The sequence below is a fragment of the Aegilops tauschii genome, chromosome 4 (genome assembly GCF_002575655.3).
Source record: "Aegilops tauschii subsp. strangulata cultivar AL8/78 chromosome 4, Aet v6.0, whole genome shotgun sequence".
NCBI lineage: Eukaryota > Viridiplantae > Streptophyta > Magnoliopsida > Poales > Poaceae > Aegilops > Aegilops tauschii.
In genome coordinates, this window is record NC_053038.3 from 519,062,944 (window position 1) to 519,200,285 (window position 137,342).

Below are 137,342 nucleotides of genomic sequence, written 5' to 3' on the forward strand. Positions count from 1 at the left end.
CCAGATACCCTTAGTAGCATCCTGGCAGAGGATTGTAATAACGTTCCCTCTGTAATTTAAGTGGTTTTTGGGTGTTCCTAAAAAAAACAAAAAAAAAACAAAAAGGATATCCCCATCCGGTTGGTTATGTATATCCCCAACCAACCCACCCTCGCCCTCAAACCAAACGCCACCTAAGGCGCCTCGCTAAATGGGCTGGCACCTGGCGCACATTATTTATTTCCTTTATTTATATTTCTCAAATAGAAACATATTTTATGTAATTCTGAAAAAGTATTAATCACTCTTTTTAAAAACGTTTGTTCAGTGTAAAACAACTATTCACAGAACTTTCAAAAAATGTTAATAGCATTTGAAAATATGTTCGTGACACTCAAAAAAATTCACACACTTCAAGAAAATGTTCGTGACATCTAAAGAAAATTTTATGCAACGTAAAAATGTTTACGTCAGTCAGAAAATTTGTAGCAATAAAGCAATGCACACGACATTTAAAAAAATGTTATATGTTTAAAAAATGTGTGCATGGTATTTTTAATGTTCCCGTAGTAAAAAATTCATAGCATTAAAAAAGTATTTGACATTTTAAAGATATACTCACACATTTCATAAAAATGTTCATTGCATTTAAAAAAAGTTTATACAATGTAATAAAATGTTAGCCTAGTTTTACACAACATTTGAATGTGTATTTGAAAATGTTTAACATGTATTAAACAAAATCCAAATATACATTTGAAAACAATATATATCATGTATTTTAATTATTGTTTAAATGTTCAATGTGTATTAGAATGTTTTTTAATGTGTATTGAAAAAATATTCAAGATATAAATATATCTCTTATATCTGAAAAATGTTCAACTCGTACAAAAAAAATGTTCCACATGCACACTAAAAGTGTACAACGTGTTGGAAAATGGGAAAAAAGAAGACAGCTGTTGAAGAAATGCGGAAGAACTGAAGAAAAGTGGTGAAGATATTAAGAAAATCATTTACAAACAACACAGAGAAACAAAAGAAAGGAAAAAAGAACCATGTCAGACTATTAACACTGTTGGTCCCAACTCATTAACCCAAGTTGCATCTTGATAAAGCCCTGGGAGTGCTCCATGTTGGCGCCTTATGCGCCAACTTTGGCTCGCAACGCTCACGTGCAAGCTCTCTTGGGCCAGCCGCAATAGCACAAAAATCGGTCGCTTCTTTCGATCTCTTTTCTTGATAAAAAAAGCTTCCTCGCTCGTTCGATGGCAGCAGTTGACCATTGAACCTTTGACCGCTCGTAGTTGACCGCGTGGATTGTTGACTTTTCAAATTTTGGGAAAAAGTTCATGGACATGAAAATAGGTTGCAGATTTAAAAAAACAAAAAAATTGAAAAAAATTGATCGATTTTGAAAGAAGTTTACGAATTTGTCAAAAACTACACGGAATTTGTAAACAGTTCATCGATTTTGAAAAACAATATCATAATTTTGAAAAATGTTCGTCGATTTTTTAAAAAAATTCATCAATTTGATAAAGTTCACAAAATTGAAAACAGAATTCATCAATTTTTAACTAAAATCATCGAATTTTCAAAAAATTCATCATGATAGAAGAAATCATAAACCTGAAAAAATTTCAGCAACTTTGAAAAAAACTTCACAACATTTTTTAAAAAGTCGATGGATTTTGGGAAAAGTTAATCTATTTTGAACAGAAAGTCCATGAAATTGAAAAATGAAAGAAAAAGGGGCATAGAAAAAGAAAAGAAAAGAAGAAAGAGGAACAGACAAAAACAGATGTATGTAATCACACCTCGTGATGTGTCCGGGTGGTTATCACCGCTTACAATGAACTCGGGGGAGAGACTGGTATAGGATCTCACAGGTGAGATGAATGAGATCAATTTTTTGACACACATCAATGTTTGATACACAGGTGATGTGTCCGGGTGTTTGATATACAAAGCTGAAAAAAGTTTCAGCTCCTAATTCGACCAATACTGATAGAAACAAAAAAAGACCAAATTGGATGTGATTAGTGTCAAGATACTATTCACCCAAAGCCACCACTATTCACATTCGAATTTTTCTTTTCCGAATCTCTAACTGTACATCGAGTTTTGTGCTGCTTTTTCCCGGAGTTATGGACACATCCCGCAGGTATGTTGTCAGATCATTTCAGAATTTTTTGAAGTCTAGATATAAAATTTTGTGGTTCATCCCATTGATCTCATCTAATGTGAGATGTGAGATCCTGTATTAGCCCCCCCCCCCCCCCCACCCCCCAAACTCGGCGTCGCGGGTTTGAAATAGAGGGAGTAGTATATAATTATTTGGCCTTGTAGGATCAACATCTCGTCAATTTACTAATAAACTTCTTTCTCACTAAACATGGAAATGCCTATGTCTCCCTTCACTTAGAAAAAAAAACATACAATCGCTAGCTGCTTGATAGAGATAAGTCATGCTGCTGGCAACTTCTATAATTGACCTCCATCCATTCGATTTACGCACGCCCGTGCCCACCTACTAGTAGCCAGTAAAAAGAAACGTGCATGATTCATAACTTGTGGTGCCACTAGCAAGGTGTTTGGTCTATGGTGTTCCAATGAGTGATTACGGCACATCAATTCCGGCACATCAATCCATCATCCCATCGATGGACATGGACCGGTTGCCATTATCAATTTGCTGGCCCGACAGGGTCCGACCAGCACCAATTTGATTTGATGATCGTCATTCGTCGGCTTTGCGTAGCGCCAAAAGGCTGCCAAAAATATCCATACGCCAAGGCAGGCATGCATGCAAGTTACCCACCCACACTACACACACATGCATATTATCAGCCGTAAAGCTCAAATGACCGAATGGGAGGTAGGCGACCAATTACTGAAAGTTTTTGTGGACGGAGCTCTTCTTTTCTTTGAGAGGCCCGAGTACAACGTATACTTGGACGCACATGGACTCGCTCACATGTTCAAGAATGGAGCCGTGGATTCAGAATTGACAAAGTCACCACATCTGCCTTGCCATCAACAAGAACATCGCCTAACGTTGAAGGTATCATCCGCATTAACAAGAACTTGTGTTCGTTCCCAGGTGAGCTGGGGGTACCATCACCCCACTAGGCATCGAACCAGTTGTTGCACAGAACTTGTGTTCATACGTAGTATATTCTGTTTCTAAATATAAGTCTTTGTAAATATTTCACTATGAACCACATACAGATGTATATAGATGCATTTTAGAGTGTAGATTCACTCACTTTGCTTCGTATGTACTCCCTCTGTATCGAAATACTTGTAGTTGGAGGAACTTGAACTAGTTTCACCCAGCTACAAGTATTTTGGTACAGAGGAAGTAGTCCATAGTGAAATCTTTACAAAGACTTATGTTTAGAAACGGAGGGAGTACTATTTTTCAATGAGGCCACTCAACGAACATATCAGACCACTGTAAATTCCCACGTGTTAGGCGCATTCCTACACCTCAGATTTATAATGGTCTCTTTGTGTCGTGTATACAACTTCTTTTACTATGGTACCCACTATCAAGCCCATATATAGTGGTGCTGAGATTAAGTGAATTATATATCTACATTATATTTTAAATTATGTGGGAATTGTTAAGATGGAAATGGAATAAGAATGTTGCATGTATCAAACATGCTAATTTTTTTTCCTTTTACATTTTTTTGAGACATTTTTTCCTTTTACATGGAACATGCCGATGTTTTATATCACGCATATGGCATTTCGTCGGCCCACTAATATGAGTAACCACACTATGGTCTAGTAGGTTTCTGGAAGCCTCGTCCCATGAGCTGTCAGACTATTCACACCGAATCAAAGGCGGCCTTGCATGGACAAAAAGGCAGCTTGAGCCTGGCAGGGAATGCAAATGATATATATTGCCTGTAGCATCGCACATGATAATCACTCACTAGCAAAGAACTTGGGGTCGGCCCAATAGCGCTAGTACACGTGCAGGCAACGAGTCACTGGGAACCGGTTTTCGGCAAACTTCTGAAACCCTCTGCCTGGTTTTTGAAACGTTTTATAAGTTTTCTTTTCTGTTTTTCTTAAACGGTTTTAGCTTCTGTTTCTCTTTTTTATTTTATTTTTCCTTTTCTCTTTATCTTTTTTGGTATTTTTTCTTTCTTTTTTTCAAAATTTGTGAACTTTTTTCAAATTCATGAACAATTCTTGAATTGGTGAACAATTTTTCAAATTCATGAACTTATTGAAAATTTAAGATTTATTTTCTGAATTCCCATTTTTTTTTGAATTTATGAAAAAATTTAAATACTTGAAGTTTTTCAAAATTCGTGAACTTTTAAAAATTTGCAAAGAAAATCGAATTCGTGATTTTTCATAGATATAGGAAAAAAATAACTTGATGATCATATTGAAAATTTATGAACATTTTTAAGTTCACAAATATTTTTTGAATTCATGATCTTTTTTTGAATGACCAAATATTTTTTGAATTCGCAAACTTTCTTCAGATTTATAAACAACTTTAATTTTGTGTACATTTTTATTTTTTTGGCCTTTTGATGCAGTACGAAAAGGGAAATGAAAGAAAATAAAATAAAGAAATGTACTCTAGGCTATAAAAGCGAGCGGTCGAAGATAATGGGCCGGCCACCATACGCCAGCGACTGGGATGTCCGGGCTGTGGGCCAGTTCAGCCGACCCAAGCATAGCGCTCGGAGCAAGCGGTAGCGACAGGTTACATATTTTAGAGGCCTGTGCTGGTTACATTTTATCGCTATAAACCTTGTTATTACAAGTAATAAAGTGTGGCGTGTTTTCCCTAAAACAATACCCATACAAATGCATGGCTAATTATCAACTGTAAAGTTCAAATGGCTGAATGAGAGGTAGACGAGCAATTACTAAAGGTTTTATGTGAATGAAGATTTTCTTTTCCTTGAAAAGCCCAAGTACAATGTAAACTTGGACACACATGGACTCGCTCACACACTGAAGACTGAATATAGGGTTTTCTATTAAGCCTGAATAGTTTCGATTCATACATGTTTTTTTCAACGAGGCCACTCGATCAAACATATTAGCCCACCATAACTTCCCACGCGTCAGGCACGTTCCTACACCTCAGATTTATATTTTTCATGTCTTGTATTCAACTTCTCTTACTACGGTACTCCACTCTCAAGCCCATAGTAGGGCTGGGATTAAGCGTACTATATATCTACATTGTACTTCAAATTATGCAAGGAAATACTAGGATGGAAATGGAACTAAGATGCTGGATGGACCAAACAGTCTAGCTTTTTAAAAATGAACTTGCCAGTGTCCTCATCACGCATATGGCGTTTCGTCAGCCCATTGCTAGGAGTAAGCACGCTATGGACCAATAGGTTTCTAGAAGCCTCGTTCCATGGGCCGTCACACTATCCACACAAAAAAGAAACATGACTTTGTCTCCAAAAAAAAAGACCTTGTGTTTGAGCCTGGCAGAAAACGCAAATGATATGCATCGCCCGTAGCGATTGCTAGGGTGAATCACTAATTAGCGATCGACTTGGGGCTGGCCCATTAGCACTAGTATATGCGCCGCGAATCACTACGAACCAGTTTTGGGGAAACTTTTGCAACCTTCCGCATTATTTTGGCAAGATTTCAGATTTTACCCCCTTTTCTGTTTTTCTTGCCCAATTTTTTTGTTTTTATTATTTTCATCTTTTTATTTTTATTTTTCATTTCGTTTTTACTTTTGAAATTCTAAATATATATTTGAATATAATTTAAAATTTGTGTTATAGGATTTTCGCACGGCAGTTAGAAAGAAAAAGAAAAGGAAAAAAACAATCGCATATACGCTAGCCTACCTCTTTTTTAGTATCCCGCTAGCCTACCTAACCCGGTGGCTGAAGGGTAATGGGCCGGTCCACCCCATGCTAGCCACAAGAAAGAGGGACGTCCGAACATGGACGCGTGTGAGGGCAATCCCCATTTGACACGCGCGTGCGTCAAACTGCTGCGCTTTCGCTGAAGCGCGCTAACGACCACCGTGAACAGGCCGTCCCACGTCGAGCGTTGAAGCAGTGTAGGGAAACCGGTTTTGGTAACCTTTTAGTTCCCTCAACCAGTTTTCTTTCTGTTTTTTCTTACGGTTTCCCCTTTTTTCTGTCTCTATTTCTATTTTTTCTCTTTTTTTCTTTTCATTCATTTTATCCTTTATCCTTCTTTATTTTTATACTTTGTTTTCAGGAAAATGTTTTGAAATCCAAAATTTTGTTCATGATTTCAAAAATTGTTCATGGTTTTTAAATTTTGTTAACAATCTAAAAATTGTTCAGCGATATCACAAAATGTTCAATGTGTATTTAGATATTTATTCAGCATGTATCAAAAAATTGTTGAATATGTAGTTAAAAATTGTTCAGCGTATACTTAATATTTGTTCACCAAATATAACCCAAATGTCCAATGTGTTTTAAATATTGTTCAACATATATCACCAAAATGACACTGTGCAGTTAAGAATTGTTCAACATATATGATGAAATGTTCAATGTATCACGTTTTAAAAGTTTGTTAGAATTTCAAAAAAAAATCAAGAAAACATTATTCATTTTTAAGGAATATTAAAAAATGGATCTGTCGCTACAAAAAGTAATTTAATTTAGCATTGTAATTTAAGACAAACGCAGTCGCTAGCTGCAGCGGCTGGCAATGAGTCTATCCAGCGTTAGGTCGCGGGTTTAAATCCATCCATGCTGCAATTTTTCATGAAATTTTCTAATACGTTCGCTTGTCGCCTGGTAATGGGGCGGCCCGTTTGCGCGAATCCTTCGGCGAAAGGTCTTCATTTTGACGCTCACGAGCGCTGAGCAGGAGCTCTCCGTGCGAGCAACCCGACCGGCGATATATAGCAGCGCTCTGGTATGAATGAATGGTTACATTTTGCATGAACCTAAAGCTACTCTACTTCTATGGCAACCTAAAATTACTATTCGCTAAAAAAGACCCTAGAATTACTCTGTTATCTTTTTCTTAGAGCGATACTAAAATTACCCCGTTCGGTGGACTGATTTCTGGCCCCATCGAAAGTTGCTGTGAGCTAGTTCAAGCAAATGCTTGGCTGATGACATGTACTCCCTCCGGACCAGTTTACAGTATGAGAATTTGCTTATCTCACTTTTTTTTCTTATTTCTTCTTTTGCAGGTATCGGTTTCTTTTCATCCTTTCCCCGGCAAAAAAAAATGATTTATTTTCTTCTTCTGTGGAAGGAAAGAGACGGCAATCTTTTCGAGGCGCACGCAGCGGAACGTCCAGAAACTAAGTAGAAGCAGAGGTGGCGACCGTGCTTGCAGACGGCAACACACGACGGACGCGTGCAGGCCGGACCGAAAGCAAAGTTTGGACGACAGCGACCCACCATTGCTGAACGCAGAAATTCCGTCTGCAGCACGGATGCCGCTGCCGGCCCAAACCCACCAACGTACAATAATGCCTCCCACCCATGTACTCATCCCTTTACAAGATCGTGCTCGTGCGTACGTGAAACTGCACACAGAATTGTGTTCATATTTGTCCTTATAAAAACACAAAGCTTGCACTTTTCGCAACAAAAATTGTGGTTCGCAAATTGCACACAGAAGTATATGTTGGAGTATAATGTTCGGTCAACTCTCATAGTTCGAACTTTTGAAGCAACTGGCTAGATCATGAATTGAATATGGTACCAAAATTAAAAGGTCTTGAGTTCAAGACACTGTCAATACAGTATTAAAATAAAAAGATTCTACGGCCTATGTTGATCCCATGTCTAAGGAATAAATAGGCCTCGACGTGGGGGGGGGGGGGGGGGGGGGGGGTGTTAAAATATATTGCTCGCCTCTCTTTATCAATTCAGACTTTTGGAGCAACCGGTTGGCGCATGAGTTTAATACGGTATCCGAGCCAAGAAGTCTTGAGTTCAAAACCCTGCCAACACAATATTAAAAAAAGATTTTTACGGCCTACATCGATTAGTTAAGGAGAATAGACGTGAGGGGGAGGTCTGGCCCTCTCCCATCACTTGGACTTTTGGAGCAACTGGCCATGAATTCAATACTATAAAGCATGTCTAAACATAATAAAATTACACCATGGTTCTTAGACCAGCGACGACGACCCCTCCGCTGCAACAAGCCCACGGCCAATACTAATCGTTGGGAAACAAATATAATAGTAATTCAGAAAAGAAGCCAAAAAAATCTGAATTCTTTTGGAACAAATTTGACTTACATTTTGTACTTGTATAGAAATTTCGTCAACAAAAAACTCCTGTCGCCTTCTGGAAAAAAATTAAAGGACAAAAAGTCTGAATAGTGACCTGTATATAGTGGTGATTTTTTTTTCACCCACAATACCAGGAAATCCATTCCTTGACGAAACTTTTTACATGACTACAACACTTGATTACTATATTCCCTCCATTTAGTTATACAAGGCCACCAACACAAATCGAGGAAATAATTAATGATATTTCCTCATACTAGCAACCTGTTTAATAGTTGCATGCATGCAGTCATAATAACACTAGCTACTTCCTCCACTCAGTTTCCTTGCATGCATGTTGCGTATTAATGATCCCAGTAAATAAAAAAACTGGCTTGTAAAGTATGCATTAAATTTTACCTCGGTACTTATAATTTGAGTTTGTGACCTTGTATATAAAAATGGAGGGAGCATTAAATTTTTAAAATTTTGGTGCATAATGCACTCACCGGAGAGCTAGTAAATTCTTTCTGTGCAGGATACAGTCACTGTGTCATCGGTCTCGTTTGTCCGGGAGGCGGCCGGCGCACGCACCAGAATCGTTGGATGCGGCGGCCGAGGCCGAAGCCGAAGCCGAAGCCGGCCGGAAAAGTCAGTTTGGGCGACACTGACCCGCCATTGCTCAACGGAGAAAGTCTGCCCGCCCGTCACTGCTGCTTCCACGGCTGCCGGCCTCACTACGCAACCGCGACACGGATTCCACGCGCTCATGTGCGTGTGTGTGGAGCATGCGAACGCGACGTCGTTGGTGCAACTTTTTTGATCCTGAAAAGGATATCGATCCATCGTGTCTGTCTCGTCGTCGTCGTGCATGTTGCTTTCGTCTCATCTCTTTACTTTATCCATGCTAGTTGCTACACCATAAATATATGCCTTCCTCATAGTGCTAGCCTAGCCAGGTCCGTGAAACACCGAGAAAAACTAGTCACAGAGAAGCAACTTTCTTCTCCAAAATCAAACCATGCTCAACTCATCAATCATCTGTCCATGAACCAAGACTAGAACGAAGGAAAAATCCTCATCTGTCCTGTCCTGTTTGCTTCAGAAACAAGAAAGTAGTACGACGACATGCTTGACTTGTGTTTTCTCATTTCTTTTCTCCTTTCTTGTATAAATATATTCAATCAGAATGAATTGCTTCTTCAATTCAAAGCAATCCAAACAACCCCACACCCAAAGAAAAACATGGGAAACTCGATCGACCCACCTGATAAAACCCTGGCCGATCAGTCTCACAAGTTAATTACGACGTGTCATGCACTCATGTCTACAGCAGCGTATGTGTATCTACCTAGCAGAGCTTAATCAAGCTAGCAGAGGACTGCGACGGCGACGAGCAATAGGAGCGGGGTGGCCGTCGCCGTGGACGTCGTCTTCCCGGGCGACCTGGTGGTGGTGGCCGCCGCGGGGGAGGCGGAGGAGGTGTCGGGCTCGGAGAGGGAGCTGAGGCTGAACCGCGGGTTGGAGCCGTAGAGCGCCTGCACGCCGCGGACGTCGTCCAGGGTCAGCTCCGTCTTGCGCGTCCGCGGCTTCAGGCTCGGGTACATGACGGCGTCCGGCACCGACGAGTGCGCGAGGCCCAGCACATGGCCGATCTCGTGCGTGGCCACCGACTCCAGGTCCACGGCGCCGGCGTCCGCGGAGCCGCCGTCGTTGCCACCGAGGACGGCCCAGCGCTCGGCGGCGTCGAGGTGGAGCTGGCCGCTGGGCGGGGAGAAGGCGTGGCCGAGCACGCCGAGGGGCCCGTCGAAGGGCTCGCCGTCGCCGTGGTCGCCGGCGAGGAAGCCCACGCGCACGTCCGCCATGTTGTAGTCCCGCGTCTCGCGGAACCGCACCGGGATGACGCGCGCCCAGCGCGCGAAGGCGCGGCGGAAGGCCCTGCGCACGGCCCTGCGGGGCAGGGGGAGCGGCTGGTAGGGCGGCGAGGAGGAGACGACGGCGTAGGTGAGCAGGAAGTGGCCCGGCGCGCGCGCCCAGCGCGGCTGGCCCTCGAAGAAGGCGAAGCGGGCGGTGGTGTTCGGTTGGAGGTGCAGGTCCGGGACGCCGCAGCGCGGGGTGGCGAGGAGGTCGAGGGTGCGGGCGTCGAGGCGGCCGGTGACGGGGAGGCCGAGGGTGGACTGGTAGAGGCTCACGATGAGGTTGCCGTCGGGGTCGTCGTCAGGCGCGGAGGAGGAGGCGTAGCCGAAGCGCGCCAGGTAGCGCCTGAGGCCGTCGGTGACGTTGCTGCCGCCGTGGAGCATGTCGGCGAGCGAGGTGGAATAGTTGGCGCCGGCATGGAGGAGGAGGTGGCGGGAGCAGCCGGTGCAGCATGGCGGAAACAGGAGGAGGAGGTGCAAGAAGAAGAAGAAGAAGGGGAAGGGGAGGGGGAGAGCAGAGGAGGAGGACATGGGCGCGCGCGCATGCTATGCTTGTATGGGTGGACTGGCCGGACTCCCACTTTGACTGCTGCAGATTTGCATATAAAGAAGAGAAGAGGAGGAGGAGGAGGAATGTGGAGGGTGTACTACCTGTGTTGGGCCAAGCCGCACAAACTACTACTAGTAGACAAACAATACTGCTTGGAAAAAGGAGCAAGAGAAGAGAAGAGAAAATGGAATGGGGGTGTCCGTTGTTTGGAGCTTGATGCGTGCGTGCCCTCTCCTCTCCTCCTCAGAGGGAGCTTTCAGCTTGAGCTTGGTCGCCACCTGCTGCGCCCTCAATCATGCATCCGATTAAGAGGGATCCGATTAAAAGATGCTGCAGCCTGCAGACAACATCGATCAGCATCAGTATCAGTAGGGAGGGTGTTGTGTGCCTGCTCCTCCTCCTGAGGATGGCCGGCCATCTGCAGACCGAAGCGGCATTTGTGTCTGTCGCCTGCCCAGCCGGCCCTATGAACCTCATTGCTGTGTCCTACTCCTACCCTGCTGCATGCTCATCTCCTTGGCATTTCATTCTTGGCTCTAAATCTTGTTTTAGTTCCTCCTAATATAAGCTTGCAGCCTTATCTCAGATCCCAGACAGCAAGGAGTACCAGCAGAGAAGCTTCTTTCTGCAGCTTTGACCCCTCCCTCCTACTTTTCTTTCCTTCAAGCCAAACCAAGGGTCTTCATTCCGCTAAAAACTTGCTTTCTCAGCAGACACAAAGCAATCTACTCCCCGTCCAAGCCCAACCTTGGCGCCGTCGCCGTCCCCGTCCCGGAGCATGTCGGTGATGGGGGAGTTGCCGCCGCGGCGGAGAAGAAGAGGAAGAAAAGAAAAAATGGGCTTGGAACTTATGCGTGTCCTCTCCTCTCCTCTGCTCTGCTCCCATAGTGTTACCTGACCTTTGCACTATAGTATTTTCTGCCTCCCATCTTTCTTTCTTCCTTTCTATGCCACCTGCGCTGTTTGAGTCCGCATCCGGTTGAGAGATGATGCTGCAGACGACACCACCACTGCTAGTATCTTGCACTATCTTCCACAAGCCGATGGACGGAGATGGTCGGTCTTGTTTGGACGGACACGGCTCAACCCTGCCTGCTGATATGATTCTGTGGTTTCAAATTTGATCTAAAACAATGACAATCATCATTATGGAACGGAGGGACTACTTTAGTTTCGTACAATTAATCCATCTACATATGCATGCTACCTCCACCACCTTTATCTATCTAAGATACCAGACCAGACCAGACAGGCACAGGTTTAGCAAAACAAACTTAGCTTAGCTTGTTCCCTCATACTTTTGTTTCATATACTCGTTACTAGCCAACTTTCTCACCAAACAGAAAGGGAACTAATTCTTGCATTGGAGGGCTCGAGGCAATCAATATGGCCCCCGTCCCACCCACCCCAACCTTGACTCTTGTTTCTTTCTCTCACAAATTCATCATATATAGACACACAGGCTACACATAGAATTTCTCAACATCTAGGAGTACGTACCTACCGATAGAATGATGCCAGCTAGTGAAGCCCGAAACCTCGGAGACACTAGATGAGATGCATCCTACTACTCTACTTACCTAGCAATGCGAATTATCAGCCCAGCACCTGCTTTCTTATGTTTGGATATGCATGGTATCATCCACCACAATGTTTCATCTCTATCCATGCAGGAAAAGCTGAAAACAGCAAACAATTCGGAAGCAACGACTTTGGTTTGCTAGTATAATTACCTGCTGCGACAGGCGCCATTCAGTTCAGCTAGTAGTACTTGGGAGCTTCATCCGCTCCAAGAAGCTCTTCCCCTCCAGCTTCGTCGCGAAGAAGAGCTCCCTCAGCCTCTCATGCTCCACCGTCGCATAGGCCACGTCCTCCCCGTCGGCACGCGCCACAAGCTCCTTCAGAGGGCCGATCGTGGCGCGCGTGTTTGGAGAGTGGAACGCCGCCACCGACAGCCGCTCCTCCTTGGGGTCGACCACCACGCGGTGCTCGATGCTCCGGTACCTCCCGTTCGTCAGGATCTGCCATCCCCATACGAAAAAACAGGCAACGGAAATCAAGCTGGCACGGTGTCTAATTCTACTACAAAACATAGCATACACGGCACAGGGCACCCTACAGTACGTGTTCGTCGGCAGAGATCAGCCTACTGTGGTTGGTGCACGCTAATTACGTACCTCGAAGATATCACCAACGTTGACGACGAAAGCGCCCTCGACAGGCTTGACTGCAAACCAGCTGCCGTTCCTCTTGATCTGCAGGCCTTGGACATGGTTCACTTGGAGGACGAGGGTCAGGAGATCGGCGTCCGAGTGCGGGGAGAGGCCGACGACTTTGTCTGCCTGAGCGCACGGCGGATAGAGGTTCATTCTGATAGACTGCAGCCCTCCGATGCACCTGTCCGCAATCACCTCTCGCTTCAGTCCCAAGTTCTCCGACATCGTCGCCAAGAGGGAATCCGCTACCTCCTTCACAGCGCAGGAATATCTATCCAGCGCCGCTCTGAATAAAATTCAAAGTGCAGCACTTGAGATTAGAAGTCGACAGCAGGGCAAGGGCTTGAAGCCACAAGTTTAATTTGCAGTTAGCACTTAATGATGCGTTGGAAACTGTTTCCTAGTACCTGTTTTTCCCTCCGAAGTAGGGCAAAATAATAAAAGAGGCGACCAAAAAATATCATTACATTGTAACTAGCCTGAAGAACAGCGTGACAGGTACAGGCAAAAACGAATACCATCACAATCTTACATACCTGAAGGTAGCGGGCTGGTCAGGCCAGAGCTTGGTCTTCCTGATCTCGGGTGGCTGTGCGTAGAGGAAGAGCATGTCGGCCCAGTCGAGCTTCTGATCCTCCGAGACGACGAACAGCTGACCGTAGCCTTCCAGCCGCCCTTGCTGCTGCGCGAATCGTCTCTTGGTCTCTGCGGGCAGCTGGAAGAATTCTTGGAGGCTGGCCTTCATTCCCTCCACCACGTCGTCCGGGACATTGTGGTTAATCAACTGCAAACAGGAGAGCAATTCTAGTATCAGCATGATGATGCAAGTACCAGAGGCATAGCAACAGAGGTCGCAGTCAGCGGAAACAGGTACGCTGCGAACTAACCTGGAAGAAGCCCCAGTCCTGGCAGGCTCTGTGGAGGCGTGAGGACTCCTCGCCGCGGCGGTCCAGCTCCAGCAGCAGCCTCCGGTGGTCGATGATGGGGATCTGAGCCTCCCCGTCGTCGTCGCCGGCACCAGCGACCGCTTCCACTACCGCCTCTGGCCGGAGATACCTCGGCGGCACATCGACTCCGCCGGTCGCCGCCACCATGGCCTGCACACTCGGGACGGAGAGAGATTCCATCCCCTCTGCCCGCTCTTGAGAATGGAGATGCTACTGGTTCCCCTGTTCTGGCTAACTCATGTCTTTTGGCATATATAGACAGAAGATGGTGAGGGCGCATCATTCAGTAATAATTTATAATATTCAGAAAATCAGTCCAGCTACAATCATAGAATGCTGCCAACTTGCTTGGTTTCTTCTTCTGGGGATCAACCTCCATTATTCCTTTATTTTTCACACTGGATATATAGGAACTGAAACGATAACAGACACCACAGATGCACCCGGCATTCGTAACCGACAACAACAGACTTCAACCGTCACTCAGCTGCTAGTTCAGCTTCATCCGGTCTAAGAAGCTCTTCCCCTCGAGCTTCGTCGCGAAGAAGATCTTCATGAAGCTCTCGAGGTCCAACGTCTTGTAGGCATCGTCTTCTTGTGCGGTCAGCTCCTTCAGAGGACCTATCATGGCGTCCATGTCTGGGAAGTGGAACGCCGCGACCGACAGCCGCTCTTCCTTGGGGTCGACGACTGCCCGGTGCTCGATGCTCCTGTACCTCCCGTTCGTGAAGACCTGTCCTCGTTGTCAAAGCAAGACAAACAACGGAAATTGGTTCATTTGGTCGATGATATGTCAGATCTGCAAAATCTAGCATACGGCGTCATTGGCAGACAGCAGCATTGAATCGGTGTTCGACTGCGCACACTCACCTCAAGCATATCTCCGATGTTGACGATGAAAGCGCCCGGGACAGGCTTGACGGGAAGCCAGCTGCCGTTCCTCTTGATCTGCAGGCCCTGGACATGGTTCACTTGGAGGACAAGGGTCAGCAGATTAGCATCAGAGTGCGGGGACAAGCCAACGACTCTCTCTGCTTGGGCGCATGGGGGGTAGTAGTTCATTCTGAAAGACTGCATTCCACGGATGCATTTGTCAGCGATCGTTTCTCGTTTCAGTCCCAAGTTCTTCGCCATCGTAGCCAAAAGGGAGTCTGATACATCCTTCACCGCACCAGAATATCTATCCAGCGTCGATCTGAATGAGCCGACCAAAAAGCATCATTCCATTGTGATAACTAAGCTCAAGAACGGCGTGACATGTACAGGCAACGAAGATTATCGTCACAATCTTACATACCTGAAGGTAGCAGGCTGGTCAGGCCAGAACTTGGTCTTCCTCCTCTCGGGTGGCTGTGCGTAGAGGAAGAGCATGTCAGCCCAGTCGAGCTTCTGATCCTCGGAGACGACGAATAGTTGACCGTAGCCTTCGAGCTGCCCTCGCTCCTGAGCGAATCGCTTCTTCGTCTCTGCGGGTAGCTGGAAGAATTGCTGGATGTTGACCTTCATGCTCTCGACCACATCGTCAGGGACACTGTGGTTAACTAACTGCAAACAAACATGAGAGCAATTCTAGCTAGTATCAGGATGATGAGCCATATATAGTACCAGAGGAGGAAGTCAACTGTCTTTGCTAGGTTTGTTGCGTTGAGGGGATTACAGGCATTGCAACAGAGGCCGGTGTGCAACGGAAATTGTGAGCCAACGAGCGAACTGACCTGGAAGAAGCCCCAGTCCTGGCAGGCTCTGTGGAGGCGTGCAGACTCCTCGCCGCCATGGTCCAGCTCCAGCAGCAGCCTTCGGTGGTCGATGATGGGGATCTGAGCCTCGCCGTCGCCGTCACCGGTGACCGCTTCCTCTGCCGCATCTGGCCGGAGATACCTCGGCGGCACATCGTCTCCGCCGGTGGCCTCCACCAAGGCCTGCACACTCGGGACGGGGAGAGATCCCATCTCTTGCCGCTCTTGATAATTGAGATGCTACTGGTTCGTCGGATGCTAGAGTCTTCTGATCTGGCTACCTCATGTCTTTTGGCACATATAGACAGGTACAGATATGGTAGCGAACACGCATCACCCAGTGATATAATATTCAGAAAATTAGTCCAGCTACAACCATGGAAATAGAAAAGTGTAAACTTGCTTGTTTTCTCATTCTTCTATTTTCTGGGGATCAACTTCCATTCTTATTTTATTTTCTGAGAATCATCTGTTTTCACACTAGACAGAAACTGAAATGACACAGCAGCTCATAGCCCACTTTGTACACGACATCAAGCACATATGAACAAATCTATCAAATGTTTGCAGAACACATGCATGGTTCGCGAGCAACTACTGAAGAAACCACAGTATTATTATGTTTGCCAAGTTCAGCTCTCTTGCGCTCTAACAAGACGGCCATCAGGAACTAAATTCCAGAGACATCATGAACTACCTGAATATCTGCCAATGATGCGAGGACCAACAACATAGTTTACCTGCTATGCTGGGTACGTAGCAATCAGCTGCTAGCTACTTCAGCTTCATCCGATCCAAGAAGCTCTTCCCCTCCAGCTTCGTCGCGAAGAAAAGCCTCATGAAGTTCTCGTGGTCCACCGTCTTGTAGGCCTCGTCTTCGTCCGCCGTAAGCTCCTTCAGCGGGCCTATCGTGGCGTCGATGTTCGGGGAGTGGAACGCCGCGGACGACAGCCGTTCCTCCTTGGGGTCGACGACCGCACGGTGCTCGATGCTCCTGTACCTCCCATTTGTGAAGATCTGCAGTCCTCAGCAGAGCAAAACAGGCAAAGAAAATCTGGTTTATTCGGTTGATTAGTCCTACAAATTCTTAGCAATGGCACCAGGAACTTTATCATAATATCTGTTCATCAGCAGATAGCAGCATTCAGTTCACGGTTTACCTCAAAGATATCCCCAATGTTGACGATGAGAGCGCCCTCGACGGGCCTGACGGGGAACCAGCTGCCGTTCCTCTTGATCTGCAGGCCTTGGACATGGTTCACTTGGAGGACGAGGGTCAGGAGATCGGCGTCAGAGTGCGGGGAGAAGCCAATGACTTTGTCTGCTTGGGCGCACGGCGGGTAGTAGTTCATCCTGACAGACTGCACTCCGCCCACGCATCTGTCAGCAATCACCTCTTGTTTCAGTCCCAAGTTCTCTGCCATCGTCGCCAAAAGGGAATCCGCTATCTCCTTCACAGCACCAGAGTATCTATCCAGCGTCGATCTGAATGACATTCAAAGTGCAACACTAAAATTATGAAGGTTAAGAGCGCAATGTTCCATCTAGTAAGGCAAGAGCTTGAAACAACAGGTTTTCAGTTAGCACTTAATGATATTTTTTAAATCAACTTTCTACCTAATTTTTGCCCTCCAAGTAGAGCAAGGAGACAGCAAAAGAGCATCATTTCACTGTAATTAGGTTGAACAGTAACAAGACAAGTACAGGCACATAGCAATCATACCTGAAATTAACAGGCTGGTCAGGCCAGAACTTGGTGTTCCTGCTCTCAGGTGGCTGTGTGTACAGGTAAAGCATATCGGCCCAGTCAAGCTTCTGATCCTCCGAGACGACGAACAGCTGACCGTAGCCTTCCAGCTGCCCTCGCTCCTGCGCGAATAGTTTCTTCGTCTCTGCGGGTAGCTGAAAGAATTGCTGAATGTTGGCCTTCATTCCCTCCACCACATCGTCCGGGACACTGTGGTTAATCAGCTGCAAAGCACCAACCACTTTCTGGTATCAGGAACAGGCAAAATTACAAGAGGAAGTCAACTGAGAATTGTGAGCCAACGGCACTGACCTGGAAGAAGCCCCATTCCTGGCACGCCTGGTGGAGGCGCGCAGACTCCTCACCGCGGCGATCCAGCTCCAGCAGCAGCCTCCGGTAGTCGATGATGGGGATCTGGGCCTCACCCTCGCCGTTGACGATGCCGGTGACCGCCTCCGCAGGCCGGAGATACCTCGGTGGCACATCGGCTTCGCCGGTGGCCGCCACCATGGCCTGCACGCTCGGGACGGGGAGAGATTCCATGTCCTGTTGTTGCTCCTGAGATGCTACTAGTTCCTCTGATAGCTCAGTCTTCCCTTCTGTCTACCTCATGCCTTCTGGCATCATCCAGTCCAGTAATATAGTATTCAGAAGTTCAGTCCAGCTACAACAACCATAAAAATACTGCCAACTTGTTTGTCTTCTTCTTTTATTTTCTGGGGATCAACTATCTTCTATCTCATGGGAATCAACTTGACACTGGATGGAAACTGAAACCATAAAGCTGCCTCATGGCCACACAGCACATAACCCACTTTGTAGAAGGCATCAAGCAGCATATAGGAATTAACAGTGGATATATAGGCTAGTAGAAACAACAATCTATCGAATGCGATTAGGTGACATAAATAAAGGTTTGCACAGAACACACCGAAACCACAAAATATGTGCCTCTAACAAGACGCCTAGCTATCGGAAACTAAATTCCGGAGAATGATCGGTTGCAAACCGATACATGTGTCATACTGTCTGAGCATCTGATACAAGAATGATGCGTGGACGCGAATCAACAGTGCCTGCACCAACATGGCTTATTACCTGATATATATGGCTAGCATTCAGCTGCTAGCCAGCTAGTTTAGTTTCAGCTGCTCCAAGAAGCTCTTCCCCTCAAGCTTCGTCCCGTAGAAAAGCTTCATGAAGCTCTCTTGGTCCAACGTCTTGTAGGCATCATCTTCATGTGCCACCATCTCCTTCAGAGGACCTATCGTGGCGTGGATGTTTGGTAAGTGGAACGCCGCGACTGACAGCCGTTCTTCCTTCGGGTCGACGATCGCTCGGTGCTCGATGCTCCTGTACCTCCCGTTCGTGAAGACCTGTCCTCATGAAAGCAAAACAAACAACGAAAATGGATTTATTTAGTTGATGATATGTTAGTTCTGTCCCCTAAAAAAAAGATATGTTAGTTCTGCAAGCTACTGTGTCATACTCATACAGCATCTAGTCATCAGCAGACAGCAGCATCGAATCGGTGTTCGGCTGCGCGCGCTCACCTCAAACATATCTCCGATGTTGACGATGAAAGCACCCGAGACGGGCTTGACAGGAAGCCAGCTGCCATTCCTCTTGATCTGTAGGCCCTGGACATGATTCACTTGGAGGACAAGGGTTAGGAGACCAGCATCAGAATGCGGGGATAAGCCGACAACTTTCTCTGCTTGGGCACATGGGGGGTAGTAGTTCATTCTGACAGACTGTAATCCACGGTTGCATTTGTCAGCGATCACTTCTCTTTCCAGTCCCAAGTTCTTCGCCATCATGGCCAAAAGGGAGTCTGATACATCCTTCACAGCACCAGAATATCTATCCAGCGTCGATCTGAATGAGACTCAAAGTGCAACAACAAATCACGGGTAAGAACTGCACTAGAATGTTCCATCTAGTAGAGTAAGACTTGGAACCACAGTTTGCACTAGATACCTAATTTGCACTTCCAATTAGGAAATATTATACTCCCTCCCCGTCCGGAATTACTTGTCACTCAAACGGATGTATCTACCACTAAAATACGTCTAAGATACATCCATTTGAGCGACAAGTAATTTCGGACGGAGGAAGTAGGAAACAACAGAAAGGCGTCCGAGAGACTGAGACAAGTTCAGAAAACTTAAAAAAAAAACTAAATACTTATTTTCCACCCAATTTGACCTCCCAGGTAGGGCAAAACAAATAAGGAAACAAAAAAAAGAGTATCATGTCATCATTGTAATCAGGCTGAACGGTAGTGTGGCAGCGAAGAATCACAATCGCAATCATACCTGAAGTTGGCAGGCTGGTCTGGCCAGAGCTTGGTGTTCCTGCTCTCATGTGGCTGCGTGTGGAGGTAAAGTATGTCAGCCCAATCGAGCTTCTGAACCTCCGAGAAGACGAATAGTTGACCGTAGCCTTCCAGCTGCCCTCGCTCCTGAGCAAACTGTTTCTTCGTCTCCATGGGTAACTGAAAGAACTGCTGGATGCTGGCCTTCATTCCCTCTACCACATCGTCTGGGACGCTGTGGTTAATCAGCTGCAAGAACCAGTTACTTTCTAGTATCAGGATAAGGCAATTATAAGAGCAACTCAAGTCCTGGCAGGCCCTGTGAAGGCGTGCAGAGATGAAGCAATGGAAATTTTGAGCCAAGGAACTGACCTGGAAGAAGCCCCAGTCCAGGCAGGCCCTGTGAAGGCGTGCAGACTCCTCGCCACAGCGGTCCAGCTCCAGCTCCAGCAGCAGCCTCTGGTAGTCGATGACGGGGATCTGGGCCTCGCCGTCGCCAGCGACCGCCTCTGCGGGCCGGAGATACCTTGGCGACACGTCGGCTCCGCCGGTGGCCGCCACCATGGCCTGCACACTCGGGACAGGGAGAGATGCCATCTCCTGTTCCTTCAGGATAGTTCAAGTCTTCTGTCTACCTCACATCTTTTGACACATCTAGATGCTGGTACCGAGGCATCCAGTACTTTCACATTCAGAAATCCAGTCCACATATAATCACAGAATACTACTCCCTCCGTAAACTAATATAAGAGTGTTTAGATCACTGCTTTAGTGATCTAAACACTCTTATATTAGTTTACAGAGGGAGTACAAACCAGCTTGTCTTTTCTTTCCTGGGAAGTAACATAACACTGGATACAAAATTGAATCAATTGCACGATGATGCTCATAACCCACTTTGTGCAGGACATCAAAAACAGAGGAATTAACAATGGATAGGCAAGAACCAACCTATAAAATGTGATTAGAGAATAAGGGTTTATAAATTAAGTACATGGTCACGAGCAAGTACTGAAACCACAATTATATGTTTCACAAGTTCAGCTCCCTTGTGCTCTAACAAGACGGCTAGCTGTCGGAAACTAAATTCCAGAGCATGATCCTAAAGGGCACGGGTCCACGGTAGCCTCCGCAGGAAGGAGATGCGAATTCATTCACTCCCTCCACCGGTTGCCGCAGGAGGGGTTGCAGCACACGAAGAACAGAGTCATCCCCTCCTCCCCTCTTGCTGTAGCCTGCACATTATCATAAAGACAGCAACAAGTTAATAATTGCTGTATTCAGACATCTTCAGTCAAATTCTTTCTAAGAAGGACATTTTTCTACAGTCAAATTCTTTCTACAAAGGACATTTTGTAACTATTAAGAACATTCAAGCTTCACAGGTGGATGTTGATCTACCATAAAAACAGGGGGGAAATAATAACCGACCGCCAACTTCATTATGCAAGAGATATTAAGTTGCAGTCATTCTAAAGAGTAGAGGATGAAAGTTATCCTTGCTGTTGCATAAACATATCAGTTTAAGGCACAAACCAGAGGGATAATGTAGTTTGGACTGACAAGCCTCGACATAAGGTCAAAATGGGCAACATTTGGTACACAACAGCAACAAAAACAAGGCATGGGTTTTGAAAGAAAAAAATTGTGCAGTGCCATGTGATGAATCATGCATGATATTTGAAGCCATATATATATAGATGTAGATAAGAGGCAAATCAGCAAACAGGTTGGTGGCATGGACCTGGAAGAAGACTGCCTCGCCGTGGCCGCAGGCGGCGCAGCGGACGTCCTTGGTGCGGGGAAGGGTGGGGTCGGAAGCGACGTCCTGCAGGACCTGCGTGCGCTCCCCGGCCTCGTGATGCACGATGTTGCGGTAGACGCAGTTGTCGCCTGCCACCTCCTGGACCAAGCAAGCAATCAAGCAGGCATGAATTGGTGAAACATTCTTCTTCTATTTACCAAGTTTTTCGCAGGTTGGTGAAACATAGTTGGTGAGAAATGCTTGCTCTGTTTCCCAGTCTTGGCAGATTAGAAACGGAGGACCTATATTTAGAGCATTATTGCAGTAGAGGTTATGAAGTTGAGAGGAGATGCACACATTACTCGACTGGCTACCAATTCTGACGGCAAAGGAAAACGTGGACAGAACAAGTGCTGCACGGGCAGGCTTATGAGTCGGTGGAAATTGGGGGACCGATCGGATCGCCCGGCCGGGGTGTGGTCGATCGATCGAGCCGCGATTTGGCTTGGTGAGATGGCCGCGATTTGGGGGCCGGACGGACGAAAACCCTAGCTAGGATTTGGGGGCCGAGAAGAGAGAAATCGTGGCATGGCATGGCATTGCGGAAGGGGGCGGCGGCCCGGCGAGAGAGGGGAGGGTACCTGGTGCTCGCAGTTGCGGCAGGCGAAGAGGAGGACCTTCCGCTCCTTCTCCTCCTTGGGGTACAGGATGTTGTTGCTGCGAGTCGCCGCCGCCACCAATTCCGTCAGTTTTTAACCAAAATCGATCGGTCGATCAACTCCGATCCGGCCGTCGTTAGGGAGAAGGGGAAGCGGGAGGAGGAAGAAGGGAGGGGAGGCGCGTAGGTAGGTGCGTACCACTCGCGGCAGAACTTCATGGCGCTCATGGCGGCGGCGGCGGGGTTGGATTTCCTCCTGCTGGCAAGTCGACGGGCAGATGACAGTCCTTTTCTTCTCTTGTGGGTTTCGTCGGGTCGGGGTTTATGTACGGACGGGACTCGAGTCGGTCTCACCGTCTCAGGTCGTTTCCGTTTGCTTATTACGGTTTTGCCCCTTTGCCCTATTGTTCATTAGGAGTAATCCCTTAGTCCCATAATATAAGATGGTTTTTTTTTTGAAATTATATAAGATGGTTTTTTGACACTAGTCCATAACACTATTTTGAGACGGAGGGAGTAGTATTTTTCTATGCCTCCTTTGTTTTCTCTTTTTTTTTTGAAATAACCACGTATATTTCACTAGACAAACGTATTACAATATGTCTTGCACAGGGGCGGAGCTAGGATTTCGACATGAGGGGGGCGAAACACTATTTGACTTAAAAGATTTTATATCACCGTATGTTAAGTCTCAATGTTAGCGTCGAAAATAAAGCATAAAATTATGGTTCGTAACTACAAAAAAATGATAATTCTCAACAAATTGTTGCAACTTGAAGTTCAAGCAATTGGTTCAAAAAAGTATTTACCCCATCAGTTGTTGCTGTCTTTCACTTCATCTTTAACTACTATAAAAAACGACACATAATTACCAAAATAATTTACTATCTTATATGAAGCATTAATTAAGTAGATTAAGTTCGTAATTTATAAAAAATCCTATTACTATCGTTCCAAAATAATTTGAGTTTTAGGTTTATCCTAGGTCAAACTTCTTCAAATTTGTGGAAAAATATACTAATGTCTGGAACACCAAATTAGTTTTGTTAGAACCTTTTAAAGAATATTCATGCTATGTACTTTTTTTATAGATCTTATCATTTTTTTCTTAAATTACTCGACAAATGTAAAACTATAATTATTTTGGAACGGTGGGATTTATTCCCTCCGTTCCTAGTATAAGACGTTGCGGGAGCAAAGGGAGTAGCATGTAGTGTACCTGCATCTATTCTGTTCACCGACATCTACCCGTATTTGATCCGCATCTAGCCCTCCCTGTTGCTCGATAGCAGGCCGTAGATCAATGGACGGAGCTGTTGTCGTGGCGAGTAGCGGCCAGCGGCAATGCCGCAATGGCGAACGCCCTAGCCCCTAGCAGGACACGCTGATGACAAGCGGCGGCGACCGTGGCGGCGGCGAACGCCCTAGCAGATATGCAGCACACACACCTACATCCGCACATATCAATCGATCGATCTGAGTGGATTAACACTGGCGCATGGCAAAATAATAGCCAGCCACAACCACCGTACATGGGTTATTGGGTTATATGGGCTACTCTACTTCGGTGATGTTTCAGTTAATTGCTAACATATGGGCTGGGCTAATTATGCAATTAGTTTCGGCCATTAGGCATGTATACAATACACACTACGTACACAAATTGTTGAGGGGGGCGAGCGATTGGCAGGGGTCTGACCCCTGCTCGCCCCTCCCTGTCTCCGCCCCTGGTCTTGCAATACCACATCAAAGACTTCGCACGAATATTCACTTCGGCAGAATCTTGTGCCAGGCCAAGACGTCGCCCGCCATCGTCCTCCTCCGCCGCTGAAGCGTCGCTAAAAGAAAGAGGGGAACTGCCTTCGTACCAAGATCTAGAGGAGCACCTCTGCGTACAAGGATGCTTTTCGAGCCGATGAACCGGACCGCCGCAAGTGACGAGGCCGAGACCTTGTGGCACGTCGGTCGTGGTTCTTCCCCGTGTCTGATGGATCCTAGCGCCGTCAGCTTTGTTTGACGAGATCGAAGAAGAGGAACGCTGGCCGCTGCATTCTGTCATCCATGCGCCCCCATTGCAAGACACCAAACACAACCGCAACCTCCGCCCAAGAGAGTGTTGAGCGCTGACCATCAGCCACAAACCTTACCGGATCTGAAGACCGGCAAGAAGGCCGAGCCACCTGCTTTGCCGCCCATTAGAGCGTCGCCGAGATGGAGGAAGAGCCGAAGCAAATTATTTCGACGCGGCGCCATTCGCATCATTTGATGCAGCACCTTTGAAAGCAAACTATGCCTATCCTATACCTGTACCGGACATAAACTACCAAGGTCCCCGCCCGCTCCCGCCGCTGGAGCGGCATACGGAAACGGACGAGAACCCAGCGTTGCCAGCGGTGTTGAGGAAAGCAAGAGAATCGCCTCCTGTATCACCTCTCTGGAGCGGTTCCAGGAGCGAACGGGACGGGCGGGCAAGTTTTCTCTATTGTTCTTAAGAACGAAAAGAGGATGAAATTTGTTTTCGTCGGAAAATTAGATCTTAACCCACATTTTACTTTTCCATTTGATAATTCACCTTTACATAGGCGTTGCTACTTCAAAAGTCGAATGCTTAGCTCTTTTTCGCCACGTTGTGTGACCGTTTTGCCCCTTTGTCTTCTTCTCCAGTTATTTACAGTATTAGAGCATCTCTAGAAGACTCCTTATATCGCCACGACCCGCAGAATAACCGTCAATTTACGGTTTTGGACAAAAAAAGTGACCCGAACAGAAACTTCATGGCGCTCATGGCGGCGGCGGCGGGGTTGGATTTCCTCCTCCTGCTGGCAAGTCGATGGGCAGATGACAGCCCTTTTCTTCTCTTGTGGGTTTCGTCGGGTCGGGGTTTATGTACGGACAGGACGGGACGGGACGGGAGTCGGCCTCACCGTCTCAGGTCGTTTCTGTTTGTTTATTATTCCGGTTTTGCCCCTTTGCCCTCTTGTTCATTAGTATTTTTTCTCTGCCTCCTTTGTTTTCTCTTTTTTATTTGAAATAACCACGTATATTTTGCTAGACAAACGTACTACAAAGAGTGCATATTATATATGTCATGCAATACCGCATCAAAGACTTCACACGAATATTCACTTCGGCAGAATCTTGTGCCAGGCCAAGACGTCCCCCCGCCATCGTCCTCCGCCGCCGCTGAGGCGACGCTGAAAGAAAGAGGGGAACTACCTTCATACCAAGATCTAGAGGAGCACCTTAATTTGCGTACAAAGATGCTTTTCGAGCCGATGAACCGGACCGCTGCAAGCGACGAGGCCGAGACCTTGTGGCACGTCGGACGTGGTTCATCCCCATGTTCGATAGATCCCGGCGCCGTCAGCTTTGTTCGACGAGATCGAAGAAGAGGAACGCTGGCCGCTGCATTCCATCATCCATGCGCCCCCATTGCAAGACACCAAACACAACCGCAACCTCCCGCCCAAGAGAGTGTTGAGCGCTGACCATCAGCCACAAAACCTTACCAGATATGAAGACCGGCAAGAAGACCGAGCCACCTGCTACCCGTCGCCGCCCATTAGAGCGTCGCCGAGATGGAGGAAGAGCCGAAGCAAATTATTTCGACGCGGCGCCATTCGCATCATTTGATGCAGCACCTTTGAAAGCAAACTATGCCTATCCTATACCTGTACCGGACATAAACTACCAAGGTCCCCGCCCGCTCCCGCCGCTGGAGCGGCATACGGAAACGGACGAGAACCCAGCGTTGCCAGCGGTGTTGAGGAAAGCAAGAGAATCGCCTCCTGTATCACCTCTCTGGAGCGGTTCCAGGAGCGAACGGGACGGGCGGGCAAGTTTTCTCTATTGTTCTTAAGAACGAAAAGAGGAGGAAATTTGTTTTCGTCGGAAAATTAGATCTTAACCCACATTTTACTTTTCCATTTGATAATTCACCTTTACATAGGCGTTGCTACTTCAAAAGTCGAATGCTTAGCTCTTTTTCGCCACGTTGTGTGACCGTTTTGCCCCTTTGTCTTCTTCTCCAGTTATTTACAGTATTAGAGCATCTCTAGAAGACTCCTTATATCGCCACGACCCGCAGAATAACCGTCAATTTACGGTTTTGGACAAAAAAAGTGACCCGAACAGAAACCTTAAAAGCGTCCAACCCATAAAAAAATTGATGGGCACGGTAAATTCCCCCCTCCGAACTGCGAAAAAACAGCCCCCCCCCCCCCCCCCCGCCGCCCCGTCGGTGGCCTGTATCCCGCGAAAGCAGTTGTCGGGAGGGACATTTCAGCGCGCGCACTCCCGACATACCCTCCCGTCGCCTGCGATTCCGGCCATTTCCGCCAGTGGAATCGCACCTCCCGCCCCGGATCCGCCAAGTCGAGCCGCTTCGAAGTCGCCACCGCCCGCCCCGGATTCGCCAAGCCGCCGCCGGTCTCCGCCGCCCCGGTGAGCCCCTTTTCTTCCCCTCTAGCTCGACCGTAGTTGACATACCGTCGATGCGAGCTCGGATGCGGCTTTTGTAGATGGATTTATTAATCCCTTGCGAGCAATTTTTGCTCGAGGATTCGTCCTCGTCCGATGACTCGGACGTGGAATTGATGCTCGAGCGCGATCAGCAGCAGATGGTGGTGGCGGTCCTAGCTGTGAAGGAGGTCGAGGATCGAAACCGCAAGAGACGGCGAGGTTCGACTGTCGGCCGTCTTTGCATCCCCCACAACCGCCATTTCAGGAACATGATGTTGATGCAAGACTACTTCGCGGACAATCCTACCTATCCGCCACACCTCTTCCGGAGAAGGTATCGAATGTGCTAATCACTCTTTGTAAAAATTGTGCAAGCTTGCGAGGCCAATTGTTGGTTTTTTACTCAAAGGAGAAACGTCGTGGGCTTGTTGGGTTTTAGCGCCTATCAAAAAACCTCCGCAGCTATGCGGGTGATTGCATATGGTATTCCGGCTGACTATGCCGACGAGTATCTTCGCATTGTCGAAGATACTACAATTGAGTCCGTGCGTAGGTTTGCCAAAGTGATCATCCGCATCTTTGGTCATGTCTATCTTCGTGCACCCAACGAGGAAGACACAAAAAAGTTAATGGCAGTAAATGAGAAGCAAGGTTGGCCCGGCATGCTAGGAAGCGTTGATTGCATGCATTGGACTTGGAAAAACTGCCCGAAGGCATGGCATGGGCAGTATTGTGGCAAGTCTCGTAATGCAACAATTGTGCTAGAGGCCGTAGCATCCGAGGATTTATGGATTTGGCATTGTTTTTTTTTTGGTATGGCGGGTACTCTCAATGATATCAATGTGTTGCAATTGTCTCATTTGTTTGCTAGATTTGCTAGTGGTGATGCTCCTGCTTGCACTTCATGGTGAATGGGCATGAGTACACAAAGGGGTACTATCTTGCAGATGGTATTTACCCCTCTTAGTGTACATTTGTGAAGAGCATCAAAAAGCCCGAAACAAGGAAGCATATTGAATTTGCAAAGGTACAAGAGGCTGCCCGAAAAGATATTGAAAGAGTCTTCGGAGTTTTGCAATCTAGATTTGTCATTGTTCGTGGTCTTGCTCGTTTTTGGGACAAGAAAACCCTGAGCAACATCATGACATGTTGTGATTCTTCACAACATGATATCGAAGATGAGAGGGACTTAAACTTGGAGTTCTTCTACAACAATGTCGGTAGCCGTGTAAAGCCAACTAGAGACCCTGACCGCATACAAGCATCCCTTCAGTCATACTGACAGATTGAAGATGCAAACACCCACCATCAGCTTCAGGAGGATCACATTCGGAACAAGTGTTGTATTGAGTTGATTAGCTTTATTCGGTGATTTGAATAATTATTGTAATTTGGATTCAAAATATTCACATTTTATGCTATTTGAATTCATATTACTTTCATATGTGAGATATGTGTTAAATTCAGAAATAACCATGCGTTTATAGCGGAACTGTAAAACAGAATTTTCACATAATATTACGTTTTACAGTTCTGCTATGCAGGGTCTGTTCGGCCGCAGCCCGCGCGAGTCCGCAAAACGTAAACGCGCGATAAGGGTCGGCGATGTAAGGGTCTGCTAGAGATGCTCTTATCTCTCTTTATTTCTTCAATCTTGCCCCACACAGACCCAGCACGAACGAGGCAGAAACTAACCCGGTGGATCCCAAATGAAGAATACACCGTGTTACTACTCCCTCCGCTTCTTTTTACTACCCATATTAGGTTTTCCTAAATCAAACATTATAGAAGAAAACACCAGCATTTGCAATTCCAAATCAGTATCATTAGTTCCATCATGGAATATATTTTCATGCTGCATTTATTCGGCATTGTAGATGTTAAAAAAATTCAATATAAATTTGGTCAAACTTTATAAAGTTTGATTTAAGACAAACCTAACATGCGAAGTAAAAAGAAACAGAGAGAGTACTATCAAACAACATGCAAAGCAGTTTCGCCTGTCGGCACAAGGGAGAAGAACAACAAATTGTCCATTAATATTAGACATCAAATATAACAGTCCCAGCACAGCACATCACAGCCGCTGGAAACAACATTTTTTGTGAGTCAGGCAGGCATGGAAATCCATCCTAGTACAAGATTAATTAGCTGAGACTACAAGTCTTCCATCATACATTTCATAAACACATGGTGGCTGTGCAGCTCCCCTCCCTACCAGCTGCCATCATCATCATCATCCTTGCATATCCATCTCACTGAAACCTCTCTCCCCAGCCACCATATGCATACATTGTTGGTTCATATATCGGAGGAGTCACTAGACTCCCCATAAATATAGACAGACGATCGCCGCCGCGCCACATATACAACAGAGGGCGAAACAGGCCTCTAGGGCAGAGACGTTTCGCCGGTAGAGCGCTGAGGACGCGGCCACTTCTCTTCCCCTCCACCTACAACAGCAAGATGAGGAGGGGTGTTTCAGAAGCAGCCGTCTCCTCCTACACTACCGTCTTCAGGACACGCACCCAGCTTGTTCTTCATGCGGTTCCACTTCTTCCGCAGGTCGTCCGGGCAGCGCGTGGGGTGGATCGACTCCCTGCAGTACTCGTGTATGCGCACCCACGAGATGGACCTCTTCTCCTTCGCGGCCTCCCCATTCGGGGCAAACTTCGCCACTGCCTCCTGAAACCGGTGGAAAAATGGTGTGTGAGTACGCGCACAGTTTACATGCACATTACCTACTAACTAGGGAACTGAATGAAAAATGCTGACCCAGCTCAATTACGAGATGGTTCAGAGTTAGCAATGAAATTTCATGGTAGCTTCCCTGAGCCATCCATCATATCGATCAGTGTGTATTGCAATGAAATCACGAGCGGGATGCTTACCCTCAGAGCCACCTCCTCTGCCTCGGTCCAGAAGATCATCTTGCGCCTCGCGGTTGTCGATGTGAAAGGCGTTTTACTTGGCGCCAGGGGACTCCTCATAGCTGGTGTGTGGGGACTGTAGCTGCAACACAGATTTTGAGATTATGAAAACAGAGCATGCATCATCACATTAGATGGAAACAAGGGTATTTTCACAACAAACGGGGCGTCTGCATTTAGAAATACTGCTATTGTAAAAGAAATTTTAATGTGTGCTTCCCTTTTCCATGTGTGGATTATTTTGGTACGTGCACTGTCAGATGTGAAACTGCACAGCAGAGGGTACACTGCCGTGCAGATTACTTTATGTGCCTACGCAAAACTGCTTAACAGTAACAACATGTCCATACCTATGCCACAGGCCACAGCGGCCAGCGTCATATGCAGATAGGTACAGAGTAGAGTACACTCTAATTTCACCGTCCTAAATATAAATCCATTTGAACTAACCATGAGTGTGAAAACTAGTGCAAATCCAAAATTATCCATCAATGAAGAGACTGATTTTCCCTCGTACCAGTATATTGCATAGTTACCCCTCACTCTAGAGATTTCTATTCTTCTCAGGTTTATACCATCTCGAAGCTAAATGCATCATGCTATCATGATACTGAACTAACAAGCTTAAATAATTCAGTTAATCAAGAGAAACTGTGACTTGGTAGGTTCCAGCCTATAAACATCCATGGCACAGCATTATTTAATTGCAAGTATAACTCAGGGGGTTCTCTGTAATCTGAATCTAAATTAACCACAGGTCACAGGCATCCTTAATAAGTAATAACAATTCAAAGAGTGCAACTGGAAAAAGAAGTACTTAGCACTTACTAATGCTCGGGTGGGTATGGATAATATCTTTTCCTTGCTGGTGAATGCACGAACTGATCCTGGTACCTCAATGTTTTCCAAGTACTATTTGGTGCCACTGTCCCCATTTCTTGAAAGCTTACTTTGCGGCGGCTTATGTTTCGCGAAGATATAGCTCCTAGTCTATCAGAAAAATTGCAATTGGGAGAATTCATAAGACAATTCTCTTTGCCAACCCCAATGTTGCGATTTGCAACAGAACTGAATCTATCCCGAGCTGAATATGGCACTTCACGAGACAAATTGCTATTGCTGTCTCCATGGGATTTTGCATTTTCAGAACTCGAAAAAGTGGTTGTCTTTGTGGTGACTACCTTCTCAGGACAAGCATCACTTGTACCATTTTCTTTCAGATGACTAGGCTCTCCATCCTTGCGACAGAGCTCAGCTGCTTCAGACTGACCTTGCTTTTTAGCTGTGTGAAAGCCATTCATCAGCTCACTGTGTTCCTTAGAAAATTGCTTCCAGCCGCTGCAGAAAACAGATAAATTTTTCCTAGCTTCAGAATATGTTTTCTTAGCCTTTTCCAGTGCTTTAGCAGCTTTTCGGCAATAGCAAACAGGGCAATCAAAATGGCCAGAGTCATCGAATGTCACTGATGAACCAAAACACCTAGCATGGGCGGCTAAGAAGCAACTGGAACATTTCAGCAGCTGCCCATCTTTACCGCATTTCACACATGAGTCCAGTTCCGTCAAGCTTTCTGAACTTTCCGAGGGAGTGCTGCCGCAACGAGACTCTAGCCCACCATAGATTGTATCCATTATCTTTCTGTCATCAGGTGGCTCTTGATCAACTTTGTCAGCACAACTGACTGATTGCTGAATATCTCCACCATTCTGAACATCCAAACCTTGAGCTGTGCAATTGCCTGCAAACTCATTTATTTAGTGATGATGGAACAAAAATATAAGTATGTGATTTATCACAAAATACAAAGTATTTAATTTACCTATCACAGACTTGATGGGTGTCTCAAAGCCAGTCACTGGTGACTTCTGGTTCTGCCATTTGCTAGTCTGTGCATCAACGAGCTCTGAATGCGCCTCCTTCAGCTCAACCTCCTCAAGATTCCTCATGCTGTTAGGAGATGGTTCTAACGGGCCTAAAAAAGGTATGTCACATTCTGTCAGCACGTTTCGTGAAGATATGTTTTCTTAAAGAAGCTTTCATTCTTTGTTGAAAATATATGTACTCCCTCCGTCCCAAAATAAGTGTCTCAACCTAGTACAACTTTGCACTAAAGTTAGTACAAAGTTGAGACACTTATTTTGGGACGGAGGGAGTATGTTACTAAGAAGATATTCAACTAAATCGGAAAATATGTTACAGTTTGTTTGTAGAAGTTAGTTTTGAAAGCATGTAGTCCAAGTTTCCCTAAGCTCAAGAAGTCAGTATATCTGCCATGAAAAATATAGTATAATATCTTTCTATACATTTTGTTCTAACTCATGTAAGGAGAGTATTAAAGAGAGAAATATTGTCAAAAAGTGATGAAAGAAAAGATGACAAAAACCCAGGAAAATCGGAAAGACAGAATATATGTATCACGATGAGTAGTTGCGAACTATCTGACACTCATTGAGATGGAATATTTGATCTCTGGTTTGGTTTTGAATTTGGTGGTGAAGTGGTGAACTGAACTTTTCTATAAAATTACTAACAACACTATATAATTAGTAATTTAACAGCGCATTTCCCTTTTCATCATAAATCATTAACCATTTCATGGATTCTTAGTTTCTGCACCAAAAACAGCACAAAAAGTTTAAAAGTAAGTCGAATTGACGCTCTTATAATTATTGCAGTTATCTAAACTGGAGTTGTCTTTTGGAAATATGATGGTACTAAAATCTTATATGAAACTTTTTTTTGCAGGAAAATGTGTGTGTGCCACTGTGCTAGTTTTACTTAGTGATGGAACAAAAAATATGAGCAGTTGATCTACCGCAAAACATAACATACTTACCATTCTGGGAACTAAAAGGCGTCTCAAAGCCCAGTGGTGACATTTGGTTCTGGTATCTGTCAACAGCAGCACGCCAAACCTCCTCCCATGCATGTTTCTGACCCTCCACTGTACGTTATCACAAACATTAAAAAGGGTAGAAAAGGTAAACACAGAGCACATCAGCGAATCTACATCGACATGTATTTGCACATACCAGGTTGTCCAAAGGCCAGAACCATGGCAGCCTTTGATGGTGGTTTTCCCTGTCTAAAAAGAAAAGAAAATTACATTGCAGAAACTCAAATAACTGTTGAGACTTAGAAGTAATAACTCACTTAAGATCTGCAGTTATTAATATATGTGCATACAACTGCGCATGCTGTTCATCGGTGAATGCTTCATGCGCCAAAGCTTCACAGGTGTTCTTAAGCGAACTTCCAGGTGTCCTCACACCCTAACAATTATGATAAATCATGTTAATATATTCCAACTAACCAAAAGGATTGACATGTATAAAAAATTAATTTCTGAAAGAAAAAACTCTTCAGAAGGGAAGCAACCGGACCATGTAGGAGGGAAGTGATGCATGAGCAAACACACCTGCATGGCATGCACAGAGAGATGGAAAGAGGGGGAAGGGGATTACCTCGGTATCTGGAACAGCTTGAGATCCGGCATAAGGTTTCCATTCAGGAGTCTGAATCTCGTCTGATGAATCTGTCAGTGCTCGTTCTGCAAACAAAAGGCTCTATATTATATCAGCTTGACTAATTTCGAGCAAGTTAGGCGGCCAAGATTCAATTTCACAATCTAGCCAATGCAAGGCAGGAATCCAACCTCAGGTAAATCATCAATAGCCCAAATTTTGGAAGGCTATAAAAAATCCTATTTTACACCCAAAGTATATATGAATTTGAAAGAAAAAAGAGGGGCGGCAAAGGTGACTTGGGCACGTGAGCAAGCACAGCAAAATCACAAACTTGCTGCACAAGCTATCGATTGAGGGGCTCAAACAGAAATGAAAAAGCAGAAGCCAGGCGGCTGGCGTCTCCATACCTAGAGGAGGGTTGCGCATGGGGCGTAGGGCGGACTTTGCTGGTGGTTTTCCCTGGCTACAAAGAAGATAAAATTAAATTGGAGAAACTCACATAACTTTTGAGATTTCCAAGTAGTAATAGCTCACCTAAGATCTGGATTGACCAGTATCTGTGCATCCAACTGTGCATGCAGTTCATAGGCGAATGCTTTATGCGTCAAAGCTTCACGGGTGCTCTTAACCCAACTTACAGGTGTCCTCACATGCTAACAATTATGATAAACATGTCAATATATTACAACTAACCACAACAATTATGACAGACCATGTCAGTATTAAAAATAAATTCTAAAAAATAAAAACAGTTCTTCGGTAGGGAGGGAGCCAGACCATGTGGGAGGGAAGTGAAACATGAGTAAACACAGCTGAATGCACACGATCTGTGCATGCATACAGAGATGGGAAGGGGGGCGGGGGGTTTACCACAGTTTCTGGAAGAGCTTGAGATCTGGCATAAGGTTTGCACTCAGGGGTCTGAACCTCCTCTGGTGAATTTGGCAGTGCTCCCTCTGCAAACAAAAAGTTCTCTGTATTACATCGACTTCACTGATTTCGAGCAAGGTAAGTGACCAAGATTCGATTTCGCTGCCTAGCCAATGCAAGGCAGGAATCCAATCTCAAGTAAGTACTAACATCAGTAGCCCAAATTTTGGCAGGCTATAAAAAACCCTATTTGCATCCAAAGAAAGTGGGGGGAAGGTTCGGACAGAAATTAAAAACCAGAGGACGAGTGACTGGCATCTCTGTACCTAGAGGAGGAGAGTCGCGTGCAGGGCGTATGGCGGCCTTTGCTGTTGGTTTTCCCTGGCTACAAAGAAGATAAAATTAAATTGGAAAAACTCACATAACTGTTGAGACTTGCAAGTAATAATAACTCACCAAAGATCTGCATTGACTAGTATCTGTGCATCCAACTGCTCATGCTGTTCATCAGTGAATGCTTCTTGCCCCAAAGCTTCATGGGTGCTCTTAACCGAACTTACAGGTGTCCTCACGCCCTAAAAAGTATAATAAACCATGTCAATATATTCCAACTATAACCAAAACAATTATGATAAACCTGCCAGTATGGAAAAATAAAAACAGCTCTTGGGTAGGGAGGGAAGACCCATGAGCAGAACAAAGACATACTTCCTCCGTCCCAAAATATAAGAACGTTTTTTACACTATACTAGTGTCAAAACGTTCTTATATTTTGGGACAGAGGGAGTACACAGTTGAACGCACATGATCTGTTCACGCATACAGAGAGAGAGAGAGAGAGATGAGAGAGGGGAGGGGTTTACCTCGGTTTCTGGACCAGCTTGAGATCCGGCAAGAGATTTCCACTCAGGCGCCTGAATTTCCCCCTCCGACGAGTTCGGCAGCGCCCCCTCTTCCTCTGCAGACAAAAGGCTCTCTGAATTATCTCCACCACTCGACTGATTTCATTTCAAGAAAGGCAGGTGGCCAAAATACAATTCCGCTCTCTAGCTAACGCAGGTAAGGAATCCGGCCTCAGGCAAGCAGCACAGACAGCAGGCCAAGATTTGGCAGGTAAAAAAACAAGAAAAGGCCAATCTTGCGCCCGGAACAGCACGGAGGGATTTGAAAAAGAAGAAAAGGGGGGAAGAGAGCGTCTTGCGCAGCGGGCGGCCGCGACTCGGCCGAGGAGCTCGAGCCCCAGAGGAAACGGAAGAAGGGCGGCGCCGGCCGTACCTCGAGGAGGGGGAGGGGGGTCGCGGAACGGCGTAAACCCTAGCTCGCGCGGGGTTACGGGGACGCGGCGCGCGGGATCCGGCCGAGCGGGGCCGGCGCGCGGCGTCGCGGCGGTGGCCGGCGTCGATTCTCCCGGGTCGACGGCGGCGGTGGCCATCGGATGAGGTGGGGAGTGGAGCGGGGGGAGAGAGTGGGGTTTGAAATTGGGTGACGGGACGAACACGAACGCGAGGGCTGACCTTTTTTTCGCTTGCGGAAATAGATTAGAGAAGACGGCAGTGGGAGAGGAAAGGGATAGAAGGGCCTGGGCTGGGCTGTACATGGTCCTGGGCCGCATCTGTTCGAGCAGCGCCGGCGGATATCATTCGGCCCGATAGCTGAAACCACCTTCCGCTCGAAACCACTACTCCTTCAGATCACTTCCGCTTTTGTCTAAAAAAAAATCACTTCCGCTTACCACTTGTGGTAATCTGTGAGTTTTTTCTTTGTTTCGTAATTTCGTTTATTTAAAAAGTTTTGTCTTTTAAACCATACGTCCAAATCTCGAACCGTTTTCACCGTTGGATTCCTCGCATCGAGATATTTAAAACTAAATCCCATGTGTTATAGGTTTTGACGAACTTTTTTTTCACGACAAAAGCTGTACAAAAAACCGAATGAAAAAACCAAACCGGGAGCAGGTTTTTTCCCGCCGGATGTTGCATTTTCGCAGTGAGGGAAGGTTGGCTTGACAGGCTTCGTTCTGGATGTTGTAATATCTTCTCATGGTCGATCTAGAGGATTGACACCCCAGACTGACCTAGTTGTCCACTTTCCGAAAGCAGTTTCCGAGAGGAACGGCCGTGCCTCTCACAAAAGCAAAATTGTGCCTCTCGTGAAAACAACACATTGCCTCTCGCGGAAAAGAAGAAGATAAAACACGTATATTTCGTTTTCCGAGAGGCACGCTCACGGAAGCAAAACCGTGCCTCTCGCGAAAACAAAACCGTGCCTCTCGCCGAAGGAAAAAAATAAAACGCATTTTTTTTTCATTTGCGAGAGACACGAAAAGCAAAACCATGCCTCTCACGGAAGGGAAAAAACAAGAGAAAACACATTTTTCTGTTTTCGACTCTCGCAGAAGCAAAATCATGCCTCTCACGGAAGGAAAAAAATAAGAGAAAATGCGTTTTTTTCATGTCCAAGAGGCATGGCCGTGCCTCTTGCGGAAACAAATTCATGTCTCTCACGGAAGAAAAAAACGCGTTTTCCCAAAAAATGTATAAATTTTTTGTCCAAAATCGAAGGATGACCGGTGAAAAATCAAAAAGCCAAAAAAGGAAAAAAAATAAAAAGTCAAAAAACGCATGGAAAATAAAAAACAAAATACGGAGGAAGCGTCCAGAGTGCGACACGTGGCAGCAAATGAGAGCGGGCCAGGTGACGCGCTCTTAGCCCCCCCCCCCCAAAGTGACCCTTGGGGAGCCTAGGAACGAGTGTTCCTTAGTTAGTTGCACCATGTACCCCCTAGATTAAACCCCCAACATTTGGCTAATTAAGGACAGTAAAACTGAGTCTAAACCGAGCCCTCTCAGCGATATTTGATTTTGGCCGTTAGATCCCGCATCTCGGTTGTCCCTGACCGTCTGATGAATCGCTTCCGCTCGTGTTGGCTGCTCCTGTGCCGCGCTGTCCTTGAGCTGCTAGGATAGTAAAACTGAGACTAAACCGAGCCCTCAGCGATTTGCGATTCTAGTCGTTAGATCATGCGTCTCGGTTGTCCCTGGATGTCTGATGAATTGCTTCCGCGCCTGTGGGCCACTCCTGGGCCACGCTGTCCTTGGGCTGCTATTCTAGAGGCAGAATCTGATGCCTCTCGTTCACTCTTCACGGCTAACGTCGGATCTTCAACGAGCGGCGGTGATTCTACTCTGTGTCCACCTCCTACCACCACTCCCATCCGCGCAGCCCGCCCACTCCTCTCTACCCCCGAACCCTTCCAATCTCGCCCTAGGTCAAAGAGAGACAACCAGAGGTGATTGATGGCGCCAACCACTCGCGATCCACGCATTTGGCGACCCTCGATTCTGCTCCTCTCCCGACCTATGTGTGTCGCCACCATTCCTCCTCTCAGGAGGCAAAGACCAGGAGGAGAAGTGGAGCGTTCCTCACGACGAGTAGCGGCACCTAAGACGACATGTTAGCTCGCATGGCGGTTGGAGGGTTTCCAGGCGGAACTGTGTCAAAGATGGTTGTCGCCCTACAACCACGCCGGTATGCCACCATGCCTTCCCCTACACTGGATTTTTCTATTCCGTTCAGATACACTCATGCAGGTGAGCATGTCAATGTCCTGTTATATCTGTTTCACCTTTTATTTAATCTGATCCGTACAGATACGATTAGATCTTGGGTGTTTTCGTGGGAGATGTTTTTGTTTTCCATGCAACGTTCCCCATCACTTCCTCGGTGGCTTGGGCAGTGGTCTTGGCTATGTATAGGTTTCGGTTGCCCATTCAACTTCAACCAACAATGCATGACGGTGAAGTTTTACTTCTCCAACTTCTTCTCCCTTTTACTCCCCCTACTGTCCGCCGGCCCAATCCTGCTAATGTTTGCTCGTGCCGGTCTGGGTGCAGCTCTGCTGCGTCTAAGTGTAGTTGTCGGACTGGGTGCGATCCGAGTCTTCCAGCCGCCCGTCCTCATAGCCACCTCCTCCTCCGGCTCCGTCGTGGATGATGTCGAACATCTTGCTGTCCACGTCATTGTACGTTGGTTCCCCCGCTTTAGGCACATCAGCGAACAGTGTGAGGGCACCCATATGCTCTCTGCCCGTCGTCCATGCCCGGACAAGCTACGGCGATGAACACTCCGAGAAGGGCAGCGGTGCCACGTTTATGTCGATGATGGCACTTGCCCGCCGGGGGTTGCCGTGGACTGCCTACTGAGCTGCTTGGCAGCGTAGAAGTACAGAGCCTTGCAATGCTTCGGCCATGGTGTCATTTGTACAGTGGACAACACTATCGGGGCACTGCGTCCCAGTCCGTGACCTCCACCACGTCCGCCACCAGCACGCTCTCCGCCTGCCTTGTACTTCTTGAGCGGTTCCTCCTTTGAGGCCTTCGTTTGACGCGATGATTTTGCCGCATCGTTGAGTTGATCTACTAGAAATTTGGAGATGTAAAATACTGGAAAGTGGGGATTTTGCCACGGAAATTGGGTGGACAGCTACAAAAGCACAGGCTCCGCTTTCCTTTTGGGTGGGCCAGAGGTGTCAGAGTTCGACGTGTCCCGTATCCGGACTCCCGCAAAGTCCATCCCCTCTTTAGTCCTGGATTACAGGAATATTGTGGTCTGGACAGCTTCACGGACGGATGGGGTCGGCATCGGATGGCTTCCTGGGTCCGAACAGCTGCGTCCGGATGTATGCGGGCGGTTTGAGGGTCGATGTTGGAGATGCCCTTAGCTCGGGCTCAAACATGTACGTATGCAACTTGGATGCTGGCCGGATTGCCCTAAGAGCATCTCCAATAGAAGATGCAAATTTGGGGATATAAAAATTTACATCTCCAAAAAGTGCTTTTTACATCTCAAAAAAGAGACAACCCAACAGATGATGCATATTGGAGATGTAAAACCGCAATACTGCAAAATGGAGATGTAAAAACTAGTGGGCGGCAGCCGAATTGGGGCGGCGGCGACACAGTGTGATTCGTAGCGGTACCGTCGGGGCGGCGGCGCGGTGTGATTCGGGGTGGCGCCGTCGGGCCAGCGGCGGCTGTGCGTGGGGGTGGAGGACAAGCGTCAGAGGGGCGGCGGGGGTGGGAAATCGTGACACCGGAGGCACAAATCGGGGCGGTGGAGCAACGACAGTGCAACGGTGACTCGAGGAGGAGAGAGGAGGAGGAGCGGCATGGGGGCGGCGGAGGAGCGGCAGAGGGGCGGCGGAGCATCGGTGATTTGAGGCTAAGAGAGGAGGAGGAGCAGCGTAGGGGTGTCGGAGGAGCGTCAGAGGGGTGACGGGGGTGGCGAATCGGGGCGGCGGCATGGCGGCAACGGCATGGATGCGGTGGACGGATTGGGGAAATTGGTCGCGGAGGCAGCGGCGAGGTGGGTCAGACCACCGGCGGCGGTGGAGGAGGCCGCGGTGTCACCGGCTTCGGCCATGGCGGGGGTGGGCGGTGGGCGGGCGGCGGTCGCATGGGAGCCAACTGAAGGCAGTTAGACGATTGACACGCGGCTGGCGTTTTTACATCTTGAGATGTAAATTTGCATCGCGAGGTGTTATATTTTACATCTTCGCCTTCAGGAGGCGAAGATGTAATTTTTATTTCGTCTACATCATCTGTTGGAGATGGATTTTTGGGCCTCGGAGATCCAAAAGTTTGTTATTTTTCATTTACATCTTCTATTAAAGATGCTCTAACTTATTTTGGTTTTTCCAATAACAAATTGACGTTTGATATGGGAGGTGTTATCCCAAACGGATCATTCGCACCCAACCGGTAATGTGAGCGAGCGAATACAGAGCGGTCGTTCGCAGCACCGCGTGGCCCGCACCAGCGGCCTGCTAGCTCGGCCTTCCTCGGAAACGGTAAATCTGCAAAAACAAAACAACAACACCTACAGTAAAAAATGCCAGGATAAACTAAAAAAAGGTAAAATACCTACAGGAAATAACCATGCCGCAGCGAAAAAAATATCTACATGGCAAAAAGTATGCCAAAAAGGTAAATCTGAAAAAACCAACATGATATTGCCACGTTGAACTACAGAAAGAAAATCATAAGCGGCAAATGTGCATTCTAAAAATCATACAAAAGGATTTGCGATGGTCCACTAAAAAAAATATGAAATCCTGCATGGCAAAAGTTGCATAGTAATCTAAGAAGAAAAAACCTACAAGAAAGAAGGCGATGGACATTAAGTTGCCACCATTTGCTGTAGCAAATAGTACTCCCTCTAAATCCGCACGTGCAGAAATATTTTCTAAAAATAACAGGCATAGTTATCCGGTTGCTTTCACTATTAATTGCTTGGACCATGATGTGAATAGTTAGTCGGGTTCCTGTAGTTTTCATCTGTTAATTGCTTGGAGGATAATGTGAACAGTTAGCGGCATCAGCGTGGATAAGATGACATGAGTGCCTGAGTGGATGATTGAAAGAATATATATATCTACAGTGCCCAGGATCCCACCCACCCTCCCCCAAAGATCCCATGAGTGGCAGATTGAAATAATCTATGTACAGTAACTAACCTCCCCCCTATTGATTCAAAAAACTAGCCTCCCCTCCCACACGAAAACTTATTTCAGAATCCGCTTTATTCACCGGCATGTTTGCCTTCGTCGGCCCACGGTCGTCGGTCGCGCCGCCGACATGGTATGGGCCAGAAACGCCGTCCTGCTAGGCAGGATAGATATTTGAACATCTAGCTTTCAACTGTGCACCATCCGACATGACATCTGATTTTGCAGATTATATTACTGGTTCTTCTGATTTGCGTCATTCTAGCGAAACCAATCATGAAACCACAATCTGTTTGGCGCATAAGCATTCTAGATTCCCCCCATGATAACGCGTCCACGTTTGGTGATATAGTCAAACAATTCAGTGCTTTACTGAATCCAACCTTCCGCATGGCGCGGCTTTTACGTGCATTTGAATCGACGATGGGTATTGCGTGGTTTTCCGGCTTATATTACGCCTAACTATAGTAATGTGTGTGAGATCAAATGTTCATGCCCCATGCTTTGGGACTCGTTTTTATAGGACGTGGCTAGACAGCGCCTGCGCGCTCGATGGGGCGTTCGGGCTCACCTTCCATAAAATCTAAGTACAGTCCAATTACACGCATCACATACTAAAACAGGAAAAGCACCTGATCCCCGTGTCTGCTCGCGCTCTCCTGCCCGGTGATCCCTCAGGAATATCCCGCATGCATGCATTAATTGGGGTTTCAATTTTTTTAAAGGCATAACTTTTTGATTCGAGCGTCGAAATTTCGAACCGTTTTCACCGTTGGGTTTCCCGCGACGGATTCTTCAAAACTAGATCCCATTTGAGTAGGTTTCGACGAAATTCTTTTGAGCAACTTTGGGTGCAATGGAGAAAACTTTAGTGGTATAGAAAAGCAACTCCTTGTTTTTGGCATAGTAGAAATGCCTATTAGGTTGGTTTGTGTAAAAACGAAAAAAATCAAGCGAAACATGAGGCGTCTTAGTGCTACATGCAAAGCAACTTCACTGCGCTATGTGTACATGTGAATTTTGCTAACATTATCCCAATTTGTCTATCGTGATTGCTCAGTTGCCTGTCATTGGTCGTTAGTGGCCTATGGTTGACTCTCAGTTACCTACAAATACTATGGAATTGACTACCATTTATGACCAATTGCTTGCTATTGGTAATTGGTTGTCCATCATTGCTGCTGAGTTGCCAATCGTTGATCATTAGTTGCCTATGGTTGAGTCTCGGTTGCCCCCAAATACTATGAAATTGCCTACCATTGATGCTCAGTTGCTTGCTATTGGTAATTAGTTGCCTATCATTGCTGCTCAGATGTCTATCGTTGATCGTCACTTGCCTACAGTTGAGTCACAGTTGCCTACAAGTACTATGAAATTTCTTACCATTGATGCTCAGTTGCTTGCTAGTGATAATTAGTTGCTTACCATTGATGCTTTGTTGCCTAACTTTGCAAATTAGTTGCCTACAAATAATGTGAAGCTGTTTATCATTGTTTTTCTAACTTGCCTACGAACATTATGAAGTTTAGTTGCCTACCAGTGACGCTTAGTTGCCTGGCACTACTATTTCAGTTGCCTATAATACATTGAAAAGTTGTCCATTAATGTTGCTAAGTTGCCTATCTATGAAACTATGTTTCTTACAATACCAAAAATTCTTGCATGAAGGATGATGTGAAGGAAGTGGCTAGTCATGACAGGCAATTTGGATAATGTTAGTCTACTTCAAAAACTAAGCTGCCTACAATATTATCAACTTGGAGGCAAACACAAGTTATGGAAGTATATTTGCTAGTTATGGTAGGAAACTTAGAGGTGAAGCTAGTTAACTTGGTAGTTATGGTTGTCAACTTCAAAGGGATTTTTGATGATAGGCAGTCATATTACACAAACTAACAAGAAGTTGCTTTCCTGTAGCACTAAACTTGCTTCTGTAGCACCCAAAGTTGCTCGCCAAAAAAAAATTGTCAACACATACTCATATGGGATCTAGTTTTGAAGAGCTCGTCGCGGAGAACCTAGCTGTGAAAACGGATCTTAATTTTGATGCTCCGTTCAGTTATAGCTTTTTAAAAAAAATAAAAAAATAAATGCATGCAGGTTTATATTTTTCTCACACATGAAGTCACTAGACGTTCTTTGCATGTCTCATTTGTGAAGAGAATTCACGGGATGATGCCCTCATGAAAAGAGTTTAAGTGTGTTAGGGTCTTAGGGACCATGTGGTAGATGACAGAGAGGGAGACAAGGGTGTGCGCTCGCTTTAACATAATAGCGTAGCTGCATTTTTAAGTATTTAGTTTTCTTTATTGCTTCGGTGGTCTCGATGGTAGAGATTACATGGGATATCTCGAGTGTATATAGTAGCTAACCTGGCCAACCAGTAGTCCTACTCGCTCATGGTTTAGGAAACTTACATGGACACATGCACATACACGTGCACGGAATGGACACGGACAAGCAGTCGTGTTTAATCCTAATAATATCCACCTCATCAGCGTCCCTGTTGTACCGTCTCCCCTCTCCCACCCCATTGACCCCAACCAACACCACTCGCCTCCGACACATATCGACCTAGATGTCGTCTGCTTCCCAAAAATATCTTACCCCCCAGCAACACCCAACCCTATGTTGCGCCGCCGCATACCCCCAACACCAATTGCAAAAACCCAACAGTCGAACACTCGTAGGGTGGAGAGGCAGGAGCACCGAATAGATCTGCAGAAATCTGCATGTACTTGTCTTACTGTATATTGTATGGGCTATGCTTTACAATGTGTTAGTACTTATGGAAGCATATATGTTTCGAGGTTACAGATTAGTTGTATACTACTCCCTACTATAAAGTTAGTACAAAGTTGAGTCATCTATTTTGAGACGGAGGGAGTAGTCATCAACCCGTGCACTTGCACGGGCTAGTTTATAACAATGCATTAGCTAAACCATTTAGAAGAATATTGCAATGAATATAGAGACTTGGTGATATGCTCTTGAAAGTTTAATTAGTTAACACTACAGTTTGTTTTGTAACATGTGCATCGTCAGTAGTTGCCCAATTATACTTCATTCTACAACAGATGCAAGAACCAGAATCTTAAAATTGTTTAGGCATCCTCAAGAAGAAGCAATATTTCTACAACTAATATAGCCCGAAAGATAAATATTAGAAATTGATAGTTTCATTTACTTAATTAATAGTTCTCATATGGTTCCTTTTCATGGCGTTCGAATTAAGTATATCTTTTTATAAAGCTCACAATAATAATCGTATAAACGATATCAAAACATCTATATGAGCTTCATTCTTTTTGTAGCAGACTTCGTCACACAAACACGTGCGCACAGGGAAACCAAAAGAAAAGAATAGAACGAACATACACAATAGAAACTTGAAAAGTTTTACATGTAATAGTGGTATTTGTCATTTCTTTTATCCACTCAAGAACCATCTGAATTTACCCCATGTCTATGCTACACAGTTTTTGTCTGTATGACCCTGCATCCATTCATCAAATAATTGAAAGAGTACCACATGAGCTACCAAATTGCCTTTCTCTCACAAAAAGGCTGCGGAATTATCTATATCTTATTCCTGTCACCCAAGATGCATCTGGAAAGTGATCCAAGTTAGTAACTAAAGAGTTCATGTAGTGATTTAATGTTGTACATAGATAATCTAAGATGCAATTTGATAACAATCAGAATTTATTTTATTTAATTTTTAATTAAAACCACCAATTATCCTACAACATAACAGGATAATAACCTTTCTAAGAAAGCTGCCAGGTCATTTTACACATGGAAGGATAGTTTTTGCATTTGTTCACTTCCCTAATAAGTCAAAGTGCTGCATAAAATAGAAAGCACATTGATTAACGTAATTGAAAATTACTATAATTGTGGGTTAGAAATAGTACTAAATGTTATGACCATGTAGAACAATATAAAACGATAGTTTTCTTTAATATAGTATTATTAATGGATGATGAACTGACTATTAATACGTATATGAACAATGTCATACAAACAAGAAAACAACCCAACAAACATGAGCTATCAATTGCATCCATGTTTGTGTGTTGACTAGGTTCTTGATACATATCATTATGTATTATCCTAGTACTTCCTCCGTCCAGAATTAGTTGCTGATCAAACAAATGTATCTAGATATATTTCAGTACTAGATACATCCTGTTGAGCGCATACTAATCCTGGGCGGAGGGAGTAGAAATTATGAAAGATAGTACGCAGTGTACAATACTTTTAGTTTGTAATTGATATTGGAGTCGTCCTTTCGCATGCCAGACCTACACTGAAAAATCAGGGCAACATACTTCTGTTTTCTTGCAAATGGAATGGCTAATAACTGAATGTATACAAAGATAATATTACTTATAATATTCTCTCTATCCTAGTCATACCAAGTATACAAAATAGTGTACATTAAATCTTGACCATATAATAATACATGTTTCATACTGTCACTATAATTAATGAAACCGTTATGTCCCAAATCAATATCAATCTTAGCACCCTTGTATGTCCTGAGACCTCTTTCAATGCAAAGGTGCTTAGATGAGGTGCTAAGTACATTAAATACCATAGCAACTCAACTCCCCAATGCATAGGTGCTTTACTTGTTGTTGCTAAGCACACTTTATTTAATGAGTTAGCACCTAAAGTCTTTCATGCATTGGTCAAATTGTTTCATCTAAGTGGTTTGCCTAGGTTCTCGTGCTTGGCATTGGTTCTTTTGTGGGTCACCAATGTACTCTCTCCCCTCCTTAAATGTTGCGCCATATCATTTTTTCGCTTATGCGACATGCTTAGCACATGTCCATGGTGGAGCACTGGGAAGGGCAATAGATTGGACGTAGCTCCTGTAGCATCTGTATCTGCTAAGGGCCTCTTTGATTCATAGGATTGCAAAAACACAGGAATAGGAAAAATGTAGGATTGGAATGGCATGTCCATTGGATCTCTATAGGATTTGAGTTTGTTTGATTGTGTCACAGGAAAAACAAAGGATTGCTTCCAAGAGGTTGGAGTGGATGTAAGAATTCCTGTGAAATGTAGTACAAATGAATCTTTAGGAAAAAATCCTACGGGATTCAATCCCACGAATCAAACGACCAACGTAGGAAAAATTCCTAAAGATTCTAATCCATCAAAGATCCTATGAAAATCCTTTGAATCAAAGAGACCATAATTGTGATGCATGGGAAAATCGAAGTCCACCAGGAAACCCGTAGTCTAGCACCTGGGCATAGGGCCGCTGGTGTACCCGACCATGGAGCCGGTACACGGTGGTGTACAACATGCAGTGCCGCATCATCGCTGGCATTACGTGCAGCAGCTCATGTTTCCTTCCTCAAGAAGGCCGTGGCAGCCCTTCAGGTTGATTTTGGCAGAGGTACCACATGTCCTCCCATGCTGAGTCGCAAAAGTCAGTGTACCGGTCGCAGATCGGCTGCTGCTGCGCTACGATGATACCGGCCGGCTAGATTCGCTCGGTCGTTTCCAACGTTATCCTACACGGTTGCAGTTCACCCAGCAATCTGCGACGTAGGGCCAATTCTTTTGCTGGCTTCTAAAATAAGCTGGAATAAACTGCCCCCTATCCAGCTTATTCTAGAAGCTCAACCAAATTTATTTGTTTAGAAGCCTAATAGTTAAGACTTGACTAATAGGCGTCTACAATGAAAACTTTGGTTGGGCTTTTAGAATAAACTGCCACCTACCCAGCTTATTCTGGAAGCCCAAAAAAGCTAGCAAAAGAACTGGCCTGTAGTGGCATGGCTTAGTTGACCTCAGCGCTCACATGCAGTCTCCCTGATCGAACGTGTGCGCCTGATCTTTGCAGCTAGAGGATATTCTTCTCGAAGCAGCCGGAAACGATAAAAATCGAGAAGACGACGGCCGCGTGACATGGAGAGACAAGTAAGAGCATGGTTAATAGTATAGCCAGCTGCTGGCTATAAGCCAGTGCCATGTCATCTACAGCCCATCTTATAGTCAATATGTATAATAGTAGATCAAAAGAGTGTACTACTTTTTTATTATGTGGCCCACCTTTCATTCTCACAAAGTGCCTAGGAGCACGTGCTAGAGCTGGCTCTTCGCGAAGAGCCCGCTTACCTTCTCTCTCCTCTTCTCTTTCCTCCAACTAAGCAGAAATATACTAGTTTATTCCTTATAGCCCGCTGACTCAGCTCTATTATACTTGCTCTAAGAGAGAGGTCGAGGAGAGATTGGTTTCTGTGACGGGCGTGGAGAAAGAGGAGAGAGGTAGTGGAGAGATTGATTTTTTTTGCTTGCAAAAAAGAGATTGTTTTTTTACAGGGTGCAAAGAGATTGATAATTTGATAATGCTTTGAACGAACTCTAGGGAAGATCTCGATCGTAATAAGTCGGTCCCACCAAAAATTAGTGGCTCTTAATTTCTAATTAATGTGTAAATTTTTTGGGCGTGCCATAGATAGATAGATAGATAGATATAGATATACATATATATGTATATTTTTTTAGAATCATAGATACAAGCGGGCCTTATTTCAGCACTAATATGGAACTTCCTTCGTCCCATAATACTCCTACACTAAGGCTAGTCATAATGGGGAGTAACTTAGACTAGTGTCATGCATACGACACTAGTCTTTGTTACTACCTTCATTATGAAAAGTAAAATAGTAGTAGTATCATAGATAAATATATTTATTACATTGTAGACTCATTTTGCTTTGAGTGGTGTTATGTTTACAGTAACATATTATGTTATCCAAACTTCTCTCTCCTCATTAACTATACGCCACGTAAGCAAACTTGTCTTGAAATGCGCTATGTTACTTGTTAAGTTACTTTCACTATGACTAACCCAAAGTATAATCGCTCTTGTGTTATTTTTTCTTGATACGCATAAGCATGTGTATCATATATTAAAGAAGGAGCTGCAAAGAAGCCAGATACAACGCCTTTCGGCCATTTCCACGCCAATCACAAAGATTAGCATCCACATCCAGCCAACACACCCACCAGGCTAACTATGATACATGCTATACCTAGGCCAACCTCATACCGAAGGCAATGATGCAAGCCACATAGCAACCAGGCCACGTCACAACCGAGGCCGGAGACCTCTACCACAAGACCAAGACTCGAGGACAACGCAGACCAACGTACCCCACCCAATGCGCCAAGAAGAAGTCGGCAAGTGAACGGCAGGGCCTGAGCAGACCTAAAGATGGCGTCATCCAGAGGGCGCTAGCGATAGTGTTATAGGACGGAAGGAGTAGTTTTTTGGGGTGAATCCTACACTAAAGTATGCGAAAGTTCTAAACCAACGGAGTTTTACGGGCATATTACGTGGTCTCTTCGTTAACCAATCTTCAACCCCTCCCCCCTCCCTGATTTTCAGGGGGGTGTGGGCCCCTCATCATGATTTCCTCCAATCAAATGGTCCTAGCTAAAGCCTTCTCATAAAAGTCCGTTGTCCTGTGTCCATGTGCGAAAATTCTAACCCAATGGATTCTTAGGGGCCTATTAGGGGGTTTGTTCGTTAACTAATCTCCACCCCCCCCACCCTATTTTCAGGGGATGTGGGCCCCGCATCATTCTTTCTTCCAATCAAAAGGATCCAGCTAATCTTCCCCGTAAGGTCACAATGGGCAGGAACTTAGGAGTAACATCACACACTCCAATACAAGTTTGCTTATGTGGCACATATTAAATGAAGAGAGAGGTACTTGTGGTAACTAGCTAAGTTACCGGAACATCACACACTCCAAGAAACAATGAGTCTATATCCTAATAAATACATCGCTGCATGACGCTACCTACATGTTCCAACCCACTATGAAGGTAGTAACATAGTCTAGAAAACTGTGTAGGTTACTAGCTTATGTTCCTGCCCATTGTGACCAGCCTAAAAGCCCGTTGTCATGTGTCCGTGCGTGTAGCAAAGCTCGTCTGTGTGTGTAGCAAAGCTCGACGGCGCGCATTCATAAGTACGGGACAGCGCACGCGCATTCATTCATAGGTCCAACAATGGGTGAGTCACTCAGTATAAAAGCATGGCCACGCCGCGCATTCTAAGCACAAAGTTGTGTAGGGCTTGGCTAAGAACCGTTGCAAAGCAAGCAACCAATGCATGTGCCTGCAACGGTGGCTTCACTGTACAGAATGCAAATGGAGGCCGTCTACCTCGGCTTAGCTCTGGTATCCTTGTGTATCGTGCTTCTTTCCAGGCGCGCGCGCAGGTGGTCGGCATCGAACGAGGCGCCGGGGCCGTGGCGGCTGCCGGTGATCGGCAGCCTGCACCACCTCATCGGGCAGCTCCCCCACCGCGCGATGCGCGACCTAGCGCGGCGCCACGGGCCGGTGATGCTCCTCCGGCTCGGGGAGGTGCCCACGCTGGTAGTGTCGTCCCCGGAGGCCGCCCGCGAGGTGATGAAGACCCACGACATGCTGTTCGCGACGCGGCCCCTCAACTCCACCATGAGCGTGCTCACCAACGGCGGCCGGGACATCGTGTTCGCGCCCTACGGCGACCACTGGCGGCAGCTCCGGAAGATCGCCGTCCTGGAGCTCTTGTCGCCGGGGCGGGTCCTGTCCTTCCGCGCCATCCGCGAGGAGGAAGTCGCCGCCATGCTCCACGATGTCGCCGACGCCGCGGCGGCCGCGCGCCCCGTGGAGCTGCACGCGTGCCTCTCCGTGGTGGTCTCCAACATCACGGTCCGCGCCGTCATGGGTGACTACAGGTTCAAGCAGCGCGAGGAGTTCATCCGCGCGCTCCACCACTCCCAGAAGCTCGCCGCGGGGTTCAACCCGGCGGACCTGTGGCCGTCGTCCCGGCTTGCCGGCTGGCTCAGCGGGGGCTTGCGCCGCGCCAAGGAGATCCGCGCTACCGGGAATGGCATCCTCGACACCATCATCCGAGAGCGGCTCGAGAGGACGACTGAAGGTGGCGGAGGCGAGAACAAGGACCATCACCTGGTGGATGTGCTGCTAAGCATGCACAAGGAGGGCAGGCTCGACATGGACGCCGTGAAAAACATCATCTTCGTAAGTAGCTAGAGACTCTTTAACTAGCTAGACCAGAAGCTCCCATGCATCCTCAAATACTATGCAACTGTAATTGGTTGGCGCGCGCATGCAGGACATATTCAGCGCCGGCAGCGAGACGACAGTCATAGAGTGGGCGATGGCAGAGCTGATGAGGAACCCAGAGGCGATGCGGAAGGCCACGGCTGAGGTGCGGCGAGCTTTGGAGGCCCGCGGCAGCGTAGAGGAGCACGCCCTTGGCGAGCTCCCGTACCTGCACCTGGTCATCCGGGAGGTGCTGCGGCTGCACGCGCCCACGCCGCTGCTCATCCCGCGGGAGTGCCGGGAGCCATGCCAGGTGCTCGGCTACGACGTGCCGCGAGGAACGCAGGTGTTCGTCAACGCATGGGCGATAGCCCGCGACGAGCGGTACTGGCCCGACGCGCCGGAGGAGTTCCGGCCGGAGCGGTTCGAGGGCGAGGGCGCCGTGGACTTCAGGGGCAACGACTTCTCCTTCCTGCCATTCGGCTCCGGCCGGAGGATGTGCCCGGGGATGGCGTTCGGCCTCGCCATCATCGAGCTCACGCTCGCGAGCCTGCTGTTTCACTTCGACTGGGAGGTCTTGCCGGGTGCGGCGGGCGAGCTCGACATGGCCGAGGTGTTTGGCCTCGCGGCGCGCCGGAAGGCCGACCTCCCGCTGCGCCCTGTCCTGAGGGTGCCCGTTCCTGGACTCTAGCGCCTGCGCGTCAATCTATCTGTTCCACACGGTAAGAGGGCATTATACTGCACCTGCATCAATGCATGCGCTTAAATAAATTACAGTAATATCTGTATAAATGTCATCAAAATAAGATTGTCTATCGTACGTACAGTATGCATAACATAAAGTCTTGGCACGTACGCATGCATATCTGTTCAAGTGTTGGCTTTATCAATCTTATTATTATGTTTGCAATTGGGCTTACTGGAGCTTAGTTTCCCACGAGCCCGCGATTTGTGTTGGCCGTGCTAGCTTGTAAACTCTTGGTCAATGTATTTTCTCGATTGTATTTATGATTTAAGAGCATTTCGAAAACAGTGCAGTACTCGTTGAGTGGCATAGAGCATATTTTCGTTTACAAAAGTCAAACTGTTCCTCGGAATGATGGAAATGCACAACGAGATAACGCCTTTTCAGTTTTCACACAGAACAACTTTTCAAATCCTTGACGGTTTAAGAGCAATTTTTAAAATGTTAATCGCGAGCTGATTTTTTTTGTCGGCACACATGCGAACTCATCTGAAGAGCAACCAAACTACAGGCGCCTTTTTCTTTTTGCGATTCAATGAGCTTTATGGATCAAATATCAGAATTACAATCCCGCTGAAGAGTTTCAGCAAGAAAGAGGGGGCGGGGGTGTAATTAAGCCATAAGCATCTACATCTGGACTCCTCGCTCTCTTTGCACAAAGATGCGCTGCACTATTATCATCCCTCCCAATAAAGCTCAGAGTAAAACTTAAGAAACTAGCACTCATCTCCTTAATATTTTTTCCTGTATGCTTCCAACTTACGCTCTATCAAAATTATTGTCCTTCCAAAGGTTGACAATACACTGGGCATCTGTATCAACATGGACCTGTTGAATAACTTGCTCCACTGCCAACTGTGTAGAGTCTCTCACTGCGGGCGCCTATGCATTCCCTGATCCCAAAACTGATCAACCTCACGAGATGGACAAGTGAACTGCAACAGGAGAGTACAGTCCCCGATGGGGGAAAATGAACTTCGGCACAAAAACAAAGGGTGTGTTTGGTTATCTATGAATTTGCTTGCATTGCATACATGTCCCAGTTCAGCCTGGTTGAAGGAAAACATGTAAAAAATATATCCAAAAAAGCAATGGAGCAGAAATGCAATAGTAAGCATGCATGATCATAAGAGGCACAGCAAGTTCAACCTAGCAATATTATGGTGTCATCCTACCACCACATCCAAAAAAGGGTGTAATCTTACCACCGCAAGTTCGCCATCAGTGTGAGGGGTTACTATATACCACCTCAGCAAAATATACAGATCAACAAATAGTTTTCAAGCCCTAGCTACACAAAATATACATCATCGTCGCCATTGCCATTGCTATCGCCGTCGAGGATCATGCACGCAAAGTGCGATGTTTTCAGTTGGCCGTGCGACACTGCAGATACCTACACCGCAAAGTCCACCTACAAGCGGCTGTGCCATGGCTTGACCCGCTCTGTTGCTGTCAATCGTATCTGGAGAAGCTGGGCGCCACTCAAATGCAAAATCGCTTGGTTGGCTTCCCAGTGCCGGATGTGGACGTCGGACCGAAGAGCTAGACACGGACTACAAGAGGCCGCGTCGGCATGCTACACCTGCTGCTAGGAAGAGGACACAGTTGATCACATACTAGCTCATTGCGTCTATGCGAGGTGGAACGGTTGCTTCGAGTTCTTACAAGTCAACATACAAATTCCAAGTCACGATGACACTTTCATAGAGTGGTGGGAGAGGACGCGTGATTCCTTTTGAGGCAAGGTCAAAAGAGGGTTCGACTCCTTCGTCATTGCGACCGCGTGGCACCTATGGAAGCAAAGGAACACAAGAGTGTTCGATAGGGACGACCAAGTTAGATCGAACGCTAGCCTAGTGCAACAAATCTTCGAGGAGATCAAACTGTGGAAACTAGCGGGAGTAGGTGTTGAGGAATTAGCTAGATTTGTGAGAGAGTTGGCTTTATATTTTTCTTAGAGTCGGAGGTCCCGTGTAGACGTTCATCGTCATTCACGGTCTCTTGTAATATATATTTCTCCCTTCTATAAAAATACAGTACGCCTTTGATGTACTCTCGAAAAAAAAACGCAACCTCGATGTCCTAGAATGTTGCACATCAGTTTAATGCACACATGTATTAGTATCCCATATTTCCTACTCCCTCCGTCACGGTTTAGAAGGCACACTTCTGTTTTTATGCATTTTCAGAAAAGGAGAGGATTAAGGCGTGTGGGCAATTAATGCTGAGTTAATTAGGCCGTTTTGAGTGCGCGTAGGTTGCATCCCAAGCACGCGGTCCTTTTTCTCCACCACTGCATGCGTTAGGACTGCTCGTTTACTGGCAAGGAATTATAAATGCATGTATGCCCGCAAAAAGTTAGCAGCGACAACGACCAAATGTCGCCGTGTCCAAGACATCCTTATCAACAGGGGCGGACCCAGGACAAAAATGACCCGGTGTCCACATGTACATTACATACATGTGGATATCAAGCAATGTTATACATAAAAGTCACACACTCATCAAATACACAGGCACTTTCCATCACTGGTTTTGAACATTGTAATAGGGAATCAATTATTGTTGCTAATGAGCTTGCGAGGGGAGCTGAGTTCTCTACAACTTATGACTGGTTTCAGGAGCATCTGAATGATATTGTATCCCTCCTCATAGAAAATATAACTGTTATTCAATTAAATAAAACTCTACTTTTGTTAAAAAAAACATGGGCACTTGTTCTTTTTATTAATATCTAATCATGTTTTTTCTTTGTGAAAGTCCACAAGTGACATTCAGTAATAAGCAGCTCATATCCGAAAATTGCGTTGGGTGCACGTACAGTGGGTTTATCTGTATACAAGTATATTTGTAGAGCTAGCGAGGCAGGCTAACCATCCGTCGATGACAACTCGGAGATTTTGATGATGATCTCCTCTAGAAGCGACGGACACGTGCTTTTTAGATCCTTGAACCCCTTAGTTTCCACCACTTCCTCTAGCACATGCGGCTGCGAGATGTGCTCCATGCAGAAGTCCTTGAGCCCCTGGCAAAGGTGGCGGTCCGCCAGCTTCAACGTGCCCACCACATTCTTGCCGTGACGTGCTCGCAATGTTCTCGCACATGCATGGCCTTCATCCTCTCCAAGCCGAACCGGTCCGCCGCAGCTAGCATCTCCCGAGCCATTGTCGTGGTGTTTCCCAAGTGCTCGGGCAGCTCGTCGGTGTAGATGAAGTCGAGAATGGACCTAAAAATGTGGGCCTCTATGTCATCCATCCTAACGCAATGGTCCATGGTGTCGGCCTCCGCGCCATGGCTTTGTGCAGGACCGGCGCACGCACGGCGATCACAAGCCGGTGTGCGCGGACCTCGGTGTCTCCAACCAGGAATGTGACGTCGGAGCCCTACTCGCTCACCAGTAGCTTCTCCAGGTGCGAGTTGATGTTGGACGACGGCACGGCGATCGTTGTCGCGGTAGCTCCGGTGGTGATGGTATTGGTGCAGGGGTACTCCTTGGTGACCGAGACGTCGCAGTGTATGGTGAGGGAGCCGTCGTGTCCGACGTAGCATGACTTGGTAGACGCCAGGTCAAAGAACTTGTGCATTCCCACGAATTTATGCGTAGTGTACAAGTCATCAATCCAACAGAAGACCGGTGGCAATTTGCCGCTCGGGTCACACATCTTCAAGGTACACGCCACCCACACGTCGCCAGCAGCTCCAGGAGGACTAGTTATCATCTTGAGGAATAGGCCTATGTGCTCCTCTTCGTCTTCCTCCTCGCGCCCGTCGTGGATTCCCGACGGGTAGAGGAGGATAATCCGGCCATGACCGCCGATCTGGAAAGTGCCAGATCGGATGCATTCGTCGACGCCGAACCTCCTCTGCATGGCACTGAAGTTTGGGATCCTGAACTCGTGCGTGCCTTTGAACGTCTCCGACGAGTTGAACATGGACGCGCTCTTTTGTGGCTGCTGAGTATAGCTGCTACTGGCCATTGAGGAGGAGGAAGAAGATGACGATGACGACGACGACAAAGATGATGACGACGACAATGACGATGATGAAGAGGAGGTGTTCGTGCAGGGAACCACTGCCCGCGTCCATATTTTCTCTAAGACGTCGGACACAAAGACGCCACACGTTTCCTTGAGCTACTTGTACTCCTCCGTTGCCACCACGGCGGCGTAGACATTGGGGTCGGACGTCATGTACTCAACGCAGGCGGCCTCTAGCTGCCGGCAGCTATCTCGGCCGTGCACCAGCATCAGTGTCGTCATCACAGATGTGGCGTCCATGTTGTCTGCAAGTATCTTCTCGCACATGAGCCTCAGGGGGTGTTTGGTTACAGGGACTTATTGGTGTAGGGACTTAAATAAGTCCCTTTAAGTTCCATCTAAACCAAACAGGAGGGACTTATAGGGACTTAAAGTGGGCATTTGGAACTTATGAAATAACACTCTCAAGGAGGGACTTATAGGGACTTATAATTGTAATATGGTCTTTTAGTCCATGTTAAGTCCCAGGAACCAAACAAGTAGGGACTTATTAGGGACTTGAGACTTATAAATTGGGACTAAAAAAAGTCCTAGGACTTATGAACCAAACAGGGCCTCAGCCTCTCCAGGTCGTACCGATCCGTGGCCACGAGTAAATCACCTGCCATGCCCAGGTGGTTGCCGTTTTTTTGCTTGAGCTCGTCGGTGTAGATGAAGTGCAGCATGGCCCTGAATGTGGAGGCGGTCATGTCGTCGACAGTGACGCGGGAGCACGCGGCGCCCTCCTTCATCTCCCCAAGCAGCTCGGCGGCGAACACCGACGACCGCATCGCGAGCACGAGCCTGTGCGCCCGGATCTCGGTATGCTCCACCATGAACGTCACGTCCGTCACGAAGCGCGTGTCCGACTTGTTTGGCTTGGACCGTGACTCGTCCAGGAGCTTGCGGAGGTCACGGAGGATGTTGGACGGCTGTTAGACTTAAACACAAATTAGTACACGGCAGGTGTACGTGGTCTTGTAGGATTCCTAGTCCAACTAGGATTAGTTTTCCTGACCGACCTGGTCATGTAGCTAGCTAGTCTACACTAGTATATATACATGTACCTGGCCCTGTAATCTAACACATCGCAAAGAAAGTAATACAAAGAGCAGGAGCGATACGCCCCTGTAGCAATCCAAATCAGTCTCGCGTGCGTTCGTGTTGTTCCGGCCGGCTGGCCGTTGTGTGCGTACGTGAGATACTAAGTTGATCAAAGGAACCGATCAAACTAGTACGTGGTGTTGCTAGCTTACAACGGTGCATCTCGGCGTAAAGCACTTCGTCGAGTTCGTCAGCAAGCTTCGTTCGTCATCGTCGTTCGTCGTCGGTCGTATCGCCGTCGCCGGAAGTACTCGGCGTTGGGACTGGGCGCACGACGGAGACGGAGCAGTCCTTGGTCGCGGCCTCGTCGGCCTCCTCTTGGAGGACGTCGACGGTGCAGTGGATGGTGAGCCGGTCGTCCCTGACGTAGAGCGACTCCCGGAACGCGTCGGGGACGGGCAGCTCCCAGTAGCTTTTGCCGGTGCACTCATCGGGGTCGTCGTCGTACCCACGACCGTGAGCAGCGGCGAGGAAGGTTTTGGCCTCGGCGCTCCGCCACACGGCAGGCGGCCACCGACGAGGACCGCCCTTCTTCTCCGGCAGTGCCGGGTCGTCGATCCTGAGGCTGGCCCTGGCGACCACGTCGTGGCCGTCGTTGGAGACGAGCTGGAGGGTGATGCAGACGAGCTGGATCTGGTCCCCGGAACCGCGACGCCGCGCGTAGGCATAGGGGTCGTCGAAGCAGCAGATGAGGGCCCAGGTGCAGCCGCCGGCCTGGAAGTCGGCCGACCTGACGGTGTTGCGGACGCCGAGGTCCTTGCGCGCGCGGTAGCCGACGATGTCGAAGCTGTGCTCGCCCCGGAGGAACGCCGACCGGTGCGCCGACGAGGTCTTGTTCCGCGGCTGCGACGGCGCCATGACGATGTTGTTGATTGACTGACTCGATCAGGACCGACCGATGGAACGAGTATAATATGGATCTCTCATCGCTATCGACCGATATGTTGTTAGAGATTGAGTCGGAGTCTGATGCTATAGCCGTAGCCCAATGAGACACTTCTCTTAGAAAAAGTCATAGCACAACTGCTCTCCGCCAAATCCCTCTCTTTTTCTAAGTGAATTTCGGTTTTTACCCCCTACTTTAACATTTTTGAAGCAAGTTGCCTTGTTTAAAAGTTTTTCATTTGGCTTGCCCCATTTATCCTATTTACTGATTTTTTTGTCAAATTTTATCCCATTTAGCGATCTGTCATGTGGTTCCTGACCGATAGGTACATGTGGCATGACACGTCCCAGAATTTCTTCTCACGCTTTTCTCCATGTTCAAATGAGAGAAGTCTATATTACATCAGATTTGCTATCTCACATCTAGATGTGAAATAGCTATCTCACATCTAAGTCCATAACCATTGGATGTTGTCCTGTCTTTAAGATTCGCGCACACATCTTTTTCATCTATCCTGTCGCCTGTTTCTTCGTGCGAGCTTGATTTCGCATTGATGCATGTGTGCGCCTGGTTGTTTGTTTTTCCTCGGTCCATTGTGTCCCACGGCCAGGCTTTTTTCGTTTTTGTTGGCCTGTTATGCCCGCACAGGGCTTTGGGCTGTTATACACATGTCCTTTTACCGGGCATTAATAGGAAGGCACAGCGATTTCGTTCTTTCGTGATTAAATGCGTTGTTTTTCTTGCCTAAACAAATGTGTTGTTTTCCATGCTGGGGTGCATGGTAGAAATGCATGAGTCGGTTCTGCTGTTTTTCTTTTCACTTTTACTTTTACTTTTTTGTTTATTTGTATTAAATTTATGAGCTTTTAAAAATTAAAATGTTTATAAATTCATGATTTTTAAAAAGAATTATGATAATTTTAATTTTTTTTGTTGCTCTTTGTCGGTATTCATTGTTTTTATTTCTTTTGCTTTTTCTTTGTTTCCTTTGTTTTTCTTTATTATGTTCTTTCACGGTTATCATCGGTTTTCTTCATTTTTTGTTTCTTTATTGGGTTCTCCTACTCTAATTTTTTCATTGGTTACCTTTTTTTTGGTTTAAATTGTTTCATTCTTGACTTTCGTGGTTTTTCTTTCTTAGTATTCATTGTCTTCATTTTTTTCATAGGCTTTGTGTTTTCTTTCTCTTTTTTCTATTTTGGTGGTCTCTGCATTTTTCTTTGTTTCTTTGTTGATTTTAATCGATTTTTTAGCACATGTCAACTTATTTCAATATACACTCAACATTTTTTGAATGCATCAGAAACATATTTGTATACATGTTTTAACATTTTGTACATACATGATTAGCATTTTTTGTCTTTCTTTATTTATTTGTTTCAAGTTCATGAACTTTTTTTCAACACATTTAGCAACGTCTCATCTAAGTTTCTGATCGCTCGACCTGTTCGCTTTTAAAATTGTTTGTGCAAATCTTGATCTTGGATTATTTTGTCACGCACATCCTATACTTCCATGTCTTGCCGTACGTCTGGTGTCCACTTGTCATCCCGTTCGCGTTTGCGTCTTTTGTTGGGCCGACTTCGTGACGTGATCTCAAGACCCGTTTTTATTTTTGGCGTGCGTTTTATAAGTTGAAGACACGAATTGGTCACCGCTTCCTCAGTTCCATCGTCATTGTCTCTCTCCCACCCCCATTTGCCTAGGAGTAGAGCCGATGCGGGTAGGAAGGAGGTTCGATCTTTGTCCACACGTTGAAGACATGCATCTATTTCGCCTTTTGTGTTTCATTTGACAAACAACTATCTTGCAAGTCTTCCCTTGACACACAATCTTCATTTGAGGGCGGCGGAGGGTAACCACTTTTGTCCCAGTTACAACTCCATCCTCAACATGCAACCGGGTCCGTGTTTTTCCTAGTTGCAACTAGGCATGTGTTTTGTTTTCTATCCCAGTTGTAAGTGCACGCTCGACTCACAACTAGACTTCTTATTTGTCACTGTAACAATTGCAAGTTCACTCCCGACTCGCAAATGGTATCATAGTTTTGTGCAGTTGTCACGGTTGCAAGCCCGTTCATTCGCAACTAGGCCCCTAGTTTGTTGCATCCTAGTTGCAAGTCCATCCTTGACTCGCAATTGGGCTTGTAGTTCCATAGTTGTCCCAGTTGCAAGTCCACCCTCGACTGGCAACTAGGCCCATAGTTTTGTTGTCGTCTCAGTTGCAAGTCCACCTTCGACTTGTAACTCGTATCGTAGTTTTGTGTAGTTGTCACAGTTGCAAATCCACCGTTGACTCACAACTAGGTCGTAGTTTGTTTCTTCTGAGTTGCAAGTCCAACCTTCACTCGCAACTCGACCCATGTTTTGTTTTTCATCCCAGTTGCAGGTCCACCCTTAACTCGCAAATAGGCTTGTACTTTGTTTTATCCCAGCTGCAAGTTGACTCTTGACTTGCAACTGGGCTCGTAGTTTTGTATTTGTCCGAGTTGCAAGTCCGCCATCGACTCGCAACTGGGCTCGTAGTTGTCCCAATTGCAAGCCCACCTTCGACTCGTAACTGGGCACATAATTTGTTTCATCCCTGTTTCAAGTCGGACCCTTGACTCGCAACTAGGCTTATAGTTTCCTAGTTTTCAAAGTTTTCAGTCCAATCTTTGTTTGTCTAATTGGCTCGTAGTTGTCCTAGTTGCAACACCACACTCGACTAGCAACTGGGCATGCGTTTTCTTTTTCTTACCAGTTGCAAGCCCACCCTCGACTCGCAACTGGGATCGTAGTTTGTCATTGTCGCAGTTGAAAATTCACTCTCGACTCGCGAATGATATCGTAGTTTTGTGTAGTTGTTAGGGTTACAAGTATATCCTTGATTCGCAACTAGGCCAGTAGTTTGTTTCATCCCAATTGCAAGTCCACCCTTGACTCACAATTGTGCTTGTAGGTTCATAGTTGTCCCAATTGCAAGTCCACCCTCGACTCGCAACTGGGCCCATAGTTTTATTGTTGTCTCGGTTGCCAGTCCACCTTCGATTCGCAACTCGTATCGTAGTTTTGTGCAGTTGCCCCAATTGCAAGTCCAACCTTCACTCGCAACTCGGACCATGTTTTTTTACATCCTAGTTGCAGGTCCACCCTTAACTCGTAATTGGGCTTTTAGTTTGTTTTATCCCAGCTGCAAGTCGACCCTTGACTCGCAACTGAGCTCATAGTTTTGTATTTGTCCCAGTTGCAAGTCCGCCCTCGACTTGCAACTGGGCTCGTAGTTGTCCCAGTTGCAAGCCCACCTTCGACTCGCAACTGGAGTATTTGTTTTTATTTTCATCACGGTTGCAAGCTCACCACTTGACTCGCAACTGGGCACATAATTTGTTTCATCCCTGTTGCAAGTCGGACCCTTGACTCACAACTAGACTTATAGTTTCATAGTTTTCACAGTTGCAAGTCCACCCTCGACTAGATAATTGGCTTGTGGTTGTCCTAGTTGCAACACCACACTGGACTCGCAACTGGGCATGTGTGTTGTTTTCCATCCCAGTTGCAAGCCCACCCTCAACTCGCAACTGCGATCGTAGTTTGTCATTGTCCTAGTGGAAAATTCACTCTCGACTCGCAATGGTATTACAGTTTTGTGTAGTTGTCAGGGTTGCAAGTTCGTCCTTGATTCGCAACTAGGCCCGTAGTTTGTTTCATCCCAGTTGCAAGTCTAACTTGTACTCGCAAGTCAGCCTGTGTTTTAATTTTCATCCCAGTTGCAGTCAACCCTTAACTCGCAACTCGGTTTGTAGTTTGTTTTTACCCCACTTGCAGTAAATGGGCAAGTTTTGTATTTGTCCCAGTTGCAAGTTCGCTCTTCACTTGCAACTGGGCTCGTAGTTGTCCCAGTTGCAAGTTAACGGTCAACTGCCAACTGAGCATGTGTTTTGTTTTCATCCCAGTTGCAAGCTCACCCTCGACTCGCAACTGGAGCATGCGTTTTTTGTTTTTCATCACAGTTGCAAGCATACACTTCACTTGCAACTCGGCGCATGTGCATTTTCACCTATGAAACAAAACTCAACCGAGCCAGTTGCGTGTTCATCCTAGATATGCAAATTTGATTATTTTTTGTTTTTTGTTTTTTTCTCCACATGCGTCTTTTAAAATGTTCTCCATATTTAAAATATAAATTCATCACGTCATGTGCTTGTAAAATGTTGAACGTGTATTTAAAAAAAAATCATCTCGTCCATAAAAAAAATCGAGTGTGTCATTTTTTCCATTTTTTTCAATTTTGCCAAACAAACACTTGATTGATGCATCCATGCTGCTTTTCACGTGCTAAATAAAGGAAGAAAACATAAAGGTGAAAGTGACAGGGGAGAGAGAGAGAGGGGTTTCACATCAGTGGGGTTCTTTTCTACGTAATGTGACAGGCTCATCACAACACCGGTTACACGTTGGGTCTACAAGTGCTAACTTCTTTACGGACGTACACGTGCTAGAAGAAAAAAAGCCAACGAAGACGCACGACAGCCCACACTCGTGGCGCCAACTGGGCGTGGCGCTACCGCTGACGAGAAGCACATGAAATCGATACAAACAAACAATGGACAGGACGTGGGCTTGTCTACCTACTGATTTGTGATAATGTCGTAGCTAGATGTGAGATAATATATTATCTCACATCTAGATGCAACATAGACAGACCCATATTACAAACCTAAACTAGTATCAATGTCTAATATACAAATGCAACCTCAAACTTCAAAACCGTCTGCTTTGCAACCTTGAACTTTCAAAATCGGACAAGAACCAACCTTGCGACGGTTTTTGGCATAATTTTGACCAGTTTTGACCATTGACTATCTAGTCAGCGGCCCAACCAGCCCGCCACGCGCGAGGAAAGCTCATGCAAGTTGCAACCATGTCCCGGCTTTGTTGCGCCGCCGGCCAGCCCCCCGCCGCCCTTGACCTCTCCCCCCTGCTCCGGTCCTCCCCCTCCCGACTCGCCTTGACTAGGCCCTACAACCGCGCCCTGATCCCCCAACACGCGGCACAGTGGCGGACTGGCAGTGTTCCCCAGCCCGTCATCCTCCCCCCAACCCAACATTTGGCCCTCCATGATGCCCAGCCTTCTCGCTCCACATCTGTAGTCCTGCCTTCGCTATCCTGCCGCTGCGGCTCTTCCTCTGTCAGCAGTCGAGCTCTGACTTCAAGTGGTCGACGCCAAGAATGTGTGTAGGACTATGGTCTTGTGCAGCTGCTTGCCTACCCGAGAAGGATCTGCTGCTAGTTGCTCTGGACGGAACTGTGTACGTCTTAATCGTTATTGACATCCCCATGTTGTTTTTTGGTACTCTTTTTTGTAGTCTCATATTGTTATTTGTAGTATTTGTCATGTTTTATGTATTTTATTAAATTGTTAAGTACTGAGTTTAGATTATTGATTTATTGTAAATGTGCCATATTTTATAGTACTAATCCGTTCAACAATGTAGCACATATAGTTTTTTTAAGTCAAGCTTTTCTAAATTTTGATTAAGTTTAGAGAGGAAAACATATACTTACATCTAGAATACCAAATACATATCCTTAGGTACATCATAAGATGTACTTTCGTATTGTATATATTTGATAGTGTAGATAAAATAGTTTTCTCTGTAAACTTTGAAAAAAAATTGTAACGTTTGACTTTTCAGAAAATCTATATGCACTACATTATGAAATGGAGGGAGTATGTCTTTGCGTGGGGTATTTTGGGGTAGTTATAGCCATTAAAAGAATTGCCTAATCTTTTTTTTGTTGACCCGGGGTTTGCTCTGATCCTGGCTCTGACTAAGTAGTTGGTGTTTTTTGTATTGTTCGTATTCTTGCCTCGGCGGGATGTGATGCCCCTCGGGGTGGTTTCAGGCCGGTTTTCCCCGTAAAATGGAACATGATTTTCGATCTGCTTTCCACATAAACCGGTCGATTTCTTTCTGATTGAGATCAATAAACAGGTGGGGATTTCCTCCTCCCAGTGAAAAAAAAGACAATTTATTGCTAATTGCCCTGCACAGCACTGCACCACAGAGTGAGGACGCAGCTTCAGCTGCTCCCTCTGCCCCTCACAAGCAAACAATCAATCAGTCCTAAAATATTAAAGAGTGCACGTATGGGTTGGTGCCTTGGCAGACATGATGATTCATACTTTCAAGAGAAGATAGAAGAAGATAAGATGCGTTTAAAAGGGAGGCACCTTTGCACGCAGAAGGGGAACGCATTCATTCACAAGGAAAGGAGAGGAAAGGAAGCAGCAGGCACCTGCAAAGCTGCATGCATGCGGCCTCTCTCTTCACGACAGGCAGTGCTGTGTCGTTGCTCCTGCCCGCCAAATTAGTACCAGTAGTAACAGTATAGTAGACTCGCTGAAGCATGTGTCAGGGCAAGTGTTTTTTCTTTGGCAACAAAAGGTAAAAGGTGGCAAGCCAAGCGGGTGATCTTGAGTGTTCACCTTGGTCGATCGACTATCATATATTCATATCAAATCAAAAGGCTGGCTAATACTGCCACGCGAGGTGAGGAGCCTAGCTAGGTGAGTCTCACCATTCTATAGTAGGTAGACCCCGCCGCACCCCACAATATTTTATGTGGGAAAACTTTCTTCTGACCCGGCCCCGGAGGCAGGGAGAATTGTCACTCTTGCAGTGGCCGTTACCGCCCCCCAAAAGAATGGTTCGTCTTTTGAAATCAAATCAAATGATAAGACCAAGCAAGCAATTGAGCTCCGTGCAGCGGCAGTAGAAAAGGCGTGCAGCGCACGGGCAAATGCTATCCTGGAGGACCACCTACCCCCTCCCTCAACCCTCATCATGGCATGCATCTTCTCCTACCACAAAAGTACTTGCTGCCAACGCCAACCTAGCTAGTCAGCCTTATCATCACCTGATTCTCCTTCTCCTAACACAAAAAAAAAAGGTATTACTCCCTTCGAGCCATATTACTTGTCTTAGATTTGTCTAGACTTGACACGTTTTGTTACGGATACATACAAGTAATATGGATCGGATACTCCCTTGGCAGAGAAATATAAGACCGTTTAGATCACTACTAATACTAAAGAGGGAGAAGGAGTAATATGGATATGAGCACGAGGGAATGAGGTTGACCGGAGCACAGTAGAGGACACGAGAAGAGCCTTCCATCCCATTCCCATCAGCTTGGGACAGGACCGGGAAGGGACCCATGCATGTCTCCTCCCAAATGCATGCATGACCAAACTATCATATCATTACGGGTAGGGTAGGGGGGACAAGGCAGAAAACATTACCTGGGACTTGTCCCCCTCCCTCCTCATGCCGCTCCTCGGCTTCTCCTATAACTGTGGCTATGCTCTCCGGCAAGGACCATTCAGTCACACACTCGCACACACTCAGCTGCTGCCTGCTGCTTGCTTGCTCTTGGCCATGCCCATGGAGATGGAGAGAGTTTGCAAGAGACGGCCGGGCATGCCTCCTGCTCTCCTTCTCGCCCTTCATGGCGTGGATGAGCAGCATATGCCCGCACCATCGGTGCCTCCGCCGCAGACCCCCATGGAGCCCATGGAGTACCTGTCCAGGTCCTGGAGCGTCTCCGCCGACGAGATATCCAAGGCCCTGCTGCTCAAAGGGGCCACCAAGCGGAGCTTCTTCGCCCCCGCCGACAGCCTTCTTCCGGCCACCATACTGGACACAGAGACCTCCTCCTACGAGCTCCTCGCCGCTTCCGGTCAACAGCTCCAGCGCCAGCAACATGTAAGTAACCAATCAATCCACGCCGTCTCTTGCTTCTTTCCTTCTTTTTCTGCTCTGCAACATATGCGTATGTGTCAATCAAGTTGGAAACAACAAATTCAGATGCAAAACAGTTTGTAACCATTTCTGATCTAAATGCTCTTACTTACCCAAAGCATCTCTGCTCTGCAGCTAGATCATGTAACAGGGAGGAGCTCCATCAGCTGCCACCGCCACTCAAACTCGGTGACCAGATGGTACTTCCAGCACAAGGAGACCGCCAGGCACGGCAGGAAGGAGAAGGCGCGCGCCGACCGGGCCCAGGCGCACGCCATGGTCTCCGTGGCCCAGGTGTCCGCCGCGGTGGCAGCCGTCACTGCGGCGACCAGCCGGGACAACCAGGACTCCAAGATAGCTGCAGCCATGGCGTCTGCCACCAAGTTGCTGGCTTCGCACTGTGCTGAGGCAGCCCAGCTTGCAGGGGCAGGTCATGAGCAGGTGTCCTCTGCTGTCCGGTCTGCGGTCGGTGTCGCGGGCCCGGGTGATCTGATGACGCTCACAGCGGCCGCGGCGACAGGTGAGAAATCCCCATAAATTGTCATCACACTGAAATTCATCTGCTGTTATTGTGTGCCTCCTGATGATATTGTGTGCAAAGCTTTGAGAGGAGCTGCGACGCTGAAGAAGAGGGTCCAGCGCGAGGCGAGAAGCAATGCCACTGTCATTCCTTATGAGAAGGCCCCTTTGTCCTCGAGTCCTGATATCTGGTGCAAGGAAGGCAAGCTGCTAAAACGCACAAGAAAAGGTGAGAAATACTAAACCATCGGGAAAATTTTAATTACATTCTGATAGAATAAAATCTGAACTTCTGAAGAATGATCAAGAGACCTGACATTCAAATATTTTGTTTCTGAATCAGGGGATTTACACAAGAGACGGGTGTCAATCTACATTAACAAGAGGTCACAGGTAGGGAATTTTCCTCCATTGCTTCATTTGTAATATAACACAAAAGGTTTACAGTTATATAACTCTGGCCAGTTCTGGTGAATAGATGTACATTATGTACAACCGAATATCAATTAACAGTAAGTCTGGATAAATACAGGTCATACTGAAGCTGAAGAGCAAACACATTGGAGGTGCGCTTTCAAAAAACAACAAAAGTAGGTTTAAATTTTATCTCAAGAAGTAACACCTGATGGCAATGCTTCCTGAATCTGAATACTGACCTTTTGCTTAAAAATACTTACAGGTGTCGTTTACGGGGTATACAGTGAGCTCCCAGAGTGGACTGAGCCAGGGAAATGTTTACCAGAGACATGCTGCTTTGGCTTGAGTACAGCACAGGGCCTGATTGAGTTCAAGTGTGAGAGCAGCACCAGTAAACAGAGCTGGGTTCATGGCGTGCAAAATCTGCTCCAGCAGGTCGATGTAGCTGAACAAGTAGGGCACAGGCTAGAAACACTAAAACTCAACTGGTGCAGTTAGGGTTAGTACATGAACCCAAATTTTGCAGGACAGAGGGTGTATTAGGATGCGTGCTTTGCAACATCAGTGTACGCAATAAATGTCAAAGCATGTTTTGGGCAGGTGGTATGTAACAGTAACACTGCTTGATTATTCTCATAAGTTCAACCCAGGTTAAGATACACCTAATGGCTCGACGTGAATATATTAACAAAAGAATAATGTATTGCTAGTTTTGGAAAAAGAATACACATCGTAAGAATTCATAATAAAAAAAAGGTTCAAAACACAACAGTCTTCATCACTTCATATGGTAGCACACGGAGCTCGCAGTATGACTTGATAGCTTCTGCTAGGCACTGCTTCTCAAGGTTCTCAGACTTCACAACAAAGCTATGTAATGTGTCCCTGTGAGAAACCCGTTCAACCTGCATCAGATGCAAAGGAGAAGATATTAAATTTCTAATTCCCAGCTGGAATAAGTGGGATAAAAATGCATTGGTTTAATAAAACTTCAGCACAGCATGTGCATCTTCACTAAGCAGGCAATGCCACTATGCCACAGCAGTTGTAATGTGAAAGTGACCAAGCATGACATTATTTTGGACACAGGTGGATGCTAACAAATCCCACAAGGGGAACGACCTGAAGAGATACTAGCCCAAGTGGTGAAAAGAAAGCAATTTAACACCCAACTGATGATTTGATTCATGTCCAAACTATCATAAAAACTGAGACCAGGAGGAGTTTGTAAATGACAGATAGACAGTTGTGGCACTTAAGTTCAATATTATGCGAAAAATATTAGTACCATCTGCTCAATTATTGGCCCAGCATCAAGTTCGGGAGTAACAAAATGGCTAGTTGCACCAATCAACTTCACCCCAGCATTGAAGGCCTGAAAGAAGTTAGACAATTGTAAATAAATTGAAAAAAGAAAAGAAAGTTCAGATCAGGTTCACAAATGTAACAATTTCAATACCTGTCTAGAAGGACTTCCTCCTTTGAACGAGGGGAGAAGGCCATGGTGAATATTAATAATATCTTTCCCGTATGATTTAAGAAAGCTTTCAGACATTACCTGCGACAAAAGAATGATTCGTGTCACCAATATTTTTTGAAGAAAAGGAGTTTCTGTGACCAATATTTGTGTGGCAGAAATATGTATTGCGTGTTAGTAGTATAGAATAATATAAAGTCTGTACACCTGATGGCGCCAAAGACAAAGATATTCATATGCCCCATAGAGATACAAGAATAGCGATCTCCTAAATATGCACATATTGCGAACTTTATTGCAGAAATCATACATAACTCTAGGAAATACCCAAATATCAGTCCAAACCTTTTATACAAATATGAGACGCTAGCGCGCCCTTTTCTTTCCATTGCAATGTAGGGAAAAGAAAAGGAAAACAGAGACCGTGACAAAATAAGCCTACCTGCATATATCTTGCCAGCACAACAAAATCTGTGCCTTCAATCAATTCTAATATCTCTTGTTCTCTTTTATTCCCAGAAGTCGTTGGTAAGTAATGATAGGGGATTTCGTGCCTCTTGAGAAAACGCATCACATGATTATCTACAGGTCGATCATGGTTGCTGTACAAGAAAACAAAGAGCATATAAACTCCAGGAACAGCATATTCTGACAAGCAAAAAGTAACAAAGCCCGAAGAAAGAATTATATAAGTATGATTCATACACCTTATCACACAATGAATGTCAACTGGAAGCCTGCCTTCTTGCCATCTATGCAGCAAGTCAAACAAGCAATGGTCCTAGAAGAAGAAGACGAAAACATACTTGTCAAAATCACTACACAAAGAGAGATGTGTACATTGACATGTGGCATTAAAGGCATCAATTCCACAGAGAAATCATTGCCGGATGAAGTGCAAGGAAGAGGTACGAAACCGCGAACCTGCTTCGAAGCGAGGACTGCAATCTTGTACTTGGGGTCAATGTCAGGTACGCGCACAGTGGATTTCTGCGCATTGAAGCAGTCCGACAGATGGAGGAAGTCGGTGCGAAGCATGTCGCGCGGCCATAGCCTTGGATTGTAGGTGAACTCACTGCAAATTGGCGGCACATGAGCTGAAGAGAAGCGCATTATTCCTAGGGATAACTTGCTCGCAAGGAAGAGACACTTCGCTGATCTTATTTTTGTAATGTATAACTAACGCAGGAATAGAGTACGGCTCGGAACTGAACAGGAGATTGTGATGGGAACAAAAAAAAGTTTTGAGAGTGATTTCACCCGGGCCGCCATCGCCATGAGAAGGCTAGGGTGAGAGTACTACGTACTGCATAATCTGTAATGCCACTGAGGGGCTGATGTGCAATTCGTCGAACAGGTGTCGGGCTGACTGACAGACTGGCTGGTGTAGTAGGTGGATAAAGAAATGGGAGGTGGGAAATGGAGGCGGCGCGGCAGGGAGGCGGGGTGAGGGAGTACCTGCGGGCGTAGAAGACGGGGGCGTCGTCGGGGACGAAGACGTCGACGCTGTGGATGTTGCCGCCGCGGGAGGCGATGCACTCGGACAGCTTGGCCACGATGCCCACCGCGTCCTGGCCAACAGCATGCAGGAAACTCACTCACATCGGCTCCGAGAGGAAGAAGAGAGGGAAAAAATGAGAAGGGGCGTACGGGGCACTGGAAGAGGTGGATGCCGAGGAGGTTGCCGGCGGGGACGGCGGCGGAGAGCGGGCGGCGGGCGAGGGAGAGCATGGCTGGCGGGGGCGGTTGGTGGCGGTGGTGGTGGTGGCGCCAAGCCCACCCATCGGCGCCGCTATTCTAATCTGGGTTCGTTCGTTGCTGGTTGGTGGAGTAGATCGGGTCCGGTGGGTGTGGGTGTTGGATCGCACCACAGCACCATGTTGCTTTGAGATTCGTGTTGTTCTCTTATTGCTTTTTAAATTTGCCGTGTTTCAAAAGCTTTCCGTTCCGGTTTTTTCCTCTCGTTTCAAAGTGTATGAGAAAAAAAAACAATGATAAAGTCTCAAGAAAGGAAAAACAATGTAGAGCTTTGAAACATGACGAATTCGAAAAGCACTGAATTAAAAAAAAACACGCATCTCAAAGCACTCATAGACGGTACCAGATCCTTCTCATTTTGCACCGGGTGTTTTCTTCTTATTTCAGAATGTATCTTGATGTTCATTTGTGCCGTCGCGTATGAGTTAACCAGCTCCAAAGAAAGTGCACTCTATTTTTATTGGCACACAATGAAACATGGTGATACACGTTCAAACAAGCAAAAACCAAATATACTAACGAAACATTGTGAAACGAGACGAAATTTAACAACAATCATGAAAAAAATAGCATGAATCTCAAAACAACCACGAGCGATGGACACATTCACGGGATAGAATAACCACTCTTTGTCACGGAGCTCGCTCTCTCTCTCTCTCTCTCTCTCTCTCTCTCTCTCTCTCTCGGTTGGCGAGAAGAAAGGAGATTTCTTTACCAAGGGTTCTAGATATAATGGATGTTTAAATGAGCTTCAAAGGGTTTCGAATGTATGGTAAAAACCATCTTCGATTTACTGGATGATTCCATTCTTTGAAATAAATTGCAGTGATCTCTTTCCCTTCAGAGATTCCCTTGCATCGAGCTTCCTCTTTGTTTTCGTTCTTTCATATCGGCGTCATTGTTTCTCCCGCTTTCTCTGCGGTTAGTTTTTCTGTGGGCAAGGCTTGTGATCTCTACCTTGCGCTCTGACGTGCCCCCTGTAATCTCTTGCCCACCCGTCCCCTCGGTCCCTCCCCCCATCTTTTTGGCATAGCAGAAATCATTCATGTGGGTGTAAGCCTTACGTAGACCCTTCCAAAAAGAATTTGCGAGATTGGATGTTCTTGTGTTTCCTTTTGTAGGGTCTATCAAACAATCGCATTTTCAATTTTACGTTTTTTTATCTATATGTTTATGATAGCATACGCCCAAAATTCAAGCTACCAAATCGTTCCACTTTGACATCTACCTGTTAATGAACTCTTCTTCTCTATTTTGAGTAATGTTATGCTGGTACGCACTTGCTCATTTGCAAGTGATGCCACCTGAAATCACTCGTTGATCCAAGCGGGGGAGTGCTTTCTTGGCTCACAAGGGCCGAGAGGAGGAGGAGGAGGAGGAGGAGAAGAAGAAGAAGATGATGTAACTAATGTTTACCACCAATGGTGTGTTATACTTGGTGACATGGAATAGATCGCTTGTGTTGTAAAGTGCACATCAATATTTCTCGTGTAAAGTTATTCATTAGAAAATCTGAAGAAGAAATTGCTCCCATGTGTTTGTGCCTATACTATACTAAAAGATGTATATTATTATTATAATACTAAAAGATGTGTAAATCTAAAGAAATTAGTGGTTTTCCGGCTGATATACTAATATACTAAAAGATGTATATTATTACTATTATTATAAAAGATGTATAAATCTAAATATGTGCCTATATTATACCAACCCGAAGTGGGGTCTTCCAGTGGAAGATGATGCGGCCTCCTCCATGCTAACATCCTCCGGCTCCACTCCTGACGGCAACTGCCAGTCAAAGCCGTAGAGGAGGCTAGCGAGGATGAACTCGACGTTCGCCACCGCCAAAGCTAATTGAGGGCATATCCAGGAAAAGAGAAAGTGCTAATTTATTGATCCCAGCCTATTACCAATGCAAGCATGCAGTGGCAGAGCTTCATAGGGGGCTATTGCCCCCTACTCCAGGAAAACTCGTAAGTGTACCCCTAATATCATTAGGCTTGAATATACGGTTTTACCGGAACTCAGTTAGCTGAGTTTTATTTATGGTCTCAGTCACTTTTCTCACCGTCCGATCGCCACGCACGAGATTTTGTCGTCGTTGTGCGTTGTGCCGTCCGAGGGACGCGGCTGCAGTCTCGTACAGCGGGCACCCCATGTGCATGAGTGCTGGCTTTTGTTTTTTCGTCTACGGAGCTGGGCTACGTGTGCTTTTTTTTTACCCAACCAAAAAAAGAAAGAGGATGATCGAAGGATGTGAATCGTTTTTAGCTGTTTGCATTCCTCTTTTGAATCGTACAGGGGGAGCCCATGTGAATCGTTGCTAGCTGTTTGCATGTAATTGTCATTTTCTTTTTTGAATCATGTTATTGTCATTTGTTGACCATAGGTGCCATGCTCAGCTCTTTTCTAACGACTTTCCTTTTCAGTTTTTTATCTCCTGATTAATTGTTTCCCTCTGAATTAATTGCTTTTATTTTTATTTTGTTATTTTAGTTTTAAAATTTTCTTATTCACTACTTAGTAGAAAATTGTTCCACTCTTTTCCTTTTCCTAATTTTCCTAATTAAGTGTATTCATTTATTTCAGATTAATATTTATTTCGTTACGATAGATTAAAGATTGACTGTTCAGGCTTTTCTTTGTGGGGGATTGACTGTTTAATCTTTCACTTTTTGTGTTTCTCTTCATTTGTATTTTCTATATTTTTATTTTTCAATCTTCATATTTCATCTATTTTTTATATTTTATTTTTCATTTTCATTTAATATTTTTTGTGTCTTATTTTGTTTTCCTTCTTATTCTAATGACACCATTACTCAAGTCGGGTCGCAACTGCAAGTTTTTAAATGTGGTCCCATTTGCAAGTTTTTAAGTGGGGTCGCAATTGCAAGTATTCAAAGTCGGGGCATAACTGCAAGTTTTTAACCGGGGTCACAACTGCAAGTTGTAAATCAAGTTGCAATTGCATGTTTCAGATCCGGCCACAATTCTTTAAAAACATTCTTGGCTATTTTTCTCTTAAATATAGTTACTACTCACGGTCTTTTAGGGTCGATTTTTTCATCTCAATGCATCTTCTTTTTTCAGCCCAAATTCACGTGATGACAAACCCATCTAAAATGTTTTTTTTCTTTTGTACATGTGTAGTAAATAGCTAATGAAAATCTGGCCCAACCCAACGAGAAAAAGAGTAGCGACCAATCCCTTTTTTTGCCTGGGGTCATGTGAGCTCAGGTGCCAGGAAAAACCATCAACAAAGAAAACCATCAACACAGCAAAAACAGAGCAAAATAGCGCGACAAATGTGTGCGCCAAATCACTTGGGCCTCCAGGCTTTTATAAAGGAATAACAGAAAACGGCCGGGAAAACAACAAACGGGCTTCCGCTCAAACTCAGAAACAGAAAACGGGCTGACACAACTAGTTCATGACATCAGGTGATTAAGACCATACTATAACTCAGCTAGCTGAGTTCCAGGCAGTCCCATATAAAAAACACATCCAATTTCTTCTTCAGATTTCCAATGAATCACTAGTCTGTTACACAAGAAATATTGGTGTGCATTTTACAACACACAAGCGATCTATTGCATGTCACCAAGCATAACACACTGGTGGTAAACATTAGTTACATGTTCGTATTCTTATCTGCTTTACATTGATTCTACTAATGAAATCGGCTGCGGAATGCATTTTTTAGCCCCAAAACGCCAAAAGACACTGTATTTTCTTCACATACCATCCCACATTTAATAATCACACAACGTAATTCAACAATCTTCTTATTCTTCTTCTTCTTCTTGGCACCCACCCATGGCACGTCAAGAAACGGTAAAAAGGCAAAACCAAGCCTCTATAAATTCCACTCATTTTGTCTGACCTGATATTTCACTCATTGGCCCACCTATGGTTTTTTAGTAGGCACAAAAAGAAAGAAAGCCGCCTCCCTCGCAAGGAAACGTACTCCGTTATGCCGCTTCCGTCGCGGTGGAGGCGTGAGCCTGGGCCGAGTTGTTGCAGTCCGCCGTCGTCTCGACCCACCAGCAGTCGGAAGTTGGAACCCCGTCGTCTCCAGATCCAAATCCTCCAAATCCAGATCACCCACCCACCCACCGGCCGCGATCCATCCATGGAGCTGGAGGCGCCGTCGCCGGCGAGGTACCTGCTGGGCGCGGCGATCATGATGGCCGGCGTCGTGCTGCCGCTCGCCTACATGATCTTCCGCAGCAAGCGCTCCTCCTCCTCCTCCGCCGCGGCCTCCGTCTCCTCCATCGCCTCCGCCGCCCCCTCCTCCTCCTTCTCCAAGCAGACGTAGGTGTGCTCTGCCTCTCTTTACCCCTCCAACCACCTCCGCTCCGGCGACCCCTCCCTCCTCCGCCGCTCTGAAAGATTGGCGCTTTGCTGACTCGGTTCCGCTCTCCGTTTGCCTGCAGGAACAAGGGCCTCTTCTGATGGCCCGCGCGCTCGCATTTCGTTTGGTGCTGTTCTAGCTGGTAGCGCCAGCTCCATTCTAGGAGTACAAGAAAAGAGAGGAAACTCCATCTGTATCCGCGGTCGGTCTCTGATGCGGTACAAGTAGTAAATTCAGTTGTGAATCTGTATCTGTAGTGTGTCTGTCTCTGAGCAGTTGAGCAATTTTTTTTGGTGGTGAAATGAAACAAACTGGTGTGTACTTCTGTGCAATGCAATCCAATGAGTTGTTGTTTTTGTCAATGGTCCTGGGGATGCAACCCTGAACAATCAGCTTGCTTGTTGTCATTGCTTATCCTGATCACAGTAGCATTGTTGGCGTTGCGTGATGGATAAATCGCAAATGTGTTATAGCTTACAATATGAATCTATGGTTAGACAGAATCAAGAAGAATTCACTGATTGGCTACTTTGTAATGTACCTAATCTCGATTGTAGTTTGCTCACTGAATGCCGCCTTTTAACTTGGATGGCAGTGGTACCGTGTTTTGGTATTGCCCTCTTATATCTCTCAAGTATCCGGAAGATTGTTGTTTCTTTAGCACGGCTGTGCGCTAGGTAGGTGACTTGGCATTTTGCTGTGTATGATATACTTCCACGGTTATGCTTAAGTTTGCAATTTCTTAGCATCAGCCTGTGGCTATTTTAGTGCTGATACGTATTGGTTGAGTTCACCTTACAGTGTAGCTGGTGATTAAGCTATCTGAATAGAACACGAGGCCCTTCAGTTCTGTGTTATGTTTTTGACACCCCAAGGTTTTATGTGCACGAGAGGTAAATATGCTTTAACCATATAGTAGGTTGTTGCAATTGATCGGCATAGGCAAGTGACTGTTTCGGATAATGCGCATCAATTCAGCTCACTCTTTTATTATGAACTAGCTTTACTAAGATTTGAGTTTGCTCTTTTATTATGAACTAGCTTTACTAAGATTTGAGTTTGCATTGTGTTGGGGCTGGTGATATAGCAGAGAGATGCATAATTCAGTGCTCTTTTATCCAACTTATGCGATTTGTATGCGACACTCTGCCTGGCGGGGCTGTCAACTTAGAGCTGGTAAATGTAGATAACCTCTTGAGCCTGGTTCAGCGGATCTGAAGACGTCAATAGAACATAAATTAAAGTCTGATGGTGTTCCTGGTATGTAGGAAATGGGTAGAGTGTGCTTGGCAAGATACGGTAATCTAGCGAAGAAGACTGGAAACAAGATGTTCAATCTTAATAAAGGAAGAATGAAATAAAATGTTCATGGCCCGGTAAAAATAGGAGATTGGAAACATTATGGTTATATATCTAGTTGCTGGTCCTGACTGGGGAGGAACGGTCGAGTTCTCGGTTACTCTATAAGGGGAGCAAAGCAGAGATCATGCATGATGGATGCTCTTGTGCTGACATTCTTTTCAGTAAAGGGCGCGCCTATTTGGTTTGTATTGGGACGACGGTTGGCATCTGTAATCTGTTCGCTGAACTGGTGTTATATGCTGTACCTAATTGGTCTGAATGTGGAATTGTGATGTATTACAACTGGTGTGCATGCTGGATAGTAGCGTGGATGAGTTTTTTCTTCTCTATGCATAGATGTACAACTTTGATAGATATCATCATCACAAGGCAGTAGTGAGCCTGGAACTGGGAACATCAGTGACGCAGCCACGCTGCCAGCGCTATGGGTATATTGTGGAACTTTACTTTCTTTAACTTCTCATTTAGTCCCCGAGATTGCAATTTTGCGCGCTTGATGATTCGTCGTGGAGATTGGAATTTCATGCGCTTGATGATTCGTCGTCGGTGGCCAGCGACAATTTAACGGAGTCCATGTTATTATTGCTCAGAGAAAACAAGTTTTTACCTACAGGCGATGCAAGCCCTCTAGAGGGCTTGCTCACTAACAATGCATAAGAGGGAGGAGAAACAGTTAACAGCAACCAAAGACACAAAAAGAACAGCTATTTGGAGTGAAGGAGGATCAAAAGGCAATGAATACCAGCCAAACATTACACAAACACGGTAGGCAGTACATCATATAACGAAATCCCGATTTAAATACATCATCATTGTGCCCTAAAAAATGTGTCTGTCCAAAAATCCTACACCGTTTGTTGATTGACCGACCGCAGCCGCATCAGGCCACGATCGATCGATGACACAAAAAAAGGGGGAAGAAACGACGCAATTATACTATACTTATTCCTCGCAAGTTGGTGATAAAAATCTCTGGTAGGTAGAATATAACTGACACAACAGTCTTCGAACTGGAGATAATACAAACATGATGAACACGGGGGCGAAGTCGTCGCCACTTATCTTATCTCGATTGTGTAGGGGAGCAGAGGAGGCCCGAGGCGTCCGCCCCGACCACCGAGAGCTCGCATATGCTGCACAGCTGACCCTCGACCGAGGGCACGAACCGGGACGCGCAGTAGGGGCACGAGACATCCTTCTGCCCGCGGTAGATCGGGACGAAGGTGGCCCCGCAGACGACAAACGGGTTTCTGAAGTCGTAGTTGAGCTGGTGGGCGTCCTTCCTGTCGCCGCAGGCCTGCAGGACCTGCCGGGCCTTCTTCGCCTGGGCCTCGTTCGGGCCGTTGTCCAGGAGCATGCGGGCAAAGTTTGCCGCGGTGGCGTAGTTGCCGCCCTTGAAGCAGAGGCCCATGGCGCTGGTGAGGACGAGGCGCATGTGGACCTTCTGCAGCTTGCAGTTGGTGAAGTATGCCGCCAGCTCCTGCTGCCGGGTGGCGTCGTTTTTCAGCTCCTTCCTCTTGACTTCCATCCTGAGACCAAGGACGTACTCCCTCACGATCTCGATAAGCTCCTTCACTTCATCGACCTCTCTCCGTGAGTCCACGACGAGGAGCGGGATGGTGTATAGGATGTTGAGGAACTGCCTCAGTGCCTCTGGGAACTTGCCCTCGGTTGTGGCTTTGTAGGCAGCCTTCAGCTTGTCGTCCATTTGCGCAAAGCTAAACACAAGTGCAGGTGGGCCCCTCACATTGGGACTGGCAGATTCACTCCAGCCTTTCTCAACAGCAATAGGTATCACTGGAGCACTTGCAAACGCACGCAGAAAGGTGTGACTGCCCATATGCGCATCAAGAAACAAAGCCTTCAAAGGAGCAAAGTTCTTGATGCCCAACTGGCGGCTAAGCAGACGCATTGCTGTGTCAAAATTCCCAGCTGCAGCATGCTCCCCAGCAAGAGATGACTTCTGAGTCCAAATTTGACTGACAGGCATGCCTGGTGTGGGAGCCACGAACAAAGCAGAGCGTTCCGGACCTCTAGCTTTTGGTGTATCTGCCTCCGGCGGCAATTCCAGATCTTCAAGGTCCCAGCCACCTTCCTCATCCCCATCCTCTTCATTTGTTTCACTTTCATCGGCATGGCCAGCATCTCCATTTTCTATCACATTACTTGCATCAACAATTTCCAGGTCTTCATCACCCCAGTCACCACCAGCATCATCATAATCTTCCTCCTGCTCTGCCCTCCCAGTAGCATCTAGTCCACCCTCAAAAATACCACGCATCACCCTCAACAATGGCCAATCACCACAAGCTGTGAGAGGCGCTGGAGGGATTAAAAGTGATCTAGTTTTCCCTTCAGGTAGAGAAGGCACATCTTCTCCTAACTCACCAGCAAGCCTATCGGCAATTTCAGTGAGCCCATGAGTGGCAGCAGTCACATATGCTAGAGGTAGCTGTCCTGCATTCTCCAAGATCTCAACTCTTTTCTTAGCATCTCCAAGATACAATGCATTGTGGAACTGGCCCATCAAATTGTTATTCTGGCCAGCTATCTTAGACATGAAGCCCACCTTGTCCAAGTAACCAGTTAGCAGATAAAGAAAAGCAAGCCTGTCAAAATTCTTTGTCCGCTGGTATGCATATTCAACAATACCAACATTTCCCTGCCTCAGAGCCTCGATTCCCAACCTGTACCAGTGATCCTTGTCATCGAGCTCCTTTGCGGAAGCAACAGCAATTTGGATGTTCCCGCTTTCAAGAGCCAGGTTGAATCTGGTCTTTTCATCTTTCACAAAGTGGAGAGCAACTTCTGGAAATCCTTTCTGTTGCAAATAAGAAATGACTGCCTGCCCGCACAGCTGTGAGTTCTTAATCATACTCATAACATGATCGTAGCGCTTCCGTAGAAGCGCCAGCTTGAAAATGTATTCAGAAGCATCAACTGTAATAATCTTGTTCTTTCCATCACGGTCCAGGAAGGCAATGGTGTTCCCCGCAACCTTGGTTATGTAAATAGGAACATCAAGTGTTTTGATAATGCCACTGTCCCCATTAGGAAGGCAGTATTTGATGTGGTTCAGAGTGGAATATATGAACACACCATTTTCATCCCAGGCACCACTCTTTACACGAATGGTTTCATGAAGGGTGCAGCGATGGACAAGCTTCTTGTTTGCAATGACCACAGCATGTTTGCTGAGTAGCGCAACAGACTCCATATCATTCGACCAGATCACATACTTAACAGCAGATGCCTGGAGTTCACCAAGAACAAGCCGCTGCTGCAGATCAAAGATGGCCACCCTGTCTTCAGCTCTGCACAATACATTACCAGTTCCAGCATAGTAAATAACATCAGTTCCAATAGGAAGAGGACTTTTCTTCACAATCTCATTCTTAAGACTCTTCACTAAAACCTGGTTGCTGCTCTTCTCCAGGACTGCAAACCTGTTCCGGGCTATGAAAACTGCAGAACCACCAGATCCCTTCTTTGCATCCTGCAAATAATCAGCCCTGCCAGCAGAATCTTTAGGAACAATGAAAAGCTCATATGAGCCCCCATCCACATCAGAGCAGATCAAGACAGCATTCTCAGTTGGGCTATATGATAATGTCCTTGGTGACTGATTCAAGCTGACTGAACCAGGCCTTCTTATCGGAGCCACCTGGACCTCTTTCTGTGTTGAGTACTCATAGAAACGGAGGAAGCGGTCCTTCACATAGAACACTGTATCACCACTAACGGCGAAAGCTGGGCGCTCTCTCTCCAGCTTAAACACAATCATGCCACTGTCATGACCAGCTGCAAGAAGATTCATTTCAGGGTGAGCAGCAAGGACCCAGAAGCGGTCATGCTCCCGCCTGAATGTCTGGATACCAGTTCTCTTTGTGGCATCCCAGACACGGATGCTCTTGTCTTCTGAGTTGGATACAATGATGTCCTGCTTCGCGTGGAACAATACACAGGAGACATTGTTCATGTGACCTCTAAGAGTATCAACCTCCCATGCCTTTGTATCTGTTCATAAACATCTAAACTCAGGAAATGGCAAGATAAAACTAACTTTATAATGTTCACGAAACAGCAAGACAAAACATACTTTTTAACATAATAAAATGTAGATGAATAGTAGCATGCTATTTATTAGTTGGCACATGAAAGTTTGTTGTGTATCATCACTGTGACTTGGCATGTGAATGCTTGTTGGGTACCATGCAGAAAAAAAGGTGCAAAGTTGAGAAGGGATCAACAGTGTTACCATTCATTCTCCAGAGTTTCACTTGCCGATCATCTGCCCCAGAAACAATAAGTGGCAGCGTGGGATGAAACGATGCCCAGTTGACCCCACGGTCATGACCCTCCAAGACATACTTGACCACAGCATCAATGCCTCCAAACAGATCAGTGTTCATCTGAGTGAGACGCATGATGTCGTCGGCTGGGGACGACGACTTCTTCCTGAGCGCGCCAATATCCCACACCCGGACGGTCTGGTCCAGAGACGCTGAGACGACCAGGTCCTCCTTGGGATGGAAGGAAGCACACATGACATAGTGATTGTGCCCCGTCAGCACGGCCACGCAGGTGCGTGACTGCCAGTTCCAGACACGGATTGTCTGGTCATCGCTGGCACTGACGATCCACGGGTGCTCGTCGTGGAACTGGACCGTGCGGATGTAGTCAAGGTGGCCGTGGAGCGTGAAGAGGCAGCGGTGGGTTTTGTAGTTCCACACCTTGATCTTGTAATCGTCACCTGCAATGCACCAACCAAAGAGCAAAAGTCTCAGAAAGAACCCATTGCTGCAGCTAAGAGACATAGCAGAGAGCATGCGCAACTACGGCTTAGTTTTAGGATTGCAATGTGAACATGAATTTGCTAGTACTTGGCAGAATTAGGAAACATAGCAGAGAGTATGAGTATGCATTCGCAACTACAGCCCAACCATAGCAGAGAGTATGAATTTGCTAGAATGTTAACATGAACTGGTCAATACTTATTATTAGAACCAAGAATCGCATGACACATAGCACCACAAAGTATGCACAGAAAACCCACAACTTCATCACAAGTTGCAACACAGCTAATAAGTACTATAACTTTTATCGAAGAAAAAAAAGCTAGTAAGTAGAAAGCACGCTTATAGCCACTGAGATCTGTTCTTCCTGATTTGCATAAATACTGAGAAAAATCACTGCAAGTGCGGTCGGGGTCAGTGTTTGTGGGCTCATAAGATGAGTTGACTGGCAAGTAGCTAGAATACTGCTAGGTGGGGTTCCAGATTATAATGCTATAATACTAGTCACTACTTGGTAGGACTTGGAATCGCATCAAGTATATCCCAGATCATGCAAATGGAAACCCAGAACCTACCAACCAGTTGCAACAACACTGCTAAGTAGAAATAACAAGAATGAACAAGCAGATCTGGTCCGATTCTTCTTTGCTCATCGGACACACTGGAGTACGATCAGAGTGTCTGTTCCAGGGTGGGCTGATGTCTGAATGGCCGGGATCGGCCGCCGCCATTGATGAGCTGGGAGCGGAGCCGTCTGATCGACGGAAGCGGTCGGCAAGGCCAGATCCGGGGATGAGGGGAGAGCGGCGGGGGAGGAGAGATCTAGGGAGGGTAGTACCTCCGGATACGAAGAGCGGCTGTGTCTTGTGGAAGTGGACGCCGCGGACGGGGCCGTCGTGCTCGTCGAAGCGGTCGAGGAGGGTGCCCATGCGGTAGTCCCACATCTGGACGACCCCGCTGTGGAGGCTGGCGAGGATCCATGGCCGCCGCGGGTGGAAGGCCAGCCCCTTGACGCGGTTGCTCTTGGTCTCGAACTTGGTCAGCATCGCGCCTCGCCGCCCTCCCTCTCCGGCGGCGGAGCCCACCGGCGGGAGCAAGAGAGGGAGAGGGGGAGAGGGGTGGGGTGGGTGGATCTGGGCTGCCGCTTGGTCAGTTTGGTGATTTGGATCTCGGAGAAGGAAGAAGATGTGTGTGCTGGGCTGGGTGGGTTTTTCTTTCCCCCCTCCTACTTGACTCGCCGAGACGTGGTGGTGGTGGGGGTGGGGATCCTAATCCGCTCCATCTGCGCCGTCCAGCGCGGCCCGGGCCCTCCCCAGCCGTTGGATCCCCGGCACAGCCAGCGCTTTGCGTTGCCTGCACACTATTCTTTTTTCATGCAAAAGACACAATTTTTATTGGCACTTCCGCACAAATGACACACTTTGTCTTACTCACAGGTGCCGTCGGCATGTCAGTGACACAACGGTGTGTCGATTGTCGAAGCCAACGAAAGACACGTCATTTAGTCAACCCTTGCCTTTGCTTCCCTCTTCGTTCACAGCCATTGCCATTGCCCAACCATTGCTGCCATTATCTTTCATCGCGTCGTCCATTTTTCATTGTCCTCGTCGTATTCCTTGTTGCTGGCACAACCTAACTTGCTCCTAAAAATTGACTTATGGCCGTTGTCGCCTGATGCCTCATTGAGTTGCCCGGAGGCTACGTGTGGCCGGTTTACCTAAACAAAAGTCACATCCCTCTATTCTCCTAATTTTACTTGTTAATGATTTTTTTTCATTATTAGGAAGGGGAAGGGGCCCGTCACAACCATGTGAATGTGATTGTCGTTCTGCCAAGGAAACGATGCTCTGAGCGTGTTGAAGGCATGTTAGACCTACTCTGAATGGTGTATCCATCCATCTTTCCAATCCAATGGTTCTCGAGGGCCACCCCTATCGTTTGTATCTTTTTCTTAGTGATGGGAGGGATATAACTACGTTGGTTTCTCAAAGCCATTCCAATGTTTATGAGTTTTTGGAGTGTGTAGAATGCATGACTGGTGATTATCTTGTACCGAATGATCCAACTTTTTGTTAGGGAACGTAGCATGCAATTTAAAAAAAAATCCTACGATCACGCAAGATCTATCTAGGAGATGCATAGCAACGAGAGGGGGAGAGTGTGTCCACGTACCCTCGTAGACCAAAAGCGGAAGCGTTAGTATAACGCGGTTCATATAGTCGAACGTCTTTGCGATCCAACCGATCTAGTACCGAACGTACGACACCTCCGAGTTCAGCACACATTCAGCTCGATGACGTCCCTCGAACTCTTGATCCAGCAGAGGGTCGAGGGAGAGTTTCGTCAGCACGACGGCGTGGTGACGGTGATGGTGATGTGATCCGCGCAAGGCTTCGCCTAAGCACTACGACGGTATGACCGGAGGAGTAAACTGTGGAGGGGGGCACCGCACACGACTAAGAGAATAACTGTTGTGCTTTGGGGTGCCCCCCTGCCCTGTATATAAAGGAGGGGAGGAGGAGGCCGGCCACCAAGGGGCGCGCCAAGGGGGAGGAGTCCTACTAGGACTCCACTCCTAGTAGGATTCGCCCCCCCCCCCCTTTTCCTTTCTCATGGAGGGGAAAGAGGGAAGGAGAGGGAGAGGGAAAGAGGAAAGGGGGCCACGCCCCCTCCCCCTTGTCCAATCCGGACTCCCTTGGGGGGGCACCCTGCGGGCTCCCCTCTCTCTCTCCCCTATGGCCCATGAAGGCCCATTACTTTTCCGGGGGGTTCCGGTAACCCCTCGGTACCCCGATAAATATCCGAAACGTCCCGAAACCATTCCGGTGTCCGAATACCTTTGTCCAATATATCAATCTTTACCTCTCGACTATTTCGAGACTCCTCGTCATGTCCGTGATCTCATCCGGGACTCTGAACAATCTTCGGTCACCAAAACACATAACTCATAATACAAATCGTCATCGAACGTTAAGCGTGCGGACCCTACGGGTTCGAGAACTATGTAGACATGATCGAGACACATCTCCGATCAATAACCAACTGCGGAACCTCGATGCTCATATTTGTTTCTACATATTATACGAAGATATTTATCGGTCAAACCGCAATAACAACATACGTTATTCCCTTTGTCATCGGAATGTTACTTGCCCGAGATTTGATTGTCGGTATCCTCATACTTAGTTCAATCTCGTTACCGGCAAGTCTCTTTACTCGTTCCATAATGCATCATCCCGTAACTAACTCATTAGTCACATTGCTTGCAAGGCTTATAGTGATGTGCATTACCGAGAGGGCCCAAAGATACCTCTCCGATACTTGGAGTGACAAATCCTAATCTTGATCTATGTCAACCCAAAAAACACCTTCAGAGACACATGTAGAGCATCTTTATAATCACCCAGTTATGTTATGACGTTTGATAGCACACAAGGTGTTCCTCCGGTATTCGGGAGTTGCATAATCTCATAGTCAGAGGAATATGTATAAGTCATGAAGAAAGCAATAGCAATAAAACTTAACGATCATTATGCTAAGCTAACGGATGGGTCTTTTCCATCACATCATTCTCCTAATTATGTGATCCCGTTCATCAAATGACAACACATGTCTATGGTCAGGAAACTTAACCATCTTTGATTAACGAGCTAGTCAAGTAGAGGCATACTAGGGACACTTTGTTTTGTCTATGTATTCACACATGTATCAAGTTTCCAGTTAATACAATTCTAGCATGAATAATAAACAATTATCATGATATAAGGAAATATAAATAACAACTTTATTATTGTCTCTAGGGCATATTTCCTTCACTTTCACCGAAGTTCATTCACAAATCAAAATTAGAAAATTTTAATTGTTGACCTCATTTCAATCCAACGATGTCATCAAGGCCATTGATGTAACCCACATTCCTGTGAATGTGCCCAAGAAGGAGGAGATTAAACACATGAGCATAAAGGGTTTTACAAGCCCAAATGTTATGGCAGTGTCTGATTCGTACAACATTTCAACGCATTTTCACCAATGTTGCAATGCAAACATACATGACCATTGTATTGACCAATGAAGAAGAACTGATCTGAATTGCCTCAAACATGACCTTAGAATGCACAGAGTGTGGCTCTATGCTAGTATTTGAGCTCGTACTCATTGCCGGATCGTTGGGAGTCTGGGAATGTTGGTTGCTTTATATCCTCGACTGTTGTGACCACGACACAAGGAGTAGGATAATCTTGTTATTTTGGCGTATAAGGCATACACAAAATGATGCGATGCATGGTAAGGAAATACCTCCTCTTGAAATTTTCGTATAGTTTCTTCGGAGCTATTGGCAGTCGCTTGATTCAACTAACAGATACTCGATGGAGGACATTATAAAGGGGTAAAATATCGCTTCTGTTGGAACCAGAAAGGCCAAAACCGACTAACGCAACAAGTACTTTGGCCTCGATCCCACCTCCTAGGGACGAGGTTGCACTATCAGTGGATGGGGAGTTTTTGGAGAGTGATGGTACGAGGGCGGCTGGTATGATGCTACAACACCATGATGGGATAGTCATCTTTGCTGCTTATAGATTCATGTTCCATTGTAATTACACTCGGGCTTGTGGCAGTTGTAGTTGCCCTAGTTGCAAGTCCACTGATACGTCTCCGTCGTATCTATAATTTTTTATTGTTTCATGCTAATATCCTACAACTTTCATATACTTTTGGCAACATTTTATATTGTTTTTGGGACTAACATATTGATCAAGTGTCCAGTGCCAGTTCCTGTTTGTTGCATGTTTTTTGTTTCGCGGAACATCCATACCAAACAAAATCCAGACGTGATAAAAATTTACGGAGATTTATTTAGGAATATTTGTGATTTTTGGGAAAAAGAATCAACATGAGACGACGCCCGAGGGGCCCACAAGCTCGAGAGGCGTGGCCCCTACCCTAGGCGCGGCCAGCAAGCTTGTGGGGCCCTTGTAAGGCAGTTGGTGCCCTTCTTTCACCGCAAGAAAGATAATATCCGGAAGAAAATCGTGTTAAAATTTCAGCCCAATCAGAGTTAAGGATCTCCGGGAATTTAAGAAACGGTGAAGGGCCAGAAAACAGGAATGCGAAACAGAGAGAGATCCAATTTCGGAGGGGCTCGTGCCCCTCCGCCGCCATGGAGGCCTTGGACCAGAGGGGAAACCCTCCTCCCATCTAGGGGGGGGTCAAGAAACAAGAAGGAGGGGGGATCTCTCCCGCTCTCTCCCGATGGCGGCGGAACGCCCCGGGGCCATCATCGTGACGACGATCTACACCAACAACTTCGCCGCCATCATCACCAACTCTCTCCCCCACTATGCAGCGGTGTAACACCTCTTCTCCCCGTTGTAATCTCTACTTAAACATGGTGCTCAACGCTATATATTATTTCTCAATGATGTATGGCTATCCTATGATGTTTGAGTAGATCCGTTTTGTCCTATGGGTTGATTGATGATCATGATTAGTTTGAGTTGTATGTTTTATTATTGGTGTGTCCTATGGTGCTCTCCATGTCGCGCAAGCGTGAGGGATCCCCGCTGTAGGGTGTTGCAATATGTTCATGATTCGCTTATTGTGGGTGGCGTGAGTGATAGAAGCACAGACTCAAGTAAGTGGGTTGTTGCGTATGGTAGTAAAGAGGACTTGATACTTAATGCTATGGTTGGGTTTTACCTTAATGATCTTTAGTGGTTACGGATGCTTGCTATAGTTCCAATCATAAGTGCATATGATCCAAGTAGAGAAAGTATGTTAGCCCATGCCTCTCCCTCATATAAAATTACAATAATGATTACCGGTCTAGTTATCGATTGCCTAGGGACAAATAACTTTTTTGTGACAAAAATCTCCCTACTAAAACTAACTTAATTTTTTCTTTATCTAAACAGCCCCTAGCTCTTATTTATGTGTTCTTTATTATTTTGCAAACCTGTCCCTTTACACCTACAAACTAGTTCTGGTTTCATACTTGTTCTAGGTAAAACAAACATTAAGTGTGTGTAGAGTTGTATCGGTGATCGATAGAACTTGAGGGAATATTTGTTCTGCCTTTAGCTCCTCATTGGGTTCGACACTCTTACTTATCGAGAAAGGCTACAATTGATCACCTATACTTGTGGGTTATAATCCACCATCGACTCGCAACTAGGGGCTTTTTTGTAATTATAGTTGACACAGTTCCAAGATCACCATCGACTTGCAACTAGGTTTTTTTTTTTAGTTTTAGTTGCCCCGGTTGCAAGTGCACAATCGAATTGCGACTAGGGGCTTGTAGCAGTGTAGTTTCCCCAGTTAAAAGTCCAACCTCGACTTGCAACCACAAAATTTGTAGTAGTGTAGCTGCCTCGGTTGCAAATACAACCTCGACTCTTAACTGGGGGTTTGTAGGAGTGTAGTTGCCTTAGCTACAAGTCCATCCTCGACTCACAATTGTGGGTTTCTAGTAGTTGTAGTTGCCTCAGTTGCAAATCTATCAGCGACTCGCAACTGAGGCTTGTAGTAGTGTAGTTTCCCAAGTTGAAAGTCCACCCTCGACTCACAACTGGGGGCTTGTAGTTGTTGTAGTTGCCCCAATTGCAGGTCCACTATCGACTCACAACTTGGTTTTTTTATACTTGTACTTTCCCTTGTAGCAAGTCCACCCTCAACTCGTAACAAGGGCTTGTAATAGTGTAGTTGCCCCTGTTGCAAGTTGACACATCATCACAACTTGTTTTTCTAGTTGTAGTTGCCACAGTTGCAATTTCACCATTGACTCGAAACTAGGGGCTTGTAGTTGTGTAGTTCCCACAGTTGCAAGTCTACCATCGACTCAGAACTGGGGGCTTGTAGTAGTGTAGTTCCCCCATTGCAAGTCCACCATCGACTCACAACTATGGCCTTGTAGTAGTGTAGTTCCCTAGTTGCAAGTCCACCATCGACTCGCAACTAGAGGCTTGCAGTAGTGTAGTTGCCCCTATTGCAAGTCCATCCTCGACTGCAATTGGGGGAACTTTTTTGTAGTTGTAGTTTGCCCCATGGTTAAGTTAACACTCAACTCGCAACTAGGGGCTTGTTGTAGTGTAGCTGCCCCTGTTGCAAGTCCACTCTCGCCTCGTAGAATGTATTTTTGTAGTTGTAGTTGCCGCAGTTGCAAGTGCACGCTTGAATCGCAACTGGGGCTCTCTCTAGTTATAATTGCCCTAATTGCAAGTTTACCCTCAACTCACAACTTAGGCTTACAGTAGTGTAGTCGCCTCAGTTGCATGTCCACCCTCTGACTCGCATCTGGAATCTTGTAGTAGTGTAGTTGCCCCAGTTGCAAGTCCACCCCGACTCGCAATTAGGGCCTTTGTAGTAGTGTAGTTGCCCCAGTTGCAAGTTCATCCTCGACTTTCAACTAGGGGCTTTTTTGTAGTTGTAGTTGCCTCAATTGCAAGTCCTCCATCGACTCGCAACCAGGGGCTGCTTTTTAATCCTTCATCGATTCGCATTTGGCATCGATACCAGTTTTGCGTTCAAAACAAGTGTTTGTCATCGTTTCACAAGTTTAACAAAGACGCACAATTTTAAACCAGCTAACATTGTATTCCAATTTTTATAGAACAACTTAACATTTATCCAAATCAGTCTATGTAACCCGTTTTGTTTTTTCTTTCTAGCTGCTCACATATTTTTACTCGAGTTTTCAGCAAAAAATCCAACCGTAATGGATCTTTATTTTATTTTATCTTTCCCTCTTTGATTATTTTCTCCACCGTGTGAATTATAAAATGTTTGCCACATGTCAGTAAAATAATCATGTATTTTCAAAATTTTCATCGGGTTTTAGATTTTTTTTTTCTATCGTATCTGGAAAATGTAGTTTGTCAAATCCATGAACATTTTTTTAATTGTTTTTAACTCCCAATGAACATCTTAAAATTGTTAATAAAATGTTCATCAATTATTCATTTTGTTTGAAATGCACAAATTTCGTGCACCCGCAAAAAAAAAAGAGTTACAATTTCATGCACCCCCCAAAAAATACACGAAATTGTAGCTCCTAAACTATACATTCAAAACCAACTTTGTGACTCCTAAACTATACATTCAAAACTAATTTTGTAGATCGAACCATGACAATGCGTGAACTGAGAGGCAAGGAGTGAAGGAAAGGCACACCCCATGTGTGCCTGCTGTTTCCTTTTTCTTTTCCTAATTTGTTTTAATTCTGCTTTAACAAACAAGAAAACAATCCCTGTTTCGTAGAGATGCATTGGCTTATGTTCTGTGTGTAATGTGCAGCGCCCGGCAACAACAAAGCCCAGTACAACACCAGGATAATAAAGCCCAGTTGCTGGTTGGGCTGGAGATGCAGGCCAACATAAAACGCATGGTCGTAACAGAAAACGAAAATCAAACAAACAAACAATCAACAAGTCTGGGTGGGCTTGTTTTTCGATGATAGACTGTCTCAAAAAAAAAAAGATGTGCCATAGACACACCCTAATACAAAATACTCCCTCCCTACCTACCAAAATATAAGACATTTTGAACTGCAAAAACATTTTTTTTGCAGGGAAATATAAGCCATTTTGAACTGCAAAAACGTCTTATATTTTGGTGCAGAGGTACTACTACACGTCAGATTAATTAATAAGGCCCACTCATGATCCTATGACACAAATATGTAGAGTAGTAATTTGGTACTGTAAGTTCTCTTATGGTGCAGACCCTTTTTTTTTGGTATATACTGAGTAGAAAATATGATTTCTGGATGTTTCAGACAAATTTTGCGTCCAAATCTCCCATGTTTCACAGAAATTCTGTCACCGGTAAAAATGCTTCTCAAAATTCAGATCATGGCATCTTTCTCCAGCTCTCACGCAAGCTCCAAACTGGAAAACGAGCTACTCCTACGGTGGAACTAATTAAACCAGCGCTACGATTGGCTCCATCGGCCAATGGCTTCTCCTACCCTAATCCTATCGCCAGCCTTGACGCAGAAGCCGAAATCCGAAGAGACCGTCCCGTCCCCCCTCGCCTTGGACAGGGGCGCTTCAAATACGACGACCACGGTCGACCCCATTTTGAATCCTGCTATCTGGAAACGGCGGGACGGGCATCAGAACATGCTTTTAAGATGCAGCACAGCAATAAACAGCTTGAGTACCAACCAGTTTGTCAAGTATTTAATCAGTGAAAACTGGGGCTGCGTTTACCTCTTGACCCTTTTTAACCATCATGCCGGTGCCTTCAGGTTCATAAACGCGCTCATCGTAAGACTGGGAGTGAAGTGCCATGGACCCTGGATTGTTTGTCCTCAGCTCCGGTTCAATGAGCAGCTGAAAAGAGTACAATTCATCAGTAACATATGTAGAAATCTATCTGATGCATAATTCGGTCTGGTGCAGAAGAGATACTTTGATGGAGCCAACATTAGTAGCACCAACGGCTGCAATTGCAACAAACCCTTCTTTCCATTGACCTTCGAGTACCACCTATCGTTAACAGTGACAGGCTCAGTAAGAACAGTAGTGTCAATGAAAGACTGAAAATAAACAGCTCTGCTATAGTTCGCCAGCATTTATCACATAATGCTAAAATAGGTAAGATGGTGAAATTACCCTTTCATTCTCGACATATAGGTTTCTGATAGTCCGCACGGCACGTTCATTTGTTGGGAAAAGATTGCCTGAAAACACAACATGTTTGTAATACTCAAGTTCCCACAAAGTTTCACAGGTAGTACACTGCAAAATAAAATAAACACAAACCTGAGAAATGTCGACGTTTGAAAATACTCCAATCAACAGGAGAGTGTACTCGATGATAATCACCAGGGTGTAGATACAGGACACAATAAAAGATCCCCCTCTTCGGGCTGGTAAGCAGGAGTTGAAGTTAATATCCACTATTAGTTGAAATGAGCACATTCAGTAACATGTGCTGAGAGGCATTTAACAGTAACACATCAACTTGAAGAGACAAAAAGTACACAAAGAGAAATAAGTTTTGTAAAAAAAATTTTGAACAATGACAGAAAAAAGTTTTTGTTAGTGAGAATCTGGAACTGAACAATGCAGCCAGATTTCTGTACAAAAACACAGATGTCATGGGCAATCCCACAAGAACAGAGCCCATGCATGTACTAAAGCAAATTTCAAGTGAAAAGGGTATACTGGAACATAAGTGCATGACAGTAAATCAAACATGACTTCATATATGCACTTGGAAGCATCAATTAACAGGGCAGCAAATACATCTCAGATATAAAGTGCAGTCGTGAAAGGGCTTCTACAGGCATGGTAGTTGCAACACTCAGAAGGCCAAAATTTCCAAAAGGTGGGCAAAACATCCCTACAAACCGAAGGGTTTCTATGATGCTTGCCTTTCCTAAACCAGCTTATACAATTATCTCAGATACATCACTTTTAAATCTAATTACGAATACCTCAGCAGTGTTCGATCCCGTAGTTTAGGTGAAGCCACAGATACTCGCCACCATGATTTTGCATTCGAGCTCTCAGGCACATTTTGTTCTGTTTGCTCTCCAGAAATATCTTCTTCTGTGGCATCATGAAGCGATGAAGTAGCACCAAGAAGAGAAGACACAGGATAAGAAAAGCCTTTGACTTGCTCAATCATGGTTCCTGGACCCCTGAGCTGTCCAAGCCGCAAAACTTTCCCATCGACAGGACTCACCTAATTATAGAATTCCACACACAGATGAGATAAGTCTTGACTCTATAACCATCACCACATTAGACATATAGCGGAATAATATATAGTTACCAGTTACCAGGCAGTTTGGATCTGGATCGATAGGCCTTGATCCTTCTTTGAGACTGCGGATGAAGAATGCCTGTAAAGAAGGATATTCTTCCAGGGGCAGAGCAGGTTCTTGCAAATCTACAGTATGGAACAGTCAACATCTCGTTCCAAAGATGAAAATGAAGTTTCCCAAATATAGGCATAATAAATATCAAGAGTTCAAACACAGTACAGACGAGAGAAGAAAAGCAGATATATGCCATTAAGCACTAGTACTTGCTTAAAGTTTTCTGAAGAACTTGTTTTGTTGGTATTGCTACATATCAGGCTTCTTGTACATTATAAACTTGAACAAACTAATAATTAATTTTTTTTGCGGGTGAGAACAGACTAATATTAGATGACATATCGCAAGAATTATATGCTTTGAAAGGTTAGTCAACCAGAGACTGGGGAAGTAAATTTGCCTAACGGAATGTAGCATAAAAACTCATCACAGAGCAAGAATACATACTTGAGTGAAATGCTCTGGCCCATGCTTTGTAGACAGCAGGACGCATGAACACCGGAACCTCCTGCAACAAAATTGAACCAAAATCATTAATTCGGCAGCGAAACAAGACAAGCAATTTCTGTAGCTGCAAAGAATACACACCACTTCCATCAAGGATCCCCAGACACGTGACATCGAACGCAGTGGTAGAAGCCTCAGGAACGAAGCCTGCATTAAAAACGACAGTCATTTCACAGCAGCGTGTCGAATTTCGACAGAAACGAAAACAGGCAGTTCCAGTAGCAACAAGAGCACCTTCAGGTCTGGCGAGAATTCGGGCTCGATTCCCCGCTCCTTCCTTTCGACAAGCTAAATCACGAAAGAAAGCGTCACACACATTGACGCATTGAACAAGATGTTGGTGCTAAAACTTGCATACACATTTTGAAGCTTGCACAGATTACTTACCTGTTTGTCATCGTACATCCGCTTGGCGTGCAGAACGCCGAGCATGAGAAGGACTGCCGCCGAGGCGCCCGGCAGAAGGAACTTGCCTGAAAACCGACAGGGGCAGGCAAGCACAAAGAATGTCAGCAGTGACACGCCCTGAGTTGATGGATGGGGAAAACAAACAAAACAGAGGAAAAAATTGACAGGCTTCAGAGATGTAGTAGAGTAAGCCCAAAAAGGGAGAGGGAGAGGCTAAAAATGAGCGGGAGTGATGGAGCAGGAATCGCGGTGGGCGGCGGCGGCGCAGAGCCCGCGGGAGTCGTCCGGCCCGGTCCAGTGGAGCGATGGTCGCTCGCTACACGGCCCGCCCGGAAGCTAGCAGCAGCAGCGTCGCATTCGCGGATGCCCCGACGGGGAACGCAGTCGGCGGCGGGGGGAGACAGGCAGATGGACGGATACCTTGGGCGGCGCCGGCGCCGGAGCCGGAGCCGGCGGAGGCGTGGAGGCGGCGGGAGAGGCGGAGGAGGCGGTGGGGGTCGGGGAGCCGCCATGGGCATGGGAGCTGAACCCTAAGCCTCCGCATCTTCGTTTCCTTACCCGCGCGACGCAATTTTGGGGGTGGGGTGGGGTGGGGGGAGCGCTTCGTCCCTCCCGTTTCTTGCTGGACTACACTACTGCTTCTTTCGTGCAGAGGAAGAAGAAGAAGAAGGGGTTGGGCAAAAACTTTCGCTCTATTCATCGTCTCTCAAAGCAGTACAAATAATCAAAAAAAAAGGGTAAATGTTTGGAGCCGGTGCACCGGCCGAACTTTCCGCCGGCTCGCGCGCCACGCTGGCTCACGCGACACGGAAATAACCACCTCGCGCGAGACGCGTGTATATGGCGGGCCCCGTGCGGCTTTTCCTCCTTTTCTTCCACCTCCAGCCCATCGCGGCTCTGCTCCTCCACAGCCTTCCCCTCGCTGCTCGCAACCTCCAGAAGCTCTCTCACCGGCGGCGAGTGCTAGCGTGCGACGGCGCCCAACGCCGCCTCTCATCCATGGTCGGCGAGCCCCTCTCCCATCCTCCTCCTCAATCTGTATCCCCGCTAGCTCGCCGTGGCCATGGCCGTCTGCAACCCTCGGATCTTAGCCATGGCCTCCACCCAACTACGGCTTCGAGTCGCCGCCGGCGAAGCTACGGGAACCATCTAGCAGGGCGCAGCAACCAGAGCTGCAAGCCTGCAACCACGGGCACACGCTGGATGGCGAGGACGGGGCGGCGCTGGTCCTATCAAAAAACTAACGTTGCCGTTTTTTACTACCTGCTTCAACCGGCATAACATTTTGCGACAACCGGCATAGTATTTTGCTACAACCAGCGTCACGTTTTGCCACAAACACACAGCCGGCATCGCGGTTTTGCTACAACCGACATCACGTTTTGCTACATCCATCACGACCAAGCTGCGACGCGCGACAGCGACGACGACTTTTTTGCTGCAAGCGTCGGGTTTTTGCTAAATCCGGCAACGACTTCTGGTACATCCATTCTTTTTCTAGACGCAATGGCTGCTACCTGCAACGGCGAGCTACAACCAGTGACCACGGTGACTTGACTTTTTTGCTGCAACCGTTGTCTCTGTTTGCTACGACCGTTCAATAGAAAGCGACAACGGATGGCCATGGGAGCTGCATGCCAGCGGCGACGACTGACGTCGAGCTGCAACCGGCGGCAACAAGAGCTGCATCCGGCGACTGGTGTTGCTGAAGCCGTGACCATCACCAGGCAAAGTTTTGTTGCATGCGTGGATCCGACGAGAAACATGAGAGAAGACGGCGGTGAGTGCGGCATCCAGCAGCATGGGAGCGGCGAAGAGAGGGGGTGTAGGTGAGGGGGTGGTTGCTGGCGGGCCAGGAGGATGTCCAGGTGACAGGGACCACCTAGCAACAACTAAAAGCACTGACATCTTTGTTTTCATACCCGGGCGAGGGTGGGTTTCGTCCCCTTGTTTCTTACTAACTTCCTCTTTCGTGCATAGGAAGAGAAGAAACGGGGAGGGGTGTATGTGTGAAACAAAATCCATTTTCATCCCCTGGGCCAATGAAAAATCCATGGAAAATTCGTTTCTGAGCTCATGCTCATTTGAACCTGATATCTTAGCCGCCCAGTCACACGTGGATTCGCGTCACAACTCGTATTCCATCTGTTATTCTCACTGTGTATGTGATATAGAAATGATGTGGACCCTGGCTCATTTATTGCAGTAGGCGTCCTCACCGTCCGGCCGGAACAGCCAGTCCCCCGCGGCTCAGCTCTAATACTGAGCCATCATGTTCCATCTGCAACTCTCAAACTGCCTGACACAACATTAGCCGTCCTTTTATTTATATCTGCTGGCACTTTAGGTCCGACTTCAAACATTCCATGGAAATTTCAGGGAAATGCCGCGACTTCAACATTCCACTAGCACTTTACGTCCAACAATACACGTTCAAATCCATTGTCCACAGAACCCACACTTGGGTTTTACAAATTCGCAGGCGCGAAAACCAAAAGTGACAAACTACATTAGGGAACACACGAGCAACAGGGTCAAAAGATAGGGCCGCCCTGCAATTATTCTGACTTCATCCCCTCAGTCCACGATTTCGAGGCACAGGAAACTTGGCAGGTCACCCTGATACTCTCTCATAGTCACGGTCTCATATTCGAGACTTTTCCGCAGGTGATAAAACAATATCTGCGCACACAAATGAGATCACATATTACTGTAACCTATGTTCATCACAAGATGTAGGTACAGCCCACGCTGAACTCATGGATGTAGTGCACAATGTAAACACCGCTCTCCTCCCTGTCAACAAATCATTAGTCCAACACCAATATCTTCTATACTACCGTACATTCCAAAAATTGCGCTTGGCATTCACTCACCTTGTACAAGGATCGCGATGGGCCTGAATCTTCACATTTTATTTACACATCTCCTGAATCTTCACATTTTAGTAGATCACCTACTTACATCATTCAGGCTGCACTAGAACCACGGAACATGAGGCAGATACAATGGACCAGTGCTAAATTAGCTATCGAATCAAACGATTTCGCAAGTCTAAAGAACATTTTGGGCATGTTCAGCTGAAACGAAACTACCTTTTAGTCCGCCCAGGCGCTTCCCAAAACCACGTTCCCTGTCGATTGCGCAGACCTCCTGGGCTGCAGTCCCCCAATCGTTGTGCGCAGTCGGAGCCACAAGTAGAAAACGCCGGCAAAGCCGGTGCTTCCTCCCGCGGCGGCGGCACAAGAGGCACCGCCGGAAAATCCCTCGGTGGAAACCTTCAAGCCGCGCCAGAGTAAGCTTCCACGGCGGAGAGATGGTGAATCCATGGAAGTACGCAGATCTAGGACGACAGCCGGGCTAGAGAAACTCACCAGTCAACTAGATCCATGAGGAACTCCAGGCCATCGGCTTCCATCGCCACTCCGCCGCAGGAAGTCGCAGCCGCCACAGATGCCATCGCCATGAGCCCCCTCGCCACTTTCTCGATCTCACTACTCGGCAAACCCCCATACAACCTGGACTATCCACACCCAGACGTTCTGGGCCACGGCTCAGAATCAGGCCTCACGGACCGACGCCACCAAGTACGGAATTGGCCCACAAGCGCGCACTGTACCTTGCCGTATTTAGTCTGTATCCTCATTTTCCCCTGCTCGACCTCTGACGCGTCTGACAAGGTTGACACCATCTCAACGCACATACCAAAGGCTCAGATTTAGGGTGCAGCTCAGCTCGAGCACCAAATCGACCCTCCCAAAATCCATCCATTTTTCTTATTTGCAAAACACAAAAATCCATGGCCGGTCACATGAAAAGTAAAAAAAAAAAATTGACCCTCTTATCAGGCCACCGATTTGATGACATTTTCAAAACTGCCACCCTCTCCCAACGAACGGTACAAGGCCATGTACAATGCTAGGTGTTTAGGAAGGCGTTTAGGAAAATAAAACGGGTTTTTCTAAAGCACCAGTGCCTATTTCTACAGGAGAGACGACGCCTTAACTAAGCGTTTGCCCCGTACAAATAAACACCGATGCTTAAGGAAAGCATGATTTTTATTTTCTCCGAGCACCTCACCTAAGCCCCTAGCATTTTTATTTTCTTCAGCAACAACACAAGACGGAGATTTATGGAAGGAGCAAAACGCCGGCAGCTCAAGATGCTTGCCAACAAACAGCACCCGCAGGAAATGCTCATGGCAGCAACTTTGCACAGGGTGACAGGGCGCCGGCCGGCGAGCCTTTTGTACACACTGCTCGGCGGACTGGTTAACGACGACCACCACCACACGATTCAGCGACACTGACGCCTAGGAGTACATGGCAGCCGCAGAACACACAGCGGATTTACCAAGTCGATCCTACAGTTATCTGCACTGGTTCCGTCAGTCGGTCGGTCGGAGCAAAGATCCGCGGGCGCATTCTCGGCTTTCTCCGCTTCATTTGCTCCACCGGAGGCCTCGTCGCGGGGGGCTACCCCGCGTAGTCGGGATCCTCATCGTCGTCGTCCGTCAGGTCCTGCGGAGGAGTGGAGACCGGGGACGCAGCCTCCTCCTCCTCCTCCTCCGCGTCATCCTCGTCGTCGCAGGACATGAAGTGATCATCAACATTCTCCTCAAACTGCTGCGCACAGAAGGAGAAACAACCAATGCAACAAGCAAAATTCATAAACCCAGGCATCAGGAAGCACACACTATTTGGTACACAAGGAAAGAAAGAGCAGTGCCAATGTTCATATATAATATGCCACCGAACTGACCTCGTCGGCAGGCGCCTCCGTGTCTCTTTCGCTTCCTTGAGCAGCAGCAGCAGCAGCAGCCTCTTGCTCCTCCATCCGCTTGGCGAACGATTTCGCCTCGTCTTCATAAGGCCTGCACCGGTCGTCCTGCACGCTCTTAAAAAGGGCGAAGGAAGAGCGGAGGTGGAACGTGGCCTTCTGCAGATGATCGAGGAGCGCGGCTTCCTTCGAAAGGCCCTCCTTCGCGGCCTCAGCGTCAAAACCGTGCCCGGGTGGAAGAATGCCCTCGGTGCGGCTGAGCCGGGCGCTTGTGGTGGGCACCTGGCGCGATAAGTCGCATGCCCTTGCCAGCAGCACGTCGATCTGACTCAGGGCTGTGGCTGCGACATTCTCAGGGCTCCTCTCGGGCTCGGGAGCGGCACCGTTGCTGCTGCCCGCCACGGCTGGGGCTGGATCGTCATCGGTCACTGCCCCTTGGGGGTCCATGGTCTTCTTCGGCGTTGAACGCCGGAGCCGGGCACTTCTTGCAATTGGCGGGACAGAACAGATTGGCTCGACAATTAATTCATAGTACACTATGTCCTTATGAGCCTTCCACTGAAAGAAACAACAACAACAACATAAGGTTACTTAGAACCAAACAAAACAAAAGGATGATGATGAACAAGGGAAGTACAGACTGCTAATACGAGAAGAAGTCCAAAAGCATATCAAGTAGGTAAACTCACGGGTAATTTGCCGTAAAGCCAGGTCTGAGTGTCAGGACCCCCCTTTTGAATCAAGTCAGCGCTGGCTATCTTCTTAAGGCTATCATCGGTCATGAAATGGGTTCGGGGGGTCCGCGTATCCAACTCAGAAACTTTCCTCAAGTTGCAGCAATCAAGGTAGATCAAGAGGGGCGCGATGGCGCAGCCCGTGATAGCCTGCCACAAAGCCTTGCCGCTTTGATACCTCACCACCGCTCTCTGCAGCTCGTCGACAAGCAGCTGGCAGAAATCCATGTCCGCCATCTTATCAAAATCCAGATCTTCCAGCATTGGCGCCTCCCTAGAGATGCGCGCGGAGGCCCCCGGGCAGATCACCTTCATGAAAACAACCAAGAAAAAGACCTTCAGCGCCAGGTCATCCTTCTCCTCATCATCCACCAGCCGCTTAAGCAGACCCCGCAGATCCCTCGTCATGATGTTATCAGACCTTTTAAACCCGAGCTCTTGCTTCAGCTTCATCACTGCCTTGTCGTGGCCGTTTTCTGAAGGTCTCGGGGCAGGGTGCCCTCCTTGAGGCAGGCCGAAAAGGTGGTGAATGGCATCGCTGGTGATAGCGACGACCTTTGCTTCCCCGAGCTTCATTGTCATGGTTGCTGGGTCTATCTTGCCCATGAGGAAGCCGATGAGAGGCCGGCTAATGAGGCCCCTGACCTTGCCGTCCAACATGGCGCCGAACCCCGCCTTGCGGACCCTCGCCAGGTGCCGGTCCTTGAGCAGCTCCGCGCACTCGAAGAACTCCTTGAGCGAGCACCTGACGGTCTTGTTGTATTCCCGGTTAAGCTTCATATCGGCTTCATTTTCATACACAGAACTACGAGCTCTCTTCCTCTTGGTGGATCTCTTCACGAACTCGTACTGCAAAAACAAGAGCAGTCAGAAGCGGAAGTTCAGGACCTGTACATGTGGAAGTACAGAAGAGGAAAATCAATGCAACACAGTAGAGGAAAATCATGTTTTTATGAGAAATGTATCTTATCGATGTGCTTTGAACATGAAAACATGCTCCAGGTAGAGACGGTCCACCATCAGGAATCCGTGAAGATTTGCAACTAAACTAGCGATGTGGGAGTAGAGAGGTTTGACCGTTCGAGTAGTAGCATACCTGTGTGGCTGCCGGCGCCTCCGGCGGCCGCAGGCGCGCACTCGAACGGCGCTGGGGGTACGGGGGCGTCCCCAGCTCGCCGCATGCGCGCACGAGCTCCACCATCGTCTCCTCCGCCTCCGGTCGCCGGAGGTCGACTTTCTCCTCCTCCAAGCCGAGAGACGGCATCCTCTCGGCGGCGCGGGGATCCAGAAAGGCCTCGGTGCCTGGGTAGAGAAGTGCGGCTTCCTTCGAGAGGCCCTGCTTCGCGGCTTCAGCATCAAAACCGTGCCCGGGTGGAAGAATGCCCTCGGTGTGGCTGAGTCGGGCACTTGAAGTAGGCACTTGGCGCGATAGATCGCATGCTCTTGCCAGCAGCACGTCGATCTGATTCAGGGCTGTAGCTGCAACATTATCATTGCTCTTCTCGGACTCAGGAGCGACGCCATTACTGCTGCCTGCCACGGCTGGAGCTGGAGCGTCATCAGCCACTGCCCCTTGGGGGCCAATGGTCTTCTTCAACGATGAATGCCGGATCTGGGCACCTCTTGCAATTGGCGTCACCAAACAAATTGGTTCGACAATTAATTCATAATACACTATGTCCTTGTGAGCCTTCCACTGCAAAAAAACAAAACATAATGTTACTTAGAACCAAACAAAACAAAAAGGGAAGTACAAGACTACTAATGATAGAAGTCCAAAAGCATATCAAGTAAACTCACCGGTAATTTGCCGTAAAGCCAGGTCTGAGGATCAGGACCCCCCTTTCGAATCAAGTCAGCGCTGGCTATCTTCTTAAGGTTATCATCGGTCATGAAATGGGTACGGGGGGTCCGCGTATCCAACTCAGAAACTTTCCTCAAGTTGCAGCAATCAAGGTAGATCAAGAGGGGCGCGATGGCGCAGCCTGTGATAGCCTGCCACAAAGCCTTGCCGCTTTGATACCTCACCACCGCTCTCTGCAGCTCATCGACAAGCAGCTGGCAGAAATCCATGTCCGCCATCTTATCAAAATCCAGATCTTCCAGCATTGCCGCCTCCCTAGAGATGCGTGCGGAGGCCCCCGGGCAGATCACCTTCATGAAAACAACCAAGAAAAAGACCTTCAGCGCCAGGTCATCCTTCTCCTCGTCATCCACCAGCTGCTTAAGCAGACCCCGCAGATCCCTTGTCATGATGATATCAGACCTTTTAAACCCAAGCTCTAGCTTCAGCTTCATCACTGCCTTGTCGTAGCCACTTTCCGAAGGCCTCGGAGCTGTGTGCCCTCCTTGAGGCAGGCCGAAAAGGTGGTGAATGGCGTCGCTGGTGATAGCGACGACCTTTGATTCCCCCAGCTTCAGTGTCATGGTTGCCGGGTCTATCTTGCCCATGAGGAAGCCGATGAGAGGCCGGCTAATGAGCCCCCTGACTTTGCCGTCCAGCATGGCGCCGAACCCCGCCTTGCGGACCCTCGCCAGGTGCCGGTCCTTGAGCAGCTCCGCGCACTCGAAGAACTCCTTGAGCGAGCACCTGATGGTCTGGTTGAATCCCCGCTTAAGCTTCATACCGGCTTCATTTTCATATGCAGTACTATGAGCTCTCTTCCTCTTGGTGGATCTCTTCACAAACTCGTACTGCAAAAACATTAGAGCAGAACAGGAAGTTCAGGACCTGAGTATGTGGAAGTTCAGAAGAGGAAAGCCAATGCAGCACAGTAGCCCCAATCTTGTTTTGATAAGAAAAAAATGTATCTTATCAATGTGCTTTAATAAACATGGAAACATTATCCAGGTTGAGACGGTCCACTATTAGGAACCCGCAAAGGTTCCAACTGAGCTAGGGATGTTGGACTGAAGAGGTTCAGAGTGGCTGCATTGCATACCTGCGTGGCCGCCGGTGCTTCCGGCCGCCGCAGGCGCGCACTCGAACGGCACTGGGGGTACGCGGGCGTCCCCAACTCGCCGCACGCGCGCGCGAGCTCCATCATCCTCCCCTCCGCCTCCTGCCGGTGGCGGTCGACCTCCTCCTCCTTCCCCGTCGTCTCCGAGCCGAGAGACGGCATCCTCTTGGCGGCGCGGAGATCTGGCACGGCAATTGGCGGGACAGAACAGATTGGTTCAACAATTAATCCATAGTACACTATGTCCTTATGAGCCTTCCACTGAAAAAAGCAACAACATAAGGTTACATCGAACCAAAGAAAACAAAAGGATGATGATGAACAAGGGAAGTACAGACTGCTAATAAGAGAAGAAGTCCAAAAGCATATCAAGTAAGTAAACTCACCGGTAATTTGCCGTAAAGCCAGCTCTGGGGATCAGGACCCCCCTTTTCAATCAAATCAGCGCTGGCTATCTTCTTAAGGTTATCAACGGTCATGAAATGGGTTCGAGGGGTCCGCGTATCCAACTCAGAAACTTTCCTCAAGTCGCAGCAATCAAGGTAGATCAAGAGGGGCGCGATGGCGCAGCCCGTGATAGCCTGCCACAAAGCCTTGCCGCTTTGATACCTCACCACCGCTCTCTGCAGCTCGTCGACAAGCAGCTGGCAGAAATCCATGTCCGCCATCTTATCAAAATCCAGATCTTCCAGCATTGCTGCCTCCCTAGAGACGCGCGCGGAGGCCCCCGGGCAGATCACCTTCATGAAAACGACCAAGAAAAAAACCTTGAGTGCCAACTCATCTTTCTCCTCGTCCTCCACCAGCCGCTTAAGCAGACCCCGCAGATCCCTCGTCATGACGTTATCAGACCTTTTAAACCCGAGCTCTAGCTTCAGCTTCATCACTGCCTTGTCGTAGCCGCTTTCCGAAGGCCTCGGGGCCGTGTGCCCTCCTTGAGGCAGGCCAAAAAGGTGGTGAATGGCGTCGCTGGTAATAGCAATCACCTTTGATTCCCCTAGCTTCATTGTCATGGTTGCTGGGTCTATCTTGCCCATGAGGAAGCCGATGAGAGGCCGGCTAATGAGCCCCCTGACCTTGCCGTCCAGCATGGCGCCGAACCCCGCCTTGCGGACCCTCGCCACGTGCCGGTCCTTGAGCAGCTCCGCGCACTCGAAGAACTCCTTGAGCGAGCACCTGATGGTGTTGTTGAATCGCCGCTTAAGCTTCACATCAGCTTCGCCTTCATACGCGGTGCCACGAGGCCTCTTCCTCTTGGTGGACCTCTTCACGAACTCGTACTGCAAAAACATTGGAGCAGAACGGGAAGTTCAGGACCTGAACACGTGGAAGTTCAGAAGAGGAAAAACCAATGCAACCATTCTAGCCCCAATCGTTTTTGACGAGAAATGTATCTTCTTATCAGTGTGCTTTAATAAACATGATGAAGACATGCTCCAGGTTGAGCCGGTCCGCCGTCAGGAATCCGCGAAGGATTCCAACTGAACTAGCCATGTGGGACTGAAGAGCTTCAGAGTAGCAGCATAGCATACCTGGGTGGCGGCCGGCGCCTCCGGCCGCCGCAAGCGCGCGCTTGCACGGCGCTGCGAGGACGGGGGAGTCCCCAGCTTGCCGCACGCGCGCGCGAGCTCCATCATCCCCCCCTCCGCCTCCTGGCGCCGGTGATCGAGCTCCATATCGGCTTCATTTTCATACGCGGTGCTACGAGCTCTCTTCCTCTTGGTGGATCTCTTCACGAACTCATCACACTGCAAAAACATTGGAGCGTTCAGAAGAGGAAGTTCAGGGCCTGCACATGTGGAAGTTCAGAAGAGGGAAACCAATGCAGCACTGTAGCCAGCCCCAATCTTTCTTTGATGAGGAAAAAATGTATATTGTCAATGTGCTTTGATAGACATGGAAACATGATCCAGGTTGAGATGGTCCGCCATTAGGAGTCTGCCAAGATTTTCCAACCAAGCTAGGGATGTTGGGCTGAAGAGGTTCGGACTGAGTGGCAGCATGGCATACCTGCGTCTGCGTGGCCGCCGGCGCCTCCGGCCGCCGCAGGCGCGCGCTCGAACGGCGCTGGGCGGACGGGGGCGTCCCCAGCTCGCCGCACGCCCGCGCGAGCTCCATCATCCTCCCCTCCGCCTCCTGCCGCCGGCGGTCGGCCTCCTCCTCCTCCCCCGCCGTCTCCGGGCCGAGGGACGGCATCCTCCCGGCGGAGCGGGGATCCGGCGAGGCCTCGCTGCCTGGGGAGAGAAGGGGCTGGGGGGAAGGGAGGCGGCGGCGCGGCCGGCCGGCGTTGGATGCGACGGATTTGGGGATGGAAAACGACCGACCTGGTCGAGTCGAGTGTAGCTCTGCTGTGTTTTTTTTAGATCAGAGTGCAGCTCTGCTCTGCTGGACCGGCGGGCCTGGGCAGTGCATATTTAGCGGCCCAGGCCATCAGCATCTAGCGGGCCTTAGCCACAATTCACATGATTTTACTAGTAAAAAAAAGTCTCTAAAAAAACTAGTTAAAAAACATGATTATGTTCTAAAACAACATGATTTACTCAGAAAACATCACATCTTTCCAGAAAAATTACATGCACTTTTGAATGAATCTTATGTAGTTGATTCAGCAGGCAGGTCACATGAATGAAATAACATAATTAGCTCCGACGATCTTCTCCGATTAACAACGCAAAGTTGCTCAAAGTACCTCTTTAAGTACACATAAAAACCACCTTCATCAGTACATAAACGAACGAACGACCGCGTTGAGTTACAGTAATTAATGGTTCAAGATTGGAGACGAGAACATCGATCAGCAATTCCACTAACAAATTCACGGAGGGTCAATCTTTACTTTCTCATGCCTCGCTCGCTCCCTCGATCATGCTATCCTAACACCGCATATTTTTGTATATCAAAATTCCATTGGATTTTATTATTTCTTTCTTTCTTTGGTTGGTTTGGCCTGGGCCTATAGGGGGATGACGTCGACGGCGTCGTGATCGCTGTTGCGCGCTTCGAGCTCGGCCTTGTTGGATGATCCGTTTTCTGGGTTGGCGGGGGCGGGGGCGTCGCGGTTCTCTGACATGCTCATCTCCTGCACGGGGGGCGGGTTGACGACGGTCATGGGCACGGCGCTGTGGTCGGCCAGGCGGCCCCTCCTCTCGCGGTGCTCCTGGCAGTTGGCGCACCAGTGCAGGCAGCAGTGGGTCATGCATGGGTCGCATGGGGAGTTCTGGAGGAAGAAACGAGCACGAGGTCAAATCATGGATCAGTTAAATCAAGTGCAGATAACTACAGAGCAAAGATGGTCCAGACAGAAACCAGTTTTACAACATCAAGCCAAGTCGTAGTTCACTATGAACAAACAGACCAAACTATACAACCAGCTTTTGAGAACAGTATCCATGATGAAAACTGAACTTTCATCAAGATACAAGCTAGTCGGCATTTTTCTCATGAGTAATTCACAGAGCTCCCCCAATATGACGAAACAAATTCAGGATGCCATAAATTGGCTATACAAAGTGTAGTAGTGACTACTTAAGAATGGTGCTTCGATATGCATATTGATGCAAAAAAGTATGTGACACAGCAAAGGTAGCAGTGCAGGGATTTCATATTCTAACCTTGAGATGATATCTCTTCTGGAGTTCTTGACGGAAAATGCCAGTATAGGTACCACACAGCCACCAACTAAACATCAGACCTTCTCCAATAAGAAATGATGATCTTGGGTCAACACCATGAAATATTGCTGTCAGGATTGCAAGTGTAATCCCTCCTTCCACAAAGATAGCATGGCAAACACAAGGCGTTGTCCAAGGGATATCCTCTCTGAGGGCCTCAACGTTGCGCCCAAACAGCACGCAAGGACAGAACAATCCAGTGCGACCTGGCATGATGAGAAGGCACAGTCTGACAGTGAGATATTATTTTATCAGCAAGCTTTATCAGAACAGAATATTCTAGATATGGCCACCACCAATGGACACAATGAAGAATGAAGTGCAGAGCAACAAACGGTAAGTCTATGTTTAACTACTCAATATGTTCAGCTTTGAATGTTCCATCAAGAAAGATGCACATGAAACTGCTGAGAAGTGAGAACTACTATCATGGCAAGTATATTAGACAGCAAGAGGATAGATTCAGTTAATAATGAACTAAATGATAAAAAAGGACACTGAAGGTATGAGAAATCTTCGCAGTCTTCTCTTATGTTCAAGATGGGCTGTGAATATGCATACAAGAGCGAGAGTAAAACAAGCACTCCCTCTGTAAACTAATATAATTGGAGTAATAACCAAGCGACATAACATAAAAGTGCCAAGAATTTAAGCAAAAGTACACTATTCAACATTAGACATGAGTTTAACCTGGACTCGTATCATAGCACAAAGTTGAAGAAACCAGCATAACTTAGTCTATCGGTGAAGAGGTAGATGGACAGCTCTTCAGAAAAAAGCAAAACCGTATGCTGCTTGCAGACTTGCAGTTTTGATCCCACATATACTGAGATACAAAAGGATTGCTCTGAACTCACCACATTCAACCAGCAGGTCCACAAGAGCCTGTGAACCATTTTTGGCATATCTGATACCGACAATTGGCATCACTTGTCTCTTTTATCTCGCTAAACGGTCGACTCGTCCCTTGCATGGATGCACATAAGCAGCAGGTACATACAGTTCAGTCATCCCATGGAGTACAAGACCTACTGTAATAAATTCCAGTGCCATTAACCGCAGCACAAAATCAGGCATAGCCCCAATTCATCCCTAAAAAATTATCCAGACTAACAAGGTAGCGATTTAGATCCATCGATCCCTGTTTTTTTTTTCTATTAACAGCTTGTCTGAATTATGCACGCCGTCGCCTCGAACAGCGTGAATTGAAGGACCGGAGAAGGAACGAATACAGGGCGTCAAAATCAATGGACTCATGCCATACAAAATACAGTGTCTCAATGAATTCATACTGCACGAGATCTCAGGCAAGCATGATCCATTCGATACTAAGAACTCGAGACTATTGACCGAAATGTCGGCACCAAGGTAAGGCACCCAATTAAACATGCGAGGCGACGAATCTGGCACGGGAGGCGCGGCGCCGCAAGGAATCAACGCAGCGTCGTTGACTCACTGGAGCGGCTGTGAAGGATGGGGCGGAGGGGGGGGGGGGGGGGGGGGGGTCGGGAGAACACGTACAGCTCTCGGGGTCGTCGGTGCACCCGAAGATCCCGGTGGACCAGGGCTCGTCGGCGGGCGGCTCGTAGCTCTCCGGGAGGACCTGGCCGCACTCGCCGCACCTCCGGCCCTCGAGCTGCAGCAGATCGGATCGGGCGACGGGGTGAGACGACAGGAGCGGCGCGGGGGGTGGATGAGAAGCGGAGGGGGGAAGGGACGCACCTGGGGGACGTGGACGGGCTGGTTGAGCTCGCCGGGGCGGATGTCCTCGCCGGGGGCGTCCTGGTCCTTGGTGAGCTTGACGTAGCGGGACGGGTGGCCCTCCTCCGCCATTGCTTGCCGGCGGCGGCGACCCGGGGGACACTGCTAGACTCGTCGAAGAGAGGCTGCCAGATCTGACCTGACCGGGGAGGGGACACGACGCGCTTCCTCTTTGCGTCTTTGGCTTTGGGTTTGGGGGGTTTCGCAACACACGCCTATACGAGTATACAAATCTGTATCTGTATAATAATCTCTAAAAGGGAAGACCCCACCGCTCAGTGAATTGCGACCAAAATCCCAAAACGAAGTGAACCAATCTATGCCCATCAGGTTTTAAGATCCGGCGCTCGTATTTATTCTGAATTTATTTCAGAAATTCCGGCGAAGCGTGTCTGGTCGTGAAAATCTTAACATGATATGCCGGCACAATCTCCGGAAGGTGCTCGTAGGGGTAGGGTGTGCGCGCGCGCGTTTATAGAAAGAGTGTATACACATATATATGAGCGCGTGCGTCTGTACCGTATTAAAGGAAAGTGAAAAACAAAATCGAAAAATATAACGGCCGAACGTCAGAATTTTGACGTCCCGACCCGAAGGTTGTTTTCTCCGACCGATGTTGCCGCAACGTCCTCTGTTTTACTCACCTGCACCATTTCCCGCTTCCTTATCCTTCGTTTGGTCGATACCAATCGCTCTGGTTGATGGCCATCGCTTGGGTCGCCGACCTTCGCCATTCTCCTCTGTAATTTATCCTCTCTCTCTCTTTCCTGTCAGTAGCAAGAACGTTGCCCGGGTCGCCGACCTTCGCCGTTCTCCTCTGTAATTTATCCTCTCTCTCTCCTGCCAGTAGCAAGAACGTTGCTCGGGTCACCGACCTTCACCGTTCCCCTCTGTAATTTATCCTCTCTCTCTCTCTCTCTCTCTCTCTCTCTCTCTCTCTCTCTCTCTCTCTCCCCCGCCAGTAGCAAGAACGTCGCTCAGGCCGCCGACCTTCGCCGTTCTCCTCTCTCTCTCTCTCGCTCTCTCTCTCTCTCCCTCTCTCGCCAGTAGCAAGAACGTTGCTCGGGTCGCCGACCTTCACCGTTCTCCTCTGTAATTTATCCTCCCTCTCTCTCCTGCCAGTAGCAAGAACGTCGCTCGGGCCGCCGACCTTCGCCGTTCTCCTCTCTCTCTCTCTCTCTCTCTCTCTCTTCCGCCAGTAGCAAGAATGTTGCTCGGGTCGTCGACCTTCATCGTTCTCCTTAGTCATTTACTCCTCCCTCTCTCTCTCTCTCTCTCTCTCTCTCTCTCTCTCTCTCTCTCTCTCTCTCTTTCTCCCGCCAGTAGCAAAACGTTGCTCGGGTCGCCGACCTTCATCGTTCTCCTTTGTCATTTATCCCATCTCTCTCTCTCCCGCCAGTAGCAAAATGTTTCTCGGGTCGCCGACCTTCATCGTTCTCCTTTGTCATTTATCCCATCTCTCTCTCTCTCCCTCTCTCTCTCTCTCTCTCTCTCTCTCTCTTCCGCTAGTAGTAAGAATGTTGCTCGGTTCGTCGTTCTCCTTTGTCATTTATCCTCTCTCTCTCTCTCTCTCTCTCTCTCTCTCTCTTTCTTCCGCCAGTAGCAAGAACGTTGCTCGGGTCGCCGACCTTCGCTGTTCTCCTTTGTCATTTATGTTGGGGAACGTAGTAATTCAAAAAAAATCCTACGATCACGCAAGATCTATCTAGGAGAAGCATAGCAACGAGCGGGGAGAGTGTGCCCACGTACCCTCGTAGACCGAAAGCGGAAGCGTTTAGTAACGCGGTTGATGTAGTCAAACGTCTTCACGATCCGACCGATCCAAGTACCGAACGTACGGCACCTCCGTGTTCTGCACACGTTCAGCACGATGACGTCCCTCGAGCTCTTGATCCAGTAGAGGGTCGAGGGAGAGTTCTGTCAGCACGACGGCGTGGCGACGGTGATGATGAAGTTACCGGTGCAGGGCTTCGCCTAAGCACTACGACGATATGACCGAGGTGTTAAACTGTGGAGGGGGGCACCGCACACGGCTAAGAATTGTCTATTGTGTTTTGGGGTGCCCCCTACCCACGTATATAAAGGAGGGAGGAGGAGGAGTCCTACTAGGACTCCCAAGTCCTAGTAGGATTCCCCTTTCCTTTCCAGAGTAGGAGAGAGGGAGTAGGAAAGGGCAAGGGGGGCGTCACCCCCTCCCCTAGTCCAATTCAGACTCCATGGGGGGGGGGGGTGCCACCTCCCCTTGGCCTGCCTCCGCTTCTCTCTTATGGCCCAATAAAGCCCATTACTTCCCGGGGGGTTCCGGTAACCTCCCGGTACTCCGAAAAATACCCGAATCACTTCGGAACTATTCTGGTGTCCGAATATAACCTTCCAATATATCAATCTTTATGTCTCGACCATTTCGAGACTCCTCGTCATGTTCGTGATCTCATCCGGGACTCTGAACAATCTTCGGTCATCAAATCACATAACTCATATACAAATCGTCATCGAACGTTAAGTGTGCGGACCCCACGGGTTTGAGAACTATGTAGACATGACCGAGACACATCTCCGGTCAATAACCAATAGTGGAACCTGGATGCTCATATTGGCTCCTACATATTCGACGAAGATCTTTATCGGTCAAACCGCATAACAACATGCGTTGTTCCCTTTGTCATCGGTATGTTACTTGCCCGAGATTCGATCGTCGGTATCATCATACCTAGTTCAATCTCGTTACTGGCAAGTCTCTTTACTCGTTCTGTAATGCATCATCCCGTAACTAACTCATTAGTCACATTACTTGCAAGGCTTATAGTGATGTGCATTACCGAGAGGGCCCAGAGATACCTCTCCGATAAACCGAGTGACAAATCCTAATCTTGATCTATGCCAACCCAACAAACACCTTCAGAGACACCTGTAGAGCATCTTTATAATCACCCAGTTACGTTGTGACGTTTGATAGCACACAAGGTGTTCCTCCGGTATTCGGGAGTTGCATAATCTCATAGTCAGAGGAACATGTATAAGTCATGAAGAAAGCAATAGCAATAAAACTAAACGATTATTATGCTAAGCTAATGGATGGGTCTTGTCCATCACATCATTCTCTAATGATGTGATCCCGTTCATCAAATGACAACACATGTCTATGGCTAGGAAACTTAACCATCTTTGATTAACGAGCTAGTCAAGTAGAGGCATACTAGGAACACTCTGTTTGTCTATGTATTCACACATGTACTAAGTTTCCAGTTAATACAATTCTAGCATGAATAATAAACATTTATCATGATATAAGGAAATATAAATAACAACTTTATTATTGCCTCTAATGTCGTGGTGGGCGCACGGCAGATGCCAAGGGATGGCTGAAGATAGGAGGAGGCTCGAGGGCACTGGTGGGCTCCAGAGGTGAGGTCGGCATGAGCGAGCGCGGGACGCAAGACATACCCAGGTTCGGGGCTCTCCGGAGAGATAACACCCCTAGTCCTGCCGAGTGTAGTTGATATGTATCAATACAGAGTTGCTCCTAGAGCTGTATGGACGGGGGAGGAAGGTGAGCCAAGGCTTAGGCAGCTCCCTCTCCGTGGGTGTGGCTTGCTACGTGAGTGTGGCTGGGTGATCGCCTGTGCGAGTGAGAGAGTTGCCTGTATGCATGAGGGCTCCTGGGGGGTTTTATAGGCCAACCCCCCAGGGATACAATGGTAATGTTACAAGGCCGTGGGGCCGGGTTGTCATCGTCCGGGAAGCTGGTGCTGGGACCCGCCGGGAGTCAGGGCTCGCCGGGTTCTCCGGATGCGGGGCCCGCCGAGTACGGGGGCACTGTTGGCCGTCTTGTCGATCGTCAGGGAGTGGCCGGGTTGAGTCGGCTACAGTGGCACTCCGTCAGGTCGCCGCTTGCTGGCGTCATGGGTGACGATGATTGCACTATTGCCACGCTGGCCCTGGTCAGCGAGTAGGTGGGGGCACTGTTGCCACGCCCGGCTGACTAGAGGCATGGGCGGGGCACTGTGGCTTTGGTCATCAGTTGATGGAGACTCGTCCCATCGTACGGCTGGGATGGGACGACTGCTGACCCCTGGCCGGGTTGGAGAACACGCCAAGGGTGGCACTGGCTTGTTGGAGAAGTCTTGAGTTGGTAGTTGGGGCCGAGTCGCGGAGTCTGGCCGGGTCGAGGAACTTGGCCGGGTTAAGCGACTTGGCCGGGTTGAGCGACCCGGCCAAGCATGAGCCGGATTGAGGGGCGATGCTGGCCTCGCTGTTTTTGAAAAAGATCCGGGTTCCGTTGCCTGCCCGGGGTTCATCCCCCCGACAGTAGTCCCCGAAGCTGCGAAGGTCCGCCGTCTTCGGATGGGAGGGCCTTCGCAATTCCCCCCTTTGAAGGAGGCGAATTTTGTAACCGCCGGGTCCGGCAACACCCACTATGTGCCGACTTCCGGAAGCCGGATCGCGGCACCCGGGCAGCGGCGGGAAACCGAGGAGTCCACCAAATCTTTGAGGCGATCTTTTGGGTTTCGCGCGGGTGCCATGTGGTGTCTGGGAGCCAGAGGGGCCTGACAGGCCACGCGTGCGACGAGACAGGGCGACGCGCTGGGGCCCGCGGCCGCGCGCCCTCAGCCCATGCGCGCGGATTTATTGCGGCGTCCGCAAGTCGGTTTCCATTCTCGAGGCAGTTATTGCGCACGTACGTGCGCAGTTATTGTGGGGAAGTGGGAAAGGCGAGCGCAAACGGTCCCACTCCCCCACGTTTGAAACCGCGGCTTATAAATTGGGGCGAGGAGGGGGCGGCGGAAATCATTCTAGCTCGCGCCCCCTGCCTTCGTCTTCCTTCCTCTGCTTCTTGCGACCGCCGCGCACCGCGACGCCCGTTGCCTTGAGCAGAGCTTTGTAGCCACCTTCTTCTTCCTTCTCTCGCATCTTTGTCGACGGCGCTGCCGTCGGGCTCGTGGATGGGCTCAACCGTCACGCTTGATGACATTGCCTACCTCCGCACCACCAGGCGCCTGCCGGGGGCGACGGAGGTCGCCGCGCGCCTTCCGCAGGGTGAGCGGGAGCCGCGGCCCGAGGGCACAGAGCGCGTCGTCTTCTTCCCGCACTTCAAGCGCCGGTTCGGGCTTCCCACGAGCGGCTTCTTCCGCGATTTCCTGGAGTTCTTCGGGCTCCAGCCCCATCATCTGGGCACCGGCACCATCGTGCAGCTATTTGGCTTCGTCACCCTCTGGAGGGGTACCTGGGGGTCGAGCCTTCGATCGACCTCTGGGTGCGCTTCTTCTCCTTGAAGCAGTAGGGGCCGAAGGCCGGGGAGATGTCCGAGTGTGGGGCCGCCGTCATCTCCAAGCGGTCGAGCGCTGACTGCCCGAAGATGCCGCTAGAGGATTCTGCCAAGAAGTGGCAGAATTCTTTCTACTACGTCCGCAACCTCGGCGCGGACCGCATCAATTTGCCGCCTTTCGTCAATTCGCCGCCGAGGGAGAAGCAGAATTGGGGGTACTACCCCAAGCATCCGTCGCAGGAGGTGCTCAACTTGTGTGAGCGGGTGTCGGTGATGAAGGAGTGGGAGGGGCTCACCGGCACCGACCTCATCACCGCCTTCATCGTCCGCCGAGTGCTGCCGCTGCAGCAGCGCAGCCACCTCATCAGTCAGATGACCGACCTTCAGGACCCCAACCGCATGGCGAACTTGCGGCTGGCGGCGGACCAGGTCGCGCGCCGGGTCAACGACATCTCCAAGGCCAACCTGCGGGAGGACTGGCAGTTTAGGAAAGCCCCATACAGCCGTGTGAACCCGGCCCCGATGGTGAGTCCTTGGTCTCCGTATTTTGCTGCTGCTCATCTTCTTATCCATCCCGACGCGACGCGGGAGGTGCTTCTGAATGCCATCCAGCATCCTTATGACCAGGAGCGGGCGCAGGTGGTGCACGTCGCCTCGGAGGAGCCCGAGGCCCACGGCGGAGAGGAGGCGACCGCCGACGCGGGCGCAGGGCGCCGAGCCGGTAAGTCTTGTTTTTATTCTTGAGTTACCGGTCGGGTTACGGCATTGGGGGTGCTGACAGGGGCCGTTGATGTAGCGACGCCGGGTGGAGGAGGCGGCGGCACGGCCGGAGCCGGGTCGTCTCGGTGGGTGCCGGCGGTGAGGCGGCCACACGGGAAGGACAGCATCGCGCCGCGAGCTCCGATCACGAAGCGCGCGGCGGACCCGGCCGGCGTGGCAAAGCCGCCCGCCAAGAGGAGGCGCGCCGTGCCGCAGGAGAGGGCAGCGAGGCCCGCCGTTCCGGTGGTGCCGTGGTGAGTTTCTTTTTGGCCTGAACCGAATCGCTGAGCGGCTCTGCCTGGCCTGTATTTATTTTTGTCTCGGGTTTCAGGTCGCCGATCTCGCTGGCGTTGGCGGCAGCGGACGCCGCGTCCAACGAGGGCGCCGCGTTCCGGAGGAGCCGGTCCGGTACCGTGGACCGGTCGAGGAGGAGGAGCGGGTGGATCCAGATCTTGGTCTGGACCCGGCCGATACCGAAAGCCTGGCCTGGCGTGACCGGAACCGGGCCGAGGCGGAGCTGGAGGCGGCGTCGACCCGGGCGTGGGTTGATGCTGCAGCGACGTGGGCGCGGGCCGGCAAGGGGCTGGCGTGGCCGGAGATGCCCGCTGGGACGGTGGTTGCGGCGACGGTTTTTGTGCCATCATTGGAGGGGTAGCACGGCCGAGGCGGCCGTGCGGATGTGATGGACCTCGACCGGGAGGTCGTGGTCGTTAGGGACGATACCTCGCCGCGGACCGACGTGGTCGAGTGGGCGGGGGTCGACGGAGGCGGCGGTGATGCCGTCTTGGAGGAGGTGCCGCGGATGGCGCCGACGAGCGGGGCACCGTTGGTGGTGGAGCCACGGACCGCTCCGGCCACCGAGCCGGCGTCGGAGCCGGAGAGGGCGCCGGCCTCAGGGGAGGCGGCCAGCGGGGCACGACCTGGTGCCCCGGCCCGGGGGTCACCGCGTGGCCGGGTCGCAAGCGTCACGGAGCGGGACCAGCGAGGTCTTCTTTGGGCCCCCGACCCAGGAGGAGGCGGCGATGGCCGCCGTGACCCGGCGCCTGCGAGGGCAGACGGACCGGATCCAGGCCTTCGCTGAGGCCGAGGTGGAGGCGACGTAGGAGCTGGAGCGCGCTTGTAAATTTTCCGTTGCATTCTGCTTTTTCTTTGTGGGGGCGCGCCAGCGCACCCATTGGGTGTAGCCCCCGAGATTCGGGCCAACTATGTAGCAGTTGGGTCGAATCTTATCTTGCTGTCTTGTATTGATTGTTGCTTTCTGCAGCAACCGGACTCCTACCGGGTCGGTGTCTTCAACCGACTCCTTGAGACACACCGGCGTCTCAAGGAAAGGCTCGCCGCCAAGGAGGAGGAGCTGCGAACTGCGGCAGGTACTTTCCTTGCTTGCTCGTTTTTAGTGGGGGCGCGCTAGCGCACCCATTGGGTGTAGCCCCCGAGATTCGGGCCAACTGCGTAGCAGTTGGGTCGAATCTTAAAGTAGTACTTTGTTTCTGAGTCTCTCTTCTGTAGCCGAGGTGCTGTCTTGGAGGACCCGGCTGATTCGGGCCGGCTTCCGCTACGACCGGCTCGTTGCTGACTCCGGCCGGCTTGGAGCCGAGGTGGAGCAGGCGAGGGCGGAGGCGACGGGAGCCCGGCGGGCGCTCGATGAAGCCAGACAGCTGCAAGAGCAGCTGGCGGGCGACAAGGGCCGTCTTGAGGCCGAGGTGGAGCGCCTCAAGGTGGAGGCCGCCAAGGTTGTGGAGGCGTAGCGGGCCCTTGCCGAGGTGGACCAGCAACGCGGCAAGCTGGCCGACTATAAGGGGCAGCTCCAGGCCGAGGTGGAGCGCCTAAAGGCGTTGGTGGCCACGGCGGAGGAGACCCGGCGTCGCGAGGAGGCCATGAAGGCGGCTGAGGACAAGGACGCTGAGCTAAAGGCGGCCCTTGCCAAGGTCGCCGATCTGGAGAAGGCGCTGCAGGAGCGTGACCGCACCATTGCCCGGGAGCGGCACGGTACGTTGCTTGAGGCGTAGGACCTGGAAGAGTCCTTCTCCAGTAAGTGCTTTTCTTGGGTTCTGCCGGGTTTGTGGACCCGGCTCCTTGTCCTTGGTGACTTTCTTCTGACTTGCTTTTCTTCTTGACAGGGGCCCTCTCGGAGACATGCCAGCTGGCGGAGGAGGTGGTCCGCTTTCGGCGCGACCCGCAGGTGATCGTCGGCTCCGGGACTGACCCGCAGGTGGCCTGGACCTTCTCGGAGATCGTGACCGCCGCCGAGGCTCATCTGTGAGTCCTGGGCGATCAAATGGGACGGTTCTCTAAGGCCGGCGCGGCGATGACGGCGACCCTTTGGCCGGGTTCTGTCGCGCCGACCAGCTTTACGCGGCTGACGCGGTGGTTGGAGGCGGGGCCGGATCGGCTGCATGACTGGCGCATTTCCGCTGCCCGTGCTGGTGCCGAGATGGCGCTCCGGTTTGTGATGTCTTGGCATCCGGACTTGTCGCTGGACGCGTTGATGGGCCAGCGAGCCGGCTCAGAGAGCCAGCTGCAGGCGGAGGCCGGCCGGATAGCTGCTCGGGCCAGCTACATCGCCGGGTTCGCCTTCCACAACGAGTTCCGGCCGGAACGGTCAAAGGATGGCGGAGTCGTGCCTGCCGACGACTACGGCCTGCTTCTGGACAACCCGGAGGGCAGCTCCGAGGAAACAGGCGTCTACCGCGACGCGGGCGCCGGGGAGGAGGACACTGGCACTTCAGCGGACCCGGGAGCTGCGTGATCCGGCATCGAGGATGGCTGATTTTTAACTTAGTAAAAATTTCTGTTAGGTAGCAGGTCCACCCACCCATTGGGGGTTAACTGGGTGTAATGAACTCTGGCCTTGGGCCTGTTTCTGAACTTATGATGCATGAACTTTGTGAATGTTTGCGCTTTTGCTTTTCATTTTCTCGAGCCGTTTTCCTGCACTCTCCCCTCCTGGGCTTCTCCCCCGCGAGTCTGACGGCCGAGGCTCCGGTCACTAGTAGAAAAAGGGGCTTTCGTTCGGGCCTGGCCAGTCCATTAGTCCCGGTTCTGCCACGAACCGGGACCAATGGAGGCATTTGTCCCGGTTCGAGAGCCCAAGGGGCCGGCCGGGGCCTCGTGGGCATTTGTCCCGGTTCGGCTGGGCCCATTTGTCCCGGTTCTTGGCACGAACCGGGACCAATGGGCCTCGCTCCTGGCCCACAACCATTGGTCCCGGTTCGTGGCAGGAACCGGGACAGAAGGAAGGCCTTTAGTCTCGGTTCCATCCATGAACCGGGACAAATGAGTTGCCTATATATACCCCATCGCCGGCGAGCAGATCACTCCACAATGCTCTGTTTTTTGCTGGCCGGCGAGGGGGAGGGCAGTGGGTGCTCTAGCTCACCTCCTATGCACATGAGGTGTTCGATGAAATGCCCGAGCCACACTAGTTAAGCTTTCTCCTCTCGAAGCTCGACCTCCGAGCTCCATTTTTCCCGAGATTTGTCTAGGTTTATATTAGCGGCCCGTCACGCCCCGTCCCCATCTTCACCGCCGTCGATCGCCCGCGCCGATCTCGTCGCCGGGACCACCTTGGTGAGCCTCTTGTTCTTATCTTCTTTCTGAAAAAAATTTCTTACTTTACATAGATACTTGTTTAATTTTCTTACTTTTGACATACTTTATTATATATAATGCACGCAGATGAACCGGCAATGGATGTACACCTCTGAGTACATTAAGGGCGTGCATAATTTTCTCGAAGTGGCTGAGGCAAACAAGCAGAATGGTTTTATGTGCTGTCCATGCCCTAGCTGTGGGAATACGAGGTCTTACTCTGACTCGAAAACCCTTCACACCCACCTGCTTTATAAGGGTTTCATGCCACACTATAATGTTTGGACCAAGCACGGAGAAATATGGGTTATGATGGAAGACAGCAAAGAAGAAGAGGACGATGACAACTATGTGCCCCCTGAATACGGTGATGCTGCAACGGTGGAAGCTGCTGAAGATCAAGAGGAACCAGACAATGTGCCCGATGATGATCTCCGCCGGGTCATTATTGATGCAAGGGAAAAGTGCGAAAGTGAAAAGGAGAAGCTGAAGTTCGATCGCATGTTAGAGGATCACAAAAAAGGGTTGTACCCCAATTGCGAAGATGGCAACACAAAGCTCGGTACCGTACTGGAATTGCTGTAGTGGAAGGCAGAGAATGCTGTGCCTGACAAAGGATTTGAGAAGCTACTGAAAATATTGAAGAAGAAGCTTCCAAAGGATAACGAATTGCCCGACAGTACATACGCAGCAAAGAAGGTCGTATGCCCTCTAGGATTGGAGGTGGAGAAGATACATGCATGCCCTAATGACTGCATCCTCTACCGCGGTGCGTACAAGGATTTGAACGCATGCCCGGTATGCGATGCATTGCGGTATAAGATCAGACGAGATGACCCTGGTGATGTTGAGGGCGAGCCCCGCAGGAAGAGGGTTCCTACGAAGGTGATGTGGTATGCTCCTATAATACCACGGTTGAAACGACTGTTCAGAAACAAAGAGCATGCCAAGTTGATGCGATGGCACAGTGAGGACCGTAAGAAAGACGGGAAGTTGAGAGCACCCGCTGATGGGTCGCAGTGGAGAAAAATCGAGAGAAAGTTCTGGGCTGAGTTTGCAAGTGACCCAAGGAACGTATGGTTTGCTTTAAGCGCGGATGGCATTAATCCTTTTGGGGAGCAGAGCAGCAATCACAGCACCAGGCCCGTGACTCTATGTATGTATAACCTTCCTCCTTGGATGTGCATGAAGCGGAAGTTCATTATGATGCCAATTCTCATCCAAGGCCCTAAGCAACCCGACAACGACATTGATGTGTACCTAAGGCCATTAGTTGAAGAACTTTTACAGCTGTGGAATGGCTGTTGGAAATATGCCCTAGAGGCAATAATAAAATGGTTATTATTATATCTCCTTGTTCATGATAATTGTCTATTGTTCATGCTATAATTGTGTTATCCGGAAATCGTAATACATGTGTGAATACATAGACCACAACATGTCCCTAGTGAGCCTCTAGTTGACTAGCTCGTTGATCAACAGATAGTCATGGTTTCCTGACTATGGACATTGGATGTCATTGATAACGGGATCACATCATTAGGAGAATGATGTGATGGACAAGACCCAATCCTAAGCATAGCACAAGATCGTGTAGTTCGTTTGCTAGAGCTTTTCCAAATGTCAAGTATCATTTCCTTAGACCATGAGATTGTGCAACTCCCGGATACCATAGGAGTGCTGTGGGTGTGCCAAACGTCACAACGTAACTGGGTGGCTATAAAGGTGCACTACGGGTATCTCCGAAAGTGTCTGTTGGGTTGGCACGAATCGAGACTGGGATTTGTCACTCCGTATGACGGAGAGGTATCTCTGGGCCCACTCGGTAATGCATCATCATAATGAGCTCAATGTGACCAAGTGTTTGGTCACGGGATCATGCATTACGGTACGAGTAAAGTGACTTGCCGGTAACGAGATTGAACAAGGTATTGGGATACCGACGATCGAATCTCGGGCAAGTAACGTACCGATTGACAAAGGGAATTGTATACGGGATTGATTGAATCCTCGACATCGTGGTTCATACGATGAGATCATCGTGGAACATGTGGGAGCCAACATGGGTATCCAGATCCCGCTGTTGGTTATTGACCGGAGAGTCGTCTCGGTCATGTCTGCATGTCTCCCGAACCCGTAGGGTCTACACACTTAAGGTTCGGTGACGCTAGAGTTGTAGAGATATTAGTATGCAGTTAACCGAAAGTTGTTCGGAGTCCCGGATGAGATCCCGGACATCACGAGGAGTTCCGGAATGGTCCGAAGGTAAAGATTTATATATGGGAAGTCCTATTTTGGCCACCGGAAAATGTTTGGGATTTTTCGGTATTGTACCGGGAAGGTTCTAGAAGGTTCCGAAGTGGGGCCCACCTGCATGGGGGGACCCACATGAACGTGGGTAGTGAGGGCAAGGCCCCACACCCCTGTTCAAGGCGCACCAAGATCCCACCTTAGAAGGAATAAGATCATATCCCGAAGGGATAAGATCAAGATCCCTAAAAAAGGGGGATAACAATCGGTGGGGAAGGGAAATGATGGGATTTCTTTCCCCCACCTTTGCCAACGCCCCAATGGACTTGGAGGGCAAGAAACCAGCCCCCTCCACCCCTATATATAGTGGGGAGGCGCATGGGAGCAGCACCCCAAGCCCTGGCGCCTCCCTCCCTCCCGTGACACCTCTTCCTCCCCGCTTGCGCTTGGCGAAGCCCTGCCGGGATCCCGCTACTTCCACCACCACGCCGTCGTGCTGCTGGATCTCCATCAACTTCTCCTTCCCCCTTGCTGGATCAAGAAGGAGGAGACGTCCCCGCTCCGTACGTGTGTTGAACGCGGAGGTGCCGTCCGTTCGGCGCTAGGATCATCGGTGATTTGGATCACGACGAGTACGACTCCATCAACCCCGTTCTCTTGAACGCTTCCGCTCGCGATCTACAAGGGTATGTAGATGCACTCTTTTCTCTCTCGTTGCTAGAAGACTCCATAGATTGTTCTTGGTGATGCGTAGAAAAATTTTAATTTCTGCAACGATCTCCAACAGTGGTATCAGAGCCAGGTTTATGTGTAGTTTCTATGCACGAGTAGAACACAAACTTGTTGTGGGCGTAGATGTTGTCGATTTTCTTGCCACTACTAGTCTTATCTTGTTTCGGCGGCATCGTGGGATGAAGCGGCCCGGACCGACCTTACACGTACGCTTACGTGAGACAGGTTCCACCGACTGACATGCACTAGTTGCATAAGGTGGCTAGCTGGTGTCTGTCTCTCCCACTTTAGTCGAATCGGATTCAATGAAAAGGGTCCTTATGAAGGGTAAATAGAAGTTGGCATATCACGTTGTGGTTTTACGTAGGTAAGAAACGTTCTTGCTAGAAACCTATAGAAGCCACGTAAAAACATGCAACAACAATTAGAGGACGTCTAACTTGTTTTTGCAGCATATGCCTTGTGATGTGATATGGCCAAAAGTATGTGATGTATGAGATTGATCATGTTCTTGTAATAGGAATCACGACTTGCATGTCGATGAGTATGACAACCGGCAGGAGCCATAGGAGTTGTCTTTATTTTTTTGTATGACCTGTGTGTCATTGAATAACGCCATGTAAATTACTTTACTTTATTGCTAAACACGTTAGCCATAGAAGTAGAAGTAATCGTTGGCGTGACAACTTCATGAAGACACGATGATGGAGATCATGATGATGGAGATTATGGTGTCATGCCGGTGATGACGATGATCATGGCGCCCCGAAGATAGAGATCAAAAGGAGCAAAATGATATTGGCCATATCATGTAACTATTTGATTGCATGTGATGTTTATCATGTTTTACATCTTATTTGCTTAGAATGACGCTAGCTTAAATAAGATGATCCCTCGCAATAATTTCAAGAAAGTGTCCCCCCTAACTGTGCACCGTTGCGAAGGTTCGTTGTTTCGAAGCACCACATGATGATCGGGTGTGATAGATTCTAACGTTCGAATACAACGGGTGCAAGCCAGATTTACACATGCAATACACTTGGGTTTACTTGACGAGCCTAGCATGTACATACATGGCCTCGGAACACGGAAGACCGAAAGGTCGAGCATGAGTCGTATAGAAGATACGATCAACATGAAGATGTTCACCGATGTTGACTAGTCCGTCTCACGTGATGATCGGACACGGCCTAGTTGACTCGGATCATGTTTCACTTAGATGACTAGAGGGATGTCTATCTGAGTGGGAGTTCATTGAATAATTTGACTAGATGAACTTAATTATCATGAACTTAGTCTAAAATCTTTACAATATGTCTTGTAGATCAAACGGCCCACGCTAATGTTGCCCTCAACTTCAACGCGTTCCTAGAGAAAACCAAGCTGAAAGATGATGGCAGCAACTATACGGACTGGGTCCGGAACCTGAGGATCATCCTCATAGCTGCCAAGAAAGATTATGTCCTAGAAGCACCGCTAGGTGACGCACCCATCCCAGAGAACCAAGACGTTATGAACGCTTGGCAGCAGTGTGCTGATGATTACTCCCTCGTTCAGTGCGGCATGCTTTACAACTTAGAACCGGGGCTCCAAAAGCGTTTTGAGCAACACGGAGCATATGAGATGTTCGAAGAGCTGAAAATGGTTTTCCAAGCTCATGCCCGGGTCGAGAGATATGAAGTCTCCGACAAGTTCTTCAGTTGTAAGATGGAGGAAAATAGTTCTGTCAGTGAGCACATACTCAAAATGTCTGGGTTACACAACCGCTTGACTCAGCTGGGAGTTAATCTCCCGGATGACGCGGTCATTGACAGAATCCTTCAGTCGCTTCCACCGAGCTACAAGAGCTTTGTGATGAACTTCAATATGCAGGGGATGGAAAAGACCATTCCTGAGGTATATTCAATGCTGAAATCAGCGGAGGTGGAGATCAAAAAGGAACATCAAGTGTTGATGGTGAATAAAACCACTAAGTTCAAGAAAGGCAAGGGTAAGAAGAACTTCAAGAAGGACGGCAAGGGAGTTGCCGCGCCCGGTAAGCCAGTTGCCGGGAAGAAGCCAAAGAATGGACCCAAGCCTGAGACTGAGTGCTTTTATTGCAAGGGAAGTGGTCACTGGAAGCGGAACTGCCCCAAGTACTTAGCGGACAAGAAGGCCGGCAACACCAAAGGTATATTTGATATACATGTTATTGATGTGTACCTTACCAGCACTCGTAGTAGCTCCTGGGTATTTGATACCGGTGCGGTTGCTCATATTTGTAACTCAAAGCAGGAGCTGCGGAATAAACAGAGACTGGCAAAGGACGAGGTGACGATGCGCGTCGGGAATGGTTCCAAGGTCGATGTGATCGCCGTCGGCACGCTACCTCTACATTTACCTACGGGATTAGTTTTAAACCTCAATAATTGTTATTTAGTGCCAGCTTTGAGCATGAACATTGTATCAGGATCTCGTTTAATTCGAGATGGCTACTCATTTAAATCCGAGAATAATGGTTGTTCTATTTATATGAGAGATATGTTTTATGGTCATGCCCCGCTGGTCAATGGTTTATTCTTATTTAATCTCGAACGTGATGTTACACATATTCATAGTGTGAATGCCAAAAGATGTAAGGTTGATAATGATAGTCCCACATACTTGTGGCACTGCCGCCTTGGTCACATTGGTGTCAAACGCATGAAGAAGCTCCATGCTGATGGACTTTTAGAGTCTCTTGATTACGAATCATTTGACACGTGCGAACCATGCCTCATGGGTAAGATGACCAAGACTCCGTTCTCCGGAACAATGGAGCGAGCAACCAACTTATTGGAAATCATACATACTGATGTGTGTGGTCCAATGAGTGTTGAGGCTCGCGGTGGCTATCGTTATGTTCTCACTCTCACTGATGACTTGAGTAGATATGGGTATGTCTACCTAATGAAACACAAGTCTGAGACCTTTGAAAAGTTCAAGGAATTTCAGAGTGAGGTTGAGAATCAACGTGACAGGAAAATAAAATTCTTACGATCAGATCGTGGAGGGGAATATTTGAGTCACGAATTTGGCACACACTTAAGGAAATGTGGAATAGTTTCACAACTCACGCCGCCTGGAACACCTCAGCGAAATGGTGTGTCCGAATGTCGTAATCGCACTCTATTGGATATGGTGCGATCTATGATGTCTCTTACCGATCTACCGCTCTCATTTTGGGGCTATGCTTTAGAGACTGCCGCATTCACTTTAAATAGGGCTCCGTCGAAATCCGTTGAGACGACACCGTATGAATTATGGTTTGGGAAGAAACCTAAGCTGTCGTTTCTAAAAGTTTGGGGATGCGATGCTTATGTCAAGAAACTTCAACCTGAAAAGCTCGAACCCAAGTCGGAAAAATGCGTCTTCATAGGATACCCTAAGGAAACCATTGGGTATACCTTCTACCTCAAATCCGAAGGCAAGATCTTTGTTGCCAAGAACGGGTCCTTTCTGGAGAAAGAGTTTCTCTCGAAAGAAGTAAGTGGGAGGAAAGTGGAACTTGATGAAGTACTACCTCTGGAACCGGAAAGTAGCGCAGCTCAGGAAGATGTTCCTGTGGTGCCTGCACTGACTAGAGAGGAAGCTAATGATGATGATCAAGGTACTTCGGATCAAGTTACTACTGAACTTCGTAGGTCCACGAGGACACGTTCCACACCAGAGTGGTATGGCAACCCTGTCCTGGAAATCATGTTGTTAGACAACGGTGAACCTTCAAACTATGAAGAAGCAATGGCGGGCCCAGAGTCCGACAAATGGCTAGAAGCCATGAAATCCGAGATAGGATCCATGTATGAAAACGAAGTATGGACTTTGACTGACTTGCCCGATGATCGGCGAGCCATAGAAAATAAATGGATCTTTAAGAAGAAGACAGACGCGGATGGTAATGTGACCATCTATAAGGCTCGACTTGTCGCTAAGGGTTATCGACAAGTTCAAGGGGTTGACTACGATGAGACTTTCTCACCCGTAGCGAAGCTGAAGTCCGTCCGAATCATGTTAGCAATTGCCGCATTCTATGATTATGAGATATGGCAAATGGACGTCAAAACGACATTCCTTAACGGCTTTCTTAAGGAAGAATTGTATATGATGTAGCCGGAAGGTTTTGTCGATCCTAAGAATGCTAACAAGGTATGCAAGCTCCAGCGCTCCATCTATGGGCTGGTGCAAGCATCTCGGAGTTGGAACATTCGATTTGATGAGATGATCAAAGCGTTTGGGTTTACACAGACTTATGGAGAAGCCTGTGTTTACAAGAAAGTGAGTGGGAGCTCTGTAGCATTTCTCATATTATATGTGGATGACATACTGTTGATGGGAAATGATATAGAATTCTTGGGAAGCATAAAGGCCTACTTGAACAAGTGTTTTTCAATGAAGGACCTTGGAGAAGCTGCTTATATATTAGGCATCAAGATCTATAGAGATAGATCAAGACGCCTCATTGGTCTTTCACAAAGTACGTACCTTGACAAGATATTGAAGAAGTTCAATATGGATCAGTCCAAGAAGGGGTTCTTGCCTGTATTGCAAGGTGTGCAATTGAGCACGGCTCAATGCCCGACCACGGCAGAAGATAGAGAAAAGATGAGTGTCGTCCCCTATGCCTCGGCCATAGGGTCTATTATGTATGCGATGCTGTGTACCAGACCTGATGTAAACCTTGTCGTAAGTTTGGTAGGAAGGTACCAAAGTAATCCCGGCATGGAACACTGGACAGCGGTCAAGAATATCCTGAAGTACCTGAAGAGGACTAAGGATATGTTTCTCGTTTATGGAGGTGACGAAGAGCTCGTCGTAAAGGGTTACGTCGATGCTAGCTTCGACACAGATCTGGATGACTCTAAGTCACAAACCGGATACGTGTATATTTTGAATGGTGGGGCAGTAAGCTGGTGCAGTTGCAAGCAAAGCGTTGTGGCGGGATCTACATGTGAAGCGGAATACATGGCGGCCTCAGAGGCAGCACAAGAAGCAATCTGGGTGAAGGAGTTCATTACCGACCTAGGAGTTATTCCCAATGCGTCGGGCCCGATGACTCTCTTCTGTGACAACACTGGAGCTATTGCCCTTGCCAAGGAGCCCAGGTTTCACAGGAAGACCAGGAATATCAAGCGTCGCTTCAACTCCATTCGTGAAAATGTTCAAAATGGAGACATAGATATTTGTAAAGTACATACGGACCTGAATGTAGCAGATCTGTTGACTAAACCTCTCCCTAGAGCAAAACATGATCAACACCAGAACTCTATGGGTGTTCGATTCATCACAATGTAACTAGATTATTGACTCTAGTGCAAGTGGGAGACTGTTGGAAATATGCCCTAGAGGCAATAATAAAATGGTTATTATTATATTTCCTTGTTCATGATAATTGTCTATTGTTCATGCTATAATTGTGTTATCCGGAAATCGTAATACATGTGTGAATACATAGACCACAACATGTACCTAGTGAGCCTCTAGTTGATTAGCTCGTTGATCAACAGATAGTCATGGTTTCCTGACTATGGACATTGGATGTCATTGATAACGGGATCACATCATTAGGAGAATGATGTGATGGACAAGACCCAATCCTAAGCATAGCACAAGTTCGTGTAGTTCGTTTGCTAGAGCTTTTCCAAATGTCAAGTATCATTTCCTTAGACCATGAGATTGTGCAACTCCCGGATACCATAGGAGTGCTTTGGGTGTGCCAAACGTCACAACATAACTGGGTGGCTATAAAGGTGCACTACGGGTATCTCTGAAAGTGTCTGTTGGGTTGGCACGAATCGAGACTGGGATTTGTCACTCCGTATGACGGAGAGGTATCTCTGGGCCCACTCGGTAATGCATCATCATAATGAGCTCAATGTGACCAAGTGTTTGGTCACGGGATCATGCATTACGGTACGAGTAAAGTGACTTGCCGGTAACGAGATTGAACAAGGTATTGGGATACCGACGATCGAATCTCGGGCAAGTAACGTACCGATTAACAAAGGGAATTGTATACGGGATTGATTGAATCCTCGACATCATGGTTCATCTGATGAGATCATCGTGGAACATGTGGGAGCCAACATGGGTATCCAGATCCCGCTATTGGTTATTGACCGGAGAGTCGTCTCGGTCATGTCTGCATGTCTCCCGAACCGGTAGGGTCTACACACTTAAGGTTCGGTGACGCTAGAGTTGTAGAGATATTAGTATGCGGTTAACCGAAAGTTGTTCGGCGTCCCGGATGAGATCCCGAACGTCACGAGGAGTTCCGGAATGGTCCGGAGGTAAAGATTTATATATGGGAAGTCCTATTTTGGCCACCGGAAAATGTTCGGGATTTTTCGGTATTGTACCGGGAAGGTTCTAGAAGGTTCCGAAGTGGGGCCCACCTGCATGGGGGGACCCACATGAACGTGGGTAGTGAGGGCAAGGCCCCACACCCCTGGTCAAGGCGCACCAAGATCCCACCTTAGAAGGAATAAGATCATATTCCGAAGGGATAAGATCAAGATCCCTAAAAAAGGGGGATAACAATCGGTGGGGAAGGGAAATGATGGGATTTCTTTCCCCCACCTTTGCCAACGCCCCAATGGACTTGGAGGGCAAGAAACCAGCCCCCTCCACCCCTATATATAGTGGGGAGGCGCATGGGAGCAGCACCCCAAGCCCTGGCGCCTCCCTCCCTCCTGTGACACCTCTTCCTCCCCGCTTGCGCTTGGCGAAGCCTTGCCGGGATCCCTCTACTTCCACCACCACGCCGTCGTGCTGCTGGATCTCCATCAACTTCTCCTTCCCCCTTGCTGGATCAAGAAGGAGGAGACGTCCCCGCTCCGTACGTGTGTTGAACGCGGAGGTGCCGTCCGTTCGGCGCTAGGATCATCGGTGATTTGGATCACGACGAGTACGACTCCATCAACCCCGTTCTCTTGAACGCTTCTGCTCGCGATCTACAAGGGTATGTAGATGCACTCTTTTCCCTCTCGTTGCTAGAGGACTCCATAGATTGTTGTTGGTGATGCGTAGAAATTTTTTAATTTCTGCAACGATCTCCAACAATGGCAACGGTGTACGTGCGTGGGATGAGCACAAACATGAGGAATTTAACCTGCATGCGTTGCTATTTGTAACCATCAACGATTGGCCCGCTCTCAGTAACCTTTCAGGACAGACAAACAAGGGATACCACGCATGCACGCACTGTTTAGCTGACACCGAAAGTATATACCTGGACAGATGCAGGAAGAATGTGTACCCGGGCCATCGTCGATTTCTCCCGACCAACCATCAATGTCGAAAGAAAGGCAAGCATTTCAAAGGAGAGGCAGATCACCGGAAGAAGCCCGCCATGCGTACCGGTGATCACGTACTTGCTATGGTCTCTGATTTACACGTAATCTTTGGAAAGGGTCCCGACGGACTAGCTGTTCTGAATGACGCTGAGGGACGCGCACCCATGTGGAAGAAGAAATCTATATTTTGGGACCTACCCTACTGGAAAGAGCTAGAGGTACGCTCTTCAATCGATGTGATGCACGTGACGAAGAACCTTTGCGTGAACCTGTTAGGCTTCTTGGGCGTGTATGGGAAGACAAAAGATACACCTGAGGCACGGGAGGACCTGCAACGTTTGCACGAAAAAGACGGCATGCCTCCAAAGCAGTATGAAGGTCCTGCCAGCTACGCTCTTACCAAAGAAGAGAAGGAAATCTTTTTTGAATGCCTGCTCAGTATGAAGGTCCCGACTGGCTTCTCGTCGAATATAAAGGGAATAATAAATATTCCAGAGAAAAAGTTCCAGAACCTAAAGTCTCATGACTGCCACGTGATTATGACGCAACTGCTTCCGGTTGCATTGAGGGGGCTTCTACCGGAAAACGTCCGATTAGCCATTGTGAAGCTATGTGCATTCCTCAATGCAATCTCTCAGAAGGTGATCGATCCAGAAATCATACCAAGGCTAAGGAGTGATGTGGTGCAATGTCTTGTCAGTTTCGAGCTGGTGTTCCCACCATCCTTCTTCAATATCATGACGCACGTCCTAGTTCATCTAGTCGACGAGATTGTCATTCTGGGCCCCGTATTTCTACACAATATGTTCCCCTTTGAGAGGTTCATGGGAGTCCTAAAGAAATATGTCCGTAACCGTGCTAGGCCAGAAGGAAGCATCTCCATGGCCCATCAAACAAAGGATGTCATTGGGTTTTGTGTTGACTTCATTCCTGGCCTTAAGAAGATAGGTCTCCCTAAATCACGGTATGACGGGAGACTGACTGGAAAAGGCACGCTAGGAGCGGACTCAATAATATGCAGGGACGGGCATTCTTGGTCTCAAGCACACTACACAGTTCTACGGAACTCTACCTTGGTGACCCCGTATGTCGATGAACACAAGAACAGTCTGCGCTCCAAACACCCGGAGCAGTGTGACGACTGGATTACATGTGAACACATCAGGACTTTCAGCAGTTGGTTGGAAACACGTCTCAGAGGTGACAACACTGTTTGTGATGAGCTGTACTCGTTGTCCAGGGGACCATCTTCGACTGTATTGACTTACAAAGGATACAAGATAAATGGGAATACATTTTACACGATCGCCCAAGATCAAAAGAGCACCAACCAAAACAGCGATGTCCGCTTTGATGCAGCAACCGAGAGGGGAAAGGACACATATAGTGGACATATGGGAACTTGACTACGAACATGATTTTAAGGTCCCTTTGTTTAAGTGCAAATGGGTCAATCTGTCAGGAGGCGGGGTACAGGTAGACCCACAGTACGGAATGACAATAATGGATCTGAACAATCTTGGGTACACTGACGAACCGTTCGTCCTAGCCAATGATGTGGCACAGGTTATCTATGTGAAGGACATGTCTACCAAACCGAGAAAAAGAAAGGATAAGGAAGCGAATACATCATACGATGAGCCAAAGCGCCACATAGTTCTTTCAGGAAAAAGGGACATCGTGGGAGTGGAGGGCAAGACAGACATGTCTGAAGATTATGAAAAGTTTCATGAAATTCCTCCCTTCAAAGTCAAGGCTGACCCAAGCATCCTGATAAATGATGAAGATTATCCATGGTTACGGTGCAATAAGCAAAGCACACAAGCGAAAAAAAGTGAAGACTTTCTCTCCACAACTATTATGATGATACCATGCCAACTTTCAACCTTTTCGTAGTTCATTTGAAATGCCTGTTGTAACAGACGAGTTTCCGTATGAAATCCTGATACTTCGAAACAGATTGTCCGTTTTGTACACGAAGTGCATCCAGTTTTTTCCGTAACCCTCTCAACTTTCTTGCACATGCTATGTGGGTGAAATGAGGATACCATGCCAACTTTCAACCTTTTCAGAGTTCATTTGTAGTGCTTTTCAATTTCAGGGTCTTATAGCTCAAAATAATCAGTAAATACATGGAAAATAACAAATGAAGTCAGAAAGGGTTGAAAATTGATGATGTGGCTTTGAATGGTGCATTTTGAACACAGAAAAACTATGGAGTTCAAATAAGTTCTAAAAAATGAAATCCCTTTGTAACAGACGAGTTTCCGTATGAAACCTTGATACTTCGAAAGAGATTGTCCGTTTTGTACACAAAGTGCATCCAGTTTTTGCCGTAATCCTCTCTACTTTCTTGCACATGCTATGTGGGTGAAATGATGATACCATGCCAACTTTCAACCTTTTCAGAGTTCATTTGTAGTGCTTTTCAATTTCAGGGTCTTATAGCTCAAAATAATCAGTAAATACATGGAAAATAAAAAATGAAGTCAGAAAGGGTTGAAAATTGATGATGTGGCTTTGAATGATGCATTTTGAACACAGAAAAACTATGGAGTTCAAATAAGTTCTAAAAAATGAAATCCCTTTGTAACAGACGAGTTTGTGTATGAAACCCTGATACTTCGAAAGAGATTGTCCGTTTTGTACACAAAGTGCATCCAGTTTTTGCCGTAACCCTCTCTACTTTCTTGCACATGCTATGTGGGTGAAATGATGATACCGTGCCAACTTTCAACCTTTTCAGAGTTCATTTGTAGTGCTTTTCAATTTCAGGGTCTTATAGCTCAAAATAATCAGTAAATACATGGAAAATAACAAATGAAGTCAGAAAGGGTTGAAAATTGATGATGTGGCTTTGAATGGTGCATTTTGAACACAGAAAAACTATGGAGTTCAAATAAGTTCTAAAAAATGAAATCCCTTTGTAACAGACGAGTTTCCGTATGAAACCCTAATACTTCGAAAGAGATTGTCCGGTTTGTACACAAAGTGCATCCAGTTTTTGCCGTAACCCTCTCTACTTTCTTGCACATGCTATGTGGGTGAAATGATGATACCATGCCAACTTTCAACCTTTTCAGAGTTCATTTGTAGTGCTTTTCAATTTCAGGGTCTTATAGCTCAAAATAATCAGTAAATGCATGGAAAATAACAATTATCATAAAATAAAATAAATAAGTAATTAGAAACAGAATAAAATAAACTTTAATAAAATATATAAGTAGAAACAAAATAAAATAAAATAAACTTTAATAACATAAATAAAATTTATGAAACTAAAATTATCAACGTATTTTCTGTTCAAAACGTTATAAGCAACCTCTAGTATTATTGAAACTAAAATTATATAAAATTGATGCAACTAAATTTATCAAAGTATTTTGTGTTCAAAATCATTAAAAGCAAAAATAATTTTCATAAAGAACTTTTTTGTTAGAAACTTTAGTAGCAAAAAGAATTATCATAAAATAAAATAAATAAGTAATTAGAAACAAAATAAATAAATATTTTGTTGTAAGTAGAAACAAAAAAACAAAATAAATAAAGCAAAAAAGAAAACAAAAAACTAGGAAAAAATAAAAAAAATTGCCACCTACTGGGCCACCACGGCCTGAATACGACTAGAAACCGATCCATGGGCCAGGATTCAGGCCCGCAGCAGGGCCAGCAGGCCCATCGGGCATAGCAGTAACAAGTAGGCCCGTAAGCCTACAATGGAGAGGAGGTTGAGAGGGGTGCGGCAGTGGGGCTTATAAACCACTGCGCGCCCCTCGCAACTAGCGAGGTGGGACTAAACTCCCACCACCACGCCGCTGTGCAAGGGCATTTAGTCTCGGTTGGTGCCACCAACCGGGACTAAAGGGGTGTATTAAAACCGATTCTTGGTAACAACCGGGACAAATGCCCCCTCTTTAGTCCCGCACTAGTAGAGAAGGGGGCTTTTGTTCCGGTTGGTAAGGGCCTTTAGTCCCGGTTTTTGAACCGGGACTAAAGGGTCGTTACTAATGCCTCCCCCCTTTAGTCCCGGTTCTTACACGAACCGGGACTAAAGGCCGTCCACGTGGACGGAGCCTGGAGCTCCACCTTTAGTCCCGGTTGGTGTTACCAACCGGGACTAAAGGAAATTTTATGATATTTTTTTTTGAATTTTTTTTTGCGAATTTTTTTATTTTTTTTTATTTTCAAATTTCTGAATTATTTTAACCTCTAATCTCTAATCACCACCCCTCATCACTGCTCAATTTATCCTCTAATCTCTAATCACCCCTCATCATTCCAAATCATCTAACTTCCCGGACGGTCACCCATCCTCTCACTACTCCAGCCTGAGCACGCTTAACTTCCGGGTTCTATTCTCCCTCGTTTCCAAGTCTGCACTTGTTGTTTTCCTGACAATAGTAAGATGTCAATTCTATTAACCCTCAGGAATTTAGCTTGAGCATGAAATGACACATTTCACTGTTTGAGTTTGAAACTATTGTTTTAAAAAACAATAATTATTTAGTAACACTAATATTTCTGGAATAATTAGTTTCACCATTGTTTGACCACAGTTTGACCAGATTTGACCAAAATTCTCGGTTGGTGCCACCAACCGGGACTAAAGGGGTGTATTAAAACCGATTCTTGGTAACAACCGGGACAAATGCCCCCTCTTTAGTCCCGGCCGGTTGGTGGCACCAACCGGGACTAAAGGGGGGCATTGGTCCCGGTTGGTGCCACGAACCGGGACCAATGCTCTGTCTATATATACAACACTTAGTAAATTCCCCCCACCTCCCATTCTCCTCTCGACGCCGCCGCCCTTCCCCGAGCCTGCACGCTCCCCCAGTGAGCTCCGCCGCCCCCAGTGAGCTCTGCCCCCTCTTCCCCTGCCCTACGCCGCCGCCCCTGCCCTGCACTGCCGCCGTCGCCCCTGCCCTGCGTGCCGCCGCCACCGCTGCCCCTGCCCCTGCGCGCTGCCGCCACCGCCCCCCAGTGAGCTCCGCTCCCCTTCCCCCTGCGCCGCCGCCGCGTGCTGTCGCCCCTGCCCTGCGCTGCGACCGCCGCCGCAACTGCCCTGCGAGTTGCCGCCGCCACCATCCCTGCCCCTACGCGTTGCTGCCGCCGCCCCTGCCCCTGCTTCCTAGAAATTTTTAGGTTCATAGAATTTTTTTTCTTTAATTTTTTTCATATATATAGATAGATGGATTGATGTATTTATATATATGGATGGATGGATTGATGTGTATATATTTTTTATGTGTACATATGCAAAGAAAAAGGTCTATTTTTTGGTGATATGTATGTTCATATGCTCATTTAAGAAAATGTTCATATGTTACATTTAAGAAAAAAAAGTAAATGTATGTATGTTCATATGCAAAGAATGTGCAAAGAATTATTTTTGGATGAAATGAGATGAGATGTGTTTTGTGGAGACGAGATGAGATGTTTGTGGATTTTTTTTTGTTCATAGAATTTACTAAGTTAAAACCCATATTAAAATTGTGTATGATCAAAGTCGTTTATGTATATGTTCATATTTAGAAGAACAAGAAGAGGAAAAAGAAGAAGAAAATGAAGAGGAAAAAGAAGAGGAAAAAGAAGGGGAAAAAGAGGAGAAGAAGAAGAAAAAATAGAATATATTCTATTTTTTCTTCTTCTCCTCTATTCCTTCTTCTTCTCTTCTTTTTTTTCTTTTTTTTCTTTCTTTCTTCTTTTCCTTCTTCTTCCTCTTCTTATTTTTAGTAAGTACTACTTTATTTTATTTATAGTAAGTGCTTAATTAGTAGTTGAACTAGTTGATTTAATAAAACTACTTTATTTTACTCTATATAGAAATAGTTTATTTTTAGTAAGTACTACTTTATTTTATTTATAGTAAGTGCTTAGTAGTTGAACTAGTTGATTTAATAAAACTACTTTATTTTACTATATATAGAAGTAGTTTATTTTTAGTAAGTACTACTTTATTTTATTTATAGTAATTAAGTGCTTAGTAGTAGTTGAACTAGTTGATTTAAGAAAACTATTTTATTTTACTATATATAGAAGTAGTTTATTTTTAGTAAGTACTACTTTATTTTATTTATAGTAATTAAGTGCTTAGTAGTAGTTGAACTAGTTGATTTAAGAAAACTACTTTATTTTATTATATATAGAATGTGACAGCCTGGTTTTGCCCTCTCTCATTTGCTTGATTTTCATTTGAAGTCATTTTGAAATTTGGAGTTTTTGAATCTTTTCATATGGACTTAAACACTTGGGTACCCTTGGCTTTCACCCAAGTGCTTCATTTCCCTCCCTAATCGTCATTCCCCTTCTGATCCACCCCAAAATAATCTTTGGAATATTTTTCTTAAATGAAAAATATTCATTTTTCTCTCAAAAACCCTAGCCAAATCAGTATGCTCCAAAGCAACCCCAATTTTTTAGGCCCAGAAAAATCTGAGAAAATTCACAAATATTCTTTGAACCCTAGGGCACCTTCCTGAGCAAAAATATTTCATCACTTTTTGGAATATTTTTGCTACAGAAAATATTTTCTGTTCTGGACATAAATGGTGGTTTCTACAGCAACTACCATTTTACTTGCTCCATTGTGCCTGGGTTTTCTTGTGTGTTTTCACCTTAGTAACTCACGTCTAACCTCCAAAGCACAACCTCCAACTCCCAGCCGTTTGGCCACAGTAACTGCTCAAAGTTACTGACCAGAAACTTACCTGGCATGTAAAAATTTCCCTACTGCACCTGGATCCAAACCAAATCGTGGTAACATTCAAAACTACCACGAACAACATGCCAGACATGAAGTTTGGGCTTAGGTCGGCATGAGGTCATAGTTCACGCGGTGACCGCGTTCGTCCAGGCGTGCTGGCATGCAACCGACGCGCTCTGCGACGCGCCCGAGCCTCTGTTGCTCGCGTGCTCGCTTCCCCGCCTGCCTAAGCATGCCAAACCTCGCCACCATCATCGTCTCAACGTCATTAACTCCTCCCTGGCGCTCGCCGACGCCGGAGCTCGCCGCAGCGAGCACGGGCACGGTGCGGCCAACCCAACAGTGCGGTGCGCACTGTGCTCGTCGCCTTTTCCTTGTTCCTGTGCTTGTCTCCGTCCGCCCACAGTTGGCGCGTGAGTTGCGTCGCCTTCTCCCCCTCTCACTGACGCCGCTCGTCGCCGGGCGCGATGGACAGGTGTCCACCGGCGGAGCCCGAAACCCCCTCGCCGCTCGCCTATAAATAGAGCCGCCCCCAGCCTCCTCGAGCACCATCCAGCACTCCCACACACCCCACAAGTGAGTAGGAAGCCGTAGCCCGGCCGGGCAGGCCGCGGGCCGTCGTCCTCGAGCCCGAGCTCGCCGATGATCCCCTCTGGTCGCCGCGGTAGCTCCAGCCCCTCCCAGGCCAGGGCGATCCTTCCAGGGCCTCCGCCCCTCTCCGGTGAAGCCATCCCGCCCCTCTGGAGCCCCTGGAGTTGCCTCAGCTCGCCATCTTCTTCATCTCCGGCGACCACGGTGTTCTGCCTCCGCTTGCGAGGTTGATTCCGACATCGTCCGACCGCCCCTAGCTACGCTACGGGTACGGGCAGGTGTGCCTCAACCCCCTCTTGCCATCCCTCCCTCTCGTTTTGGCCAAGGAGCCCTCGTCGCCGGCGAGAGCTCCGGCGGAGCTGCGACTCCCTCTGTTTCCTTCCCCCCTCCTCCTCACCTGACTAGCGGGGCCTCCTAGTCAGCCACTCTGTACGCGCGCGAAGCGGTACGAGTGGTGGCGCCCCTGGGCTTTACGCCTTCGACGTCACCCCCCAGTCTGTTTATTTTTATTCAAATTCATTTGAATTTACAGAACACTTCAAACAGCCATAACTCTTCAACCATAAGTCCAAATGAATTGATTCTTTTTGCATTTTGTTCTTTGCAAAGAAATCTAACAGCTCACCAAAGATGAGATTTTTCTGAGCTGTTTAGAATTTTTGGTGATTTTCAGAAGAGTTCTTGATTTTTCTTTTTGTGTTTAAAATTATTTTTAGAGGGTGAGGCTTGTCTTGAGGATCACCAGAAGGCTTGTGAACCTCATCTGCACTAAGGCAAGCCACAGCAACATTTTCATGGTGTCATTTCAATATTTATGATTTTCTTACTTGAATGAAATGATTAATCCATGCATTTAAATAACTATTGTGTTATTTATATTCTGTTAAGTGTTTGTTAGTTATTATTCTTGATTTACAGTATGTTGAAACTAGCTTAGTTGGTGAAGTAAAGCTAAGGTCTATTTGTGGTGATGATAAAAATAATTTTGTTATGCATGTTAGTAATTACTTAAAGTTATTTTCTTACATAAATAAAATGGTAAAAGTTGGCTAGAAAATATTCTGTTAAGTACTTGTTTAGTCATTTTATTTGACTTATAGAATGTTTGAACTTAACTTGGTTGGTAAAGAAATTAGGATTTATTTGTGGTATAATATTTGCTATGCTTGTGAGAAATTAATCGGAGTTATTTTTTTTGGCATGAGAAGATAATTAAACTTGCTGTAAACTATTTCGGTTGAAATGAGAGTTACCCTGACCAGCAAAGTAATATGAGCTGTTGAGGTTTATGCTTAGTGTGAATATGGATGACATCGTTCATTTTCGTTATTAAGTGATGCATGTGTACTTTTGCATTTCATGGCATGCTATGACACCGGTCATTTTCATTTTAAGTTGAACCTGAATATAACTTAACTTGAATATATCGTTGACTGGGTCATGGTGCCGCTGGATCGAGTTTTTCCCAGTGCAACCACATTTGCCTTTGTGGGAAGGCCTTGATTCGATCCATTGACATTGCCTCTGGTCGGTGCCTCCAACTAGGGAAGGTTATGTCGTGCTTACCCTGGCCCGGTAAGCAGGCATAACCTTGTGTTCCCGTTGTTGAGATTATGGTACCGGGTCCCTGAGTGGGATCGTTTTGGCCACGACGGTGGTCGGTGTGTCTTTGGTAGACACGGGGCCACCCAGGACTAGCCCGTTGGGGATTGGGTCGGAGTGGCCGGGAGAGTGTCATGGCAATGGAAGGGTTTCGTCGGAATGCCATTGGTCCACCCGAATGGGAGTGCGAGGCCATGGGTTCCGTGGTGTGGGTACAGTGTGCTACCTCTGCAGAGTGTATAATCTATCGATAGCCGAGTCCACGGTCACGGACACCTCGTAGTAGGTCCCACCATGAGTCAACGTTTAATAAAAATTTGCACACTAAGCTATGAACTTGGCACTATTGATGATGGCGGAATGGCCATCGAGATGTTCGGGACCAAATTTTGGTCGTGGTTGTGATCGCCGTAAGGATCACGAGTTACTCTTGTTAAGATCATGTTGGTGGCTTGTTTATGATCTGTCGTGGTTTTGTCACGGCAGATGTCCTAGAGAAATGACTTAGTCGTGGAGCCATCGCTACGGGTTAGCTCGAAGGGGTTAAAGCGGACAAGGGACGCAAGAGAGTTTTATACTAGTTCGGCCCCTTCAATGAAGGTAAAAGCCTACATCTAGTTGTGATGGAATTGATGGGGTTTCGATGACCAGGGAGCGAATACGCTTTGCCTGAGTCTTGAGTTGTTGTCTGTTGTCCCTGAACCGCCGCCGGGTCGTCCCCTTATATACATGGGTTGACGCCCGTCGGTTTACAGACTCCGAGGCCGGCTCATAATCGTGTCCGGCTCGGTCTCTGCTACGCATATCTTACAACACAAGTTTACATCTTAGTGCCGGTTTGTGTCTACATGCCTTAAACCGGCTTTGGGCCCTGGGCCTCCATGAAGCGTCACCGTCTGTCTTCATGTGCTTCAGATACAGATGAACTATTTATGAAGTTAACCCGGCCTCTCCTGGCCGGTTTACGCCCAGTGGTAATATCCCCAACATGATCCGAGAATGATCACGGTGGGTAAGTTGTCCCGAGGGACGTTCGAGCATGATCACAACATGTTTGACATATAGTGTTGCATTAATATTAATTGGTTAAGTATCATGATATTGTTTGCCATTATGATTATGCCTGTTGTGAGCTTGCAAGTACATTCAATGTACTGACCTGGCGTGTTATGCCAGATTTCAGGAAAGTCTCGTTGGAGAGGAGCACTGCTCGAGTCTAGATCGTGTCCACATCGGTGTCCCTGTGATATGGAGCTTCCGCTACAACGTTATTCTGCTGCCACGTAGTTGTTCTGATCGAGGCCCCTTTATGTTCACTAAATAATGTACATATTGTTCAGCCGCACCGGGTGTGCCGCTTGGCCTCGACAGCTGTTGTAATATAAACTCTGTTCCGCTAGCATCAATAAAGCGGTTGTTTTCTGTACCAAGATGTTGTGTGTTGCCAGAAGACATGGTCTCTGGGCTGGCAATGCATGGTAAACCGGTCGCTCTGAGCCGGGGTGCCACATAGAAGTAGTTTATTTTTAGCAAGAAAATTAATAGAACTAGTTTATTTTTTTAGTTCAAGCAATTATTCCCGCATCGACGTCGACGATGCCTATCCCGCATCCTCGTCGTAGACTCGGCGGAGGAGGCCGGCTTGATCAGAGGGGCCATGTCCGGGACTGGGCTCCGCCGGGCTGGTATTGGGAGGTGCTACCTTCCGGGGGGCGTAGGTTGGTGAGGAGCCAGCCCGTTGTTGACCCGATCCTTGTTTGGTGGCGGTCGCGTGGGCCTGTGACGGTGCCGAGGCTTCCGGACACCGCGGAGGTGGTACGTCACCGTGTCAGCGAGGAGGACGAGCACGTCCGTCGCTACATGGTTGCGTTGGAGGGCAGGTTCGACAATACCTGGCAGCTTCTTCAGGGATCTCACTGGAGCTATGATCCTGTGATGGTTCCTTCTCTTTGGGTGTCCACCGCCCGCGTCGATACCCGTCGGGCGCTACGGTTCTAGCTGTACTAGCGATGCTATATGTATGATAGTATTCGAGGTGTATTAGTGATAATATTCGACGATGTACGGACGCAAGAGATGATGTAGTTTTGCTTATAATTGAATGCATCCTAATTTGAATACTACTTTATTTTGCGATTTGATTTTGCTTATTGAATGCTTAAACTGGAAAACTACTCCTACTTTGAATGCTAAAATTGGAGAGCACTATGCAAGGCGTATGCATATGATTAGTTGATAGCTTATAGGGTTTTTGTTGTCGCGGAAATCTAGGAGCCCCCCTCCATCATCCCCGCCGTCGTCCCCGTCACCAACCCCCTCCGACCTCGAGGTGAGACCAGCCAAATAATTTTTTAGAAAGATAAATAAACGATATTTTGGGTTGACTTTAAGTCTGTCGAGTCTCCACCATATTTGAGAGGACGAAGAATCCCGACTATTGTACAAGTTTAATCTTTGAATTATGAACGTAGGAAATGTCGTCATCGGACGATGAAAGTCTCCCGGGGGAGTGCGGCTGGTGCCACGACGATCGAGGTCTGTGCGACAGGCCTCACCTGGACGATGATCGGCGCTTCAGCATTAAACTAGAGGAGACCTTCGATGTTGAAACGGTATGCAACAACGACAAGTGTTTTTTTCGTAATTAAGCATGACTTCAACTATTTCAACGTGTAATTTTCATCTTTTACAATTCGAGTATAGCTTATCCCATGCCATGCAAGACGCTATGTCTTGGAGAGGATGGATTTTGAAGACCATGATAATTTTGAAACAAAGAAAAATCACCTAAGGACCCATCATGATGTGGATTTTGAAGTAAATCTGTATAATGCTGAGAGCGTAACCCATTTTGGTTGCAAAAATTGGGAAGCATTTTGCAAGATGTATGGTTTTGATGAGGGTATGCTTGTCACCATGGATCTTAGTGATCGTGACATCGACCAAGACAATATGGACATTTGGGTCCTTGTTGATATGCCTCCAGTTCTACTGCTATGTGAGTTTCTCAAACATAGTTAATTATTAACTAATTTATATTGTTCATTTCAAAATAGTTGACAGCTTATTTTGATTGTTCAAAGAATGTGCGGAAGATGGTAGACAGAACCTACTACAGCGATGGCTCTGAGTTAACTTATAAGGAGAAAAATCATCTGGTCGGATTTTGTACTGATCTTGAGAATTACAATATCTATTGTAAAACTCCTCAACATTATGGTCAATACGCGCCACTAGTGCACGTGTTGAACTACGGTAACTACTATGGAGATACCCTGGTAAGATTTTGTACTATTACGACATTCGTGCATCTTTTGCATACTTCTAAAACTAGTACATCATTGCTAACTATGAAGTTATTACTATGTTTTTCAATAGAGAATCCCGACGAATTGTGTGCCTCATTTGATGTATGAGTATGGTAGCCTTCATGTTTTGAACATACAACCAGGTCATCCTACGAATCTCAACTGTCCATACCGGATTTCTAAAAGAAGGGGAGACATGCTAATCGGAGAATGGAAAAAATGTATGTACAGTTGTAAGGAGGTTCTTGGAAGCAAAAGGAAGCTCCACGCAAGAATTGGAGACAGGATGATCTCCATTCTCCATAATGGAGAGTCAGGGTCTATATTGTTTTATGCTATTTTACCTTAAATAGGGTATTTAGGTCCTGCCTAATACTGATGATCATGTGCTAAGAAAAATTAAGTACGGTTGGTTCGATGACTATCAGGATGATGATCGTATGACTTGTTATTAATAACGAGTAGAAGTTGTATGATGATGATTAGTAGGACTTGTTATTATGATGATGCATGATGCGAGCATGAAGAGTTATTATATATCTGTGGGTGAAATGAACATGGATTGGATTGAAGTGAAGCCAACATGCATGTGGTGCATGTCGAAAGTAGTACAATCCAAACTTGATCAAGTTAGGATTAGTATTACTTTCGACATGCACCACATGTTGCCTCACTTTAATCTAAGTCATGTTTAGGCATAGCAGTAGCAGTAGCACGGAGATAAGAGAGGACACATATCTCTATTAGCTACCTATAACAACCTAAATTAACCCCCAAAACCCCTAAACCAGCTCCTTTAAAAAAAACCAGCCCCTGAAATGCTGACGCGTGGAAGCTTATTGGTCCCGGTTGTCGCTACCAACCGGGACCAAAGGCCCTCCTGCTTGGGCTCGCCGGAGCGGCCACGTTGAGGCCCATCTGTCCCGGTTCGTATAAGAACCGGGACTAAAGGCCTAGGGCATTAGTAACGACACTTTAGTCCCGGTTCCC

The 137,342-nt window shown here is 47.4% G+C and overlaps 14 protein-coding genes, 2 long non-coding RNA genes and 2 pseudogenes across 19 annotated transcripts; 4 read left to right on the forward strand and 14 right to left on the reverse strand.

The window, feature by feature from the left end:
- Window positions 1–7,596: 7,596 nt before the first annotated feature.
- On the reverse strand, window positions 7,597–14,074 carry LOC109771757 (2-oxoglutarate-dependent dioxygenase 11). 2 transcript variants are annotated; one of them, XM_040387697.3, is made up of 5 exons: window positions 13,791–14,074; window positions 13,440–13,687; window positions 12,865–13,189; window positions 12,421–12,708; window positions 7,597–7,945 (listed from the first exon to the last, which is right to left on the reverse strand). In XM_040387697.3, exons 1-4 carry the CDS (start codon window positions 14,028–14,030, stop codon window positions 12,445–12,447), a joined length of 1,077 nt encoding a protein of 358 aa, XP_040243631.1. In that variant the 5' UTR covers window positions 14,031–14,074; the 3' UTR covers window positions 7,597–7,945; window positions 12,421–12,444. The 2 variants fall into 2 exon arrangements, with proteins under 2 accessions (XP_040243631.1, XP_073353324.1); XM_073497223.1 differs by lacking the exon at window positions 7,597–7,945 and adding an exon at window positions 8,064–8,297.
- Window positions 9,359–11,387, reverse strand: LOC109771756 (metalloendoproteinase 4-MMP). The gene has a single exon (XM_020330455.4). The coding sequence runs from the start codon at window positions 10,666–10,668 to the stop codon at window positions 9,592–9,594; it is 1,077 nt and encodes a 358-aa protein (XP_020186044.1). The 5' UTR covers window positions 10,669–11,387; the 3' UTR covers window positions 9,359–9,591.
- A 58-nt stretch (window positions 14,075–14,132) lies between the features above and the next one.
- On the reverse strand, window positions 14,133–16,472 carry LOC120963163 (2-oxoglutarate-dependent dioxygenase 11). The gene is made up of 4 exons (XM_040387698.3): window positions 15,566–16,472; window positions 15,148–15,395; window positions 14,721–15,045; window positions 14,133–14,583 (listed from the first exon to the last, which is right to left on the reverse strand). The coding sequence occupies exons 1-4, from the start codon at window positions 15,797–15,799 to the stop codon at window positions 14,341–14,343; spliced, it is 1,050 nt and encodes a 349-aa protein (XP_040243632.1). The 5' UTR covers window positions 15,800–16,472; the 3' UTR covers window positions 14,133–14,340.
- Window positions 16,185–18,011, reverse strand: LOC109771759 (2-oxoglutarate-dependent dioxygenase 11). The gene is made up of 4 exons (XM_020330457.4): window positions 17,646–18,011; window positions 17,310–17,557; window positions 16,747–17,071; window positions 16,185–16,603 (listed from the first exon to the last, which is right to left on the reverse strand). The coding sequence occupies exons 1-4, from the start codon at window positions 17,874–17,876 to the stop codon at window positions 16,361–16,363; spliced, it is 1,047 nt and encodes a 348-aa protein (XP_020186046.2). The 5' UTR covers window positions 17,877–18,011; the 3' UTR covers window positions 16,185–16,360.
- Window positions 18,012–18,220: 209 nt separating this feature from the next.
- On the reverse strand, window positions 18,221–20,317 carry LOC120963164 (2-oxoglutarate-dependent dioxygenase 11). 2 transcript variants are annotated; one of them, XM_040387700.3, is made up of 4 exons: window positions 20,023–20,317; window positions 19,652–19,899; window positions 18,887–19,196; window positions 18,221–18,709 (listed from the first exon to the last, which is right to left on the reverse strand). In XM_040387700.3, exons 1-4 carry the CDS (start codon window positions 20,245–20,247, stop codon window positions 18,467–18,469), a joined length of 1,026 nt encoding a protein of 341 aa, XP_040243634.1. In that variant the 5' UTR covers window positions 20,248–20,317; the 3' UTR covers window positions 18,221–18,466. The 2 variants fall into 2 exon arrangements, with proteins under 2 accessions (XP_040243634.1, XP_040243633.1); XM_040387699.3 differs by having other exon boundaries at window positions 18,887–19,211.
- A 258-nt stretch (window positions 20,318–20,575) lies between these two features.
- LOC109771773 (DNA-directed RNA polymerases II, IV and V subunit 9A) lies at window positions 20,576–22,380 on the reverse strand. Its single transcript, XM_020330471.4, has 4 exons — window positions 22,252–22,380; window positions 22,036–22,111; window positions 21,395–21,553; window positions 20,576–20,885 (listed from the first exon to the last, which is right to left on the reverse strand). The coding sequence occupies exons 1-4, from the start codon at window positions 22,278–22,280 to the stop codon at window positions 20,805–20,807; spliced, it is 345 nt and encodes a 114-aa protein (XP_020186060.1). The 5' UTR covers window positions 22,281–22,380; the 3' UTR covers window positions 20,576–20,804.
- Window positions 22,381–28,533: 6,153 nt separating this feature from the next.
- On the reverse strand, window positions 28,534–35,317 carry LOC109771760 (uncharacterized). Its single transcript, XM_020330458.4, has 15 exons — window positions 35,056–35,317; window positions 34,644–34,738; window positions 34,237–34,355; window positions 34,107–34,165; window positions 33,781–33,866; window positions 33,445–33,563; window positions 33,318–33,373; window positions 32,908–32,993; window positions 32,597–32,715; window positions 32,476–32,528; window positions 32,280–32,387; window positions 31,263–31,415; window positions 30,272–31,181; window positions 29,405–29,525; window positions 28,534–29,198 (listed from the first exon to the last, which is right to left on the reverse strand). The coding sequence occupies exons 1-15, from the start codon at window positions 35,210–35,212 to the stop codon at window positions 28,995–28,997; spliced, it is 2,445 nt and encodes an 814-aa protein (XP_020186047.1). The 5' UTR covers window positions 35,213–35,317; the 3' UTR covers window positions 28,534–28,994.
- A 13,053-nt stretch (window positions 35,318–48,370) lies between these two features.
- LOC109771775 (dolabradiene monooxygenase) lies at window positions 48,371–50,399 on the forward strand. The gene is made up of 2 exons (XM_020330472.3): window positions 48,371–49,345; window positions 49,440–50,399. The coding sequence occupies exons 1-2, from the start codon at window positions 48,428–48,430 to the stop codon at window positions 50,058–50,060; spliced, it is 1,539 nt and encodes a 512-aa protein (XP_020186061.1). The 5' UTR covers window positions 48,371–48,427; the 3' UTR covers window positions 50,061–50,399.
- A 2,587-nt stretch (window positions 50,400–52,986) lies between these two features.
- Window positions 52,987–54,094, reverse strand: LOC109771769 (BTB/POZ and MATH domain-containing protein 1-like; annotated as a pseudogene).
- A 156-nt stretch (window positions 54,095–54,250) lies between these two features.
- LOC109771770 (BTB/POZ and MATH domain-containing protein 1) lies at window positions 54,251–56,095 on the reverse strand. Its single transcript, XM_020330467.1, has 3 exons — window positions 55,502–56,095; window positions 54,756–55,065; window positions 54,251–54,399 (listed from the first exon to the last, which is right to left on the reverse strand). The coding sequence occupies exons 1-3, from the start codon at window positions 56,093–56,095 to the stop codon at window positions 54,251–54,253; spliced, it is 1,053 nt and encodes a 350-aa protein (XP_020186056.1).
- Window positions 56,096–62,343: 6,248 nt separating this feature from the next.
- On the reverse strand, window positions 62,344–64,283 carry LOC141021410 (uncharacterized). Its single transcript, XR_012182714.1, has 3 exons — window positions 64,023–64,283; window positions 63,411–63,927; window positions 62,344–63,040 (listed from the first exon to the last, which is right to left on the reverse strand). It is a non-coding gene; the product is annotated as an uncharacterized lncRNA (long non-coding RNA).
- On the forward strand, window positions 63,436–65,550 carry LOC109771761 (uncharacterized). Its single transcript, XM_045228075.2, has 6 exons — window positions 63,436–63,873; window positions 64,045–64,429; window positions 64,511–64,657; window positions 64,772–64,821; window positions 64,961–65,018; window positions 65,108–65,550. The coding sequence occupies exons 1-6, from the start codon at window positions 63,436–63,438 to the stop codon at window positions 65,341–65,343; spliced, it is 1,314 nt and encodes a 437-aa protein (XP_045084010.1). The 3' UTR covers window positions 65,344–65,550.
- On the reverse strand, window positions 65,452–68,148 carry LOC109771762 (formyltetrahydrofolate deformylase 2, mitochondrial). The gene is made up of 8 exons (XM_020330461.4): window positions 67,973–68,148; window positions 67,781–67,893; window positions 67,247–67,397; window positions 67,030–67,103; window positions 66,765–66,924; window positions 66,305–66,403; window positions 66,134–66,220; window positions 65,452–65,750 (listed from the first exon to the last, which is right to left on the reverse strand). Exons 1-8 carry the CDS (start codon window positions 68,051–68,053, stop codon window positions 65,604–65,606), a joined length of 912 nt encoding a protein of 303 aa, XP_020186050.1. The 5' UTR covers window positions 68,054–68,148; the 3' UTR covers window positions 65,452–65,603.
- Window positions 68,149–72,068: 3,920 nt separating this feature from the next.
- On the forward strand, window positions 72,069–72,796 carry LOC109771776 (uncharacterized). Of its 2 annotated transcripts, none has more exons than XM_020330473.4 (2): window positions 72,069–72,394; window positions 72,517–72,796. In XM_020330473.4, exons 1-2 carry the CDS (start codon window positions 72,213–72,215, stop codon window positions 72,533–72,535), a joined length of 201 nt encoding a protein of 66 aa, XP_020186062.1. In that variant the 5' UTR covers window positions 72,069–72,212; the 3' UTR covers window positions 72,536–72,796. The 2 variants fall into 2 exon arrangements, with proteins under 2 accessions (XP_020186062.1, XP_020186063.1); XM_020330474.4 differs by having other exon boundaries at window positions 72,071–72,398.
- Window positions 72,797–74,548: 1,752 nt separating this feature from the next.
- On the reverse strand, window positions 74,549–79,825 carry LOC109771763 (coatomer subunit alpha-3). Its single transcript, XM_020330462.4, has 3 exons — window positions 79,431–79,825; window positions 78,055–78,549; window positions 74,549–77,813 (listed from the first exon to the last, which is right to left on the reverse strand). Exons 1-3 carry the CDS (start codon window positions 79,636–79,638, stop codon window positions 74,860–74,862), a joined length of 3,657 nt encoding a protein of 1,218 aa, XP_020186051.1. The 5' UTR covers window positions 79,639–79,825; the 3' UTR covers window positions 74,549–74,859.
- A 7,581-nt stretch (window positions 79,826–87,406) lies between these two features.
- Window positions 87,407–104,459, reverse strand: LOC109771771 (uncharacterized). The gene is made up of 28 exons (XM_073497947.1): window positions 104,202–104,459; window positions 104,001–104,115; window positions 102,420–102,685; window positions 101,777–102,025; window positions 100,350–100,556; window positions 99,195–100,088; window positions 98,791–99,069; window positions 97,649–98,542; window positions 96,945–97,544; window positions 95,804–96,697; window positions 95,097–95,672; window positions 94,812–94,960; window positions 94,514–94,602; window positions 93,955–94,007; window positions 93,710–93,858; window positions 91,448–91,564; window positions 90,756–91,027; window positions 90,315–90,400; window positions 90,162–90,215; window positions 90,009–90,074; window positions 89,868–89,928; window positions 89,382–89,491; window positions 89,034–89,284; window positions 88,357–88,463; window positions 88,207–88,274; window positions 88,003–88,080; window positions 87,802–87,924; window positions 87,407–87,683 (listed from the first exon to the last, which is right to left on the reverse strand). The coding sequence occupies exons 1-28, from the start codon at window positions 104,310–104,312 to the stop codon at window positions 87,522–87,524; spliced, it is 7,080 nt and encodes a 2,359-aa protein (XP_073354048.1). The 5' UTR covers window positions 104,313–104,459; the 3' UTR covers window positions 87,407–87,521.
- On the reverse strand, window positions 93,021–93,546 carry LOC141021411 (uncharacterized). The gene is made up of 3 exons (XR_012182715.1): window positions 93,431–93,546; window positions 93,212–93,309; window positions 93,021–93,131 (listed from the first exon to the last, which is right to left on the reverse strand). It is a non-coding gene; the product is annotated as an uncharacterized lncRNA (long non-coding RNA).
- Window positions 104,460–113,411: 8,952 nt separating the features above from the next.
- On the forward strand, window positions 113,412–113,543 carry LOC120963638 (small nucleolar RNA SNORA57; annotated as a pseudogene).
- The last annotated feature ends 23,799 nt before the right edge of the window (window positions 113,544–137,342 follow it).

Coding starts and splice junctions, on each gene's coding strand:
- LOC109771756 (XM_020330455.4), bottom strand. CDS start 10,668: ATGTCCTCCTCCTCTGCTCTCCCCCTCCCCTTCCCCTTCTTCTTCTTC.
- LOC109771757 (XM_040387697.3), bottom strand. CDS start 14,030: ATGGAATCTCTCTCCGTCCCGAGTGTGCAGGCCATGGTGGCGGCGACC. Junction 13,190..13,439: donor GACCAGCCCGCTACCTTCAG/GTATGTAAGATT, acceptor AATTTTATTCAG/AGCGGCGCTGGATAGATATT. Junction 12,709..12,864: donor ACGTTGGTGATATCTTCGAG/GTACGTAATTAG, acceptor TGGGGATGGCAG/ATCCTGACGAACGGGAGGTA.
- LOC120963163 (XM_040387698.3), bottom strand. CDS start 15,799: ATGGGATCTCTCCCCGTCCCGAGTGTGCAGGCCTTGGTGGAGGCCACC. Junction 15,396..15,565: donor AGGACTGGGGCTTCTTCCAG/GTCAGTTCGCTC, acceptor GTTTGTTTGCAG/TTAGTTAACCACAGTGTCCC. Junction 14,584..14,720: donor ACATCGGAGATATGCTTGAG/GTGAGTGTGCGC, acceptor CAACGAGGACAG/GTCTTCACGAACGGGAGGTA.
- LOC109771759 (XM_020330457.4), bottom strand. CDS start 17,876: ATGGAATCTCTCCCCGTCCCGAGCGTGCAGGCCATGGTGGCGGCCACC. Junction 17,072..17,309: donor GACCAGCCTGTTAATTTCAG/GTATGATTGCTA, acceptor AATGTCATTCAG/ATCGACGCTGGATAGATACT. Junction 16,604..16,746: donor ACATTGGGGATATCTTTGAG/GTAAACCGTGAA, acceptor TGAGGACTGCAG/ATCTTCACAAATGGGAGGTA.
- LOC120963164 (XM_040387699.3), bottom strand. CDS start 20,247: ATGGCATCTCTCCCTGTCCCGAGTGTGCAGGCCATGGTGGCGGCCACC. Junction 19,900..20,022: donor TGGACTGGGGCTTCTTCCAG/GTCAGTTCCTTG, acceptor TGGTTCTTGCAG/CTGATTAACCACAGCGTCCC. Junction 18,710..18,886: donor ACATCGGAGATATGTTTGAG/GTGAGCGCGCGC, acceptor TCATGAGGACAG/GTCTTCACGAACGGGAGGTA.
- LOC109771773 (XM_020330471.4), bottom strand. CDS start 22,280: ATGAGCGCCATGAAGTTCTGCCGCGAGTG. Junction 21,554..22,035: donor GCCGCAACTGCGAGCACCAG/GTACCCTCCCCT, acceptor TGCTTGGTCCAG/GAGGTGGCAGGCGACAACTG. Junction 20,886..21,394: donor GCGAGGCAGTCTTCTTCCAG/GTCCATGCCACC, acceptor GATAATGTGCAG/GCTACAGCAAGAGGGGAGGA.
- LOC109771760 (XM_020330458.4), bottom strand. CDS start 35,212: ATGGCCACCGCCGCCGTCGACCCGGGAGAATCGACGCCGGCCACCGCC. Junction 32,388..32,475: donor TCTGGCCTTTGGACAACCTG/GTATGTGCAAAT, acceptor GATAACGTACAG/TGGAGGGTCAGAAACATGCA. Junction 29,526..30,271: donor CCATACCCACCCGAGCATTA/GTAAGTGCTAAG, acceptor TCTGTGTTGCAG/CTACAGTCCCCACACACCAG.
- LOC109771775 (XM_020330472.3), top strand. CDS start 48,428: ATGCATGTGCCTGCAACGGTGGCTTCACTGTACAGAATGCAAATGGAG. Junction 49,346..49,439: donor CCGTGAAAAACATCATCTTC/GTAAGTAGCTAG, acceptor GCGCGCATGCAG/GACATATTCAGCGCCGGCAG.
- LOC109771770 (XM_020330467.1), bottom strand. CDS start 56,095: ATGGCGCCGTCGCAGCCGCGGAACAAGACCTCGTCGGCGCACCGGTCG. Junction 55,066..55,501: donor CCGTCTCCGTCGTGCGCCCA/GTCCCAACGCCG, acceptor TAAGTCTAACAG/CCGTCCAACATCCTCCGTGA. Junction 54,400..54,755: donor CAACCACCTGGGCATGGCAG/GTGATTTACTCG, acceptor AGATACTTGCAG/ACAACATGGACGCCACATCT.
- LOC109771761 (XM_045228075.2), top strand. CDS start 63,436: ATGCCGCTCCTCGGCTTCTCCTATAACTGTGGCTATGCTCTCCGGCAA. Junction 63,874..64,044: donor AGCTCCAGCGCCAGCAACAT/GTAAGTAACCAA, acceptor TCTGCTCTGCAG/CTAGATCATGTAACAGGGAG. Junction 64,822..64,960: donor ACATTAACAAGAGGTCACAG/GTAGGGAATTTT, acceptor GGATAAATACAG/GTCATACTGAAGCTGAAGAG.
- LOC109771762 (XM_020330461.4), bottom strand. CDS start 68,053: ATGCTCTCCCTCGCCCGCCGCCCGCTCTCCGCCGCCGTCCCCGCCGGC. Junction 67,894..67,972: donor TCCACCTCTTCCAGTGCCCC/GTACGCCCCTTC, acceptor GCTGTTGGCCAG/GACGCGGTGGGCATCGTGGC. Junction 66,404..66,764: donor TGCTGGCAAGATATATGCAG/GTAGGCTTATTT, acceptor CTTTTGTCGCAG/GTAATGTCTGAAAGCTTTCT.
- LOC109771776 (XM_020330473.4), top strand. CDS start 72,213: ATGGAGCTGGAGGCGCCGTCGCCGGCGAGGTACCTGCTGGGCGCGGCG.
- LOC109771763 (XM_020330462.4), bottom strand. CDS start 79,638: ATGCTGACCAAGTTCGAGACCAAGAGCAACCGCGTCAAGGGGCTGGCC. Junction 78,550..79,430: donor GCCGCTCTTCGTATCCGGAG/GTACTACCCTCC, acceptor GGTGCATTGCAG/GTGACGATTACAAGATCAAG. Junction 77,814..78,054: donor GAAACTCTGGAGAATGAATG/GTAACACTGTTG, acceptor GTTTATGAACAG/ATACAAAGGCATGGGAGGTT.
- LOC109771771 (XM_073497947.1), bottom strand. CDS start 104,312: ATGGCGGAGGAGGGCCACCCGTCCCGCTACGTCAAGCTCACCAAGGAC. Junction 89,492..89,867: donor GGCCAGAGCATTTCACTCAA/GTATGTATTCTT, acceptor TCCATACTGTAG/ATTTGCAAGAACCTGCTCTG. Junction 88,464..89,033: donor CGGGATCGAACACTGCTGAG/GTATTCGTAATT, acceptor CCTGCTTACCAG/CCCGAAGAGGGGGATCTTTT.